Source organism: Alexandromys fortis, unplaced genomic scaffold (genome assembly GCF_014885135.2).
Source record: "Alexandromys fortis isolate MF-2015 unplaced genomic scaffold, M_Fortis_MF-2015_v1.1 scaffold_8_1_9099942, whole genome shotgun sequence".
NCBI lineage: Eukaryota > Metazoa > Chordata > Mammalia > Rodentia > Cricetidae > Alexandromys > Alexandromys fortis.
The window spans coordinates 8,136,850-8,238,941 of NW_026067898.1; the positions used below are offsets into that span (position 1 = coordinate 8,136,850).

At 39.4% G+C, this 102,092-nt stretch overlaps 1 protein-coding gene and 1 pseudogene across 2 annotated transcripts; one reads left to right on the top strand and one right to left on the bottom strand.

The window, feature by feature from the left end:
- Positions 1-18,840: 18,840 nt before the first annotated feature.
- Mtx2 (metaxin 2) lies at positions 18,841-68,179 on the bottom strand. Of its 2 annotated transcripts, XM_050120362.1 has the most exons (10): positions 67,909-68,179; positions 48,874-48,921; positions 47,803-47,849; positions 34,005-34,077; positions 28,062-28,138; positions 26,530-26,622; positions 26,039-26,077; positions 25,528-25,653; positions 24,488-24,564; positions 18,841-19,277 (listed from the first exon to the last, which is right to left on the bottom strand). In XM_050120362.1, exons 1-10 carry the CDS (start codon positions 67,946-67,948, stop codon positions 19,106-19,108), a joined length of 792 nt encoding a protein of 263 aa, XP_049976319.1. In that variant the 5' UTR covers positions 67,949-68,179; the 3' UTR covers positions 18,841-19,105. The 2 variants fall into 2 exon arrangements, with proteins under 2 accessions (XP_049976319.1, XP_049976309.1); XM_050120352.1 differs by lacking the exons at positions 47,803-47,849; positions 48,874-48,921 and having other exon boundaries at positions 67,909-68,146.
- LOC126487206 (60S ribosomal protein L10-like) lies at positions 37,353-47,785 on the top strand (annotated as a pseudogene).
- Positions 68,180-102,092: the final 33,913 nt, after the last annotated feature.

Genomic DNA, 102,092 nt, shown 5'->3' on the forward strand with positions numbered 1-102,092 from the left:
TCCGTCATAAACAGCCAGAGGAAGGACCTGAGTCTTGCATTCTGGTCCCATCTTTAACTTACTCAGGGCTTCGCACTATGAGGCAGCCTCCCTTAAAAGGTCTGATTCCCACCTACTTGTCAAACAATAGATTTCCCCATTCGCAAGGACCATTTTAGATAGCATCTAAAAGACCGCCAGAGAACTCTCAAAAACCTATCTAGAGAGCAGAAATTGTCTTAGTAAATTTCAGTGCGGTGACATTTGAAATACTTAAAGTCAGAATCAATAAAATTACGAGTTTTCAGCATCCTCGGAACCATTGTAAGTTCCAAAGAAGGAAAATGCTTTTCCTGGGATTTGCATAAGTTAGCCAACATCTGGAAAGCATATGTAGCTTGATGACTACGGTGCATAGACACTTCAAAAATCCACTTGAGTTTCAATGGTTCATAATTAGTGGATGTGGGCCAAGTAAGAGCTCACTTAACTATATTAGAAGCACAACTGTCTCTCGAGCCCATACAAAACTCCTAAGGTTAAAAACCAGGATGTGATTTTTTTTTAGTAGTCTGAAAAAAATTTTACATCTTGCTTTTGGTAGCTTCACCACTATAAAAACCTTTAGCAAAAGTCAGAGAAAAGATCAGAAGCCACTCAAATGACAGACGGTGATTTTGTCACCCAGTAACATCTACCATCAGAAATAGCTGGGAGTGAAATACCTGGATTCAAGAGCTGACCAAGAAAGATCCTCTTGTTGGGGAAAAAATCACAGGCTAAACAAATTTACCAGACAAAAGTTACCGGTGATCTGAACCAGACCAGAATCGGCTTACTAAGGACAAGTGACTTCTTTGAATTCTTTGTTCTTATGTGGGAAAGAAGCCATCCCTAAATGTAGAAACTTCTATGCAGACATACAGTGAGTGCCCTTACTTGATGAGTATTTAACATTTTGTATTATAAGACCCTTTTTCAAAATACATTATGACACAACATTCTTGTGCATCTGGCATGTGTGTGGACCCTAGACACACAGCAATTGTTAATTCTCTATTTTCTCTTCAATCCACTGAATAGAGCTGAAATGCTCCTTTCAATTAGACTTGTGCTAGATCTAAAGATCTGGCTTATATACTCATTACAATGGGCAATGCAGGAGAACAATACCGTTCCTGGTGGCCCTGGCTACCCAGACAGAAGGGAGCGAAGTCTTTAGAACAAGTTTCAAATTGAATCTTTGTATGAGTGAATTCAATCCCTTTGATGGAGACAGAATCGGACATCAAAATTCAATAAAAGGAACCTCTGCGCATAAAAACTCGTTAGTTGTGAAATATTTAACAAAAGCCAAGTATTGAATTTGGCTGTGGAATGGGCTCCAATTGTGACCTGTTGGAGGTGACATGGAGTGCCAGGATTTTAACTGAGCCGGAAAAGAGAAGGTGGAGGTGAGATTAACTTCTTTTGGACTGTGGGTGAGAGAAAGGCAAAAAGCCTGGGGGAAGCGGTTTCATTCTCAGAACAATTCGTCTTATTTAATTGTCCTGAGGGTCATAAACTGCACAGGTAAGATCCGGCAAATCTACAGAGCAATGTCTACAACGGCAGAGGGGACATCCAGGTTTGGACTAACCTTAGGCACATTTTCTTACTAAACTTCACAGATAATTGAACATGAGCAGTATTTAAAAGTTATCCTTCGAAGACCCCAACTAGGTCTCCCAAATTTAGCAAATAACACAAGAACATCTTCAGACTGGTAGGGGTGGTATTTCTAGAGTGCAATGTTTAGAGTAAGTACAATGTTAGCTCAAATGTTTTAAAAGCTCAATTTTCTTAACAAAATATTGAGATTAGGGGATACGCTAATTAGCTTGATTTAACTACTCCATTTTACATAACATGATGTCACTTTTGACTTTAAAAAAAAAACTTTATTTTAATGTGCATTGGTATGAAGGTGTCAGATCTCCTGAAACTGGAGTTTACAAACAGTTGTGAGCTACCATGTGGGTGCTGGGAATTGAACCAGGGTTCTCTGGAAGAGCAGCCAGTGCTATTAACCACTGAGTCATGTATATGTGTGTGTGTGTGTGTGTGTGTGTGTGTGTATTATAATTTGTCTGTAATAAAATTTCTATTTTACTCAGGGAGTTAGGAGAAATTGGGAAGACTATGATAAAAAAAACATAGAATGCAATTCTCAAAGACTTAATTTTCAAAAGAGAAAATTGTTTTCAATAAAAAAAGAATTATAGCTGCTCGGTGGTGTCGCAGGCCTTTAATCCCAGCACTTGGTAGGCAGAGGCAGGTGGATCTCTGTGAGTTCAAGGCCAGCCTGGTCTACAAAGTGAAGTCCAGGATAGCCAGAGCTGTTACACAGAGAAATCTTATCTCAACAAAACAAAACAAGATTATAAAACATAAATATACAGAATATCAGTTAAATATGAATTTCATGTGCATGGTTATATAATTTTGAGTTAGTACATTTGTGTAATATCTGGGACATGCTTATATTAAAAATATATTATTATTTATCTGAAATTCAGGTTGAACTGGGCTTCTTGCAATCCAGAAATACGATCAGCTCTCCACCTGCTGTCTACACCCGACTCCATAGATAAGAAACTGGATTCCCGTTAATTTATCTATTTGCTGTCCCCTGGAGACAGCAGTAGGTCCCGCCCACAGAGAAAGCCTCAGTGGCTCCGTAGCGGCCCCTACATTTGTGGTTATGCATTTGCCTTTGCTATATTCCCTTGAGTTAACAGAAATGCAAAGCCATTGCATTTTGGTGTAGCCTCTGCAAAGCAGCAAGCTCACCCCTGTGAGAGCTTGTGCGCCTTTCTAACGGGCTGCACCGACAGAAAAGAGATCCACACATCTGTCTAACAAACAGAGAAAAGACGCTGCTGCTAAGGCCCGTAGACTGCCAAGGGCAGATTCGGGGTGGTCACATTTGTTGTGCATGGCTTGATATGTCGGCACAAATGTGTTTTAAAGTTTCACCCCCCACAAAAGGGTACATCTCAGAACGACAGGCAATACCGCGCTCATTTTACTTTTTTGAAGGTAATCATAAAACTACACATATTTTGGCCTAATGCAGACTATTTTCATAGATAAGGACATACAAAGGACACAGGACATCTCTGACAGTGAAGGCCCAACATAACTCAAGATCATATCCACATAATTTATTTCAAAATGCATGGGTCTCTGAGGAAATTGTCTATTTCTACCTATGGCATTTCTTGTGTATTCTGAGGGTTGCTTTTTTAAAATTATTATTCACAGAATCCTATTGTTTCCTATTATACATCAGGCAATGAGCAACTGCTTCTAAGAAAACCTGAAACTTAAATTCTTTAAATTAGACATTGCCCCTCCCTGCCCCCACTCCCTGCTCCCGCCCCCACTCCCCGCCTGGTCATGCTGGTCATGCTGGTCAGTGCCAGGAATGAGCCAAGAGGCCCTGCTTGGCGAAGATTCACAGGCCGGGTAAGAAAACGCATTAACGTTTTAGCTTGCGTTTTCATGCATCATTTTGAAGTAAAAGGTTTATATCGTTTGAATCTCAGAAGACTGAGATTGGCCTCTGACTTGGCTTGAGACTCCAGCTCGAAGGTCTCCACCTGGCTGAGGTTTTCTCTGCAGCCTGGAAGACCACGGATCTTTCAGGATTGATTCGACTTTTCCAGCAAACTCCCCCTCAAAAGGAGCAAGGGTCCCAGCTGCCGCCTTCCCCAGACTGGTTACAAATACTGTTCTTTCAAAGAAATAAACACATTTCTTTCTCTGTAACATTCTAACTCCAAACAGAACGACATGCAAATTAAATATAAGTTACTTCACTCGTGCAGCGTGGAGAAAGCCGAGATCCCAGTTCCAGGGTGCATTGTTGGTATTCTACAGGGAAGGGTGACACCAACGCCTTAACAAGAGAAGAAGCAGATGAGGAGACACTGGAGTTTACAAGAGAAGAAGCAGATGAGGAGACACTGGAGTTTACTAGTTAAGCAGCCCAGCAGCTATGAGGGAGCCACTAGGATGCTCCCTACAAACGCGGAAACCCACTTCCGCAAGACCCACAGCTAGGAAGCAGGAATGCTAAGATTCGAACCCAGACCTGATTGACTCCAAAGGCTCAGGCTCTGCCAATGCTGAGTGATTCTCCCAGCACTTTCCTCTGACTGGTCCAAGAGCAGGTGGCTTTCAGCAGGCCATCACTGCCAGGGGCTAGCCATTCTGTGCACACAGGCCAGATGGGTCTTGTCTTTGAAGGGCGGCAGACAATCCCGCCCTTTTAGGTGATGGGAAACGCAGAAATCAGAACAGGTCATTTTCTTTAGAAACGGCGTGGGACACAGAGTTAGGCTTGTACAGAAGCAATAAGGTATGCTGTTGCTTTGGTTGTTACGTTCCAACTTCTCTTCTCCGGGTTTTTCTCACTTGCTAAGCTAAACATCAAGGTTAATGTCTCAGTCAGGTTCCCGCTTCTCAAATGACCTTTATCCCAATTACCCCTCAGTGCAACACCTGCTTCAAAAAAATTAACCTTCAAAATGCTCCTCAAATGGGACTTTTCGCTATAGATCCCTATCTGCCAAGTAGCAAGTGCCTCCCACTCATTCCCACTCCTGTCTACAGGTTGGCTATGAAGTTAATTTGAAATAACAAATGAACCGGTAACAGCCAGGAAAACACAGAGCTAACGAACAAAATCGCAAATATCAAATAGCAGGGTTTTGGTACCCTAATAAGCGGAACAATAAAATTATTAAGAAAGCCTGAATTAGACTCAACTGCATGGAAGGAATTTTGTATTTAATAAATATTTAAATCAGCGAGAGAAAATTGACTTTTTTAATAAGAAGCATTAGGTTACCTGGAGAGTTATATGCCAGAAAGATAAAACCAGATGCATTCGTCATAGCGCTTACTAGAACATGTGCCGAGTAACAGATTTCAATGAACTCTTCTCTACATGAAACTACACAAGAACTAGATGAAAACGGATGGCTTCCTCCACACTTTGGGTGGTTTCAATTATTAAGTGTTTCTATCTGAAAATAAAGACACAAACACAGCAGGAAATTAGCAACGTATTTCGCAGAGTTAATACCCGGATTTTTACACACATACACAAGCATGTGCTTATGAATTATGTGGACACATGGTGTGTGTCCATGCACACATATATAGAGGAAGAGAAACGGGGAGAGGAACGGGGGGGGGGATCCCAGAAGATCATAGACAAATGGGCTAACAGAAAAAAGGCTGGCTGTCCTGAGCAATCTTTAAAGTGTCCAAACTCAAAGTAAAGGGAGAAAAAGGCTTCTTGCTTCTGACAGTGAGACCCATCTTCCCACTTTAAATACTTAGAAAATTTAACAAAGGTAGAACACAACTTTTTTCTTTCAGTTTGACAACAATGAGAGTCATCAATGAGCTATGAGATTCAAATCACCCAAGTCCACTCGTTCAGCATTTCCATCATGTCCTGTGAGTATAGTGTTTCATTGTGGCTTCCCTTTGCATGTGTATACTGGCGGTGACATTGGGCATCTCTCAGGGCTTATTGCATGTCTTTTGTAAAGACACAGAGGGATTATAGAAATTCTGTATGTGTTGATTTGGGTGACAGTCACACAGTTGTTGTACTTCTATGAGCCTGAATATTGTACACTTCAAATTTTTCATCTATTAAATGTAATTTACATAGCAATGGAATTTATTTCTAAAATTAAATTGAGGTATTATTTCTTATCTATGAGATAAAAATCAAATCACTAGAATTTAGTTTCCAAAACATCACATGGGGTCATTTCATTGAGTGTGAGAATCACAGAGATTGTGGGAACAGAAAAGGGTTTCTGAAGGTGCAACAACCAAATAATCAATTCAGCTTCCAGAGTACAGGAGGTCACGGGGTTTGGGCAGTGCTGGACTGCACCAGGAGACGTCACTGTAGACTGTGTGGACACACAGCATGAGCACTTGGTACCACACACAGCACCAGACCAGAAAACACCGACAGACACCGCCAGAAACCTTCCTTATACAGTCACTAGGTTTAACTAAGGGAAGATCCTGTAATAGTTTCCTAACGCTATTCCTCATGTGTACTGACCGAGTCAATCCGTCTTAGGACTGTATTGTGATAGGAAGCTTAGATTTTAAAATGCTGTTTGGGTTGCTGATGTGTTTCATTTGACAGAATACAGACAATTTTCCCACACCACAACAGAATAGTATGGACCTTATTTGGATTTTATTTGAACAAATATAAATCAATCTTTCCTTCCTTCCTTCCTTCCTTCCTTCCTTCCTTCCTTCCTTCTTACCTTCCTTCCTTTCTTGACCCATGGTCTCTCTATATAACTCTGGTTATCTTGAAACTCAATATGTAGAAAAATCTTGCCTTGAACTAAAAGAGATCTGCCTCCTCTGCCTCTCGAAAGGTGGGATTAAAAGCATGTGCCACCACACTCAGCCTGAACAAATACAATTTCAAAACTACAGTTATGAAACAACCAAGAAACCTGAACTTTGATTGCATATTAAAAGAGAGTAAGGCAATTAATTTTGCCATCATGATGGTATTTCTTAAGGCTTTAAGAGATTTGTTAAGTACATTCTTTATTTGAATATGATGTTTGTTATCTCATATCTTATTCAAATCAAAGGAGCACAGGGGAATAGTTGTCTTGAAGAAGTAAGATTGTCCTCAGAGCCATTATTGCTAAAGCCAAGTGGTAATGAGGGCAGGGAACTAACTCATTATACCACCCTCTGTGTGGCTGGGTATGTTGACTTTTTTTCATAATAGTTTTTAAAGTATTTACTATGTGTAAACAATTGACAGAAAAAGAGAAATCTAGACCTGAACATGTGAGACCTACAAGTAGATGTTAAGAGGTCAGAGTTTGTGAGAGCCACAGCCTTAAGATTACAAGTGACAGTGGAACAGAGTGGTGCACACCTTTAATCCCAGCACATGGGAGGCAGAAGCAAGGAGGTGTCTGTAAGTTCGAGGCCAGCCTGGCCTACTAAGTCCCAGGACAGTCAGGGCTACATAGAGGGACCCTGTCTCAAACAAAAGAAAAGAATCACAGATAAAATTAAAAAGAAAACCCCACAACGGATAGCATGAAAATAATATTTGGCGATTCTTGCTGGTGAGGAAAAAAATAAGAACATTTGAGAGGCCCAGGAGTCCCCTGGAACGGAAGAAGAAACACTCAGACCTTGAGGAAGCAAGTGCTCAACTAGGCCAGGGCAGAACAGGCACCTCCTTCTGGAAGGAAGGGCTGTTGAGTAAGCAGAGGGACGACAGGGTCTGAAGCAGGAAGGGAGCAGGGGAATGAGGATGAGGTGGTGACTTCACGGCCACTGCAGACAACACAGGACAATGCTGAGCAGAAGAACAAGTCGCTGAAAAGTACTGACTGAGCAGCTGGTACCCAACATGGTCTCAGAGACCTAGCAGACAAATGAAAATGAAAAAGACCTGACTACGGCATAACTACGTCTCATAACAGAAATGAGCATGACGGTTCCGGGCCAGAAAGGAACAGTGGAGTAGGTGGCACGATCACTGAGTTGGGGGACATAACGCAAGGACGTGTTTAGAAGGGGCTTGTGGGACTGGAGGCGCTTGCCGGGCATCCGCTGGACAAGCGCGCTAGGAGGTACGCTCAGAAGCGCAGCCCTGCAGCCAGCAACCTGGCAGCCCCGCACAAAACAATGACTCTGTTAAGTTTGCTGGAAGAAATAAAAATTCTATCCTTTCAGTATAATGTTTGATTGTATTGGCATCTTCATCAAGCTTAAATTTTTGGTTTAAATTTTTCCTGAGTGCTAAGTATCCCAATTTAATGCTACTGTAAAGATTTTCTGAAATCATCTGAACTCAATGTCAAATCCCCTGATGTATCATTTAAATGCACCGTTTAAGGTAGGTTAAAATAATTTGTCTGTGAATGCACGTCTCGGTGCACTTCTCAGGATGGCGATAATTATGATAGCATACTGACTGGCTACCTGCCACACGAATAAATATTATTTCAAAGATGGAAATGCAATAAATCTTTTTTAAGGGCCACGTAATGAGAGACAGCAGATGCAGCTTTGTTGACATAGCAGAGTGGAAGTAACTTTGCCAAATAAAACAAATCATATTTCTCTTGAAAATTTTGTACTTGAGCTCCGAATGCCATGTTTTAGAATTTATAGTTTTCTTATAAACTCTGGGAAATTGAGAAACTCTCTCCAAAGGTCATTTATCAACCGGTCCAAATGTGTGTGATACAGCAATGGCTCAGATGCACTTCAAACATTTGCTCCGTATGGTTACACTGCAAAATGCAGTTCTCAACACCAATTGGCATCAACCGCTCAATAAGTAAAACATGCCATATGGCATTAAGTGCATACAATAGAAACAGGGACAACACAGTCTGCTGTTTAATCACTATTCACAGTTACAGTCGTAGGCTGAGAACATACGCAGTGACGCCATAGACGAGACTAATTGGGGGTTATGACACAATCATTGGATATTTGCAAACCAACTTTGTGAATTCGAAAATAGAGTTAAGAAATATCCTTGCGATGGACCATTTTCAATTCTGTGCATTCTGGAGCACTTGGTAAATAGGAAGTTAACATTCCCATAAATAACCTCACTGACCTGAGAAATGAACTAAAGTCGAGTGATGGTATCGATGGGGGAGCGGGGGCTAATTTGGGCACCCCCTCACAGCGACAGGAAATGGAAGAGTCTGCCTCAAGACGCCCATTGCATGGAATGTGTGCTTTCGTTTTTATCTAAGCAATGTGCATGATACACTACATGCCTAAACACAATCCGTTATGATTGGTGTTGCCGTGGATCTGCGAAGAACAAATCTATAAAATCACGGCGTGTGAAAGCTTTAACACAGTGATATAAAATGGCAGTGGCATGGTTCATATCTTCAACTGACAGACTGATGGTGATTATTGCAAGGACAATGCCCTGCATATGTCAAGCGATTTGCAAATAATTTATGTCACCTTCCGTTCCATTATTGTTTTTGCGGAGGACATAAACTGTGTCACCAATATTAAACTGTCTGCAAAAAGAGCCGAGCTCAGCTTTCTCCTTTCTGGGAACACAGAGCCATCTGCACGCAGACAAACATGCATATGGCCATCATTTGTCCAACACCTTACACAGTGTGAAGGTTTTTTACTTGAAATGCCAACCTAGGTGGCAGATGATGTATGTGTTTCCTCAGTCCTGTGATTACCGGGCCCGCGCCGCGGTGCAGCGCGCTCACCTCATCAGTTCCACAAGCCGCACTCCTAGGTGTGTGAGGCATTTGCAGCAATATGGCTTCTGACACGCGGGGACGTGGAAGCGTTCCGCTGTGGATATCTGACTCCAGATTTCGCTCCAATCAGGGTCAGAGTCTGACCCGCAGATATTAGTGCGGGTAGAGATTTAGGACTCAAAAACAGCAATTTGAAAACTGGAATGAATATATTTTGATAAAGGGGAAAGCTTGTTGGCCCTGCTTGACTGCTGTGCCAAATGCTTTCGAAATGACCCGCATTTTGTTCCTCGGGAAGGGAAGGTACGGGGCGGGGCGTATTTGTTATCACCAGCTGTAAGCAGAGCAGGCTGCGGCTGCACCTAGCAGATGCCATTCATTTTAAGAGTTTGCTATCACTAGAGACCTGTTTCTTCCCTTTGAAGCGCCGCGTCGAGGGAGCACCTCTGCAGGCCACTGTAGTTCCGGGAATACGTCAACAGAATTTTCGTCTTTATGTGCGTCACATCTGTGCACTACCATGAACACACACATGAGCGCGTGAGCACACACACACTAAATAGTTTTGAGTTGTAAATACATTTAAACTATTGAGATTGCAAGTTTTCTTTTTCCTTTTAAGGAATAGATCTATTTTCCTTTTAAATCCAGACATTCAAAGCAAACAAAGCCCAGCCTTTCTCCTCCCACATTATTGGTCTCCAACTCTATCAGGGTAAGAAAGGGAGTGATAGAGGTAGCTAACTAAGAATTAAAGACTGTCCCAAAGGAATCTGTATGGACACCGAATAATCCCACACAATCATTTTTATGGGTGGAGGGTAAATTAATCTGAAACAGGTTGGATTTATTTTCCTATAAAATTTACATGGACAAATGTATCTATCTCCCTAGAAGAAGATGTGTGGCATTTTATTCTCCTCCACCACTGAACATTAAAAGCTTCCAAATATGAATTTCGAAGATTGGTCCAAGTCTCTAGTCTTAATTCAAAAATAAGTTCTAAAATGAACCTGCCCCCCCCCCCAGCTCTTGACGCAGTGAATATGGCGGCAAATGCAGACACTTTCTGAGTGTTCAGCATGCTTAGAATAAATTACGGCACAGTGCTCAGCCCTGAACAGGACATTTTTACCACCCGCTCTACAGGACTGCTCAGGGAACACTGGGAAAGAGGGAGGACGGAATGTAAGAGCCAATAGACAGGGAGAAGAATCTCTGAGCACAGTACAGCCACGGCAAAGCATGATCACACAGCGGCGTAATCTGTCTACACTGGACCTGCGCCAGACTAGCCTGTCAAACAGGTAATCGTGATGGGGAGAGGCTCGTGCGGTCCTACCCCTCCCTAATAAACTACTGGCAACTGATGGATTCTAGGGGAGGGGCAATCATTGCTTTCAGTTGTAGAACAGCCCATCAGGCTCCAATGGATGGTTTCAGACACCCAGAACATCCTGGTTAAAAGCAGAGGGTCAGAAAACAAACTAAGAAGACAGGGGTGTAAAAGAAAAGCGGGGGATCTGTAGGGAAGACGCGAGATAGCAAGGACGGGAGAGAGGTTAGAGAAGGGGGATGAGAATGGGCTATGGACTTCCATGGAACACGGAAGGAGATAGAGGGAGACTAAGGAGGGTCTGGAGGGAAGAAATGGAAGGGGGAAAGTGATGCAATTATATTCTTAATAGATTTTATAAAAATAGAAAAAAGGATAAGCAACTCACTACATATGTATGAAATTGTCAACAAATTTAATTAAAAAAAACACTTAAGTATTCTAAAAACAAACATCACATATAAGACCAGTTGTTTTGGGATCCAAAGCCATCAAAACTGTGTTGGTGGTGCTTCAACATGTCCAGAAATTAAACACAATTGAAAATAACAGGTGATGGGGGCAGGCTGTAGCTGGATGGTAGGATGTCTGTCGCACATAGAGAACAGAGTTCAATTAACAGTATTTTTTTTAAGGCAGTTAAAATTTCCATCATTTGTCACTTGTGATGACCTGCTACTCTTTCAACTAACAGCAAGATGAGGAAAACAGAGCATACATATGCTAACATTAAGTTTAGAAGAAAAACGAGAGTGATGGATTTAGGGAATTTACGTTTAAGGAGTCTGGAAGATGTGGCCAGCAACACCCTGGGATCTTATTCTGACAAGTTCAATTTCCTTGTTGTAAAATGAGCATGGTCAAGGCTCTGTTTCTAGACCATTTGTTCTCTTACCGCCTTAATATACCAACTACATGGCCACTGAATATCTCTTATGTTGCCAAAGAATCCTGGGCAGTTTCTTAACTATGGAAATCAATGCTGTTTAAAACTGTCTAGTGGAGACTTTCCCATTGCATATCCATCTCAACACACCCAAAGCTGGTCTCCCAACTCCTAATCTCTCCAGAATGCCGTTCAGTTTTCTAACACTGAGGCTCTGAGCCCACTTTACTTCATCACATCCAATGACCTATTGTCTCTGTTAGCTTTTCCATTCAGAATTTTCTCAAAACTGGTCTTCTGTGTCCTTTTTCTTTACATCTTCCTAACTCAGGTTCTTTGCTACACAAGCTTAAGCTAATGACCGCCGTGTTTGTTTGTTTAAATCCCTTGGTTATGGGTGGTTTTAGGACAGTCAGTGCTGTTACACAGAGAAACCCTGTTTCGAAAAACAAAAAAAGTATTTTCATTCATTCATTCATCCATTCATTGGTGCTGGGAATCAAGCTCAGGGTCCAAGGCACGCCTAGATGAACTCTACCACTGAGCTATATTCCTGGCCCTGGCCCCATTTTTGTCTTATCTATATGTAGAGATTGGGACTTGTCTGGTTTTGCCTGTCCTTCAAAATTCAACAAATAAAATAATGGGCACTACTATTCCATTTCCAATCTTGCAGCTGCAGCGCTGTGGCCATATTCTTTCATTTCCCGCTCAATCCCACTCTGATTCCCGTCCTTTCCCTAAAAGTCCCCCTTCTATTTTTCACACCCTCCTCCCAACACCCCACAGGTATTTATTTGTCTTCTGAGTCTGGCTTATTTTAACTGGATGATCTCCAGTTCAATCCATTTTCCACAAGCAACATAATTTTTTCCTTGTTTACAGCTGATTTACAGTAATCCTCCATTATATGTTTGCCACGCCTCCCTGGCTGGTTCTGTAACTTGGTCCTTGCTAAGAGTGCGGTAGCAAACACAGATGTGCGGTATCTCTATTATAGCCTGACTTGGATTCCTTCGGTGATACACCTCAGAAAGGCAGAAATGGATCGCACGGCAGTTCAATCTCCAGCTTTTGGAAGTGCTGGCTTAGTTGTCAGTGGTGACTTTCATATTTGTGGTTTCCAACCTGGCAGTGTAACAGGAGACCGAGTACAGATACCCTTGACTACCCTTCTATTAAAGATGCTTTCAATTTATTTTTAAAAGTTAGTTACTTTAAGTGCTATATGTAATCCTCCTTATTAATCATTGTCAAAGTAGCTTAAAATAAAGTCACCCTTTTTCCTCAACTATTTCAGGAGTGAATTTCTCATTTGATACATTGTATTCAGATTAGGTGTACATGGAGATGTTCTTTACTATTAAAGAAAGTAGAAATGTGTTATTAACCTACAGTAATTATCAGATACATTATAAACCTTTGACAAAAATCCCAAAAAGGAAATTGTTTATTCCTACACACACACACATAACCTAAGACTATAAACATCACAAGATAATTTCTAATGCAACAATAACGTTTAGCAACTCAATCTGTCATGCAAGATTATTTTCTTCTCATTTGAAAATGCTATTTTTCAATACTTTTAATACTTGTTGAAATGCATTTTCTGAAAAGCAAACAATACAATCCTGTGTGTGTGTGTATATATATATATACACACACACACACACATACACACACTGGAGACGTATATATATGCCCTTAGCACATTTTCAAAGCCTGCTGTCTAGAATGTGTTAATAGCCCTTCCCGTCTCCCTTCCTAACCATCTGAAGTATGATCACTACATGCACACCTTTGTCTCATTCTTTCCGAGAGCCATTTCTAGGCCTATTTCTACCAATTGATTTTTCTACTACTTTCCTTGTACTTCTTGCCTTTTCTCACTGAATTCCAGACAGTGACTTTTACATTATTGGGTGCTAGAGATTTTTTTGTTTCTTAACTAATTCAACGCTTTGTTTTAAAATGTTACTTAGGATCTATTCCTTTCTCTCAAAGTTTTTCTCTTTAGTAGAGGCCTGATTTGGCCCTAACCTCCGTGACCTGCACAGCTTTGGGACTGACCTGGAATGCCAGGGAATGAATGAATGGACACACACAGAGAAGTTGGGAGTGGCTGGGCCGTGGGCTCTGAGAGAGCCAATAACAACCGGGAAACTCGGAGCATTAGCTGAACCAATTATCTAGTCTCAGCAGAAGGTGTGTAAGGGAACAGTCTCGGGTTGCAGCTGTCTGGGAAGGTGAAGTTGTGGTTGATAGTTTCTGCACACACTGGTTTTAGCTCTTAACCTCTAGTAACATCTGTGTTTGCCATTCTTCTTAACCTGACCTGGGGAAGACTTTGCCACCCTCCTGGGTCTGAGGCACTGGGGTCCTTGATATGTAATACACATTCACTCAGGATTCACTCAGGACTTCACCCTCCACATGGGCACTAAGGCACGCAATATTCTTCTGAGCCATCTATCTGATGCCGTGTGTGTAGGTGGCCTTTCTACTCTCTAGCAAGGACTAAACCGTGAGCAGCCTTCTATCAGAGCAGTTATTTCGCGGTTCTTTCTCGGGCCCAAGGGGCTTTCTCTGTAAGCACAGCAGAGCCAACACTGGAAGACTAGACCTAGATCTCCAGAGTTCCCTATGCAGGTGTCTTCCCTCAGCACTCCACTGACTTCTCTACCAAGGAGACTGCTGGCTTCCACTTGGGTTCTCATCTTCTTTGGGTAGCCTGGAGATACTCTTCTCTTCAGACAAGGCTCACTGTCCTTTATCTTGTCCCACATCTGAATCCACCATTCCATGTATTTCATCTGGTTTCAGCTATTTAAGACAGGATGAGCCTGGTTATTATTCTACCATGAATAATATCCTTATTATTCCTATCATGAATGGGGGGCAAAGTTCTTAATGTCACAATAAAATATAATAAAACTTGAGGAATCAGAGTGAAACAAACTTCCTTATTTTGAAATTGTCAGAGAAAAAGACCCACAAATGAAAACGGACCCTTTTTGAAGTAAGCCCTTCATCAACAGAACCCGGCAGAAATGCTGAAGATGCTGGTATTTTTACTTGACTGGACCTGGTGGCAGATGCCTGTAATACCAGTCATGTAGGATGTGAGGCAGGAAGGTAGTAAGTTTAAAAACAGCCTGGACTACACAGAGAGTTCAAGGCCATCCTGGGCAACTTATGAGCCCATGTCAAGACAAAACAAGCAAGCTGAAGACATAGCTGAGTGGGAGAGACCTTGCCTACAATGCAGAAAGTCCCAAGTTCAAGCCCCGGGAATGGGGCAAGGGATGATTTATACGCATCTGAGGTCACTAAACATTCTAAAGGTGATTTACCTTTCCTATTTCAAAAATCATTTTAATATCTTAAAAGTTACAAAAATCATCATTTCAGGCCAGTTGTGGTGGTATACAACTCTCATCCCAGCAGAGGTGAGTGGATTCTATGAGGTCAAGGTTAGCCTTGTTTACACAGAGGTCTTGGCCAACTAAAGATACACAGTGGAAAAAACAAAACTTGTTTCAATCACCATTTTAATATTTTCTAATATAATTTTAAAACGAGCTATTTTTCCAGGTCTCTGTGCTTTGGTAACAAGGAAAAGCAAAACAATGGTGTGGCTGCACAATTCTGGAGAGAGGATCAGAAGGGAAAAGAAAGCAAACAGACAAAAACTGGCCTGAGCAAGCTGGCCCGCTCTCTCTTCCGGGCCCACTTTGTGCGGGTGAGACCAGACAGTGAGCAGCACTTTTCCTGTTAACAATTCATTAATCAGAGAAATGATCCTTGCTAGTGTTTAGATGTTTTACTTAATTTGGTACCTCTGGCCTGCTGCCCCACTCGTGCCAAAATTATTATTTCTCACCCAGCAGGTGATAAATAACAGCTTCACTCGTGATTAATACCGTGAATCCTTCAACCTGACTAATGCAAGGGGAAGAAAGCAACATGAGGCCTGCAGAACAAGTGGGGGATGATTGTGAGGACTGTGGGAGCGAGCGCTGCTTCACTCGTGGGGGGACGACCACAGGAAATGAGGCGTCCGCCAACAGTCCAGCTGATCCTTCGAGGCTTCATTAAGCCCGTGGCAGCGAGACGTGCCTCTGCAGGCCCAGCGCTGGTGTTTTCACTCCTAACACTAAGTCCTAAGTACCTTCAAAGAAAAGAAACCCCCAACTCACTTCTGCCTGCATTTAAATATATATTAAATGGATGACTGACCAAACAACAAATGAGAAAATGGAATTCTTACCCAAGTATTAGACACTGTAACATGGGTCATTTGAGAGCTACATACAGTCTCTGGTGAGTTCTGAAATACTGCAATCATGCACAAACCCACAGCAAAGTTAACATTTGCTGCTGGAGAAAAGGAAAGCTGTTTGCAATGGCCACTAACTAAAGCCACACGATGCCGTCAACTTTACTTCTGTTGGTTAGCACTGGACACCAAGCAAGTACCAGTGGTCTTTAGCTAGGCAAGGGTAAGGAGGCTGCACTGCAGAGGAAGCTCCCTTGCCTCCTCAATAACCCCCTTTACATAGTACATAGACTATATGTGCATATACACACTAACAAACCTGGATGACCTTGAACTCACAGAGATCTGTCTGCTTCTGCCTCCTGGATGTTGGAATTAAAAGCATGCACACCATGGCCTCTGGTACTTCAGAGTTCAAGTCCCAAGTCAAGTCAATGGGCTCCTGAAGGGAGTTAGCGGAATGTGGCGGACTAGCAGTTCTATTGTACCCTTTATTTTAATGCTATTACACAGACGGTGTATGCACAGAGGGTGCATGCGAGCACGGCACAGCTCACAGCTCGCACCACCGACACCTGTCTCACTCTCCCATCACTGGTCACCTTTCTGAGCAGCCTGTGGCTGCTGGCTAAACGGAGAGACAGGCAGCGGTGACAACCAAGCATGAAATAACTTGAATAGAGAAATATGACCGTAAGCAGAGTCTCAAGAATCAGAGACTAAGTATCGACGCCTGCAACTAAAAAATGTTTTACCTCTCTTAGCTAAAGCAGTGTGGGGTATAGCATCCAATCACTTTAAAACTGCACGGTGGAACAAAAGACAAGGAAACAGAATAGGGGACTGAAACCCAGCCTGATATCAGACTTAACCAGAAACTAAAACAAGAATCACCTCTCTTATCAGCCAGGTATGGAGTAAAAGCCCAACGAAGTGAATAACGTCAGTATAGAGCTGACTTTCCAGACTCTTTCCTTACCTAGGAGGAAATACAGGGCCTAGACTATAACCAAATGTAAACCGGTACTCAAAAATCCAAAAATCTCAATGCAGGAGACCAGCTGAGTTCAAGTTCAAGGCCAGGCTGGACTACTTCCCAAAGCTAGTGACTTTTAAATGAAAGTCTCTGCTTCTTATGATGAAGAGAAGAGGAAGGGGAGAGGGAAGGGAGACAGGGGAATTATCAAATTTATTTAAACAAACTTTATTGGGCTGTAATTTACATACAATAAAATACAGTTTGATAAACATACATACCTTATAAACATTAGAATCAAAGTAATTTCCCATTACCCTTCAAAAAATGCCCCTCTACATATAGTCCATCAAGAATAAAAAATCTGACTCCAGAGCTGGGCGGTGGTGGTGCACACCTTTATCCCAGCACTCGGGAGGCAGGGGCAGGTGGATCTCAGTGAGCTAGTTCCAGGGCAGACTCCAAAGCTACAGAGAAACCCTGTCTTGAAAAACCAAATACGTGAATAAATAAATAATCTTACTCCAGGCAACTACTCAACTGTTACTATGGACTTAATTTGATCTAAATTTCACATACACACGCCACTCTCTTCGAGTACTCACTTTATACAACCCTGGCTGTTGAACGAATTAAAATAAGCACTTTAGGGGCTGAACTAAGCAGTTAAGAGTACTTGCTGTTCCCAGATTCAGATTCTAGCACACGCAGTGAGCTCACAACTGTCTGTAGCTTCAGTTCCTGGGGATTTGGCCCGTAAAGGCACCAGGTATACACTTGGTACACACAGAGAAGTATTCACATATACAGAATTTTTAAAACCTTTAAACAGAAAAGTGGCAGCAAACACCTACAATCCAGTACTCTCTTCTCTCTCTCTCTCTCTCTCTCTCTCTCTCTCTCTCTCTCTCTCTCTCTCTCTCTCTCTCTCTCTCTCTCTCTCTCTCTCTCTCTCAGCACTCTATGGAATAGAAAAATGAAACTAAATTCCCCTTTGAAAGCCTGAAGCCTGGCAGTTGTGACACACACCTTTAATCCAAGCATTCAGGAGGCAAAAACAGGCAGATCTGAGTTCAGGGCCAGTCTGGTCTACAGAGCGATTTCCAGGACAGCTAGGATTACATAGAAACCCTATGCAGAAAGGGAGAAAGGTGTTAGCTTGGAGATGAAATACAAACGAAGCAAGAAAGACTATGTGGTCATGGAGCGGGGAAGGGCTCCCCCCAATGGCCCGCTCATCTCGAGAAGCCCATGGCAGTCAATGACTGAGGAGAAAGGGAGAGAGACTTCTCTCTGAGGAGGGGGAAGCCATTGGTAGGCTGACCCACAACCCACACTGAATGACCTCACAAACATGAATAATTTGACTTAAGTTGCAAAAAAACCTTTCTATTATTTTAAAGACAGGAAGTTATGGGGAGATGGGATATATGTGGGGGAAGGGGAAGTACTGGAGGGAGTGGGGGATGCAGATGACTAAACTATTTGTACACATATATGAATATTTTAGAAGACTGTGACTCCATTTCCTCTTTTGTAAACTGGTGATGATTATCATTAAGTGTTCTGTGAAACGAACTGAGTTGGAAATGTCTGGTAAAGAATAAAAAGGTAGTATCAAATAACTATCACTCTCGACGTTAACAGATTTACATCTCCTTCTTTACAGCACCACTACTATGAGGGATGATGATAGATAATCCTTAGTTTTGTATATGAATTCCCATCCCTACTCCTATAAAAACTACCCCCTCACCAAAATAAAAGAATAAAAAAAAATCAATAAGTTCTCATCCTCATAAAATAGTTCTTTCAATTCATCCTGCCCTAATGAAACGTTACTTCACTTTAATTCAGGAATGAAGACTGTTCAATGCGTGCCTCACTGGACGACCAACAGTCACCCCGCTTTCTGGGCACACTGGGAGAGAATACTTTCCCAGGGCCACTTTCACCATGTGCTCCGTAGTCTCACTGCACACATCAGGTGCTTTCCTTAGAGAACTGTTTATTCCACGTGAGTAAGTTCAGTGAGTAGCCAAAGACAGTAAATGAAACAACCACAGTGCTTGAGGTTTATTTTTATATGCTCATAAAGAAATAAAATGTCAAGATATAGAATACAGTGTAACAAATCAAACAACTCAAAATGAAGGTAGACACAGACAGCACAAAAGAACATGTATATGACATTGTGCAAATTTCTGAGGTTTCAAAAAAGTGGTTTTGGTTTTGAAATTCTGAAACTTTTATTATACTGTTCAAGTAATTCATATTTCAAAAGTTAGATTTTTTTATAACTAATTGACATACAACTCTACGACAACCTGCCTTTACCCCGGTCTTCAAAATAGTGCTGTTCAATCCTTCTACAGAACGCAAGGAGGTTGCTATAGTTTTTCACCTTCTCAGAAAGTTCATCACTGGTCAGCTGTGTGGTGAGAATGGTGTACAAATGGCCAAACACCAAAGCATCAAGTTCAGTAGGTCTAAAAAAATAATGATGAGAAAAGCTAAGGCACCTCATTTTTACATTAGAAAGCATTCTTTTTTAAAGAACATTTTATTCATCAATTTGAAAAGAAAAAGTCACAGAAATAAATCCTACCACAACTTGATGGAAATTTTTTTCATTTACAGAACATGAAAAAGAGAACATTAATTGCATTCATTTTTAATTTATTTTTATTTCATGAACTTTGGTTCTTGCATGAATGTCTGTATGAGGGTGTCCAATCTCCTGGAAGTGGAGTTATAGGTGGTTGTGAGCTGCCATGTAGGTGCTGGGAATTGAACACAGGTCCTCTGGAAGAGCAGCCAGTGCTCTTCACCTCTGAGCCATCGCCCTAGTCCTAAATTCATTATTTTAATCATGAAATAAATATAGTATGCTTCCAGTGTGGCAGAAACTATGCTAGAGATTAAAAAAAAGATATTCTAAGACATGGAAAACAAGTGTGAACGTGTGCACTTGCACATGTGTGCAAACACACACACACACACACACACAGAGCAGGTTCTCCACATGCCCATTACAAAAGTCAATAAAAAGGCGATATGTGTCTTACACCGCAGTAAAGCTGCACTCACTGAACTGTTTCCCTCCCCAGGGTCTGCAGTCTCCGGGTTGGCTGAGTACATGAAGGCAGGAAGGTAAGTACACTGTAGGATGTGAGATGTACAACCTGGCACCTGCCTCTAACTGCAGTACTCAGGCCTAGTCAGTAACATTGTAAATTGAAGGTAATCTTGGGTTATACACCAATTTCTGTCTAAAAATAAAATGAAATGGAAGTGTGTATTCTGTGCTCACATTTAAGTAGGTAGTCAAAGGGTAGCATTTCTTTTTAAATAAGAAGAGACCTTGGATTTAATAGCACCATAATTTTTTCATCATAAGTGAAGAAATCAATAACAAGCAGATCCTTACAAAGAGCCAAGAACACGAGGAGATAAATGCAGAGTTAAGGTCTTCACTAGAGTAATATAAACACTAACTGTCCTATATCCCTAATATGTCTTAAAAAGAGATATCTATCTTACAAGTGGGGACTGGTTTTCTTAATACACATTTATGTCAATCATCCCTCACTTCTTATATGGCTGGGCATTCTTTATCAATAAACGAAGGCTCTGAATAAGGTCAACAGTGAATCTGTGCTCAAGTTAAGGTGGGTCAGAAGTACTCAAATGCTAAAAGTATATACTCATATATGGAGTTATATATGGATATAAATTTATATATAAAAATAAGCATACAAAAACTGTTACATAAGACAGTTACTTAAAGTTGCTTTTGAAAACCATTGGGAAGTAGGATACAACAGCTGAACCAAACAAAGCACATACATTATCAAAACACATTTTTTATAATCCATAAAATTTAAGACAATGTGTACTTGTATGGTCCTGGCTGGCCCAGAATTTTCTATATAAACCAGTTCATCCTCAAACTCACAAATCCACCTGCCTCTACCTCCCAAATACTAAGATTAAAGGCATTCTCTGCAATCCTTACAAATTTCAGTGACTCATGTTAACTGATTCTGACTTTTACAAATTATCAATTCCCACAATTCCTTCCTTTTAAAAAGTACTTGTGAGGCTGGAAAGAAGGCTCAGCAGGGTAAGGCACTTGCTGCCCAGCTTGATGGCCTGAGTTCTATCCCAGGAACTCACATGGTAGAAGGAGAACACCAGCTTCTTCAAGTTGTCCTCTGCCCTCCACCAACACATGCATAAATAATTGAAGTTTTGTAAAATAAAGTACACTTGTGGTTATGCGACAATATATGTAATTCTTAAAACTCAAAACCATGCTCATAAAAGTACCAATTTTACAAAATGTAAATTATGCCAAAAGAAAAAAGATAAGCAACCAATTCAGAAAAACCTACAGCTCTTATGAAAGACAAGGACAAACCAACAACAACTGAATTACACCAGCCATCGAGAAGGCTCAGCAGGTAAAGGCACTGGCTTCCTGATAATACAATCTCAGTCCCTGGGCCCACATTGTAGGAAAGAACCAACTCCCAGAAGCTCCACCCATGTGTCATAGTACACATGATCCCTGTACACACATGAAATAGTGAGCTTTAAACTGCTACTAAAGTATGAAACTCAAGGCCCTTTCTGTCTTTTTTCTCAATTACTGTTCTTGTTACAAAACTTTTTTCCTCTTTTCCATTTGGTTTCTTTTAAAAGTTTTTTCTCAATATCTCCAGTAGGTAAGTAACAACCAAAGTTGGTTTTAATTTTAGGAAGTAAAAGTAGGATACAAAGGAAAAGAGAATCTGTCACTGTTTAGTATACGTGAGAGCCAAGGGTACAATTCAAGGCGTCTAATTAGAATCTAACCTATGTATCTTAAGCCAGTACCTTACTAGTTAAGAAACCATGTCTCATGAAAAAATGACTTCTGCCACAGAAAAATTAAAAAAAGTTTTGCCACAGCAAAATAAAAGTACAAGTTACCTTTTCCTAAATGTAGATTCTTTCCATTTAATACTGATTAAATGAAGGGCAGATAGACATGTGGCATACACCTGTAATCCTAGCACTTGGGAGGCTAAGCAAGTGAGCGGAGGTTTGAGGTCAGCCTGAGCTACATAGCAAATTCCAGGACTACACAGTAATAGCTTTATCTCCAAAAATTAAATAAAAAGGATAGGCAAAATTATATTCTTCAATCTAATTATTAATAAAAAAATTTATCTGCCTAAGCATCACATTAGGTAAAATTTTTGAATGCTTATATCTTAAATGCCAATTAAATATCAAAAGCAGGTCTTCTGTTTTACAACTGTCTAAATTTCATTTTCTTTTGTAAGTTTAAATACAACTTAACAAAAGTAGTATCTTTTTCTCTAAATCACATGCCAAAAGGTCTATAGTTATCAATGCACTGACAAGGACTTTAACTAAAAATTATTCTCCTGCCCGCCCATGTATGTATAATATGTATGTGTAACAAAAATCACTCATTGGTAAACAAGAATAATGTACTTCAAACAATGAAACATAGCCCCTCTCAATTTTAGCACTAGTAAGAATTCAATACCAAAAAGAAAAAGAACTACATAATACTAACATCTGGGTATATGTCTTTGCGTTAGGGACTAAAGAACAGAAAGACAACATAGCTGTAAAAGCTGTAACTTCCAGGATCTGATGAATCCTGTAGGCTTTTTGCTTCAGAGATTAACAAGTCCCAATTTTTCATTTTAAAATAATTTTATAGAACCTGAGATGTATATGTTATATATGTAGTTTTAGATTACTTCTGTTACAAAATGACTTAGTTGAAGTATTTCTAAATTGTCATATTCATTTTCAATATAAAGTATGCTGGTGTGGCTACAGAAGACGATGTCTATGAAGAGTAGCAATCACAGCAAATAAAGCCCGGGGAGGACTTGTGTTTGACCCCAGCACCCATGTCACAGCTCATAATCACCACCCACATGTACAAACCCAATCATATACACAGAATTTAAAATAGAATAGAACAATTTTTTTAAAAATTATTGGAGCTGGAGAGATGGCTCAGTGGTTTAGAGCACTGACTGCTCTTTCAAAGGACCTGGGTTTGGTTCCCAGCACCCACATCACAGCTCGTAGTTGCCCTTACACTCCAGCTCCATGGGTCCAATGGCCTCTTCTGGCTCTGCAGGAACCAGCCCTATCAACAGGCTTTGGATTTGATAATAGACCTTACAGACTCTTCTTCAAAAGAATAAAGCAATCTAGGAAGTTCCTGACATCAACCTCAGGCTTCCACAGGCACACACCTATCCATGCATGTACAGTCATATACACATTTACATATGGGAGCACACACATGCATGCATACCATACACATGAAAAAGTATTACCAACCTAAAATACAGTGTTTCTAATAATAAGCCAAGAAAAAAAATAGCCTTAAGAAAGTCATTGAAAGCCGGGCGGTGGTGGCGCAAGCCTTTAATCCCAGCACTCTGAAGGCAGAGGCAGGCGGATCTCTGTGAGTTCGAGGCCAGCCTGGTCTACAAGAGCTAGTTCCAGGACAGGAACCAAAAAAGCTACGGAGAAACCCTGTCTCGAAAAATCAAAAAGAAAAAAAAAGGCATTGAGATGAAAATACTAATTTAAACTCATCTACACTGTATCACATAATTGAACAATCACTTTCAATATATGAAAATTATTATTTTTGCCAGGCAGTGATGACACATGCCTTTAATCACAGCACTCAGGAGATTGAGGCAGCTGGATCTGAGTTAAAAGCCAGTCTGGTCTACAGAATAAGTTCCAGGACAGTCAGGGATACACAGGAAACACTGTCTTAAACCTCCTCCCTAGTTATAATTTTTAATAAAGAAAAATCTTTGCCCTTTTAATGAACCTTATTAATTAAAAATGTAATTAGCATTAAAATGTTAAACTCTTGTTAATAAAATATGCATTACTCAATTTACATATATACATATATTTTATCTATACTCCTTAATATCTGTATTTATGATATTTTCATTTTAAAAGGATAAACACCTCTTGCCCTTCTGACAGTATTCTGCTTGTTATTAATGACTCTCCTGGTCTTCAAGCATCTTACACTACAGATTGGAGCTATATTAGCAGCATATTTATGTTGTTGTACTTGAAAGTTTGAGATTTTAATATTTTGTACTTCTTCCAGCACTTTAAACTATATCAAAATCTTTGTCAAATCATACAAAAACTGACTGATTTACATGACTGATCTTAAGAAAACTCAATGACAAGGACTAGACTTTAGAAATCTTAGTTCTATGTTAAGCAGCACTGTGCCTCACAGTCAAGAGGGGAATAAATGTTTAATGAGTACAAAAATGAATTTTAAAAAACAAGTCTTTTCTATATATTTATATATTATATACACATATACTATACATTATATGCATATTACCATATACATTACATATATAGTATATGTTACTGTATATCTATATCTCTCTCTATATATAGTAATGTATCTTGCTACTTGAAAATAAAATCTGTGGACAGAAAGCTGCAACATCAATGCCATGACCACATGGGGCTGGACCCTTTCCTGTACGTAACAAGAAGAACAGAGTTATATGTCCTTCTTGAAAAGAAGAAGAGCTCTGTGATGAAAGACATCTGAAACCTCTATGTCAAGCAAAGCCATTCCCACAAGAAGAATACGTCTTACTGCTTATTGAAGAAGTAAGGTTGTGTTCCCAGTCTTTGGGAAAGGGCTTGACAGCACAGGTCCACATCTTCTAAGACCTATGCAGGCAGTGAACCAAAGAGAAAAGTAGCCAAGTTAGCAAAACCATAAAAGTATGTGAGACTCTATATCCCAGTTCATAACAAAAACAGACTCAGTTTAAATTTTTAAGACCATAGACCTTATACATGACATAAGTAATGTTTTTGATATTAATGGGAATTAGTGAAACGCCATTAAATACAACTTAAGTTACTGATAAAGATCACTGTTTAACAAAAAGTTTTTCTCTCAAAATTTAATTCTCTAAACAATGTTTTCCTGAGACCATATATTCAATGATTTTGCTTATATTTTAAGGGGTGAAGGGAGTCTACTCCATAAAAATGACATACTAGAAAGTGCTAGAGACTGACCTCACTCACTCTATCCAGTTACTTGCTAACTCCCTGTAGCACACATCAGTATGATGTCTAGCTAGGAATCAGGGAGAGAAAAAAAAAAATCACCAGTTAGCTTAAATGACTGATGTTCAACCTCAAGACCTTGAAAATTACACTTTTAAATTTTTTGTTACTTTAGTAAACTTAAGACAACCCCCTTCAAGTGAAGCCAGTTAAGTACTGTACTTAATAAAGCTTTATTAAGATCTGATGCTGCAGATCTATTTATTGACAAAAGATTGCAATAATATGCTGTTTTAGAAGGAGAAAAAAATCAAGTTATAGAACAGCAGGCAAAATATGATCCCATTTGAGGACAGTATTACTTAGACATCTAGAAAATATTCTGCAAACGAAGAGGAGCAAGTCTGAGGTGGCAGAATCTCAGAAATTACTTGTCATTTAGGCCTCATAGGCATAGGCAACTTTCATAAGAGAAGTATAACTATGTAACGAGAGAGAAAGGATATCAAGTATTTTGCTGTTTATGTTACAATATTACACTGAGATTATTCTTTAAACTAAGGCCATTTTAATGCATAGGAATAGATCCTTTTGTTAATTTCGATCTGTACTGACCTGGTCCAGAGTCTTGTTACCCCATCCGATAGCTTTCATCTTACGTTTGACTTCCCACTGCTTCTGATAGGCCAAAATGTGGTTCAGGGGCCAAGGGTAAGGGGAGCCATACCTAGCATGAGTGATCTAAAGCAAAAAAACTTTGTGAAACACAGAATCCTTCCTACAAAACAATGCATTTTTGCAAACAGAATTCTAAAATGTATCCCCGGAGTGCATACATAAAGCAATCTTGAAAAAAATATATATAGCTTACAACATAAAAAATTAAAATTTTAAACCATTCCCTTTAAAAATATATAAACTTTTATGTACTTCACAACCAGTTCTATCAAACAATGACACATGGCTTCCCTAAAATGTATGTGCAAGCAAAATTAAAGTAAGTGAAAAACTGTATCACTAATGGTATAAACCACAATGTTTCATTTATGAGCAGGGACTTGCGATTCTGAGCAGAAGTGTTTTCTCATTAAATTTTAATTAAGATAAATGCTGCAGAACCACTCACCTCCCCGGCTGTAGCTTCATCACACCACTGGAGATACAGCTAGGAACAAAACAAGAGTCACTGAAACTACCAAAAAGAAAAGGGTCAAACTTATTTCTTGCCACAGTAATTCCTAATAAGACAACTTTGTAAATCAAATATATGAGCTTTTTCCTTCTTGGCTAATTCACTGGACAGAATTATCAAATTTACCAGCAGTCTTTACAGAAAACATTTCTTATGTACAGAACATATGTTTGTACATATGTACAGCAGTATTGTATGGGTATTATTAAAGTAAACTGCAAAAGGCTAACGTGAAACAGTGAGTAGACAAGACTCACTGCTTCTAAGAGCAACAGCAGAGCTGAAGATATCTGGAAACTTGTTTATAGATAATGACCCCCAGCCTGACCAGCTTCTCAAGGGCTTTACAGTAGACCGTAAGGAAAGTTTATACGAGAAGGCAAATTATACAAGACTCCTTTATTTCAAGCATTATAATCTTATACCTCTGCAGTCAACAGCATATTGTTGACTAATTCCATGTAAGCTTTCATTTCTACTTTTTGGACTTCATCCAACCCATCACTAAGAGAATGACCCTAAAGGGAATTTAAAAAAATTTTAAAAGAGCATCATATTAAAATACAAAAATCTTTCAGTTATCTTTCTATCACAAGTAATATAGTGTATAAATGTCCAATGGATTAATTTCCAAAATGCTTTCTAAAACAAAATTATTATGTATAAAAATATACCTAATATTCAGTCACTACTAAGTAGTTTTAATTTGAAATACAAAAGATGTATTTTCAATAGACAAAATTACAGAATGAATTATTTCATAAAAGAGGAAAACAAAATGGTTAGTAGTAAACCTTGTATTTTTCAGGCATAAACCTTAAAAACAAAATAAATGTTAAACATGTACTACTTATAAAATGGGCAAAGATAAAGGAAAATAGCTAACGATATGGGGACAAAGACAAAGTCAAAAGTAACACTGGAGAGACATAAAACAGAATAGCTCCTAGCTCAATGTGATGATCTGTTCTAATTATTAAAAGATATATGTCAAAGCATCCTAATAACACTTTCAGGAATTTATCTTTTTGTTTGCTTTGTCTGGGACAGAGTCTTAATATGTAGCCCTGGCTGGTCTGGAACTCACTCTGTAGACCAAGCTGGCCTCAAACTCACAGAGACCCTCCTGCCTCTGCCTTCAGAGTGCTGGGATTAAAGGTGTGCATCACCACGCCTGCCTTAGAAATTTATCTTAATGAAACAAGTATACAGAGTTTTCTGCAAAAGAAAATTCATTTTAATACTTATAAATAGCAATATAAAAGATCAATGTCCAAATGCTCATTTAAAAACTATATAATGCATAAAACACAACAGAAAACCATGCAACCATTTTTAAGATATGTATCTGTGTATAGTCATTAATATGGAATCATTTTAAAGGATAAAACAACACATAATAGTATGATCTGGTTTTCTGTCTATATAAAGGTCTGCAAGAATGCTGCCCTAAGAATGAAAGTGCTGCTTTTTTGTTATTGTTCCTACAAATTTCTCTGTAGCTTTGGTTCCTGTCCTGGAACTAGCTCTTAGACCAGGCTAGCCTTGAACTCACAGAGATCCTGCCTCTGCTTCCTGAGTGCTGGGATTAAAGGTGTGCGACACCACTGCCTGGCTAATAACAGTGTTTCTTAACGGTTAAAATCCAAATTAAACAAATGAACAGAACTATTGACTGCCAAGTAAGAAACTTAATACTTTCAACTTCAAAAACATATCCTATATCTATCTTCCTTCTCAAAGTTCTTAAGAACTTAAAAGGTTCATTTAAGACAGAAATTCTCATTTCCCTATATTAGAAAAAAAATCAACCTACATCTTTGCTATTGATTCATATTATGAAACAGCACCCAACTTATAGTTCAAAAATATTTTCTAATAATTTACATCAGCATTTCATTAAGCTAGGTTCAAATCAATGAAAATGGTCACATGCATTTTCTATTTTTTCCATTACCTTGGCTTTAACGAACTGGACTATAGGACCAAGTTCTGACACTACTTGATTTCCCACATGAATAAAAGGTACTTTTCCTGTTGAGGAGGAGAAAAGATGTAAGAAAACAGTTTCAGTAAATTAAAGTTTGTGCTAGTAAAAAAAAAAAAAAAGTTAACAAGAAACTCAGGTTTGTTTTAGTCATAAAGAAATGTTATAAAATTGTAATTTTCCAAATGACAGCCACAAGCATCTGCTAAAGTCTACAAATTTTAAGCAACGATTGCCAATAAATTTTAAAATAAAGGAGCCAAAAAAAAAAAAAAAAAGAGCCAAGTATAAGCAGCACATGCTGAAATCCCAGAACTCAGGAAGCCGAGGCAGGATTTGAAGATCAAACACAGCCCCCAAAGTAAAACTCACAGAAATCAAATTACTACAAAGGAGGGAGGGAAAGAACAAGCAGATTCATTTTCAGAGTTCTTGCCTAGATATATCAACTAGTCATCACGTTCTCATTTCAGAACACTAAATAAGATTAATAATAAATCCCATGGCCCAAGCCAGGACACTAGTTCAAGATCACTGAAAACTTCCAAAGAAATATAACTGGGATTTCTCTTCGGGGTACAGCACAAAACCTAAATCTATACTGAAAAGTGTTTTTTGTGGTGGTGGTGGGTTTTTTGTTTTTGTTTGTTTTCTGAAACAGGGTCTCAGTGTGTGTAATCTTGGCTGACCTGAAACTCACTTTGAAGACTATGCTGGTTTCAAACGCCCAGAGATTCACCTGTCTCTGCCTCCTGAGTGCTGGGAAAGGCAGTCTTCAAATGTTTTCTTTTATGCTTTCTAATTTTAAATCCAATACTCACTGAAGTCAGTATTCTTAGTGAGCAGTGATGATGAATAAATGGTGTGGACTCAAAGAATGTACCACCTTGGAGGGTGTTCTACTTTGAGTTATGTTCCCAACACACAAGAGGAAAAGAACAAAACAGTAAGCTCTTCAAATGGTAACGCTAAGAGACATATCTCAACTTATAGCTCCAGTGCTTGAACAGCATGAGGCTGTGGGTTCACACCTCAGTAGGGAAAGTAAGGGAAAGAGAGAGAGAAGAAGAAACTGATGTCTTTAAATAAATGCCACATTAGAGAGTAATATTCCATTTAATAAACATTAATGCTTAATAAAACTATGAGAGATAAAGGAAACCAGTCTCTGAATAGCAAGCTTGCCCACTCCAAGTGTGAAAGGATGATTTAGTTCAAGCAGAGTTCACACTAACAGCAGGCCTCTGCCTACTACTTTTCCCTTTATTCACTTCTAATTCAGTCAGCCTGAGGGTAATGGATGAGGTGCCTGGCACCAATAAAAGCTTCATCTGCATCTGTGGGATAACACTACAAAGAAAAGAGAGCCTTTGGGAACACAACACTCAAGAGATGTATTTTTATTTCCCTACTAGCAATGGTGCATTCCTTTTACTGCTTTATAAATCTCAAAAAACAAACAAGCTAAACTGGATAAACATTAGGTTATATTGTTATTTGGTTTTAACTTGGAAAAAAAACTTTATTACAGTAAATACAGGTCATCTGAGATTTTGAAAAAAAAAACTGTTTCATGCCTAGACATGAAATATAGATATGAAATATGACATTTAAGATTTTATTTGATTGGGCTGGAGAGATGGCTCAGTGGTTAAGAGCATTGCTTGCTCTTCCAAATGTCCTGAGTTCAATTCCCGGCAACCACATGGTGGCTCACAACCATCTGTAATGAGGTCTGGTGCCCTCTTCTGACCTGCAGACATACACACAGACAGAATATTGTATACATAATAAATAAATATTAAAAAAAGATTTTATTTGATGTGTGTGAGGTAACTCCAGTTCCGTGTGCACGTGTGCACTCTCACACAAGAGCTCTGTTCCTTAGCGCTAAATGAAGGAAACACAAAGATCCCGGGGGCTGGCTACTTAGTCTAGCCAAATGGTGAACTACTGGTTCAGAGAGATCTTATTTCAAAAGGAAATAAACCAACAAAAAGGTGGAAAGCCACAAAGAAAGACATATTAACTTCTGGCCTCTGCGTGTGATACACCACACCTACTCCCCCCACACACACAAATTAAGCATTGTAGGTAATAAGCATAGAAATAATGTGGCTAGTCAGCTGAATATGCAAATACATTCAATAAAGAGATAGAGTAAGATGAAGCAGCAGTGAGGAGTGATCCCTTCCTTCTCACCAGGTTAACTAGTCACTGTGCAGTCTTTACTGCAGCTATCAGGCAAACAATTCTCTGCGTCAAATAGAACTGTGTGTTCTGATTCTCATTTTAAACAGAAGTTACTCCAGATCATATTTTTTATCTATGTGTGTGTGTGTGTGTGTGTGTGTGTGCGCGCGCACGCGCACTCGTGCACACATGTGTACAGGTGCATTCACCCATGCAGGTATGGGTATGCGGCAGCAAGAAGTTGATATGACATTAGTGTCCTTTGTCATTCTTCCATCAGTCTGTCTCCATCTTACTTTGATTTTGGAAACAGAGTCTCTTACTGGTCTTAGAACTCAAGGATTAGGTAGACTGCACGTCTGTTTCCTAGCCCTGGGACTGCAGGCATGTAGCGCACTACGCCTGTCCGTGCTCTATGCACCACCATACAGTTTGTGAGCTGGGCAAGGGGCTGGAGATTGAAACACACAAAGACTCACAGACAGAGACACGGGTCATCCTTGAAGCCAGAATGCCCCAAGAATGCCCCCTTTATTGTTTTCAGGGGGCAGCTTATATAGGGATAGCCACGCCCCAGCCAAACGCACCAGAAACCATTCCCCTGCCATCAGGAACTCCTGAGGGTCTCATGCTCAGAGCAGCTGTAGGCACTCAGATCAGGGGAAAACAAGTTGTTTACAAGAAATTCAGGATCTGGGGGTTCACAGCTCCCAACACAGGCAGATACTGGCATGCTCAGATTTTTGTGTGGGTGCTAAAGATCTGAACACTGGGCCTCATGCGTGGACTGTAAATAGAGAACCATCTCCCTAGCCCTAATTTTCTTTCAGAGACTGTCAGCTAGAAACTTAGATGTCATCTTGTCTGAGCAGCTCATGTAAAAAAGTTAAAAGAAGAGAAGTAGTACTGCCCAAGGAAACAGTTAGTAACAAAGGAACAGGACTAATGACTTCCTAACTATTAGCCAAAATGTTTTCTAACTGTCCTATGTTCTGTTTCAGAAACCCATTACAAGCTGAGTACGGCGGCACATTCTTTTAATCCCAGCACTCAGAAGGCAGAGACAGGTTCTATGAGTTCATGGCCAGCCTGGTCTACATAGAGAGTGCCAGAACAGCCAAAGAAATATAGCGAGTATGGTGGTTTGAATGAAAATGGGCTTTAATGAAGGAAGTGTGTCCCTGGGGATGAGCTTTGAGGTTTCAGCTGGGCAAGCCAAGCCTAGCGGCTCACTGCCTCTTCCTGCTACCTATATATCCAAATGTAGAACTCTGCCAGGTACGCCACCATGTCCTGCCATGATGATAATGGATAAATCTCTGAAATTGCAAGCCAGCCCCAATAAAAGTTTTCCTTTATAAGAGTTGCCATGGTCATGCTGTCTCTTCATAGCAATAGAAACCCTAAAACAGTGAGCCCTTGTCTCAAAAAAAATTATAATTTTAAGTAGGCAGATTTTTAAGGAAATTTTGCACTTATCACTCCCAATCATGATAAAGGAAATACTAATTTAAGACAAGATTAAGTATAAATATCTTAGTAAGAAGGCCAGAGAGCATGGCAATAAATGTATAAAATGAAGCTAATCCATAATTATATAAGCACAACAAACTACATCACTTCTTGCCACTTATCCTAACTTCAGTGTTAAATTACTAATCATTTTATAAGTAGGTGTGTTAGTTTGGATGCAATTGGCCCCCAAAAGCTCATAGCGAATGGCACTATTAGGAAGTGTGGTTTTGCCGGTGTTGGAGTGGCCTTCAAAGGGAGAAAGTGTATCGCTGTGGTGTGGGCTCTGAGGTCTCAGATATGCTCAAGCCATGTGCAGTGTCTCAGATAACTTCCTGCTGCCTGCTGATCAAGAAACACCTCCTTCTCAGCACCTCCAGCACCATGCCTGCATGCCATCATGTCCCACCATGATGATAATGGACTAAACCTCTGAAACTTAAGTCACCCAATTAAATGTTTCCCTTTATAAGAGTTGCTATGATCACGGAGTCTCTTCACAGCCAGAGAAACCCTAAGACAGTAGGTATAAACCAAATTCCTTATATGACAAAGAAAAAGACAGTGAAGATACAATGTATTTCAACAGAATTCCATAGTTTACATTAGCATCTGAGCCAGCTAGTTTTTATGTCAACTTGTCGCAAGCTAGAATGATATGAGATAAGAGAATCTCAACTGAGAAACTGAATGCATAACAGTGGTTTCTCAACCTTCCTCAACTGCAACCCTTTAATATAGTAGTTCTTCGTGTTGTGGTGACCACCAACCATAAAATTACTTTTGTTTCTACTTCACAACTGCAATTTTGCTATTTTATGAATTGTAATATAAATTACCTGTGTTTTCTGTGAAAGGGTTGTTTGATTTCCCACGAAAGGGGTCATGACACTCAGGGTTAAGATTGCTCCGAAAGATTGGGCTATAGACAAGCCTGCAGGGCATTTTCTTAATTAGTGACTGATGTGGAAGGGCCAAGTACATTTATGGATGATGCAACCCCTGAGGGCTGGTGGTCCTATAAGAAAGCAGGCTGAGCAAGCTATGAGGAGAAAACTAGTAAGCAGTGTTTCTCCATGGTCTGCATCAGCTCCTGCCTCCAGGTTCCTGTCCAGTTTGAGTTACTACCTTGGTTTCCCTTAGTGGACTGAGATTCAGAACTATGTAAGCAAAATAAACTTTTTCCTCCCCAAGTTGCTTCTGGTCATGGTGTTTCATCACAGCAATAGCAACCTCTAAAAATCCAAAATATATTTGATTTCTAAGTCTAGAAAATTTTTCTTAGAAATGTTTTCTAAGTTTATTCAGAAATCCAATAAATGTACATTTGTATGGAATTTTCAGTGTTATGGGATGGGTATCTACAGATAGTCTAACAATTATTATCACCCTTAAAAACTTAAGGGTGAAAATAAAATGCTAAACACAGCTAATTGCTAAATAATCACCATATCAAAATGAAGAGATTAACAAATTTTTATATGCATAAAAAGCTATATAGCATACCTACACTAATCAATTATACATAATCATTTATTCATGAAAGAATGATTCTGTGTAGTTATTGCTTTAGCAAAACCAAAATGAAAATAATCTGTGACACTATATTTAACATTTAATTAGCTTTGAGACATTTGAATGAATTATTTGAATCTCATTGATTTAAGACTAGTTAGATCTATTGGCATCTAACATACAAATCATCCTCATCACTAAATCCACTAGCATGTAACACAGATCACTGTCATCATTCAGAAGAGCCAAAGTGAAGCTTTACTAAAAGTACTTTAAAATACTAAAAAAAGAAAGTTGATGATTTAATTATTTCACGTGCTTTTTTCTTCTACCTATTCTATAGGAAATATAACTCAGGGATGCTGAAAAATTCATTAACATTAAAATTTGCTTTCAGGTAAGGAAAGCCCTATATAGATAAGACTGGGGAAACGTGATACCACATATGTACTGAACATCCAGTTAAAAATCTCAGACCAGAGGTGACATAAATAGACATAGGCCTTCATGATTAAGCTTATAACTGCTACTTTAAAAAGATAAGTCTTCAAAGGGGGAAAAATAAACTAAGGATTTGATAACGGGGGCTAGAAATACGGCCAGTAGTAAGGAACTGACCTAGCAGGTTCAAGGCCTTAGGTTCAATCCTCAGTACAAAAGAATAAACAGCATTAACAGAAAACACACACTTACCAGATGGAGACATGTATTCTGCATTTGCCCTACACACCACTTTGACAGGCAGATTACACATTTGCAGAAAGGCCTGTAAATGAAGAGAAACATAATAAGCCTGGTAAGAATACACACATATTTGAAAAGAACTCTTCCTTCTTCATTTCTTTCCTAAATAGTCCATACAATAATACTCCACTGGAAAATGATGAGCAGTTTAAAGCTTCCAAGCAAAATTATCATTTTACTTAAAAAAAAATCTGTCATTAGTAAATATATAAACTTAAGACAATTATATATATATTCTTAAGAAAAAAATTTATTCACATTTATATTACTTTATGTAAGTAAGCAATATTACATATTGCTTTAACTTTCTTTAATGGATGACTAATGTCAAAATTTTATTAAGATACTGATAGTTTAATATTTTTATTCACTGAAAGACTGCCACCTTTCTTCTCATACTGGAAAATTCAAAATGTTATTTCTGCTACTCAATGTTTTTCTCAGTAATCCTCAAAATCCTGACATGTGGTTTTTATGTTAACTAATTCATCATTTAAGATTTAAATTGGGCTAGTTAGTGGTGGTGCACATCTTTAATCCCAGCACTCAGGAGGCAGAGGCAGGCAGATCTCTGAGTTCTAGGCCAGCCTGGCCTACAGAGCTAGTTCCAGGACAGCCAAGGCTACACAACAAAAACCTGTTTCAAAAAATCTTTTAAAAAAAAAAATTCAAATTGGGAGCCAGAGCCCAGTAAATAAAGGTGTTTGTCTCCAATCCTGACAACCTGAGTTTGAGTACCCTCCAAAACCCACATGGTGAAAAGAACCGGCTCCCAAAAGTTGTTCTCTGTCTTCTATACACATATGGTGACACACATGCTCATGCTTGTGAGCACGCTCGCTCTCTCTCTCTCTCTCTCTCACACACACACACACACACACACACAGCACAACTCATAAATAAACATAAGATTAAATAAAATTTTAAAGAGACAAATGATTTTCCCCTGGTTTACAGAAGGATTAAATGTCTACCAATAAAAGAGTAGGTAGACGATATAGTATATCCAAAACCAGAATGTTCTACAGCTGTTTTCTCTTAAAAGCTTATGCTTTGGAAGAATTTTTTATGATTAAAAAATATATAAACTGGGTGTGGTGGCACACGCCTTTAGTTCCAGTACTTGGCGGGCAGGTGGATCTCTGAGTTTGAGGCCAGCATGGTCTATATGGTGAGTTCCAAAACAGTCAGGTTACATAGAGACCCTGTCTCAAGTGGGGGGGGGGGGAGAAGAAGAACAAGAAGAAAGAAACAGAAAAAATATTCATATATACAAAATTCTACCTAACCTACTATTTCCTAGGGCACTCCAGATTTGCGCCCCTGTCCTCTTTCATGACTTTGTGACTCCTCCTCTTACAGTTTTCCAATGTTCTTTCTACACGATAATTCATTACATTGGGAAACCTTAAGTTACTGTAGTTCTAATTCCCATACACACTTTAGAATCGGGAAAAACTTTTCTTATTTTCACAAGTTGACAAATTATAATAAAAATAGTCAAATGTAAGTTGCCATAAATCACTTCGTTAGCAAGGCTATTTCTATCATATATTGAAATTAAGGCTAGAACAGCCAGCTTATACACAACACAAATTTCTCAAGAGCTGTTTCCTAGGCTTCCTTTTCCATTTTGGATTGAAAATCAATACTAAACATGAACAACTTTCTAAACAAATCTCTGATTTACCCATTTGTAAAACTAAGTTAAGACTGTTCCAGGACACTCTGGGTTACATCACAAGAGCCTATCTTGTTACAAGACCCTGTCTCAATAAAATAAAAATAAAACTCTGTATTTTAATTTAAAAGTATGTCAATTAAGCGCGAGTAAAGTTTTGTAATTTATGTATATCTGATCTCCCCAAGCAAAAGAAATGCTTTAGAAAGCCAAAGAAAATAATTTTGCTTTTTTTGTATTTCTGCTGGTCTCCTTACAATCTCCTTCATTTTCCCTACAACTGACTTATAATATTGTAGTATTTGATGCCAAGCGCTCGATGTTGTTTATTTTGCAATGTTATCTGGGTACTCCAATCAAAGTGGGCAAGTTACTGTGGCAGATACCGTTATCTGCCCTACCCTCACCCATCCATATTCCCCCTCTCCTGGAAGCGGGAGAAGTCTCAGCAGCAGATACTAAGTGCAAGTTCCGGGACTCCACACAGTAGACGGAAACAGGCATAATCAGAAGAAACAGAAAAGGTGGAGAGGAGCACCTATCAGCAACCCTTCACACTGTAATCCAAAGAAGGGAGAGATCAATGATGGTGACTGCAAACTGATTTCAGGAACAGGAAAAAGACTAGGGTCAAGAGACAGCTCAAACTTGAGGGCCTGATGTGGGATGCGGGGGATCCACATAAAAAGCCATGCAGAGGGTAACTCCACCTCAGGGCAGGAGGAAGAGGGAAAGCAGAGCCCTTGAACTTCCTGGCCACTGGTCCAGCCACTCACTGAGTTTCAGGTTCAGTGAGAAACCCTCTCTCAAAAAAATAAGGTGGAGATGGCCACAGTGGCCCATGATTTTAATTTCAGAACTCAAGATGCAGAAGTATCTCTGAATTTAAGATCAGCCTAGTCTACGCAAGACATTTCAGGCTTGCTAGGAATACTACAGTGAGCCCCTGAATCAAAATAAAATAAAATAAAATAAAAACATGGAAAGTGACACCTGACATCAACCTCTGATCTTCACACACATGCACACATACATGAACATGTAAACACACAAAAAAAACACAAGAAAATGAGAACGTACTCATATTAACTGTGAAATATGAAGAGAAATTTATTGAGAACAAAAGTCTAGGAGAGACTAAGGCCTTCAACAAAGCAAGAGTTTGAAATAATTTAGTTCTTTTCAAAGACCTGAATAATATTCAACTGTTAATTAGCAACCACCAATACCATACAAAATGGTACATATATTATGAAATTGTACTACATACATAGTAGAATTATATATATAGTAGAATCAACATTCCATAGAACTTTAGTTCACTTTTTTTAAAAGGCAGAATATATTGTTGTACAATCAGAACCATACTTCAAATTTTTGCTTCTTTTTAATAAAAAAACTGCATTAATTTTGACCAATTTAATGACACTCAAGATACAAACCTCAACTGAGGGCATGATTCTTCTTAGACAAAGATTAATTTTCTAACATAAACACATTTATTCTTCATCACTAGCTCAGAAGTAATTTCTGAATTCATCTGGAGTTTACAAAGAAGCTTGATATTACAGAGAACTTCCACTCAAATATTAAAAATGTAAAAACAAAGCATTACCATGATTATCTTCAACATGTAAAAACTTCAAAGGGAAAGGAAACTCTGACTTAGTAATTCTTTTGTATTCTCTCTGTAAAATGGAAGGGAACTGATGTTCCAAAACAGTACTTTCGCCTTCTACATTTCTATAATATGTTTAATGGGGTGAGGGGCAGTGCACACGTGTGAGGGTACCCATGGAAGTCAGAGGTTATAGATCCAGATCCCAATAGCGCTTGAGTCACAGGTAGCTGTGAACCATCCAACACTAAGAACTTAACTAAAAGAATAGCATGAGTTCTTAACCACACAAACATCTCCAGCCCCTCATTTTTATTTTTAATCTAAAACTCCAAATAATAGTTATGAAACATCAACCAAAAACACATTGTTTTTTATTTGAAGTAGAAATATTTATCTTTATCCTTAGCTGAGAAAAATTTGGTATTGGTTATAACAATGAATAAACAAACTTAACCTCTTATTCTTCAGTTGGACACTTAATTCCAAAGCAACTCAAAGCACAACATGAAACAACTTCCTTAACATATCCTATGCCAATGTTTTATAATCAGGCTGTCCAATATGGTAATCACTAGTGACAAGTTGCTAATTAGGTTAAATTTAATAATATTGTACAAAATTTTAAAATCAGTTTCTCAGGCAATCTAGTCTTTTTTTCATATTCAAGAGGCACCTGTGCCTTAGGTCTATTTACTACATTTATTATACAGCACAAACATCACACTTCTGTGGGATAGAGTAATGGGTGCTGGAGATCTACTAGATAGCATGAGTTTATAACAACATGGGTAGCCAGTACATAAGAGAATGAGGCACGAAAAGCTGACATTATCTGGAAGTAATTAACATTATAAAGACAACCTACAAAACTGGGAGAGATGCCTCAGCAGCATCCCAGATAATATGTACATCACATTTCAAGTCTTTATTGCCAAAAATACTAGCAATATTCCAGAAGGGAATATGAGAAAAAAATGGTTAAATTTAAAACCACTGGGCTGTAGTGGTGCACACCTTTAGTCCCAGCACTCAGGGAGGCAGAGGTAGGCAGATCTCTGTGAGTTCAAGGTCAGTCTGATCTACAGAATTAGCCTTTTTCTATGTTTCACTGCTTTATACTTCTTTTGCTTAATTTTCCCCTAAGGTTTGTTTTCACCTATATGTAATTTTAATAGGCAAATGCTGTGTCTTTTTCTATTCTAATTTTGATTGCTTTTATAAAGAATCTAATTTTTCAAAGCTCTCAGATGTTGATGTATCTAAAGTTGAGCTAAATATTCCAGTAATAGTTTTTATGAGAGTGTGTACTAAGGATGGTTCTATTCTCTCATGTAATCTGTCTTCATAAGTGCTCTTAAATGTCATTTCCATGCTTTGGTAACAGATTTGCTCTATATAAAGGATATTTCTTATTATATTTTATTATTTGCTTATTGAGTTATGATTTCTGATTACAAATAGCTAACTTTTCTGTTTGTTTTCTAAACCAATGCCTGCTTATTAATAGATATAAGTATTGATTTCTTAAAACACTAATTAATAGGTGGGTTTACTTAAAGCACTGAACTTTGGATTCATAAAACTAAAAGATGCTAATCCTTATTGTAGATTGCCAGTACTTTTCAAGAACTTACTGTATGTAAAGGATAGGTAGTAAAGACAGTCATGGTCTGAAGGTACTGACGGAACTTACACTCTGAAGGGAGAGGTCTTTTATCTGCATGATTTTGATAAATTATGAAGTAAAAATTTGTCAGTACTGTATGCTTATTTACTTGTTTTTGTTTTGTTAGAAAAGAATATATAGTACTGTGTGTTGAAAAATCAATCATTCCCTTTCTCCTTCAGCTCGTTACCAGTATTAGTATTTTAGACAAACTGTGTCCAAGGACTCACTTCTGCTGAGGTGTCCCTGGGGTCAAGATCCACAATGACTTCTTGGGACAGAAGAAGGCAAAAGTTGATGAATTCCCATTTTGTGGCCGCATAGTGTCAGATGAATATGAGCACCACTCTTCCACAGCCCCAGAGGCTGCCTGTATTTGTGCCAACAAATACTTGGTAAAGAGTTGTGGTGAGGGAGGATGGCTTTCATATGCGAGGGAGGCCCGCCCTTTACTTGTCATCCAAATGAACAAGATGTTGTCCTGTCCCGGTCTGACTGGCTCCGGCCAGGTATGCATAGTGCCTTGGGAAGTCCCAGGTCAGTGACCAGGGTTCACCTTGGCCCCGTCATCATGTCCATTTGCACCAGGCTACAGAATAAGGACACAGGTGACTGAGGCTCTGCCAAGTTTACGTTCCCTGGCTGCCAGAAGATCCACATCTTAGAGATGTGGGGCTTCACCAAGCTTAATGCAGTGAGTTTGAAGACATGGTTGCTGAGAAGCAGCCAAGTGACAGGAAAATGTTAAAGTAATCCAAAATTTTAAATAATTTTCTTTAATTAAACTTTTAAGATTGAGGACAGCTTAATATGACTTTTTCCATCACACAGAGCACATTAACAGTGGTGCTCAATGACAGCGATCACAGCCTGCACTGCCCACCTCAGGACCAAACTTCTCTTCAGGTCATAATTACATCTGAAACACTTCACGTGAAAACTCTATAAAGCTTATTCTCAATCATGCAATGCCGCTTTCGGGCACAAAGTGAAAATAATTGATTTTAATTTCTATCCTGTTTCACCAGAACACAAAGGAAAATCAGTGCCGACAACTGAAGAATTATTTTCCACTTTACTGAAGAGGGATGTTTTAAAATTAAAAACCATGAAGAAATCTACCCACAAAATAATTCGTTTTACATCAAACAGCTGCAGACCCCATAATTGAAATAATGTATCTAAGGTTAAAAATGAGAAGTGTTAGGTATCATTCTTAAAGAGACATATTAAATTCCTAATACAGTTACAGTAATAGCGCTATTTGTAGTTTAACATAAATTAAGACCGTAATTATATTTGTGACTATTTTAAACAAAATAACAAATTCCTTTGTACCTGTGAATGTAATTTATAGCAAAGCCAAGTTCATTTTCCAAACCAATCTATTTCACACTGCAGAGGTACTCTGGTATAACAGTATAATGTAATTCTTGTGGAATGTTGAAAGAGTAGATTCACTAAAAGCACAGAAGAGGTTTGAAGATAAATGAAGATGCTATTCATTCAAGGGTAATTTCATCTTAGAACTGTATGAAAGATGTTTCACTCACACTGGATAGTGTATGGTCTCAATTTTAAGTGTGTTTTCAGCTCAAACACAATACTGCTAGATCGATTATGCTGATACTGTACATCTAATAATGAAGAATGCTAGCATTTTTCTACTAAAAAAATAGATTGTCTTCTTCTTACCACTATGTCTTCATTGTTCTATTTAACTGCAACAAATGTTAACATACAGTTTGCTATTTACCTTTTAACGAAACAAGCAAAAAAGTGATATTTTAAACTTAAAATTTCTCAGAGACTTATAGCAACATGGACTTTTAATAGGTTAAATAAATATTTGCATTAGAAAATATTAGCTGGTATAAACTACTTCACAAATTACTAAAAATGACAACTTACCCACCTACTTTATTTTGAATATGCAATACTTCATGGCTGCAAATCCTACAAGAGTAGTTCAGATGTTTTACACATCATATCATTCATATGCTAAAGAACTAATATGATATCGAAATTGTTTCACTCTGTTAAGTTCTGTTTACTATATAAATTCAGTTTTATTTTAGAAACATTTTATACTTATTCATACTTTATATTTATACTTCACAATTCATGCCAGGTATTTTAAGTGTAACTTACCATAATCATCTAATTAATGTAATATAAAACAACAAATCTGAAAAAATTAAATTCAAGGAAACACCTACAGCCTTCATCTTGTTCATCTTGGAATACTGAAAGGGACAGCTGTAGCTATGTTCTCTTCCTTAGTTGTTACTGCCTTCTCCTAACTCTGAAAGTAAATACAAAACCTCATTTTACAGAGTATGATCAAAGTGAGGACAGACTTTGACATCTTTAAATTCATATTTTATGAAACTCTAAAGCAGCTTTAATTTCTAAATATTTTCCATAAATAGTATTTTATTCGTTCTCTATTAAAATACATCAAATGCCAGCATCCTAGCAGTATTCCATCATGTTTAAGTTGGCACTTCATACCAAATATAACAACTTGTTTAAAACAAAAATGTATGCAACCCAATCAAATACTCAAGATTATTTCACCTAAAATTCTGCAGGCAAGCTGTCTGCCCTTGCCATTTATCTAAATGACTTGACAAGGAGCTATTTTCATACATTTTCCAATTCAACAACTGACTTGCAATCCAAAGAAAAAAGGTACTTACTCCTCACTGCTCAACCCCCAAGATTACATCAGGATATGACCGTTAATCACTAATAAATACTTCCACCTACAAAGCTTCTTTTGTTAAAAGGCAAAAGCAAGGGTCAGTTTAAGTAAATATCAGTCCATCTGATATGTTAGTGTTCACAGCATTAATGATACCTATAAAAACTTTGAATTTTTTGACAATATAATCAACAGAAAAAATAGTTTTTGTTATTATTTTTATTTTCTCATTTTTAGAGTTATTTACTCACAAAACCCAAGGAAAATAAAAAGATTAAATGAAACACAGACATTCTCTTTAATCTGAGCTTAAATGTCATTCTTAATGTTTAAGTGCTACTTTTTCATGCAGAATCCTAATAAAGATTATTTGTCTGTGACACTAAAAAATTCCAATTTTATAGACTCTATATTCAGACACACAAAAAAAGAAAAGCTAGGTTGTTTACATTGGCTTCATATATATTAAATGAAATTATATCTAAACCTCACCAAAAAGTATTATCTTATTTTATTTATATATGTGTGTATACACTTATATATATGAAGATATTCTCAAAACAAGTATATAAATCCTTAAAGTCAAAACAGGCATTAATTCTCTGCCCAACGTCTTCTATTTCCATAGCTTCAATTTTTTCAAAAGAACTTTTCACTACATAAGAAGCTTAATAATAACATAAGAATGCCTTTGCTACATTTCCAAATCCCAAAAACTGAGACGTTTATCTTTTATAACTTAATGTAAATTGTAATATGCTAAGAAATGTCAGAAATAATGTATAATTAAAAACTCACTTACTGTGGGGCAGTGGTAGTGCATGCCTTTAATCTTAGCACTTGGGCTGCGGCAGCAGGCGGATCTCAGTGAGTTTGAGGCTAGCCTGGTCTACAGAGTGAGTTCCAGGACAGTCAGGACTGTTACATAGAGAAACTCTTGTCTCAAAAAACAAAGCACAAATTCACTTACTAGCAGGGCAGTGGTAGCACATGCCTTTAATTCCAGCACTCAGGAGGCAAAGGCAGGTGGATATCTTGAGTTCGAGGGCCAGTTTGGTCTACAGAGTGAGTTCCAGGACAGCCAGCGCTACTGGGGGATGAGGGGGCCATGTATTATTAGGCCAACAGCTGAACCTCTCTGCCTCACCACTCTTCTCTGTGGGGAAGTAGAAATTGTTTTTGTTTTTGTTTTTTTCGAGACAGGGTTTCTCTGTGGCTTTGGGGCCTGTCCTGGAACTTGCTCTGTAGACCAGGCTGGTCTGGAACTCACAGAGATCTGCCTGCCTCTACCTCCCGAGTGCTGGGATTAAAGGCGTGCGCCACCATCGCCCAACGGGAAGTAGAAATTGTAATGATACCAACTCCACGGGATTGCTAAGGAGAGGGTCCCTTTTGACATGTAACTCACACAGCACTGGCCTCATAGAAGGATTAAACTAATAAAAGCAATGTGCTCAGCACAATGTCGCCCACACACAGAACTTAACCAATATGGATGGAGGCTTTCTGTTTTCCTCCATAATTGGTGGGCTCTGTGTCTTTAGAAAGACCAGCTCTGAACTTTAAAGACGTCTACTTTTTGTGTTGTTTTCCGGCTTTGTTGTTGGTCGCTTTAAGACTAGGTCTCATATATAGCCTAGGTTAGTCTGAAACTCATCTAGCCACAGCTGGGCTTGAATTATGATGATCCTTCTGCCTCAGTTTCCAAAATGCTAGGATTATGGCCATGTGCCACATCTTGATTTGTTTGTTTCTTTTTTTTATGTGTGTGGGTGTTTTGCATGTATATCTTTGCACCATGTGATGCATGGAACTACAGCTACAGCTGTGAGCCACCATGTGGATGCTGGCAACTGAGAGCAGCCAGTGCTCTGAACCTCTAAGACATCTCTCTAGTACCACATTTTTAAAAAGGGTAATAGCAGCACCCTGCATTGGGCTATGTAAGAACTGATCAGAATACTTTACATAAAAGCTTTCGTAGAGTTGGTTATACACAATCATATTTAATATTAAATTTTAAAACAAATCTGAATATTCTTAAATAATATTAGGTTTATGCATTGAATATCAACATATTTGGCATAGCATGAAAACATGCTCCAGTGCACAGCTTCATGCCCATAAATATACAGGCAGAAGAAACTGGACTGGGTGGATAGCAAAAAGAAGACAAAAAGACAAGAGGTTGGGAAAGTGTGAAGATGGGAAATGGATCTAGAAGAAGGTTGGGGAAGGAGTAAACATGAAAATCCATGTATGAAATTATCAAAGAATTCATAAAATCCTGTATTTAAAGTGGTTATAAAAACTATTGATGTTAATGTTCCCTTTAAAACCTTATATATAATATTTATTCCCAGTGGTGTTCTTTAGGCATTATCAAGCTTGTACGCTTCTAATTATCTTGTTGAAACTGATTAAATGTATTTCTGCCAAGAATCAGAAAAAAAGGAAATAACATCCCCTGCATATTTATAACACTCCAAGTATCTTTCTAAATGTTTTAAATATGTTAATCCATCCGATTCCCATTTGCCAAAGGGACAGTAACTACGTTATATCTATTTCACAAAGGAAGAAACTTGAAACAGAGTTCTTAAAGCATACCGTCCTTGGAATAGGGATAAACTGCCCATTTCTCTTTGTGGAATTTGTTATAAAACAATATATATTACATATAAATATCTATATCTACTGTTTCTAACTGAAACAGCACAGACGTTGAGACAGGGTCTACGTAGCCCTGACAGTCCTGGAACTCACCATGTAGCCCAGACTGCCTCAGACAAGATATGCCCGCCTCTGCCCACTGAGTGCTAAGAATAAAGGGATAAAGTGCACACCCAGAACTTCTTACTTTTAAAAAGCAGGGTTTTTCTTTTGTGAAAAGCTTAAGAATTCCTATGTATTCATAGTCACTTGTTCATGGTGTATTTCTAAACTAGCACTGTACAAGAGCCAGCACTCACATGTGCCTGAGCATATGACTAGCACCAACAGACATAGTCTAGGTGTACACATCAGATTTTGAATATAATTTGAAGAAAGTAAAACATTACTAAAATTAATTACTTTTTAAATGAGGCTACTAGGAATTTTGAATTACTTAGTAGCTAGCAGTATATTATTTACTAGATAGTTGGTCTAAGTTTAGAGAGTAAGAGACAATAGTAACGGAATTATCAGGTTTGTTTTACGAATCACTATACGCCTAAATCCCTCAAAGAAGCACTGTAAAATGAGAACTGTGTCTACATGTGTGTGTACAGTGTTACATAAACACTGAGCCCATGAGAATATATCAGGCTAACTTTTCACCACAGTCAGCAATCAAGAGCACATTACGACCAAGCAGCACTCAGGTGAGCCTAAACTTGTAGCCAGATGATACAGAGACAGCAAATCACAGGGGAACGATCACCGGGAGGAAAATTATTTTCTTTTAAACTGAAGTCATAAAGGTGCCTACCATTAAAAATAGTCAAGAAGTTAGCTTTCAGAATATAATAAACACCTGCCTATGTGATTAAGTAAATTTGAATTTCCTGATGGCATAATTGGTGGACTATTAAAATGTTTAATGTTTTATATCTGGTATCTTCTAGAAAATAAACAGTTTATAGATACTTGTCACGTTGTTTTGATCAATTTTATACATCAGACATAAAGCCCTTAGCGCGTTCTTCTAAACAGATGCTGTTGCTCTATACAGAAGAAAATTACTCCATAAAGTTTATATCAGATATGTGAGAAAGTCGCATTTATAGTCATGGCTACTATCAGCTGTCAAGTCAAAGAATATTGAAGAAAACCAAGAATTTTTAATATATGCTGGTTAATTTATCATCTAAGTGACATATGTAGGATAAACATTTGAAATGGTTAAGCAAAATTCAATTATTTTAAAAGGTCTTTTTTGGTGTTATTTTCAGCTGCAACTGTGATTTGAAAAACTATGGTGAGAAAACAAATTAAAAGGAAACAATAACAACAATAATATTTACCAAGCTGGGTCTTTTTATCTCCCCTTCCAAGGAAAACTTAAACATCAATTTTTAAAATGGTAATATTCTGCTATTTTGCTTTGTATAGAAACTGATTAAACCACCTAGACTTTGGCTGTTCAAGTCTGGCACCCTTTATATCTGGAACTGGGGAGCTCATGGTAGAACTGACCTATCCACTGTGGAACAGCAAGTGTGCGGCAGATCTGGAGTCCACCAAATAGGGACATCCAATGGATTCATCCAACAGCTCTGACAACCCACGTGCTTAACACTGTCATGTCTTCAAGGAGCCAAACTCTCCCTAGCTGAGAATCATTAGTCTATTCCTACCCAAAATTCTGTCCTATTTGTTCAAAATTAATTACTGCAGTAGTCTCTACGATATTATTTCATCCTAAGGGCTCTTTGTAAGGGATCCCTAGATGACTTCAGTAAGGAGTAAACATACTGAAATACACACAGAATAGCCTGGGCACATTTCTTTTTCTGCATGCACTGGGAGATTTTTCTGAGGAAAGAATGTTAATTAGCTTTGTTAAATCCTTAAAGTGCTACTGCCCAAACAGCAATTAAAAGGGGTCAAGAAATAGTGCTTCAACTAAAATATTCACTATGCTGAGGCTATCTTTTCAAAGATATAAAGACTGAAAATATTATTTTATATACAGCAAATAATTTATTTGTGCAGTCATTTATCAGGCAAGATTGCTTCACCACACTAAGAAACTATTTACACAATATACATCTATTGGGTGCATTCTCTATTCCAGGCAGCTATGTTTTGTGTGTGTTTGTGTGTGTGTGTCTGTGTGTATATGCAAAATGTTAAATTCCATGTATCTCACAAAAGCTGTACAAAGGCTGTATGTATTACACATAACTGAAAATTTATTCATCAAAAGTTAAGATAAAAATAAATAAAAATTAGTTAAATAGAATTTAAAGACAAAATAAAGGCAAAAATTATAATTTATATTCTTGGTAAAAGATAGATATAAGACAAATGTAAAAGAAACATAATAGATCCACCAACTAATAAATTTCTGTCCAAGCACATTTCTTCCCATCTTTTCTTTCCTTCTCTGCCTTAAAACAAAGATGAACTGAATACCATACCATCTACAGCCTCACTGAATGACAATACCAGACAGTGGTATTAAACCCAGTGGTTATCAAATTAAATAAAAAATATAAATGAGATGACCTAAAATTAAATGCTTAGCATTATGCCTCCACTACGACAAGAGCTTGATACTTTCTCTCCTTCCTTTCTCTGTCCTCCAGGAGCCCACAGTCTCACCTCCAATAAACGTCACACATTACAGACCCCTTTACATGCTGTACAGTCAGTCAATCTCCTTTGTGCTGCAAACTACAGAAGCTAAGCACCTCAGCAGCTAAATATATAAAATATTTATTTAATTTTATAACCTACAGAAACATTTACTTTTTTCAAGTAAACAATTCTCCACGTATTCCATAGCACAGTTTTAAGTTCACACTGCCAAATATCTTTTTTGGATTATACAACGTAACATTAAATTTAAAAAGCAATTGCACTCAATAAGTGGACTGGGAATAATAAACACACATACAATCAATAAATATATGAGGAATAGCTAGAAAGAATCTATCTGCTTCAAAACTGACAGAATTAAGTTAGCATGTGTATAACAAGCAGAATGATGATTAAAATATGTAGCGAATAACTCTTTACAAATAACTTAGAAAATAATTCTGAGTATGTAAGTAAAATTATTACCCCAAATAAAATAGTGTATCTAACCAAAAACAAAACAACTGCTAAGATTGAATGTGTCTTCCTCTTAAAAGTAATTTTGCTTAAAGGAATGGATAATGAAGTGTATTTTACATACTGACAACTGAAAATACTGTATAAAATTATACTTCACAGAAGAGTAAGATTATACTAATAATGATTAAGTCATACAGAAAAACTCTAAACATACAATACCAGACTTTCAGTAGGGGGTGGAGTGCAACTCAAAATGATATACATCCTCTAGCACAAAGAACAAAATTACATTATTTACATATTTACCTGCACAGCAAGAGATGCTGCATTGTCAGAAAGCAAAATTTGCTCCCCTGTGGAAACATAAAGAAAGGTCTGAGTCCAAAGTTTAACTGCTAAATAAGCAAAATATATTAAATATTATAAAAGTTATTTCTATTTTAAAAAAGGATATCCGACACTAAAGCAATTATGAAGCTTTATATCAATGCTGCCATGTAACAGTTTCAATTAAATTATCATGTGTAAGTTATGATAAAATAGGGACGTTCTAAAATTATCTGATCATTTATCTCATTTTTTCAGCAATTAAAATTGCTTATTTAGAAACACCCATTTTTACAATTTAAAAAAGTATTTTTTTCTTTTCATTAAAATGAACTAAAATAGTATCTGTTCAAATCTCTCTAGTTTAAAGTAAAAGTATTCACAACCACATAAACCAGCTTACAGTTAATATTGCTCTGTGTGTCTAGGTCTGTCACACAAAAGAAAGATGACAAGTTCGCTGCAATAAAAATTCCATGCTTAGAAGACGGGGGCTGCTGCCTATTAGTCTTCATTACTTTGCAGTCTTCTGACAACTGTAGCAGGCTGCTGAGCCCCAAATGGGGTCCATAATGTGATCTGATGATATATGAAGAGCTGCTAAAGGGAGCCTGAACCATCCTAGCCTATACATTTTAACAGTTCCTTTTTACTGAGAGCCCACTTTACCACAGGACTTGGAAAAAATCTGCTGTCTCAGCTATTGGTGCAGTAAATCTGCCAAGTGCTCCTGCAACCACATCATTTTACACTGCCTATAGCAGCCAATATAACGAGTCAATAATAAACTAAGGACCTTATAGGCTATGAATAGTTGGTTTACCTGGCAGATATAAGTCTAGGCAAAACCTCATAGACAAATTATACAAGGGAATCCTTCTTTGTATTTTACATTCTCATTGCAAAAAATTGGATTAGTACATTTGGGGGATGCAGCGAGTTTCATTTGTTTATTTGGCTGGTCAGCTGGTTCAGTTTAGCTTGGGGGTTTATTGTTGGTTATAAGTATATTTTAACACAAAGCCATTTTAATTGTGAATAAGAACCTACCTCTCAGTTGCTGATATAAGGTGGCATTTTCAGGCCAAGGTTCTGTGGCTGCAGAAACAAGGCAACGATAATCAGGCACATGGGCAAAAGCATATCAATACTCAGCAAATCCATCAGTGTGTACACTGGAAAGCATTTCAAAGCTAAGGTGACACTTAACTACAGCAATGAATCATACTACCTTAGACCATAGGATAGCCTACTTAAGAAGGCTAGACTGTTTTAATGTTTATTGTGTGGTGATAAGGTTTTTCATAGAAAAAGAGGGAATATCTTGGCCAATTAACATAAAATTAGCTTCCTTAAAAATAGCTATATGCAAAATAATGTTTATACACACAAAATACTGGTATTTTATTTATTCAGCACAAAAAATAATGCTGAGAACATTTTACTGTAAGCTTTTCAAAAAGTAAACTTTCCCTCACTAGATGAAAGAAAACACACATCTGTTAACAACCTGTCCACCTTTCCTTTTTTTAAAAGTAGTACTGCACAAAACACAGGAATCCCAGTGAATATCAGAAGGCTCCACTGCCTTGACTCCAGGACCACCACCCTACAAAATGATAAGCATTAATGCATCAGGCGCACTAAGAATTACAAGGTGAAACAAAGTCAGTAAAACTAATTTTAAGCCTGATAATGAAGCTTGACCTTGACCCTGACTCCCAGTCTACACAAGACTGCAGTTGTAAGGAGAAGCTAGCTATAAATCCACCAGCGCTAAGGAAAAGCAGAGTCTAAAAGGACTCTGATCAACTGTGCTTAAGAAGCAAAATGATTTTTGCCCTGTGGTGGTGGCTGTGCCTGCCTTTAATCCCAGCACTCAGGAGGCACAGGCAGGAGACTGTGGATTCCAGGCTAGCCTGATCTACAAAAGCAAGTTCCTGGACAACCAAAACTACACAGAGAAACCCTGTCTTGGGAAAGGAAAACACACATGCACACATACACACAACAAAACAAACAAACAGAAGAAGCAAAAACAGAAGAGTGGACCTGGGGGAGAGGAGAGGTGGAAATGGAAGGAGTGGAGGGAGGAGAAACTTCGCACCAGACGTACTGAAAACAAAAACTTTTAAAAAAATTTTTAAAAATAAAAAGTAAAAAAGAAGCAATAGTTGCATTAACAGAATATACAGGATTATCAAGATCTCATTTACTAACTTCACCTCTGTAAAGGACATAAAGCATAAACTAATCCTATAAAGCAACTATAATTGCTATTAGCAAGAAAGTGGGTTATAGTGGTTAATAAATGATAAGTCTTCTAACTGTTTATGTTAATATAGTCTCTGACACAGCAACAAATCATTTTAATATGTAATTATAGTTGATTTTTAAAAGAAACTTATATATGTAATTCATTTTAAGATGAATCATTTAAGAGGCAATAGGTAAAAAACACTTAAATTTCTTACACTTTAGAATGATTATAAAAAACATAGTATTATCAAAAAGGGCAAATGTTACATTTAACCTAATTAATATACATAAAATTAAGTAGACACTGATAATACTAGGAAATAATTAAGCATATAACGGACCAGGAATAGTTTTCTATACTGTTAGCTACAATATTGTGTATATATGTAAAGGCTACTGGCCTTCAGCACACATACCAAAAAATGTAGTGATGCTAAATATTTATATTTTACTGTAAACATTTTAACAAAGTAAAACTTCAGTAAGAACCCAATTAGCCTACATAGTACAATTCTTAAAAACCAAAGCAACAAAAGTAAGCTGCCATTAGCAAATTACTCAAAAGTAACTTTTTAGGATAGATTATATAGTCAACATACCTATACTATTAACTTCTCTAAGCAACACAATGAGACTCATTTATTATAAGGTCCATAATCATCAAATATTTAATTTTATGCACCACATAAAATGTGGCTAAAGCAATAGTACCAAAATAACATTTATAAAATTTCCAAAAGATAAATAAATATTACTCAGTTCCTGAGAGAATACATGTGTTCTATACCTTTCTGTGAGCCATAATGTACATATCTTGCATACAGTTGCTACTCATTGTAAGTAAAAGAGAAAATGAACATTTAATTAAAATCTATCATACTTCATTCTTTAAAAATGGATAAGCAACTTAATATTATTGTAGTGGGTTGTTATGAAATATTTTGGTAATTTCAATTTGTTTAGCTATTTTGTCTCTATACTAGACATAGACTGCAAATTTTCAAAACAATTTATCATTAAATATATGCTATCTGCAGTGTGTTTATTGATAAATTAGAAGTTACTCTATTGGTTTATGATATGAGCTATAATGTGAACATTAACTCAAGCTTCAGTAATTCCAGTAGCTCAGGGCAGAGTGCTCACCTAGCAAACATAAAGCACTGGGTTCAAATTCAACACACACACACACACACACACACACAGAGTTAATTTATCACCACCTCCACTATGATGGATTCTCCAGACCTAATTCAATAGAGTATATAAAAGCAATAGAATTTTTGCAACATTCTACCTGAGTGAAAGTAAGCTACCTATAAATCTGGTATGAAAAACCTACAGCTGGAAACTAAGGTAGAAGGGGGTAATGTTTCGCTTACATTACATTACATGGTACAATATATAAATTATATTTCAGCTCATAAGTTATTGAAAATAAAGTCTCAGGAAGAAACTACCAAACATTTGATACTTTCTTCACAAATAGAACACACCAATTTTAAAAAGGCAAGTAGACTGATGAAACTCTATAGCAATTTTATTTTAGCACCTGAGAACTCAGTGCCATGGATAAGAAACTGTATGCAGAAAATGAGCTGCTACCTAATCCACCCCTGAGCATCTCAGAGCATATAAACAACACTAATTTTTTTGGCATAGTCTACGTGGCCTAGTTTAAACAATTATAATGTGGAAAAAGAAATCACTAGTGCTATTCTATAAGTGTGCCAAAAGAGAAAACCCCATGTTGGGGGGGGGGGCATGTTGCTAGATCTCTAACCCACGGAGGTGCCAGTCTATCCAAGTCAGCAGTCGCAAGCTGTGAGTCTCAAACATCTCAGACATTTACATTACAATTCCTAACAGCAGCAAAATTACAGTTATGAAGTAGCAATGAAATAACTTTAGAGTTGGGGGTCACAATATGAGGAACTGTATTAAAGGTCACATAAGGAAGGATGAGAAACACTGATCTAAGTAGACCCAAGAATCAGAACAATTATCTCCCACACATGGCAAAATATAAAGATTATTTCTTGTTGTGAATAACAATAATTGTGGACACCTGACTAAAGGGGCCATCCAAAAGGACAACATTTTCTCTTTCCGAATGTTGAGCAAACCAATACCCACTCCACCATTTGCTATGTACCAAATAAAGGGAAGTGAATGCTTTTAAAGCGCAGTGATGACAATAAACATAATACCTGCAGCATTTTAAAATTATTTTTAAAACAATAAAAGAGCCGGGTGTTGGTGGCACACGCCTTTAATCCCAGCACTCAGGAGGAAGTGGCAGGTGGATCTCTGTAAGTTCGAGGCTAGCCTGGTCTACAAAATGAATTCCAGGACAGCCAGAGCTGTTACACGAAGAGACCCTGTCTTGAAAACCCGATAAATAAATAAATAGCCTATTCAGTTTTAAATAACTATTCTTCAGCTGACTGCAATGTTTTAGATAATAAAAGTACTTCAGTAGGAAATATTTCATATCACTTACCCCTATGTACTTTTTTTTAAAAATATTTATTGTTTTATTATGACAATATTCTGTCTGTGTCTATGCCTGCAGGCCAGAAGAGGGCACCAGTTCTCATTACAGATGGTTGTGAGCCACCATGTGGTTGCTGGGAATTGAACTCAGGACCTTTGGAAGAGCAGACAATGCTCTTAACCTCTGAGCCGTCTCTCCAGCCCCCGCCCCGCTATGTACTTTCAACTTAAACTAAGTCACTCCCAGTATGTATGAAAGGCCATTTTAAACATCCTTAGAGAAGTAGCGGCCTCAGAATAACTAGAAAAGTTAAAACTAAAAGTTTTCTTAAAAGGGGGTTGGTAAAAACCGGAAATTGTGAGAAAGGGTTGTTCAAAACTGTCAAGTTATTTATGCCTAAACCAAACCGAGAGTTTCATGTAGTACTTGGAATGAAGACCCAAACCCTCAACATGATGTCCCAGATCCTTCTTGGCCTTTGGAAAGTTAGCTTCCCAGTCTGCACTTCATCCAGTTTCTCCCGCCCCAGCCTCTCCTGTGTTGTTTCCTCCACCTAGAATGCTCTCTTGTGTCATCACATCTCAGGTAGTCTGGTGTGTGAACTTATGACCCCTGCAGCTGAACAGAGATGGCACTCAGCACTCTGCTGCCCCAGTCCCGGAGTCTTTACAGTCTGTAGCAAGAGCCTCACATTTTCATTTTGTATCCTACAAATGCTGAAGATGAACTTTATCCTCAGCAAGTCTTTATTGATCTCCCTAAACTGCTCAAACGCTCCCTTATACAGTTTATACCACTTATCACAGTCGATATTTTCACAATCTGAGTGTTTAGTTATGTCTCCAAGCAGAAAACAAACTGTGACTCTAGAATTCAGGTCATCTTTAGAACCTAACACATAAGAAATATTTCACTGGATAATGTTGTGTTTTATTATTATCACTTCTTTTATTATTACTGTGGATCATTTTATGCTAATAAGAGCTGCAGGAAAAATACAGGAACTATATCATGTAGAAAAACATTTTTAAAAATTCACCCAGACAACTACAAGACCATACAACCCAAGTCCAATAATATTATTTGCCTGAAAACAGCTGGATCTCCAATTTCAACTTACTTTTTTAACTCTTCCTACTTTCATCCTTAGTATAAACTTTTTATGTGTCTGATATCTATTAAAAGAATAAACAAACATGATTACTAAATCTATTTGGGCCTGCATGTTGTATTAAAATGGGACTCCCCTCTGAATGCTGTGACTATGTTTTATTACCATTGGTTAATAAAGAAGCTGTTTTGGCCCATGGCATGGCAGAATATAGCTAGGTAGGAAATCCAAACAGATACTGGGAAAAAAGAAGGCAAAGTTGCAGAGATGCCAGCACCTGCAGGAGGAATAAGATACCAGAGCATTACGGGGCACATGGCGATATACAGATTATTAGAAATGTGCTAATTATATGGAGAGCTAACCAGCAAGAGCCTGAGCCATGGGCCAAACAATTATAATTAATATTAAGACTTCAAATGATTATTACATAATGGGGGGGGGGGAGACAGGCGGACAGGAGAGAAACCAGGCCAGTGGGATCAGAAGGCCAAGAGAAAAGAAAGACTTCCAGCTACACTGTATACTGCACTAAAGGGGATGTGAGATTTTCAAATGATGAACTCTGGTCTAAAGTCAGGATGCAGAAAGAATTAATAGTGAGACAGCATGCTACATTCTGGTCTTGACTATGAGGCTCAGGAAGTATAACATTTGTATCTGACTGTGATGATCTGAACATGAATTGCCCCCACACAAGCTCATGTGTTAAAAGGCTTGGTGAAGCTATTCTAAGAAACCCTACAAAGTTTAGGAGGTAAGGCCTGGTTAAAGGAAGTATATCATGGAGGATATGCCTTTGAAGGCCCATCCTTCCTGACCCAGTCCATTGTTACCCGGCTACCTGGACACCAGCAAATGAGTAGCTCACTTTGCCCTGCATTCTCTGAGATAAGTGTCTTGCCTCAGGCCCAAAGAAATGGGGCCAGCACACCAGGAATGGAAATCTCTGAAACCATAAATAAATCCTTGCTGCTTGTTTTTTTTCACAGGAATTCATCACAGCAACAAAGACACTGGATGAAAACTACATAGTTAATATAAAATATCAAATAGAAATTTTTAAGTTTTAGGGTTTGTATCTGGGTAAGAAATGCACAGTTAATTTACAGGAATTTTCTTCTGTACATTAAAGGATTCTCTTGCATAGCACAAGATATACACTCTAACCCCACATGGCAGATGTTGTTCTAACTATCCCCTGCTGTGGAATGATCCTTCTGTACACTGTGAGTCTGTGCTACTCTCATTGTTAATAAAAAACTGACAGGCTGGTAGCCAGGCAGGAAGTAAAGACAGGACAGCCAGATACAGAGGACTCAGGAAGGAGGAAGGGCAGAATCAGAAGAGACCACCAAGGAAGCAGCCAGCTGCCAAGGAAGTAGGATATGTAGAAAATGAGGTAACAAGCCATGCACCACGTGGTGAAGTATAGATAAGAAATATGAGTTAATTTAAGTGTAAGAGTTAGCTAATAACAAGCCTGAGTTATCAGCCAGGCATTTATAAGTAATATTAAGCCTCTGAGTAGTTATCTGGGAACAGGCAGGCAGGAGAGAAAGGTCTGACTACAAACTACTTATTTCAAATTTCACCAAAGAATTCAAATATTCCTAACCAAGAAAAAGTCCTCTTTCATGGTAAAAATCAGCTTTTTAGACTAAGAAAGGCTGAAGGAAGAACATACATGAATTAGTAGAGGAGTCCCTGTCTACCTGCCCACTTAACACTAACATCCTTGTCCAACTAGATAGAATATGCCAAATTTTTCCTGAACACTTAAAGCTTGCTTTTATGAATTTGCTCAAATTGTTTCCCTTCAATGTTTCTCTTTACTGACAAAACCCAAACAACTTCAAAGCCAAGTTTGTCACATTATTTCTTTTATATGTACTGTCCATGGAAGTTCATATTTACCTTATGTCACACATTATTTTCTACCGTATCTTACTGTGAAGTCAATAATGTACCTCTCATTTCCTACAAATAAATTCTTAGATACAAAAGTTTTTCTGTAGTTCTGAAGTTATTTGCTAAAATCTTGGATTCTCAACTGCTTCAAACAAATCACTGTAGTGCATGCCAAAAATAGTAAATTTGAGTTTATCAAGTTTTAATTTTTTGTCTAATTATCATTTAAAGCTAATACTTGTTGTAAGAATTCCAAAGTAAAACTACCTACTTTGGCAGCTAGAGATATGGGTCAGTTGGTAAAGTGTTTGCCACTCGAACATGAGAGCCTGAGTTTGACACCCAGCAACCACTGGAAAAGCTTGGTGCTCCAGCATATGCTTGGAATCACAATGCTGAAAAGGCAGAGAGGAGCTCCCTGGGCTTGCTGGCTGGCCAGTGAGCTGAATAAGTTCCATGCTCAGTGAGAGATCCCGTCTCAAAAATAAGGTAGAGAGTAACTGATGTCAACCACTGGCCTCACATATGTGCATGTATATGTGTGCTAAACACATTCATACAAAAAAACCTACTGCCTGATTTTGGAGAAATTAATTCATTCTAAGAAAGGAAATTACTATATGGTTCGGTGGGTAAAAGCTGACATAAATTCAATCCCCAGGACACACATGGTGTAAGGGGAAAACCAACTACCATGAGGAATTTCTGATTTCTCTGCTCATGTTACGGCATACCCCCCCCACACACACACACTGTCCCTTTCTAAATAAAACTGGGATACATTTTTTTTCTAAGATTAAAAAACTATTTCATCTTTTTCATGCTAAAACAGAGACACTCTTGGTGGTCTACTCTAACTTACATTCTAAAAATCAGAACTACTGGGATGGGGGCTGGAAAGATGGCTCAGTGCTTAGAGCTCTTGTTGCTCTTGCAGAGAACCAGCACCCACACAGTGGTTCACATCATAGCTTGCAACTTCTGTTCCAAGAGGCTGATGCCCTCTTCTGACCTCTGTAGGCTCCAGGCACATACATGGTGCACAGACATACTTACTGGCAAAAACCTCATTTACATAATAAAAGAAATCTTAAATTCAAAACAATAGATTGCTATGGTAACAGTATTTGGGTAAATTTCCTTCAATTTTATTATTTTTATAAAGAATTATGTTTCTATTTTGTAAATATAAAAAAAGAACTAGAAATGAATCAAAGCCCTCTTAGTGCACATCCCAATTAATTCTATTGAAAAGCTTGTCAGTCCTTTACCAACTTTCTATTTTGCCCTAGTCAGTACCCTGATTACTTCCTACTTTACCCAAATCTTCCTTTACCAACAGCGAAAGACACCTCTAGGTTTCAGTCTTTGGGGATAAAGATGAGTATTTTTATGCAACTGAGTATTTCTTAAACTTAAAATGGACCTTTCCCTATTCTTGCATGTATTTATGTTGAAGAAGACAAAACAAAATTTAAAAAGGACAGGCTCGAGGCAGGAGGCACACCCTATACTTATAGCACATGTGAGGTTGAGGCAGGGATAAGTACCAGGTTAGCATATGCGGCATATAGTCACTGTATCAATAAAAACAAAATGGATTTTAAATTTTAAAAATTAAAGACAACTCTTAAAATTTTAAGTTAAAATATAATGCGTAAATTGCTAGCAATATATATGATAAACTAACAAGACCAAACAAATATTTGCTCAACATTATTTTAATTGTACTTAAGCTATACTTAAGTTTTATCAATAAATATAATCAAAAATCAATGTTTTTACTAGTAGTAAACTATAATACTACTGAAATGACTGGTAGCAAATAAATCCACATATGTGTATCACAGGTATTTTAGAGAATTTACATATTACTTGATTGTTCTCAATGTCAAGTTAAGTGATAAGTTGTTCTGGTGGCAGATGGTTCCTCCATCCAAGGTTATTTCATACTATCAAAGTGATAACCTAATAAAAAAGTCTAGATTCTAAGGACCACTTCTTGAGCTAATCTAAGAGGACAAGAGACAAGCTATGAAAAGAGATGCCCTCTGCTGTTGGTGTCTCTTTTCTTAAATTCTGCATTTCTGATGCACAACATGACTCCTCTGGCATATGAACACAAGTGAAGATATAATTTGTAGAACAATAGGCACTAATATTTCACACTGCTTCAATTCTGTCATTTTTCCAATCCATCAAACTGATTAATGCTATAATAACTCCTCACAAACCTATGATTTGTGCACTAATGAAGTCAAACTCAGTTTCTCCTTAGGCAATTATATTCTAAAAGCTCAGATATGCCATTTCTTCAGCCCGGCAACACGATACAGTGTTACAGAAAAGGAGAAGGCATACGTGCAGTCTATCTCCAGATTCAGATGACTTTCTGACAAAGGTGTAAATTCAAATACTAGCAACGTAACAAAATGCTCGAAGCACTTAGACAATCTTAATCAAAAGTTACTATACAACATACAGAGAAAACAAGAAACAAACTTGCTAATTTGATATAGACACCAGACTGATGGCCCCAGTGATATCAACAAATACACTAAAAGTTTAAAACTCATCATCTGTCAGGCAAATGTAATTAGATGGGTTTTTTAAGATAATTAGACTTAAAATATAAGATTATCAAAATGGGAATTTAAGGAATGCTGTTTTAGATTATCAAATTCGATATTAATTCAACCTGCAAGCTTACAGAAAAGAAGGCAACGACAGATCCCAGCTAATAATTACAAGATTACTAAATAACATCCCCAAGGTGCAGGAGAAGAGATGACATTTAAAGACTTTACAATAAATGCATAAGCAGTGACTTCCCCCCACAGGAGTATGAAGCCGTTCTTCCAGGGCTGGAGACAGGGTTCCGTAGTTAAGTGTACACACTGCTCTTGTGGAGGACCCCAACTCGGACCCCAGCACCTACAATGGACAGCTCAGTCACCTGTACTCTAGCTCTAGGGAACCCAACGCCCGTGTCTGGCCTCCAAAGACACCAGCACTCACATGCATATATCACCATAGACACACACAATTAATAAAAATCAATCTTTTTAAAAAAAATTCTCCCAGCACCTTAACAGTTTGAGGGATCAGTTCATGCCAGAAAGTGGCTCGTGTTTTTAATTCAAAGGGAGAAGTGCAGGAGTCATTTTCAGAACCTAAAGCACAGGCAGCTGGCATTATGGAGCAGAGTGGTAAGGCAAGTTAGATTTAAAGCAAGAAGTGCATATACAAAGATTAAAGACTAACAGGTTTAAATAAGGACTGATACGAACTTGGAATGTGCCTCAGTTATAGAGTGCTTGCCTAGCATGCACAAAGAACCAGGCTCAACTCCAGTACCTACAAAGTACGGGGGCCGTGGCACATGCCTATAGTCTCAGTACTCAGAAAGTGAGAGCAGCAGAATCAGAGTTCAGAGTCCAAAACTAGCCGAGACTACATGAAATCCTGTCTCAAAAAAAGATTTTGTAACTCAAAGTGTCTTACAGAGTTATGGCCTTGGTTACAAGTTGCCTTAAGTCTGTAGAAAGAGGAAACCTGTTGACTGGTATCAGAGTCCTTGTTGTTTGTGGTATGTGAATACACAAACTGTACATAGCATTCATTTCAGAAACTACATTTAGCACGTCTACAATCAATTTTTTGTTCATTTAATACATACAATATATACATTGAAAGTCCTAGAGACACAAATGGCACTTAAGACTACATTCTTTCATCTCTTTCATTCATTTAGCTCAGATAAGGTGATACTGAGGACCTATGTAGATTAATTTAATTCAACAAAATTTTTGATCATCTTACTCTACTCAAGTCAGTATTTATGAATATGACTAAAATCTATGTATTAAAACATAAAAGATTTCCCCCAAAATAATATTTCAATTAGCCTTTTAAATGAACAAATAAGCTATTAAATGCCTAAAACATAAATTACTTTAATAAGAAAAAATGAATATAAAATTGCCATTGTACTCCAGAAGATTGAAGGAAAGGAAACCAGAGGGGAGAGACAGCAACCATTCACAGCAAAGTAAGTGAAAACAGGTGGTGTAAAGAAAAAGTTAGGCCTTGAAGTCAGGTAGAGTTTCCCAATTTTACAATGTATTGTCTAAGTAGCCTTGGCCAAGTTACTTAACCTATTCTGACCTCATTATCTTACTGTGGAAGGGGAAATACTAAGATTGTTGAGAGAATAAAATTAGATGAGTTATTAAGAATCCTAGTTCCCATTACACGGGAGGCACAGACAGAAATCTCTGGAGCGGGCTGGCTAGCCATACTAGCCATTATTCCTGAGCTTTGGGTTGACTGAGAGAAGCCCTGACTCAGTTATTAAGGTTGAACAGCAACCAGTGAAGACAACAGAAGAAGTCTAGAGCACACACTCACACACAGCTGATCTGCACAGCAGCTGCTACATTATTCAAAAAGAAAAACAAATAGACTCCAACTGCTTAACTAATTCAATTCATCTAACATAACTCAAATCTTACCAAATCTTTTTCTACAGGCAGACCAATAAAGTCAATATCTAGGGTACGAAAATAAAACAGTAAACTGAGATATAAATATTAGTCTTTAATCTGCAGTCCATGATTTCTAAAGCACAAATGCACGGCAAGGTGGAGAAATATTTTAGGAAATATAATTTTTAGGTATCAACTTGTTCGGATCAAGGACTATTCAAGGTGCTTTTTACAGGTGTGTTTGTGAGGGCTTTTACAGACAAGACCTGGAAAGAAGTACTACAATTTGGCATTAAGGCCAAGCCCATTGTGGGTGATGCCATCCCTGAGCAAATGGTCCTGGGCTGTATCAGAAAGCAGGGTGAGGAAGTCATGAGTAAAAGCCAATCCAAGGCTTTTCCGGAGGCCTTGATGGAAGGACAAATGGAACTTTAGCTCTGTGTCCTTGCCCAGAAACAGACTTGGCAAGGGCTGGTCTGGGAATAGAGATATGGTCTAGAACAATGTTTCAACTTTCCTAATGTTGCAACCTTTTAATACAATTCCTCAAGTTGTGGCAGCCCCCAACCATAAAATTATTTTCATTGCTACTTCATAACTGTATTTTTGCTATTATTATGAATTGTAACATAAATATCTGATATGCAAGATATTTGATATGCAACCCCTGCGAAAGGGTCATTCAACCGCCAAAGGGGTCACAACCAATGGGTTGAGAACGGCTGGCCTAGAAAGAATAATGGTTTCAGTTCCTGGGAATCTGGTTTTCCCCAATGAAGGCCTAAGGCAGCTGTGTCTCAGGCTGTGCTCTCTTGGTCAACATTGTTTGATTTAGCTGTCTGCTGACTTCAGCTCACTTCTCCCCTACAAACAGCATTTAAGATATGCTTTTTAATAAACTTCCATAAGCTGTTAGCTTATGCAAGACCTCATGATCCCAGTTTTCTGTCTTCTTTTTCTTCTCATCCCCGGCCCTCCCCCTCAACACCTGACCATTAGGGACCCTTATTCCTATGGGTTTGAGTCACAAGCCAGGAAGCATCATTCCTCATGACCTCTGCATCAGTTCCTGCCTCCTGGTTCCTACCTTGACTTTTCCCTTGACTTCCCCTGATGACAAACTATAAAGTGTAAGATGAAACAAACATTCCCCCTACCAATAAAAATAAGTGAATGAATGAATGAATGAAGCAGAAGAGAAGATTCATGTTCCCTTCCTCCCTCTTCCTTCTCTTGTTGGCTTCCTTTCCTCCCTGAGCAGGGTCCTCATCTCCTTCCCTGGGACAACAGAACTACAATCTCTGGACTCTTGAGACTTAACATCAGTCATTCCCTGGGTTCTCTCAGGCCTTCAGTCTTAGACTGAGACATCAGCTTCTCTGGCTCTGAGAACTTTAGATTGGGACTGAGGCCAGTTACCAGCATTCCAAAGTCTCCAAGTTATAGACAGCCTGTGTGGAACATCTCATCCTCCATAATCAAATAAGCAATTCCACAAATAAATTTTGTCTCACATAGTCATGTCTATACTTATGCCCTTTTGACTTTCCTCCTCTGTAGAAGCCTAATAAAGAGGAGGAGATATAAAGAACAATTCATAATTCCAATTGAAGAAGAAAAAAATCAATTACCAGTTAAATAGTTAGCATATTATAACTAGTTCTCATTACTAGCCAAATCAGAGTCTTAAACGAATAAACGACAATGGTTAAAACAATGAGAACATAACAACCCTTTAAATTAATAAGACAGGCAAGTCAAAAACATTTCTTGTAGTTCAAGATGTCCATACACTTTTGTTAGCATGGTTTTTTGCTTGTTTGTTTGTTTTTGTGGTGCTGAGGACTGAAACCAGGGCCTCAAGCACGCTAGGAAAGCACACTAGGCAATTCTACTGGGCTATGTTCCCATCCCCAAAACATTTTCATTTCCCGTAAAGATTGATAAGCAAACTAACAAATGGCCAGTAATGATGGCCTCTTAAAGCCTAACAGATGATAAAATTCATTTACATAAATTTCTAGTCAATGCTTAGGTTGACCACATAATGAAATTAATATATATGTGAAAAGAAATTCTCTTACAGTAAAGAATGCTGTATTCAATATATATCAGAAATCTTTTTAAATCCAAGGGCAGACTAAGTTATAAAAAAATTTCTGTAGTTTAGAAAAGTTCTTAGTGATTAAAAATAAGCAATTAGCACAAAAACACACAATGCAATGTATTTTATGGCTTCTATTTTGCTAACAGTTACAGTTAATGGAAATTGTCATGATAAAATGATTGTTTTTGTGAAAAGAGCCTTCATTACTACCCCATCAAATTTCATTTTTATTACTGATGTAAAAAAGTTCAAAACCATGATTCATTTATAGACTATACAAAAATAAGAGTTCAAGAATAGAGGGTCATTTACAAAGCAATAAAAAATTAAAGTATGCATTTTTCTTACTGGCAAGGCGAATACTTCTCTTCCACATGTAAATGAGTTTAGCTAAATTTACTGAATATTATAATTTCTGTCTTTAAAAAAAATGAAAAGTCTGAATTTTCAACATCTTATCTATCTGATTATCTTCAGCCTATCTAATAACTACTTCTCAAGAAATTTTTTAAATGTTTGAAAAATGTTAAGGGATCTGATGATGTTTTCTTTCAATTTCCACTCAAATGTGGAAAGCTTAAGCTAACATTAATAACTCAAAAGCCTTCACAGAGATAATAGTGACATATTTTACAGGGTACCCATCACCAAAATCTTTTAAGCTAATCATTAAAAATCATGAAGCTGTGAGTAAAGCTGAACGGCAGAATATTTGACTAACATACTAAAGGCAACGGGTTCCATCCCATACACATCTCAGAGAGAGGACATGCTATTTAAGAGTATCAAATTGTAATGGAACTTACAAGTAAATTAAAATTGACATTATTGCTCAACTGTGGACTACTTCAGTAAAGATGTTTTTCAAAAAACCATAGCAACATATTAAAGTTTTCAAAGGAAGCAAAGCACCTTGCCTTTTATAATCTGGTTTGCAATATATTCATTAATACAGTAAGATCAAATAATAGGCCATCCTCCTGTAAATCAACTATACATTGCCTCTCATCTGAAGTATAACCCTATGTTTGTTTGATTTCACCACCTGCCCCTTCAACATCAACTTCACATCTACTAACATGAGAAGTTCCACAATATAATACTATCCATGACCGATAATGAAAAAGAAAAAAAGATTATCTGAAATGCAACGGCCAGTTCAATAACTTCTCAAGAATTCCTTGGTGCCTTCTCAATACTACTAGGAAATCTTCAGAACACCACATTAAAAACAATTAAGAAAATATATTATTTCCAAGAGCAAAATAATTGAATGTATTGTCCTTAATACATTTTTTAAATGAATGCATTTCTTCAATTCTGTTGTAGTTTTCATCATTAAATACTCTGAGAGCTCAATATAGCCTTGTGAACAGCAGCAGCACTGCCCCTTCACACCAAAAAATAAAAATAAACAAAACCCACCCCACTTTTTTGGTGGTGCTGAAGATCAAACAGAGGACCCTGAATATGAAAACGTTCTTCCCCGGAACTATAGTCTACCTCTACCAATATCAAGGTTCTTTTAGCCTCTATTTTTCCATTTATTTCAGCCCCCTAGAACTTGTCTTGGTGCTTTATAAACTGACATTACCCGGTACTAATGTGGGGAAAACCAGAAGGAAGCATACTTTATTATCAGTATAAAAACATTTTTAAAACATGCCTTTTGGGGGGGGGGGCGGCGGGCGCACGTCTGTGTGATGCAAAGGATCAAAACCAGGGTCTCCCACGTGGTAAGTAAGAGTCTTACCATTGAGCTACATTCTCAACCAAAACATACTTGTCTTAACCCCACTTATTTTCAAGATACTTATGTCTAGGGACATATTCATGCTCAACTAACTAAAAATAAGGTCATAAACCAGAAGCTTATGTATTAGTAAAGCTACCATTTAAAAAAAAAAAACAATAAAAATTTAAAATACAGAGACAATCTATTTAAGTTTTTTAGACAATTCAATATCCATGACCATTTTTATCCTTTCAAAACTCCAAATCTAGCCTATAATCTAGAAAAACCAAACGGTTCATTTAAAGTCATAAATTGTTATTCTTCCCATATTACTTGGGTAAAAAAAAGTAATTCAAATTCTTCTTCCATTTTAAGAAATTTATCTCCCCCAAAAAACCATAAACATAAGCACCACTGCAAAGAGAAAAATCATATACACCTTCAATGGCTTTGACACAACAACTTGACCAAACTGACTTGCCAAATTCCCTTTCTGCTCGCAGTTAATATGGACTGCCAGACTATTACACAGAAAGTAGTAGGAATGCAAAACAAGACCACAGCCACTGTGAAGCATACAAAAACACCTTCACTTGGTTATTCTAATACTAATATAGATGTTGCTGTAAAGGAGTTTAACTGATACAATTAAAATTCATAGTCATATGACTTTTAAAAAGGAGATATGCTGGGGTAGCCTGGCTTAAAAACGTAGAAGTCTTTTGAAAGAGGGACTAAGTCTTGCCTGATATCAACCATTCCAAACATTAGTCCCAAATGCTTTCTTTCCTTCCTAGATCCCCTGTTCATGTCTGCTTTTCAAGTTTTCAATTTGTCTGGTCAGTCACATAATAGGAGCATGAGCTGGTGTGGATATTCCTATGTAGGCACAGAGCTCCTACTGCTGCCAATCTTTCGTTAAACTGATAAAATAGAGTAAATAATACTGATATAAATATTACTGATAAAATAGAGTAAAACTCCAGCATGCAGGAGGCAGAGGCAGGTGGAGCTCTAAGAGTCTGAGGCCAATCAGGCAAGGCTACATAATGAGACCCTGTCTCATAAAAACAGAACAAAACAAAACAAAACAAAAAAAACCTAAAACCCCATTAGAATATGATTTCACTAAGGCCAGGCGGTGGTGCACACACTTTTAATCCCAAAACTTGGGAGGCAGAGGCAGGCAGAGCTCTGTGAGTTTGAGGCCAGTATGATCTACAGAGTTGCAGGTCAGCTAGATCTACACAGAGAAACCCTGTATCAAAAAAACAAAAATCAAAAAACAAACAAACAAAAATGATCACAAGTAAATTATGGTTTCTTTACTACAATGATATACTACATAGCTATTCAAATATGAAAGCATATAATTTCATCATAGACACGAGAAGAGACCCATTATATCATGACAAAAGAAATGTGCCCTCTACATTATCTATGTCTGTATTTTTAATTTAAGGGAAATAAATTATAAGGAAATAAATGATAGATTTGGTTTTGAATATGAGATGGGATTTTTTTTAATCTTAATCTTGGCAGTAGGTTGTCAGGTGATTTTTCACTTTATTCCTACCGTTCTCTGGATTACTTTCACTCTATAATGACCATGGATCATTACTATTATTATATTTTAAAAAATATCATTGGACAAGGAAAAAATGTCAGGGCACTTACATATTCAAATGGTGTTCAGTCTTGAGAAGAGTCCAACCGGAAAGCTGTGCCCTCTGGTCAACATGGTCCCTTTCTACCTCTTCCCCACCCTACCCACCACCCACTGCCCCAGCCTCTGGTAATCACCTGTCTACTCGGTTTCTAGAAGATTAACACACAAGTGAGATCATACAGTATCTGTGACTCTATTCCTAGCTGGCGTCACTTGATAAGATCCTCTAGTTCTATCCACATCATCATGAAGGAAAGAATGACCTTCTTGCTACCGCTGTGCAGTATTCTTTTTGTATATATGCCCATCCTTTTGATCATTCATCCGCTGACAAATACCTAGTCTGCTTCCATGTCTTGGCTATTAAGAATAATATTAATAATGGAGTAAAGATATCATCTGACAACTCACTTATTTTAGGTACAAAATGAAATTGTTGGGTTGGTATATCAAAAATCTGACATACATCTGGAACACTTGTATTTTTTGCTATCAGAAATAATGCTATGCTAAAGATGACTATATAGTTCTTTTAAGAACTGGTCCTCAAATTTCTATCAGATAAATCTACATACAGATGATTTCTGGGTTAAAGTAAAACATTTTAGTAAATATTGCTGTGTTTGGCTCTTAAAGGGAGCCTAATTTACAGACCCACTAAGTGAGAAAGTAATGTGCCTATGCCCCTGCCAATCCTGAGATTATCATGTCCACTTTTCCCTAGCTACAAAGACAGTGAGCCAGTTATTCATGGAGCACATCTTCCCACCTGTCCGCTGTCTACGTCTATCTCTCCTTTTATGAAAGACCCATGTTGATTCTTTGCCTTTCTTTGAGGAGGTTTTTTTTTTTATTAATATGTACAACTTTATTTATGGTGGGGGTTTTCCCTGTTGTTGATGTTTGTTTTGTTTGAAACACGTTCCTTTAAAGCCCAGGCTAGCTAGCCTCAAGCCTGCAATCCTTGGGTCTCAGCCTCCCAAGTGTTTCTGATTACAGGCAAAAGCCACCACACCCAGCTATTCATGGTGTCTTTTATCATCAAAGGCTTTCAATACTTTCATACAACCAACTCTGCCAATATTTTCTATTATGGCGTGTATAGTCTGTGTTTTGCCAAGGAACCTCTTCTGCTATTCAATATTATTAAACTAATATCCTGCATTAGTCCTTGTAATTTTCTTCTAATTGCTTTATTATAAATTGGTTTGTGCTACATTTAAATCTTTAATTCATCTAAAATTTATTCATGCAGCTTTTGACTTAGGAGCTGTTCCAATGTATTTACTCAACTATCTAAATTGAAATGCTTCCTCGTACTACAACAGATTACTACAAACAGCTAAGACAACAGACAGAGATAACCGTTACTTGAAATCGCAGTATTCATCACCTACTCAAGTCAATGAGTATTTACCGAGAACCAAGTGACCGACAGGTACTAGGATACGAGAGGGGGAGGAGGCACACAAAACAAGAATTCCCCTGCTTTCATGAAGCTTACAATCTATCTAGCTTCTTCCCTCTCCTATAAAATGATATTTTAAAGGAAAAAAGAAACCTATGTTCAGGCAAATTCAATACAGTTGGCAAAGTTATGACACATTATACTTTTCATTTCCAAAACACTACTTTATGTCAAATGTTCCTAGTTTATCCTAGTGAGTATCTCCTTATGGTACTCATGTTGAAAACATTGCTGGAGTTAACGTTCATCCCGTTAACCTAAACCCTTCACTTTCTCCAAAATAAAAACCTCAGGAAGAAAAAAAAACTTTTGTGAATCTATTTACCAGTCAAGTTCGACCACCAAGTCAAAGGTGTGTACTTTCTTTAAACTTCATGCAAATTAAGACTAGTTCAAAAGATCCTACAGATTATGCAAATAGGCTGGGAGAAGCAAGAATTTCAACAACAGGTAAAGAAGGGGCGCTCATTAGTGACGGAGAACCCAGCACCCCAAGAGAGAGCCCCTTGGGGAGGGAAGGCCCTGTGGCCACGCCCCCACCGCAACCCCAACCCCCGGCCTCCTGCACCCACCCAAACCGCCGTGAAGCGGAACAAAGCGCCGCGGGGGCAGCGTGGACAGCACTTTGCCCCTGCAGGGTGACCTTGGCCACGCGTCCTCAGTTTCCTCGTCCGGAAAGTGAGGCCAGGCCTGCATGGCCGCCTCCACCCGGGCTGTGGGCTCGGGACTCTCGTGTTCCCCCCTCCCCCCAGTTACAGGGAAACTACGGCCCTCTCCGCACGCGGCTCCCCGCCGCTGCCCCGCGTCGCCTCCCCCGCCCGTCAGCGCCCACGCGGGCTACCTGCGATCTGGGAGACGAACGCTTCCGCCACCAGAGACATGGCGGCTGCGAGGCCCTGGACGCGCGCCTGCGCTCCGCGGCCCTCGGCTCCCTCCCGCGCGACCTCGGCGGCTCCCACGCAGTTCACGAGCCTCGCTGAGTCAACGCTCGGACACGCCGACACCACCTCACGGGACGTGGCCCAGCCCGCAAGGTTACCGCCAGGCCGGCCCAAGACTTCCGGCGTCGCTGACAGCGCGCGCCAGCACTTCCGGCTGCTCCGCCCCGCGCGCTCCGGACCCGCGTGAGCCCTGGAAGATCGATCAGCCTAGCTACGTGAATACACGTACACGTGTCGGCGCTTTGGAATTTTGTTGCATCCTTTCAGCAACCTACCAAGATGGGAACAAGCTGGAAGAGGTTAAAGTGCCTGGTCTGGTACTGCCGAGGCCCAGAAACTCAGAATTCCCTCATTTCCACCACCTGCGGGATTTGAGGTCCCTGGACAGATAGCAGTGTCGAGTATTTGTTCAAATGCTCTAGCCAGAAGGAGGTTTGATCAGCTCGTGAGCAGAAACTTTGTCTTTCAACTCCGTGTACTCAAACTGAAGCTTGGAGAATAAAACACTTCAATTTCTTGTTTCTGAGTGTAAAGGGGGCCAGGAAGGAAGGGCACTAGCTCCCAGGAGTCTTTTCTCTTAGCCTAATCGTGTTGTTTTTAATTATAGGTTATAATTGGGAAGTCATAAATATTACCGAATTAGAAACATGAAGTTACACTTGTAATAGACTTCAGAAGTCTCTGGATGAGCCAAAGTGTGTGTGTGTGTGTGTGTGTGTGTGTGTGTGTGTGTGTGGTTACAGAGAGCTGAGACAATTTTGGGATTCAGTGCTCTCCTTCTACTATGTACACTCGGGGAATCCAGCTCAAGTCATCAGGCTTGGCGGGCTAGCCCAGGCAAACACAAGCATCAGCTTGGGTAGGCCAGTGGTCAATGACTAAGTTCCTCTTGAGTTACTCTCCACCTCACTTTTTTCTTCTAGGATCTCTCACTGAGAATCAGGAGATCAAGGATTAGGCTGGCCAATAATAGTATTCGGAAAAGTCAGGCCTGAGCAGTTGACACACTAGTAAAGCTCTCACCTAGCTTGAGACCCTACTTCCTATTCTTAGTTCCACCACACACCCACAAAACACACACACACACATAGCTTATGAAATTTGTACATAGATAAACTGCTGTTCTAAGAATTACTGTCCATGATATTTTTGGAAAGGTATGTCTCCTTTATGTTTGTAGATCTCTGACCCTCCATTACAATTTATTGTTCATATTTCTGCTTCCTTAACTGATAGTTAAGTAGTATATTGCTTTCTTAAAAGTGCCATACAGATTACCACAGAATGGGTCGTTTAAACAACAGATGTATATATTCTCTAAGTCTGGAAGCTTGAAGTCTGAGGTGAAAGTGTTGGCAATACTGAAAGAGTCTGCTCATTCATTTCCTGACCGCCCAGACCCGAATAATCACTCAGAAACTATATTAATTATAACACTGTTTGGCCAATAGCTTAGGCATATTCCTAGCTAGCTCTTGCATCTTAACCCATTTCTATTAGTCTGTGTCTTACTATGAGGCTGTGGCCTACTGGTAAGGTTCTGGTGTCTTTCTCCTTCGGCGGCTATGTGGCATCTCCCTGACTCTGCCTTCTTTCTCCCTGAATTCAGTTTAGTTTTCCTGCCTAGCTCTGTTCTGCCCTGCCATAGGCCAAGTCAGCTTCTTTATTAAGCAATGGTAATAAACCATATTCACAGCATACAGAGGGTAATCCTCCATCACTCTGATTTCTCTCAAGGACATAGACATCCTTCCTCATGCTTCATAACTACTAGGATTGCCGGTGTTCCCTGGCATTCCATGACTTTAGTCATGTCACTTCAACCTCTGCTTCTATCGTGACATTCTCCGTGTGTCGCTTTGTCCAAAATTTCCTCTTCTGATGTGGCACCAGTCATTGGATTAAGGCCCACTCTATTGAAAAATGACCTCTTGTTAATTATATCTGCAACGAGCTGACTTCCAGATACAGTCTCATCTGTAGATGCCAGAGGCGAGGATGTAGAAGTCTTCTCAGAGAATGTAAAATGTTCGAAAGTTTTAAAGACTAAACCATAGCAGTATTTGTAGCCCCCACAACAAGTAAGAAGTTTATTAAACCAAATTTAAACTTACCCATTAATTTAAATAAACACAAAGTATTCTAAAGGCAACTTTTCTCTGACTGAAATTAGAGGTTAATGAGAAGCGCATAGCAATACAAGGAAGGTAGTGGATCGTTCTTGCTTGTGCTGAGGGAAGAAGCACACTGATAGTGGAGTGTGTGGTGTCCAGGTCTCTCCTCATCCTGTTGTTGACATTGACCCAGAGAAATGAGCTGTTCCGGTATCTTCCTGCCAACCAAGTTTTCCATTCTTTTCTTCTGCATAGGGAATATTTTGTAGGGCCTTGAAAAAATGAAAAGTCTATTATCAGTTCAAGTTGTGTTGGCCTCTTCTGTTTGTTGTCTTTCCAAAGCTACAGACACTATGCTTTGACTATTTTGGATGGACTTAGTGTTCTGTTTCATAAGTTGAGCCAAAGTCCTTAGATGACGGTCCTGACCATGGGACTATGAAACCAATAAACAAATAGAAGGGGTAGAGGTGAACCTCAAAATGGAAAAGAATGCTAGAGCCAGAGCCAGGGAATATATGTGGGAACAACAGAGCATGAGCGAGGCAAAGAGGATGTTTGTGCATAATTGTAGCCAAGCAGCCATAGCTTACCAGACACAACAAACCAGGATGCATCGAGAGTACTGGGTTACGGTGCACCTACCCTTGCTAGTATAACAAGTGTCTTAGCCAGTCATAGGTGCTAGGAGAAAATACCTTAGACTGATTCATTTATATTTTTGGTTGTTTGGGGCTTTTTGGGGGAGGAGTGGGATTTTTTTCTTTTGTTTTTTTTTTTTTGTTGTTGTTGTTTTGTTTTGTTTTATTTTGAGACAGGGTCTCTCTACAAAGCCCTAGCTATCCTGGAGCTATGTATATCTGGCTGGCCTCCAACTCACAGCTACGCCTGCCTCTGCTGGGATTAAAGGTGTGTGCCACCACATCCAGCCAGACTGGGTCATTTATAAACAGCAGATGTATTGCTAATCTTGGGAAGCTCTGAAATCCAGAATCAAGGCTTCAGTAGATCCAGGGTCTTGCAAGAGAAGCCGCTCCTCGTAGGTGGTACCTTCTCGTGCCTTCAGATGGTCCAAGGGGAAGGGGGACAAACAAGATCTCTCGGGCCTTTTCAATAAGTGTTTTAATTCCACAGAAGAACCCTCCTAAAGGCCTCTCTCTCCCTCTTAAATACTGTTATATTGCTGACTGTTTCAGCATTTGAATTTGAAGGGGTACCCGCATTCAGATCACAGCTGCTAGCCTTTTGAGAAAAAAAAAATTAAAACTGAGATCTACTGGGGCACTGTCTATATACACAACTCCTTTTCATTGTAGTCAAGGAAGCTGAATCCTCCACAGCATATGGATTTACTTTTTTTCTCTCTGACTGACAGTTCTTTTTCTTCCCACACAGGCAAATTTAGGCTGGAAAGAATGTATAATGCGGGAGGTCTTTATTACTAAAAATTAAATCCAATAAGATGCAGATGTCTCGACGGTGCCCACAAACAAGCTTTCTTTGTAATAAAGAGCCAACTGGAGAAAATATATTTATGCATCTATATTAGAACAACTGGCAGATTTAAAACTGAAGATCTGTTTAAGATCACCACAATTAAGGGAAATACAAGAAAACAAGCCACTGGAATTTTTAAGAATGAGGTTATAAAACAAAAGTACTGTAGAACCCATATGTTACTAAAAGGATAGTCACACAATAATTTAAAATAAATTATTAATGCTTGACCTTGACAGTCTTATTGTTTGCCCTAATAAAACCACTTACTTGCCAAATTGTTCTATCATAGGATATTTGCAGGTCTCTAACCTAGGCTTTGTGTTACTGTATTACACAGTAAGAAAATGTTCAATTATTGTTTTGAATATATGTTAACATTAAAATATTTGGGCATTTTATTTATACTTCACTTTCTCTGACAAAATACTAATACTTTAATGCAAATATTTTTTAAAAATGTCTGCAAGAGGAAACTCTTATCTATGATTCTTTAAAAGATACTGTTGCTTTGATAATAAAATGGTAAATTACAGACTTCTTAAGTTGGTCCCCTCCTCCACAATCAACAACTTTGACTATGGCTAATTTATTCAACACAAACCGTGTATTACTCAGTTAAGAGGCAATAAACTGTAGCTAACTCCAAGCAATTTTTCCTCTTTAGTTTTTTTCTTTCCTTTTTTCTTTTTTGCTTTTTTTTTTCCTTTTTCTTTTTTTAGTTGGGGTGAGGGAGGTCTTGCTGTGTATCCCAGACTGTCCTCAAACTCGTCTCTCCAGGTCCTAGGATTAAAGATGGGCCATCGTGCCTGGCTTTGCAAAGATGCTTCAAGGGTCCGGAAATGTCGTGGGCAGTTAATCCTAACATCGCTTCGTTCCTTTTCTTCCCTTTTGAACACCCAAGGAAGCATCACTGACCAGGAGAATCAAGCTTATGCCTTTCGTTCCCGCTTTCTGACTGTAACGCCTTCTTTATTAGGCTGGCACTCCACTACATGAACCACAAGTGTATTTGACTAATTTTTGAGAAATAGCTACATAATTGATTGTCGTGGGCAAAGGTTTTTCAAATATTAATGGTTTTTCAAAATAAATTAAAATGCTATTTCCGACTTGATCTTCTAATTATCTTCTTGCTCACTTTCATGAGTCATTATTAGGAACTGAGTCTCATTGTTTCACTGACCACCCTGTCTGGCAGTTACGTCTTATCCACAGTCACAGGACCTATGTTAACTAGGACTCCTGTGGTTGTAAGTTACAAAAACACAATTAAACCTAAACTTAACCATGTTTAAGTTTAGTGTCCCATTTTGATAGAAAAGATAAAGCAATGATACACAGAATTATAAAGGCCTGTAGGAGCCAGAAGTTTAGGCTTGGCAACCTGTCTTTCTGTGTCTTCGTCTCTCTCTGTCTCTGTCTCTCTTCCCACCCCTGGTCTCTATAGCTTTGTTCCATTTTCTTCTTATCTTAAAATGCACTTTCTCCAGACAACTTGAGAAGTAGCTGCTACAAGCACCAATTTGACATAACCCCAACTTCTAAGTTACCCGAGAAGAACTGTAATTATCTTCAATTGAATGCTCTCACCCCCCACTTTTAGTACTTGGTCCAAGTGAGTGGATTGGATAGCGGAGCAGGCTTGGAGATGGAGCAGCGGGGCCTGTCACAATAAGGGAAACAGAGAAAACATGCAGGCCAGCCAAAACAATAGAACCACTGTGCTCATTCAGAAGGAGGGAGTGCTCTACTGTGGCTATCTCTTGTTTTGGAACTTAGACGGGTCATTCAAGCTCTTTAATATTTTTCATTTCCATAAAGGGAGTTGTAAAAATGTGATAATGCCTTAATTGCAGCCCCTAACACAGGGGAAGAGAAATTCAGATGATTGTTTTAACTAAAAAGAACAGAGCTAAGAATGTCTGCAATAGAATAACAGGCCTCCTCCTTGGATGTGTGTGTGACTAGACCCCCACACAGCAGAGAAAAGAAAGCCAGTTTATTTATCTATAAAGAGGAATTAGTTGCCAACCCAGAGCCATGGTCAGCACGTAATCCCAGCACTCAGGAGACTGGGGCAGTAGAATACTGAGTTCGAGACCGGTTTAGAATGTGTAGTAAGACTATCTTTAAAAGCACAAAGCAAAACAAAAAGATAGTTGTACTTAACATAAATGTGAGAATAACCGTGGTCTTGATGTCAGAATAAGAGAATATCTGTAAGAATAAATTCTATCTTAAAAATTACTTTGATCTTGATAGCAAAATAAAGACCACATAATTAGCCTGTATATACTTATTTTGATAAACATATATGTGTATGTATCAGGCTTTCTCAGACTCCCAGCCCCCAAATCATGACGCAGGGACTTGTGTTAGTGATGAATGCTCAGCCTTGTCTAACTCTTGTCCCACCAGCTCCAATAACTAAATTCAACCTGTTTCTCTTCATTTACACTTTGCCTTGTCTTTTCTTTCTTTCTTTCATTCTGTATGTCCTGCTTCTACAGCCTGGCTGGCTGTTAACTGCCTGACTGGCTCCCTCTTTTTCTCCCTCATTCTCTCTCTCTCTTTCCAAGCCTAGATTCTTCATCCCACTTATTCTCTCTGCCTGCCAGCCTATCCCTCCTCTGCCTAGCTGTTGGCCTTTCAGCTTCTTATTAGACCAATCAGGTGCCTTAGGCAGACAAGGTGAAACAGCAACACATCTTCACACAATTAAACAAATGTAGCATAAACAAGTGTAACACACTTTTACAACGTTAAAGTAACATTCTGCAACATAAACAAAAGTAACATATCTTTACATAGTTAAACTAATATTCTATTCTACAACATATATATAATAAATACTGCTTTGTGTCTACTATCATGTTTTAAAAAAACATAACAAGTCTTTAAGAAAAACTTTTGCCTATTGAAAATGGCAAACTGATGGGCGCGGTGCTACAGCAACAATAAAAACACCAGTGAGTATACCAGTCCTGTCAGGTTATGTTGCAGTAAGAAAATACATATTCTAAGTGTGACTCGTTAAAATATACCACAGTGAGTAAAGTACTTGAGTATCACCCTTTTTCTCATAATTTTTACCTTAATTCTTGACCATTTATGTATTTACTACTGATAGCTAAGGTTATCTAATTAGTTTTCTGAGTGTATTTTGATGGTTGGTTATTTTTTTTTATTTGTATGAGTGTTTTGCCTACATGTATGTCTGCATCACCTGCGTGCCTGGTGCCCTCAGAGGCCAGAAAAAGGCATCTGATTCCTTACATCTGGTGTTACAGACAGTTGAGCCACCAGGAAGGTGCCAGAACTGAAGCCTATGTCCTCTAGGAGAGCCAGGGCTCTGAAGTGTTGAGCTATCTCTCCTACTCCTATATTTAACTCTTGAATTGTGTGTTTGTCTGTGTGTTTGTGTGTGTGTGCACATGTGTGCAGATGCTCTCAGAGTCTAGAAGAGGGTGTCAGGTCCCCTGAAACTGGAATAATAGGTGGTTGAGAGCTGTCTGAGTTGTGTAAGGGGAACTGAAGTTGGGTCCCTACAAGGGCAGCCTATGCTCTTAACTGCTGAGCCGTCTCTCCAGGCTCTGTGCAGGAACATGTGCTGGTTTGTCTGTTTATCATCCTACTATCGTCTTCCAGGTTAGCACTTCTTCCCTTATCTGCTTCAGCGTTATATATTGCTCACATAATATACTTAGGTTCATTTCTCACTCTTCATAGTCTACCTCTGGTTTCCCTCCCATCCTGGCTGGAGTTAACGTCATTTGTCAGGGAGGAGGAGAGGTGTCTCATTACCATGGTTCCAAGAACCAGTTACAGGAAAGATCTATTCATAATGGCATGGATGTGTGAAAATACCATGATGAAATCCTTCATTTTGTATGCTAACTTTTAAGGTTCACTTAAAATAAAATAAAAAAAAAAAAACAAAGCAAACAAAACCCAAAAAGACTGATACAGAAGTATGATTGCTTCTCAGTCTTGCTATGCTTTCTCCCCACCCCCAGCCCTCTCTACTCCCACCAGTAAACCTGTCTCCTTCTCCGCTTTATCTTTGCATGTCTTTAGTACAAATGAGTAGATCAATGTTTGCTTCCTTTAAACCCCTTTCTTTTTTACCTGTGGTATTTCATCTTCTTTAATGTCTTTCTTCTCTCGTGGTTTTTGCCTTTCAGTGTTGTCCTGACTATTCTTGCATGTTTATTCTTCCGCATGAACTTTGCATCAACTTCTATAGCTCTGTTTTAAAAGGTGCCTTGGCATTTTTATTGGAGCCGCGTTAACTCTATAAACTGACTTAAAGAGAACTGGCATCTTTATATGTCGACTCATCTGAGGCAAGAACAGAGGACGGCTTTCCATTTGCTGGCCTCTGCCTGGCAGGGCGCTTTAAGATGCTCACATCTAGGGTTTGTTACTATGTTTACTTCCAAGGGTTTAATCCTCTTTATTGCTGCTAAAATGGGTTTTTCTCTAACTTTATGGGCTAAAAGTGGTTATTGTTCATATATAGGAAGGGTATTCGTGTTTGGCGTTTTATTTTACATTTAAAATGTTGGTGACCAAATAGTAGTGACTCTTGGTGATAAAAGCAGACGTTATGTCTGCCGCCACAGTCTTGTACCTTGTGCAACACCATATAGGCTAGACACAACTGAGTTTTAAACAACTCTTTTCCTTAGTGTTCCGATCAATAAAAATGTGGTAAAAAGACAGGTTTCTATTTGAGTGAAGTTTTTATTAACATTTTTAAAACTGCATTTTTCTACCCAAACCCCAAATCCTTGCAACGAATCCTTAAGGGAATTCTGAAAGGGGTGGGTTTTGTGGCAAGAGAAGCATTGATTTGTCAAATTTGAAGAGGCCACAGAATGCAGAAGAGAAAACTATTTAGAGCCATTTTAGGACGCAAGTCTAGAGCTTAGAGAGGGAGTCATCATTTTCAGCCGCTGTGACGGAAGCAGCTTAGGGGAAGACGGTGGGCTTCAGCTCATGGTTCCAGTCACGGCCCATCCCAGCACGGAAGTCCAGGAGTCAGAACTAGCCACAAGGCCGGCCACATCCATAGTCCAATGGAGAGAGAAAACGAATGCATACAGGCCTGTGCATCAGCTTGCCATTTCCTTTTTCACGTTGTCTAGGACCCAAACCAAAAGAACGGCACCACCTACTTTTATCCTGGGTCTCCCTGCATCAGTCAGCATAGCCAAGATCATCCCCACAGGCCAGCAACCTGAGCTCCACTCCATTGAGACTCTCCGCAGGTGACTGTGGGCTGTGCAAAGTTGACTATAAAACTAACCAGCACTCAGCAGGGCTCTCCCAAGTCTGTATATGAAGGATAGTAGAAACAAAATATGATCCCCGAGGATGACAGAAAGAAAAACAAACAGAACTGAAACATGAATGACAGAGACCACTCAGGCCAGGAACACCGAGTGGACACAGGAGAGAATCAGAAGACCAGAAGGAAGGGATGTCAGAAAATCAAAACAGGCCTTTATGGCAAAAGACTTCAGTAACAGCAAAGCGAATGAGTATAGGCAATGCCAGGACTTGTTGACCTGGTATTTCCCTATGTGTAGCTCTGAGCGTTCTAGTTCTTTGGAGATGATAATGTAGCATTCAAACAACGTGGGATAGGGCAATGGTTCAGTGGTACAGACTTTTGCCTACCACACATGCCCGATGATCTGGGTTTGGATCCCCAGAGCCCACATCAAAGCTGGACTCAGTAGTGCAAGCATGAGAAATCGCTGCTCACTATGGAAATGGGAGGTAGAGACAGGAGTGTCTTCAAAACTAAAGGGCCAGCTGACCCGGCTCACCCAGAAAGGAACAGAACCCATCTCAAAACAAGATGGAAAAGTGAGAACCAACACTCCGGGGCTGTCCTCTGGCCACACACACACACAATTGCATCTTGCATGGACACACTTGAACCTGTACTCTCTCACACATTACACACAGATAAATATTACAAAAATTTTTTAAAAAACAAGTTTGGGAAACACTGAATTATTTTCTTTCCATCCTCTGGTGCTGGGCGTCGAACTCAGGACTTTGAATACATTAAATCCACACTCTACCACTGAGCTCCAACCTCCACCCTGAATAGGTTTCTTTACTACGGGACTTTCCGTAGCAGCTACTACTACTGGGCTTCTTTGCATTATGAATTTCTTTTTTTTTTTTAAATTGGTGTTTTTGAAACAGGGTTTCTCTGCAGATTTGGAGCCTGTCCTGGAACTCACTCTGTAGACCAGGCTGGCCTTGAACTCACAGAGATGCTCCTGCCTCTGCCTCCCGTGTGCTGAGATTAAAGGGGTGCACCACCACCGCCCAGGTGCATTATGAATTTCTATACGTAAGAGCAGTATGCACTCCTACTTTCTTCTTCTATGTGTAGGAGGAGTCTTTTCCTGATTTATGTTTTGCACTAAATGGTGCATTCCTATGCCTGTGGAGGCCAGAAGGTGCCTGATCCCTCGGAACTGTAATTATCGTCCGCTGTGATCTGCCACGCAGGTGCTGGGAATTGAACCTGAGCTCTGCTCTCTAACTCCTATTGTCTTGTATTCAAGGGAGGGGGAGAAACAGGAACAGGGTCTCTCTGTGTACGCTGACTGGCCTGGAACTCACTATGTACACCACACTGGCCTCAGACTCAGAGATTCACCCTCATCCTGAGTGCTGGGATCAAAGGCATGGGGCACCACACCTGGTCAAACTTCTTTAACCAAGTGATCTAAAAATTCCTTAACAAACCTTTTCTTTCAAAAAAATTTCTTGAGATGAGAGTGTCTTGGAACACAATTTGGAAATTTTAGAAAACACCGAAAACTAATTCTCCTTAGCCTCTTCTCTGACTTCAAAGGCAAACGCAGCAATAAGAATGTCCTTTCTGTTTTACAGGAAGATATCTCCAGCCTTATTCATACCATAGCCTGAGCTAAGCACCAGACATGGGAGACAGCAAAGAGGTAGCTGGGAGGCAGAGAGGAGCCCTGCTGGGTCAGGGAAAAAAACAGTCAGCCATTGTGTCAAAAGTCCAGAGGCTTCTGAGATCTCGATGCAACCTGCAGTATCTGGTCCCAAGAGATCTGATCCTGGAGGCCAGAAAGACCCTGAGGTTTCCAGAAGCATCCTGTCCTCCTGAAGAATGAGTCGCTTGCCACAGGCTCTTCCCAGAGTGGAGAAACCATGTCTAGACAGAGCCTGCAAATGGGTAATAACCTGACAGGCACACAAGGTGGGGAAGAGCCAACCACTTCTCAAACAGAAAACATCCTAAACTCTGAGTATAGAGCTCTCTTTTTTTTTAAAAAAAAAAAAATGCTTTTCTAAGATGAAAAATCGCTTTCCTTTATCAACAAAGGAAAGGGTACTTTTCTTCATAACTGCCTTAAAGGAAAGTATAGGGACGGCAGAGGCGAGATAGCAAGGAACTGGATGGATCTATCATAAATGTGTTCCCTGAGACAGAGCATTCTCTGAAATTGGTGGTTCTCAACCTTCCTAATCCTGCGACCCTTTAATACAGTTCCCCATGTTGTGGTGACCCCCAACCACAAAATTATTTTTGTTGTTACTTTATAATTTTGACTTTGCTACTGTTAGGAATCATGATGTAAATTAATATTTCTGATTTCCCATGGTCTCAGACGATCCCTGTGAAAGGGTTATGGGATCCCAAATGGGGTCGCAATCCACAGGCTGAGAACCATTGGCTTAAACAAAGTTTTGGTGGTATAGCAAGAAATAATTTGCATAATACTTTGTAGCAAATTAAAGGGGTGATAATTGTTTTATCATCCAAAACTTATTTAAGGTTCTTTATTTTTTTAAGGCTGGAAGGCTTTACAGTCTAGAGATAAGTGGGTATACAACTATAGGTAGCTGCATCAATGCCTGCTCAATGGAAATCCTTCCAATTTTAGGATGTAAGTTTGTTCAAAATCTGGGAAATCCTAACCAAGCCCAGAACATATTGGAAGTTCCATTCTCATGGGTATAAGGAAGCAGAATTGGTCTAGTTATTCTTAATCATAATTAAGAATTGGTCTTGGTAATCATAATTAAAAATGTAAATTGTAGCTGGGCGTTGGTGGCACACACCTTTATTCCCAGCACTCAGGAGGTAGAGGCAGGTGGATCCCTTGAATTTGAAGCCAGCCTAGTCTGCAGAGCGAGTTCCAGAACAGCCACAGCTATACAGAGAAACTCTTGTCTCAAAAACAAAACAAGAATCATCCAATCTTTCTAATCTTTCTTCTTTTGCTGCTTGTTTTCCTTCCTTCCTTCCTCCCTCCCTCCCTCCCTCCCTCCCTCCCTCCCTCCCTCCCTCTTTCTTTCTTTCTTTCTTTCTTGCTTTCTTTCTTTCTTTCTTTTTTTCAAGACAGGGTTTCTCTGTGGTTTTGGAGCCTGTCCTGGAACTAGCTCTTGTAGACCAGGCTGGCCTCGAACTCCCAGAAATCCGCCTGCCTCTGCCTTCTGAGTGCTGGGATTAAAGGCCTGCGCCACCACCGCCCGGCTCTGCTTGTTTTCTTTTTACATCCTAATCTGCATATATATCCTACAGACAAGACTTCTTGGATGGATCTTGACAATCAACCTACTCATTGTCAGGTCCAGTTTCTAACTCTCTGCCTTCCTCTAGGTTCACCAAAGACCTCGCCTCAAAAGAATAAAGTAGAAAGCAACAAAACAGGACACCCCATATTCTCCTCTGGTGACCATTTCCACCCTTGGGCAAATTTCTGCTTGATTTCACAAACATTTATTGAGAATTACTCAATACTGGGTACTGTGGCAGACTTAGCAGAAGTACAGTGGAGAAGTAGACATATCTCTTGGCCTCACGGTAACCCTTTCTCCCAAGCTGCCTCCTGTTTACAATCTTCCCCCAACTCATTGTTCCCCTCTCTGGGCTCAGGCTCCAACATCTGACCTGGTGACTGGGGTGTTTACCACTCACCAAAGTAGGATTTGCAAGAGAAAGAATGATTTTGTTTCAGATTTTATATGTTTGTTTTTTGTTGCGGTTTTGATGGGTGTGCATGCATATTCATGTGCATAGACTCTCTCTCTCTCTCTCTCTCTCTCTCTGTGTGTGTGTGTGTGTGTGTGTGTGTGTGTGTGTGTGTGTGAAGAAGTAGCAATGAAAGTTGTTTCTGAGACTTTTATACTTGCTTGTAAAGGCTGGAGAAAGAAAGATAGTATATTGGCACTTGAAGTTCAACATGTTTGGGGACACCGAGTAAAGATGTGTTTGTAGGGGACAAGAAAAGAAGAAGCACTGTCCTAGAGCTTGTGGGGATAAAGGGCCTAGAAATTCAGGGTCTTCATTGCACCCAAACAATCTTTCTCATTGTGGATATGGGTAAAATCACTTTTTAAAGTGTGTCTCACTGAACCTTCCTTTAAAGCATTGAATCAGCTATATGATCCTATGTGATTTTTACTTAAGGCCATTTTTAAAACATTTTCACTTATTTTTCATCAGGGGTACACACATGCTATGCACACATGTGGAAGTCAGAGGATAATCCATGGGAGTTGTCCCTCTCCTTCTACCATGTGGATCCCAGGGATGGAACTCAGGTCATCAGACTTGACAGCAAGCACCTTTACCTGCTAACTCATCTTGTTGCCTCCTTCCCTTGCAGCCATTTGCAAGAGCAGCTACTTTGTTTCCTAAAAGAATCTTTCCAGTGCGACTCTATGCCCAGAGAGCTGTGCACTACACAGACTAAATAAGTAGCTGCCTATTGTTCTACTGTGTCAGTGTTACATTCTGAGACACATCAGTAATTTCCCTAGGGTTAATATAAGTAATTGTAAACACTTGGATAGTCTGATGCACCAAAGGCTAGCTAAATATAGCAATAATAGTTACCACATTTGCTAAAATAACAGCTACGCTGCCGTACACAACTTGGGATTAAAGGCTCATTAAATAATAATACAGTCTTTCCAACCAAACTGCCCTGCTCATTATTCTAAGACAGGCATTGACTAGGGCAGCTCCTGCATTTCTGGTGACGTCACTTATTCCCTCTGTCCAGCTTTTAGCCCCTGTTGGGCCTTGTTCACTCCTCGTGAGTGCTATCTGTGAAGGGCTTCTCAAACACCCTAGGCCTCTCCAGTGTGCATCGTTGGCTTTATTAGTTTCGGTCTATTGAACCCATCTTCTCAGATTGGAGAGGAATCTAAGCTTTCTGGAACTGCTCTCTCTTGCCTAACACAGCACGGCAAAGTAGCAGGTACCTAGCGACTCATTGTTGATGGCTAAGGGATAAGCACTAAATAACTCTCATGGGCATAGATTACTGGACCGTTGAATCCCTGGGAAATTCAGCACTCTCAGCCTAACACCTGAAAGACGCTGTATCATTTGTCCTCAAATTAGGGTTACACAGTGGCTCCCAACCCCAGAAAACTGCTGAAATATATAATGTGATATATGTGTGGATATATGTGTGCATGTGTATTTATTTATGAGTATTACTTGGCCATAGAGAGAGAAAATGGATAAAATTGGAAGCCACCATACTAAGTAAGATAAGTCAGTCAGACAGATATTCATGTTTGCTATCATATGCAAAACCTAGGGGATTTTTTAAAGGATATAAAATATAAAGGGGACTATTAGGTAGGATGAAAATGAAGGGTAGAGAGAAAAGAGACGATGATGGCACTGAGTATAATCTAAGTATGTGGTACACACACAGGGAAAAGTCACAAGGCAGCTCGCATTCGATACAATCCATATATATATATATACCGCTAATGCAACAATGAAACCATTTGCACTGCTCTGTCCTTATAGCCAGCTTTCACAGGACAAAGTTGTTACAAATTGCTAAATCCTCCAAAATACTTTTTCAGTGGAAATATGGCTTACTTAATATTGTAAACTTATCTTGCTTCATTTTGTTCCAAACACTCAATATAGAATTCAACCAATTATCTTAAAACATAAGGGTGGGTTTTTTTTGGCGGTTTTGGATTTTTCAAGACAGGGTTTTGATGTGGGATTCCCCTCTGTATGCTGTGAATATCACTGGTTAATCAAGAAGCTGCTTTGGGCCTGTTGCAGAGCAGAATAGGGCAAGGCAGGAGGTCCAGGCAGATACAGAAGAGTAGGCAGAGTCACGGAGATGCCATGTAGCCCCCGGAGGAGAAAGATGCCTGCGGGAGCCCGTTGGGACCTTGCCAGTAGGCCACAACCCCATGGTGATACACAGATTAATAGAGATAGGTTAATTTAAGATATAAGAGCTAGCTAGCAATACACCTAAGTGATTGGCCAGCCAGTGTTTTGATTAATACAGTTTCTATGTGATCATTTCGGGTCTGGGTGGCTGGAAATGAAAGAGCAGCCTCTGCCTACAGGGCCTCGTTGTATAATTCTGGCTGTCCTGGAACTCACTATGTAGACCCAATTGACCTGGAGCTCACAAAAGTCTTGCCTCTGCCTCCCAGTGCTGGGGTTGATGCATGCACCACTGTGCCCAGTTTCAGATGTTTTTAGAATGGACTGTGTTATAAGATTCTCTCAGAAAGGAGAGTTTACTGGGGAATTAGGCACATCTCACTTCTATTGTATTCATTTAGGTGTCTGGGAATGAGGATTGCAACCGAACAGATGAAGGGCTGCTCATTTTAGATGTGCGTGTGTTTTCTAAATTCGCACAGGTAGAAGCTCAATTTTCCAAGTTCTATCTAACGGTGAAATTAGCTTTCTTGCTTTCTCCCTTCCCCCACATTCTAAGCTAAGAATGAAAAAGAAATATGAATTTTACTTTCCAGACAATTTATTCAGCCTTGCGCTTGTTATATCTTCAGGGAGTAGATTTACATTTTGAAAAAAAACCACTGTGATGTACAAATGTGCATACCCTGCTCAGCCAACATATCATAGATACTGTATAATAACATCTGGGAATATTAAACTCTGCCTTTACTGGCAACCCGATTGGCATCTTTAACTCACAATGCAGATGTTTTATGCTGATGTGTTTTGAAAATATTTGAAGTATTCTCAAGACAATATTCTGAGGTTTCTGCAGTGGTCCACTTTAGGCTTTTGAAGTTCTCTATACAATAGGATGCATACATAGATTTTCCAAAACATGTTTCAGTGGGAAAAGAAGAAAAGTTCAAGCTGGCAGCAAGCACAGCTTCCCCGAGTCGTCTGCACCTAATTCCTTTTTGGCACCATTGTTTTGGCAGTCAGTGAGCTTTTGGAGACCAATCTGATAAAACAGTTCCCACTCCCAGTCTACTTTGTAAAATCTAAATCACTTTAATGGCTAGAATTTATGAAACACTCATATATCTGAAGTATAGATATAAAAGTTTAATTTTGTCTCTCAGTACAGGATATTTCAGCTCTGTGTTTTCCAGAGGGTGCCCATGACAGCCGTTACGGCCTATGTGTACAGAAACGGCCGAGGAGGCCAGTGTGGAGGCCACCCTTAATACCCAGACCAGGCATGATGCATCAGGTCACATCAACTCCCCAATAAGAAAGCAGTACACATATGAACTCCTCATCCCACTTCTCTTTAAATATTTTATTACATGTGTGAATTTTTGCCTGCATGTATGTCTGTGTACTACACACATACCTGCTGATACAGAGGCCAGAAGAGGGTATTGCATACCCTGGAACTAGAGTGTAAATGGTTGTGAGCCACCATGTGGGTGCTGGGTCCTCTGGGAGAGTAACAAGTGCTCTTAACCACAGAGCATCTCTTCAGTCCTGTTTTCCCCTCTTTTCATTTGGTCCAGGACCCCCAGTCCATGGCATGTTCTGTCCACATTCAGAGCAGGGCTTCCTGATACAGTAACATCTTCAAAATGTCATCACAGACACCTGGAGGTGTCTTTCCTATATGATTGCAACTCTGCTCAAGTTGGTGGTGAAACTTAACCATCACAAAGAGTTATTATGTAACATCCTTTGGGAGTCTTCTTACTCTTGGGAAAGGAGTAATGGAGTCCCTCTGGTGCAAAGTTAGGCTACATAGTTAGTATTCTGCTTTGCCACTGGTTAGAAGAAAATCACCTTCTTGACTTTAGCATTTTTTTAATCTATAAATTAAATTTTTAGACATTTTTATTAGCATACATTCATTGTACAAAATAATGGGTTTCATTATGAGATTTCCATACATGTATAATGTACTGTAATCATATTCACCTCTATAAATTAAGTTCAGTGCTTCTCAGAGTAGCCCACAAGATTTTATTAGTATTAGGCAAATTAATATTTTTAAATACTTTGCAGAATATGAGATGTTAAATAAAATATACACTATTACGTTTGGTCAAGCCAAGGGGGAATATCACATATATATATATATATATATAGTTTGTACAATTTAAAAGGCAAGAACCACTGTAAATTATAGCAATCCCAGAGAAACTCTTCCAGCTGCAGGTGCCTGGCATCCCTCTGTTTTCCTATTTCTTAACTTAGTCAGTGGCGACCTTGATCTCTTCAAGGCGCCTTTGTTAAGCAAACACCACAAAACTTATACATGCTAAGTCCCCCAGGTTTCTCCTGAAGGCCCCCAAGACAAGCGAAAACAGGACCGGCTGTCAATCCAGTTGGGATGTCAAAAGAAAGAAGAGAAGAAAAATTATGCAGGAAGTAGAGGAGCCAATGAGACAAATTAGGGGAAATAAAGAATTCTGGTATGGGTTGAACTGACAAGCTCGAGAACAAAATGATAAAGACCTTTAATCACGTCAGAAAGTCTATAAAACTGTGTAAGAACAAGGACCAGAAAATGTTAGTAATAAAGTCTATCCTATTTCACAAGAGACAAAATGAACTGCCACAGCTTCAGAAAGGTCAGATCTATCACGCATTGTATCCGTATTGAATCTCATACTGGAAACTAATTGGAAGTTTAATGAAGAATTTACTAAGAACGAACAATCTCATAATGACTCAGATGCTTTCAATATGGAAGACGCTTGGCTCCCGTGACTGCCGATGATCACGGCTGGATATGCCTGTTGAAGAAGGAGAAGAAGGAGCAGATGAGCTGTCCCCGTGGAGGCTGTCTGATGTGGCCCAACAGCTGGGTGGGTCCTAGCTGGATCCTGAGACATCAAACAGCTAATCCCAGGCCAAGACCAGCAGAACCGCACAGACGTCATACGGCTCAGCCCCGACACAAAGAGCATGCCAATTGATGAAATGCAAACACAGGGAAGAGAAAGCCACAGAGAGAAGTCTGCAGTATGTTATGCTGACATCCTCTAAGTGATCCACCCGTGTTAACATAAGCCCAAAAAAGGTGTGTGTGTAGGAGGGAGTAATGAGCACAAGATGTCTTCCAGAGTCACATGCACAGAGTACACTCCACCACTTGGAAAATGGCCTTTCCTGGAAACAGAAGCTGTTTAGCTTAAGTATTCATGTCTACCTACTAAATTATAGGAAACATGAGGGGGGCACAAAGCATATTAAACAATTACAAGGCATAGCAAAATCACTAAAATGCAGGCTTTTCATGGGATAATGCTCTTGTATACTGTAAAGATTTGTCCCTCATAATGGTTTAATAAAATGCAGCCAGGCAGGAAGTATAGGTAGGGAAACTAGACTAAGAGGATTCTGGGAAGAGGAAAGGCAGAGATGCAGTCACCAGCCAGACGCAGCGGGAGCAAGATGAGAATGGCTTACTGAGAAAAGATACCAAGGCACTTGGCTAAACATAGATAAGAATTGTGGGTTAATTTAAATTGTAAGAGCCAGTTAGTAATAAGCCTGAGCAATAGGCCAAACAGTTTATAATTAATATAAGCCTCTGTGTTTATTTGGGACTGAACAACTGCGGGACTGGGTGGAACAGAAACTTCCCTCTACACAGGCTGAAAAAAAACCCTAAAGGGCAGGGGAATATAACCTAGCAGGAGAGCTACATATGTGAAGACCTGGGTTCAATTCCCACCACAGAAGGAAAAGCTTTAAAAACAATAGGAAATAAAGAAATATCCATGGAGAGATGGCTCGGAAGTTTAGGAGCATTTGGCTGCTTTTCTAGAGGACCTGGGTTGGATTCTCAGAACCCACATGGCAGCTTACAGTGTCTGTACCGCCAGTAGCAAGGGATCAGACACACTCTTCTGGCCTCCTCAGCATCAGGCATGTGTGTTGTGCACAGACATGCATGCAGGCAAAACACCCATAAACATAAATAATAAAGTGGGGAGAACGTTTGAGGAAGGAAGGGAGGGATGGAGAGAAGAAACACTACATTTGAATGTCTGTTCTTAAACTGATAAGCTAGAGAGGAATTAATCTGTCCACTGAAGAGCAGATGATGGTCTCTAGAAAACCCATCTGTCTTGAAAGAAATGCATTTCTGAGCAGTTAATGAAGGCTGAGTCATGACTTTATATTGACAACACTAAGAAACCAGTAGCTGTTTGAAGAAAGACGTGACAAGGTGTTCTAGCTACTTATTTTTTAGTTCTTCTAGAAATATTCAGTAAATACTTCTAAGTGAAAAAACACACTTTTATTTCCTCCACAATAATTCACTTGGTGGGAAGTAGGTGGGAGTATAAACAGGGCAAAATTGGACGTGAATTGATAATTATTTGAAGTCAGTTGATAAGAACCCAAGGCTTTGCGATATTATCCTCACTATCTACTTTTACATATGTTTTAAGTTTTCCACTTTTTTTTTTCCAATAAAAGGGTTTTAACCTGGTCCAGTGATACCAGCTGCTCTGGAGGTTGAGGGAGGAAGATCACAAGTTCAAGGCCAGCCGGGGCATCTTAATGAGACCCTGTCTCAACATAAAAACTAAAATGAGGAGGTAGAAGAGATAGCTCAGTGGTGAACACTTGCCTGGCATGCACGAAACCCCAGGATCAATCTCCAGTGTTGATGGAAGAGGAAGGAAGGAAGCAGGAAGGAAAGGAAGAAGAGAAGGAGGGAGGGAGGGAGGGAGGGAAGGATGGATGGAAGCAGGAAGGAAAGGAGGGAGGGAGAAAGGGAGGAGAGTGAGAGAAGGAGAGGAAAATAAGGAAAGACACTGAAGGATAAGGAAGTGCTGATTACTATACACAGTATATACTGAATTATCACATTATATCCCTGAGATATATACAACTGTTAGAGGTTAATAAGAAACCTTAGTGAAGAAAACTTTAGTTGTTAAAAAGCAAACAAACAAAAAACCTCACACAGCTGGGCTTATAAAGCGGAGAGCAGAATGAGTAGCCGGAGTCTTGATGGCGGAACCAGGAGAAGGGCGTCATAAAAGCACAACCCTCAGTTAGATGAGAGAAATGAGGCTTCTCCAGATCCACTCCACGAGAGGATGACTATAGTTAGTAATAGCATGTTATCATTTCAAAATTGCTGGTACATTTCACGTGTTCTCACCACCAGAAGACTTGTATTTGGAGTGATAATTCAGCTTGCGTTCAGGCTCAAGGTCAGCTACCTCTGTCCTGCAGACCAGACCCACCTGCCTAAGATGATACCGCTCAGGATGTGGGCGGGCCCCCGCTCAGGATGTGGGCACGACCTCCCACATCAATTAGGGAATGAGGGTCCCTCCTCCTGGGTAACTCTAATCTGACAGCTAAGGATTCTAACAGTACAGCACACCTCTTTAACGACTTCAGTTGGTAATTAGTCAAACTTTTAAATTATTCAAATAAAATAATGTTCATGACCAAAAAGAGAAGAAAGGAAAGAAGGAAGGAAGGAAGAAAGGAAGGAAGGAGGGAAGGAAGGAGGAAGGGAAGGAGGAAGGGAGGGAGGGAGGGAGGAAGGAAGAAAGGAAGGGAAAAGTTCAAATAGTTTAAAATTTGGAATGAAGCCAAAAAAGCAAAAGTTCTCCCTCTGAATACCTGATCTCTCTCTTTATATATTCTCTTTTTTTCTTTCTTTCTTTTGTTTGTTTGTTGTTTGTTTTGTTCTGAGACAGGGACCCATGTAGCCTAGGCAGGGCTCAAGCTTGCTCTGTAGCTGAAGCTGGTCTTGAACTTCTCCTCCGACCTCACCTCCCAAGTCCTGGGATAACAGACACAGAGCCACGACACCTGGCTTCATTTGTCACGTTCTTGAGTGTATACTCAGCAAGGTTTGGTCACATGGGTAGACATGTGGGACATTGAGTAAGGACAGGATGATCTGGCTTTTGTTTAATTTTATTAGAAACCATCATTGATGAATATGAGTTAAATCTTCATTTGATAGCAACATGTGTTTACCGGAAAGCACACAGCGTAATCGCAGCCCTTTTACCAGGATTTCTCATGCCACCCTAACATACTTGTAGGGTTTTTTTTTATCAATCGTTTGAAAATATAATTGAATTTTTCACCCAATATAAAAAAAGATATTAAAATAAAAACAAGCTAATAGCTTATTCATCATTGTTTATTTAAACCTTTCACATTGAAATTGCTTAGATAGATTTTCCTTTGGGGCCATTACAGTGCTGTCTCACGACCACAAAGGAAAACAGAGCTTCAGAGCATGAAGATAGAAATAAAATCAAGATTGGTGTCTTTCCTTATTCTCGTATCATCTGCTCGAGATAGGAGTAGAAACAGTTATGCTGTAGGCCTATGCAGCAAATTTTTCAAAATATATTAAAGTTGTGACATGTTTTTAACACCACCTCTCTGGTACTTTTAACCTTCATTTTTTTCAGAAGTTTTAAGGTTTGGGGCAATGGCTGGTATGCTTCAGTCTCTAAAAACTGAACCTGCTCATTTTCGGCCGACAATTTCAACCTTGGCTAGGAGTCCCTTCTGTTTGTGTCTCTTCTAGCATTTCAGACACATCTAAAGCTTGAGCCAGCTACAATGTGTTTTTCTTTTGCTCTGCCGTTTTTTTTTTTTTTTCTGTATTGCTCAAGGTGGCCTTGAACAATTTACTATGTAGCCCAGGCAGGTCTATGTCTTAGTTCCTATTCTACTGCTCTATTGCTAGGAGAAGCCATGACCAAGGCAACTTTGAAAAGAAAGCATTTAATTAGGGGCTTGTTTACAGTTTCAGAGGAATCACTTTATGGTCATCAAGGCGGGGAGCATGGCAGCAGGCAGGTAGACATCAGGCTGAGAGTTCTATATCCTGAGGTCTAGAGAGAAGGCAGAGGAGACATGAAGCCTGGCATGGGCTTTGTAACCTCAGAGCCCACCCCCAGTGACACACTTCCTTCAATAAAGCTACACCTCCTAATCCTTCTCTAATAGTTTCACTAACTGGGGACCAAGCATTCAAATGTGAACTTATGGGGCCCGGTCTCACTCAAACTCCACTAGTTTCAAATTTCAACACTCCTGCTTCAACCTCCCAAATGATAGGATTACAGGTGTACGCAACCAAACCTGACTTTACCATCCCCCTTCCTCAGCTCACCATGTTATTTTCAGTGCTGCTTTTATTAGCATGCTTTTTTTTTTAATTTTTGTGTTTGGATGTATGTGTGTGTCCGTGTGTGTCACATGCATGCAAGTGCCCAGGGGCCAGAAGTTGTTACAGTCCAATGATGTTGGAGTTTAGGTGATTGTGAACTTCCCAAGTTAGGTGCTGGGAACCAAGCTTGGATCCTCTGGGAGCAGCAAGCCCTCCTAACCACTGAGCTACTGCTCCCAGCCAACTGTGCTTAAGAGTTTCAAATTGTGAAGAGGAAGAAAGGCTACTTTCTACTTGGTTCTATACACCAGGCCGGCTCTGTGAGCACCTGTTCTGCCCAGACACATAGGACCCAATGTCCACAATAGACCCACACTTGGTTTGCTGCAACAACAACAAAAAAAGGAAGAAAAGAAGGAAGGAAGGAAGGAAGGAAGGAAGGAAGGGAGGGAGGGAGGGAGGGAGGGAGGGAAGGGAAGGGAAGGGAAGGGAAGGGAAGGGAAGGGAAGGGAAGGGAAGGGAAGGGAAGGGAAGGAAAGGAAAGGAAAGGAAAGGAAAGGAAAGGAAAGGAAAGGAAAGGAAAGGAAAGGAAAGGAAAGGAAAGGAAAGGAAAGGAGTGGATTGAGAGATGGGAAGAAAAGAAGGGAGGAAGGCAGGAAGGCAGGAAGGCAGGAAGGGAGGAAGGAAGGAAGGAAGGAAGGAAATGAAACCACCATAAGTCAAGTGAAAGACTGGAAGAAAAATTTTCAAAACTTTATATTTTAGTACTCTTAAGTTACTTTCCCGGTATATTTAAACAGGAACCTCACGGAGCCTGACGTATTGCTCTAGTCTGTCCAGGGAATCCTGCAGGAAGCCCCAGCCACCCATCCTGAAGTCATTAGTCCGTCCTGGCAGCTGAGGTCTGGCTGCCCGAAAAACATCTTTATTTTGGCAAATGGGCAGAACTAGCAACAGAAGTAGCAAAAGGAACAGCGATTCGTCCTCGGAGCTGGTGTGGTAAAATGCTTAGACCCACAGCCGGCTTCCTTTGCTTCTCTCTGGTTCCCAGCTGTAGATTTCTCACACTGCCTAGCAGTTGTCAAATACCGTAAATATTTTCCCTTCTCGGTTCTTAGGAAAGCACCAGACTCGACGGTGCTGCCTGGCTGCGGACTTCCTTTTTCTCTCAGAGCCAGAGGAGTTGACCGACTAACCAGAAGCTGCTGTGAATTGTTGTTAGTTGTCTTGGCATTGTGTCTGCACCAGCTTCAGAGTTTCTGAATAAATATAGGGGCACCAGTTCTATCTATGTGAACAACTGTGCCAGGCACTGGAGACAGTGTGCAATAGAAAGAGTCCTTACTTTCTAGAGGGTGAAGTCGGATGGTCATCTGGAGAGAATTTTCATTTGGTCAAAATGTGATGACCGGCTTGTTCGCAGGGAGAGGTCTTTGGCGGTTCTTTCCACATATACTAGAAAAGCTGTGTTTTCATGGGACATAAATCACTCCCTAATGGCAAACTGAGCCCGTTAACTTGAAGCTCCACTGGACGAACACGTTATTGCTGCAGGAAACGGCAGGAAGGGATCGAAAGGGACTCATTTGGGAGGAGAAATGCTCCTTTGGTAAAAAGAAGAAACTTATTCTTTGGAGTTGAATTTCAGTTGAATTTCCTGGATTGTAAAACCAAGTGCAGAAGTGCTATTTAGCAGAATCGGACCAAGATGAAGGGGCCCCAAGTTCCAAATCTGTGATTTGGGGCAATTCCACTGACAATTAAAACCACTGCTCACGTTATGTCGGGCTGCTGCCGGGCTCTAGAGTCCACTCATCCCTCGCTCCGAGGTCCTTCACTCTCAACTTTCATTCCTCTTCATTCCCAGCACCAACAGGAAGAGCACTTGTGATGAGCTCCGAGACCAGGCTCCTGAGAGTAATGCATTTGCTCTGATTATAAAAAAAAAAGTCCTAAAAATGATTTAACGTGTATTTAAAGCCATTTGATGTTGGAAGGCAAATTCTGAGGGACTCGTTTTCCCAAGAAGCTTGCAGGGGTTTACTGTTAGCCGTCTCCAGTTGCCGCAGGCTCCTCTGTGATTTTCTTCTGCCTCAAAGTGGTGCTCCTGATCCTTTTATTTTATTTTTTTTAAAAAAAGAAAACAATCTTTTTCATTTTAAATACCAATCCAAGTTTCCACTCCCTCTCCTCCTCCCATTCCCTCCACCTTCCTCCCCACCCCCATCCATTCCTCAGAGAAGGTAAGGCACATTGCTTTGGGGGAAGCTCCAATGCCCTCCCTACTATATCTAGGCTGAGCAAGGTATCCATCCAAAGAGAATCAAACCCTAAGAAAAACTTATATTGATCCACCTGGAATGGGGAAATAGACAAGATCTCCTGACAAAATTGGGAGCATGGGGGTGGGGGTAGAAGGGAGGGAGGATAGAAGGGGAAGAGGAGGGGAAAAGAGGCATGGGGGGGGAAATTGAGGGAACAGGATAGTTGAGATCGAGGAAGGACAGAGATGAGAGCAAGGAAAGAGATATTTTGATTGAGGGAGCCATTGTGGGGCTGGCAAGAAACCTGACTCTTAACTGAGAGACAGCTAAACACTAGCTGACATTTCTTAGCTTACAGGATGGCCTGTGTTTTATGTCTATACTTTATGGAATACAATCCTTGTTGGCTGGGTGGCAGTCAAGACAGCTAGACCTTCAGTGGCTACTTTGGACCAGGAGATAAAACACTAAAGACTGAATAATAGAAAGACAGCAGACCCTCAGCTCCCTGACGGCTTCAGTTACTACCTGCCTCTAGATTTCTACAAGAAAGAAAAATGATGCTCCATTCTGGCTCTTGTAGCCAGATCTAATTTCAACTAATAACAGATTACTATCAATTCCTGGTTCATTGCCTAAGTGAATCTAGCCTTAAAGCTTATATCTTTTTTTATTCTATAGTCTAAAAATTCTTGGACTGGAACAATGACTTAGTAGTTAAGAGCACTCGCCACTTTTCTGGAGGACCCGAGTCTGATTCCCAGCACCCACATCAGGGTGCTTGTAACCACCTATAACTCCAGCTCCAGGGGATCTGTTGCCATCTCCTGGCCTCTGAGGACACCAGAACTTGTGTGCTCATACTCCCACATAGGCATACACATAATTAAAAACAAACTAATGTCTCTCTCATTTTTACTCCTTTGAGATTTTTTAAATTATGTGTATGTGTGGGTGCTTGCATGCATGTCTGTGTACCATGTGTGTGAGTCTAGTACCCACAGAGTACAGAGGAGGGCATGAGATTCCCTGGAACTGGAATTGCGATGGTTGGGAGCCACATGTAAGTACTGAAAAACACCTGTGTCACCCGGCGAGCTCATTCGCAGCGAGCAGAGACACAGCAGTCTCAAATCCCTCCTTGACTTTTCACCCAGAGCCCTGACAGTAACTTGGATCCACTGCAGAAACTGATTTCAGCTATGTAGTCATTAAAAGATGCAGGCTTGATTATTTCAATCAAAATGAATGGAAAGATAAAAAGATTTCTCTTTTACTAAGACGCAGAGCACAAAATCTATTCAGAGCTTTCTGTGAGCTCAGTACTCAGAAACAAGACATTCCAACCAATGCCAAAAAAAAACAAAATAACAAGAAGAAGAAGAAGAAGAAGAAGAAGAAGAAGAAGAAGAAGAAGAAGAAGAAGAAGAAGAAGAAGAAGAAGAAGAAGAAGAAGAAGAAATGTCCATTAATGGCCACCTAAGGGGATTAATTTTGTTTTTGGAGTTTTTTTGTTTTGTCTTTGCTTTTGACAGTGTCACGGTATAGCTTGGGATGGCCTCCAAGGCCTCCAATTTACTATGTAGTCTAGATTGACCTGGAACTGGGGATTCTCCTGCCTCAACGCCCTCGGGTGCTCAGACTATAGGCATACTCTGTCACTTCTAGCCAGATCTGGACTTTGTAAGCCTTGTCCTTCATAGGATAAATGAGATGAAAACCAGGCAATCTTTCCTAGAAAGACAAACAGCGAGGCCTCACATAGGCATGGGAACTTGTGTTTCCAGGCACTTGGGCCACGTTAACGAAAGACAGGTGCGAGGAGCTAGTGAGCACCCGGAGAAGGGCTCCCGCTTCTTCCAAAGCCTTCAGACTTCCCCCACCCCCACATGAGCCCGTGGAATGGAAGGAAGAGGGGTGACAGGTGAGCACGGACGTTAAGAGGCGTGATGCACTCTGCTGAGCTTCCATTAACACTTAGGGGAATTGTGGGCAACTCTCAGAGGGAGGGTATATCTCCACTGCTCCCGTTTTAATTTTTTTCAATTAACAGTTATGTTTAGCCGATTCCCCACAGAGTTTGCTGGTGAGATTGCTGGCTTCCTAATGCAAGCTTCTCTTCAGCTAGCCAAGCTAATGCTGATGACCTGGGTTCTGAATCTGATGTGCTGTTAGGCATATCCAATGTCTACCTAAATGCATTTGGGAAGTAAATCTTGTCTGGAAAGGTTTGCTCAGTCAACCTAGGGATTAGAAATTACATTGACCCAAGAAACAAGATTTGCTATATTTAGTCTGGGAACAATGCCAAAAATGCATAGCTAGACCAAGGGAATGGGGGGAGGGGGCTGGAATGTATTTACTCCAACATCTTATAAAGCATTGAGGCTAGCAGTGGTCTATGTAGCACCCAAAACAATTCCAAGATTTCATGACTTTTTGTGTGGATCACAGTGACTTTCCGTTGTGGCGGGGAGAATGATAAAAAGAAACATAATCGACTCAGGCTAACCACAAAGTCTGGAACCTCCTAACTCAGCCCCCCAAAGTCCTAGAATTACAGGCCTAAACCATCGTGTTGCTATTTTTGTTGTCATTTTGCAATGAGGAAACCAATTGACGAAGAGACTAATTAAGACAATTACACAAAGGGATAACTGAGCCGCTACCAGGCCCAAGACTCCAACCAAGCTTATCAGTCTGTGCACAGAGCCCTTCACTGTTAACCCTCACCTGTCCCGGGAGAACAGGGCTCTGTCTTTCATTTCAGTTGGAAAAGTAATGGAGTGGGCTCGTTATAATAACAGAATGGTTTCCAAGCCTCTCAAGAAAAGCTAAGGAGCTTCTGATTCTTCCATATCATCTTTAGACCATCACTTCCCTGAGTCGGGCTTCCACGCCGTCTTCAGACCATCGTTTCCCTCATTTCCCTCTCTCCTTCGCTGTCTGTCCTTCCTAAGAAAAGCACGGATTGAATTAAACATTAAAACTCCAAGAGGAAAAAAGTCTCCATAAGAGCCGAGTGTCATTTATCTTTGTGTCTCTAGTGCTCGGTACAATACCTGGCCTAGAATAGGTGCGTGTCTCTGACTATCCAGAAGGAAAGGGGGATGAATACGCCGATAAATAATTGACTCTACTAAGGTTACTTTATTTGTAATGCTTATTGGAAATTCTCCTCCACTTTTTTAATGTAAGGTACATTTTAAAAAAATTTTTTTCAGCCAGATTATTTAAGTATCCTGAATATTTCTTATTTCTGATGAGCTACAGAAACATTGGCATGGAACCATTTTTTTCTGTCAGTAGAAATACATCTATCTAGTACTATAATTTAGCACATTTCCAAAATAGAGTTGAAACAGTTTCTATTCTAAGGACTGAGGCTGCTGAGCACCCAACGCACGTCTTTTAAAAGGGTCTCTTTAAACGTCATTAGTTCAGTGCCAGAGTTTGCACCCAAAGCCCCGTGTGTGCTGAGCATGCTCTCTACAGCAGAGGCACAGCCCAGCCACGTTCTGTTCAAATACAATAAAGAGATCTCGGAGAAGGGTGGGGTTCGTAGCTCTCTCTTAAGCTGCCCTTTGCAAACTGTGCAACTGTAATAAAAATAATTTCAAGAAAATGGGTATAAGATGGTGTTACCTAAGAAGAATTTAAAATTGGAAGTAAAACAGAGCTGGATGTGGTGGCACATGTCAGTCATCACACAGGAGAGCTGGAGGCAGGAGACAGAGGAGGATTGAGCCAAAGGACCCCCAGCTACATAGGACCTTGTCTCAAAATAAATACGAATAAACCTAGAAGCTCATCGTTAAAACTGTATACAAGTATATTTAGGCTCAAGGAGTCTCCAAATGTGCATACACTGTCTTCCACACTGGATTGTCTTTCTAGCGAAAAGCAAACTTTAGATTTTGTGTTAGATAGAATTCCATAAAAAACCTTGTTTTTAATTAAAAAAATGCTAAAAGAAAGGCAATAAAATATAAGTTCTGCTTCAGCAAAAGGACCATTCTAGAACATTATTTCTATCCAGGGTGGATCATCTCATATGATATACAACTGAACTTTGTTTTGTTTAGTTTTTCTTGAGGCAGAGATTTTTTCCCCCATAATACCACCTCTGGCAAATGTATTGAAATAATGAAAATGTCAATATATGAGGTCATATTTGAGGTGCATTTGGATTGATTATGTGTTCTAGTAGCCTGAAATCTAAATGAAGAGGTTTTTTAATAAGAAGGTAATAGGACTACGGAGATCTTCATATAACATAAAACGCATGAGGGGGCATGTCGTAATGTGAATATGACTAATTGATCACCTTATTAGAAAAGCATTTATCTTGAGATGAAAAATGGCCACACTGTTGTTTGACATTTGGATGGTCGATGGCTTGACCAGGAGAAACCGTCGTAGGACACTCCAGAGGCAAAAGCAGTTCAAGGGATCAGCCGCCTGCCAAAGGTCACTGATGGAATAACAGGGCTTTTACTCTTCATCGTCTGAAGAGAATCCTCTGATGCTACTTTCATCCCAATGAGGGAAAAATAAAACACTGGCCAAAAGTCATCTTTTTATTACAAACAAAACCAGTCAGTGTTCTAACCAATACAACAGAAGACAGAATTTCTCCATCATGAAGTCCCTCAGTAAGATACTTACGTATATCACTTACACTCTGCTTATCTGACGCCCAGCCTCGTGGGATATTGAATTTTTATTGAAGAAACACAGCTAGAAAGTCATCTGAGTAACTAGTCCTATGCCTTAAAATTACTCAAATGGGTAGGATTCTAGATATATGTTTAGAATTTGTGCTCCAATGTGGGTCTCTGTCTCTATCTCCATCCATCACCAGATGAAGGTTCTATGGTGATATGCAAGCTATTCATCTGTATGGCGATAGGATCGGGCCATTTCAGGCTCCCTCTCCTCAGCTGCCCAAGGAACTAGCTGGGTTCATCTCTCTGGACACCTGGGAACCCCTCTAGGGTCAAGTCTCTTGCCAACCCTAAAATGGCTCCCTTAATTAAGATATATACTTCTCTGCTCCCATTTCCACCCTTCCTCCATCTCAACCATCCCATTCCCCCAAGCTCTCCCCATCCTCCCCTTCTCACTTTTCTCTCCCCATCTCCCCTTATCCCCATCCCACCCCACCCCCAAGTTCCCAATTTTTGCCCAGCAATCTTGTCTACTTCCAATATCCAGAAGGATAACTATATGTTTTTCTTTGGGTTCACCTTCTTATTTAGCTTCTCTAGGATCACGAATTATAGGCTCAATGTCCTTTATTTATGGCTAGAAACCAATTATGAGTTCATCTTTTTGGGTCTGTGTTACCTCACTCAGTGTTTTCTATTTCCATCCATTTGCCGGCAAAATTCAAGAAGTCATTGTTTTTTTTACCGCTGAGTAGTACTCTAATATGTATATATTCCACACTTTCTTCATCCATTCTTCCATTGAAGGGCATCTAGTGGGGCTGATCTATTGGGAGCTTACCGAGGCCAGCTGGATCTGAGGCAGAATCATGTATCTTTTTTCTTTAGCTCAGGAATAGTTGGTTGGACCTGAACTTCAGGGCCGTCACTCACCTTGGCCCTCCCCCATACAGATGCCCCTTTCTTGCTCATCCAGGTCACTCTAGTAGAAAAAGGATTCCCAAGAGCTATTCCTCCAGTTATTCCTATCCCCGTGCACTAGTCTGGAAATTATCCACTGGTGTTGGGCAAGAAATAGGATTGACCTCTATCTTATTTGCTTAACTCACTGCTGTTTGACAAAATCAACACAAGGAAGCAAGGACACAGCTAGAAGATGGCATTTATGAGGAAGAGAACCCTTACCCAACACCGCATCTTCTGGCATCTTGTCTGGAATCCTGAGTCTCCCAAACCTTGAGAGACAAGTTTCCATTACTTATAAACCAACCTGAGCTTGAATGGATCAAGATATCTATAGTTCCATTTCCACTATGAGATATGGGATAGGAGTCTAAAGAGATGGTTCAGTGGGTAAGAACTTTGACTCTACAAACATGAGGACCCGAGTCTGACTCCCAGCACTCAAACAAAAGGCGGAGCAGGACCCAACTCGGTGGGGGAGGGGGGGCAGGACAATCACTGGGATTCACTGGCTACCAGTCTAGCCCTAGGTTCAATGAGAAGCCTTGTCTCAAGGGAACAGAAGAGAGCAACAGATCGGGACATCTTGATGTCTTCCTTTGGCCTCCATGTAAACACCTGCACACACACAGATATGTAACACATCACACACACACACACACACACCACACAAAACACATACACAGAGGGAGAGAGAGAGAGGTGACAATACAACTTACACACCAAGACAAGAAGATATGAAATTTAGAACTATTTCAAATAGATATCAACTGCTCAGTTCAATTCATTTTATCTGGACATCAATTATGTATCACTAATAAACGGCTTTTTGTTTCAACTTCAGAAGGTACTTGTGGTGTGGTGGTTTGAATGTGAATACCCTTCTCTCCCATCTCCCCCATAGGTTCAGCCATTTAAATAGTTGGTCCTCAGTGGAGCTCTCTGGGTTGGGTAGGAGGTGTGGCCTTGCTGAAGGAAGTGTCTCGCTGGGGTGGGGTTTGGATTTTCAAAAGCCCTGTGTCACTTCCAATGAGTTCCCTGTTTTTAGGTTGTGGTTCAAGAGGTGGAGCCTCAATTTTCTGGTCCTACTGCCATGCCTGCCTGCTGCCACACTTACCCACCACGATGGCAGTGAACTCTTATTCCTGCGGAACCACAAACCCAAAGAAACCCAAAGAAATCTTTTCTTCTGTAAATTGCTTTGCATTTTATCTCAGCAACAGAAAAGTGGCTGACTCGGCACTTGTGATTCAGGCCAGAGATGGTTCCATGGTTAGGAGCACTGGCCTCTTCCTGGGGACCTGTGTTCCATTCCCAGATGATGACTCACAACTATCTGTAATTCCAGTTCCAGGAGATAGATCCAAAGTCCTCTTCTCAACTTCTCAGTAATCAGGCATGCACATGGTATACATACATACATGGCAAACACCTATATACATAAAATAAATAGATAAATTTTAAAAGATGTCTGTGAGATCCTGAGACCATCAAGTCTCCTCTGAAGATAAGAATGAACAGCTTTCAAAACACTGTGTAATAGTGAGAGCTTTGCAGATCTCAAGACTACGAAGTTAAAGATGGGTTCCAGTGTCCACCACACGGTCATAATTCTGGAGTCGTCTTTTAACTATAGAAAAATTCCATAAGAAGAATCTAATAATCCCCTGGGTCAGCTGAACCACTGAACACATAGCCTGTGTTCTAAATATAATCCTCTGCATTCTTCCTTAGAGGAATCTGGTGACATGTGTGGACCATATGGTCCAGTCTGCTATCTCTCCAATCAGCAAGGAATTTACTGAGATTCTTCCTAGGATCCCCAAGGAAACAGAAATGCATGGCAAGAGAATTCAGCTTGAATTAGGGAACCCTCTTAGATTGAGTTAGATAGTGTTCTATCTGTAATGACATCAGGACCTGTTATTTTCTCATTCAAGAATCACATATGAGACTATTTGTTTGAAGTAAGGGCGAAAAAGAATGTGCACACTGTCTTAGAGATAAACAGGAAATGTGTCCAGGTAACTCAGGACTCGAGGCCCTCTCTCAGTATCACCTACCTGTTAAACGCTCACAGCCTACAGAGAAGGAAAGATCTGGAAACTGCCTGGCAATAGGTATCAAAATCAACCTAGGAGTGTGTTGGCTGCAGCCATCTCCCAAGAGTTCTGAGACACGGGTTCTTGGCTATAGTCTCCATGGCCTTTAAAATTTAACAAAAAAATGCTCTGGCCCAGGATTTATTGCTTGATATACATTACATATACATACATATATGTATGTATGTGTGTACATACACATATATATGTGTATATATATATATTGTAACTCCAATAAATACGTTTGTTGTAATAAAGTAAGATTTTGCAGCTCATTACCCTGTAATGGATGTAGCCTTTGGGTGTTTTTGAAAAGTAAAATATAAAGAAAAATGAGTAAGTATTTTGATTAACTTATCTAGGAAGATCTTACAGTCTTTTAAACAGACAAGTGAACATTTTTAAGAGAAATAATAACACATAACATAAATATGTGGCATATTTGTAATGATAACCTGTTCTTCAAAACAACCACCACTGAGTTAATATTGCCTGAGCTATTCCAAGGATGTAGACAGCGAGACAAGAGCAGACAGTGTGTTTTGTACAGAGCAAGTTGCTTAGAGCAGCAGCCTCCACTTCCCAGCCCAGGCAAATAACGGTGATTACTAGAAAATCCTTTAAGAGTTTCTAAGTTGTGCCCAGTTTACTTACACTAAGAATCATGTTATCAGTTGTTCTTTAAAGCAGGTTTGTTTATGGACTCTGAGTCTCCCTGATTCAAGCTGTCTTTCAGGCCCTCTGTCCAGGGAGAAGTTGATGAAACTCATTTTCAAGTAATTGTACTTCCCATTGGGGGCGCTTTAAGGTCTCATTCCAAACCCTCCAATTGTTGAGAAGTATGTAACAGGTGAGCCAAGATTCCCTACTTACACATGTGTGTGTGTGCACATGCGCGCACACACACACACAGAAAGGGGGGGAGGGAGGGAGGGAGGGAGGGAGGGAGGGAGAGAGAGAGAGAGAGAGAGAGAGAGAGAGAGAGAGAGAGAGAGAGACCTAAGCTGTAACACAGAAACAGAAAGAAAAGTTTAACTTCAATTATCCAGGACTGACTCTGTGATTTAGATAATAGAAATGATCCACTTTTAACTATGTACATATATAAGTTACATATATAACTTATGCATATATGTAATGTGGTGTCTTTTTTTTAAAAGAATTTTTGCGTGATTTGTGAGAGAGGTCAGGTATAGCACGTGGTTTCTCTCTTGGAAACTTACTGCTTACTGAACTAGACCAGATACGGAAGGACAAATATTGTTACCATTGCACTTCTATGAGGCCTAGGACAGTCTGAGTCTCACAGAGTAAATGTAGATTGGCGGCATGAGGCCTGGGGAAGCAGAAGGGGCGTCTCTGTTCAGTGGGTCCAGAGGAGTGTCAGCTTGACGGCTATGTAACAATGTGAGCACACCTAAGGCTGCTTGCTACATTTTCTGCTTACAATGGATAAAGAAGTAATGTATCGCTTTAATCCATGGTCCTTCCTGTGTTGAAAACAGTTTATCGTTTAAGTCATTTCAATTCCCATCATGTTTACCTAGTCTTAGCCTCCTCTTTTACCTCAGTCTTTAACTCATCCCATTTTCCTCCAAAGTATCTGCTTTGTTTTCTGTTGCCTCAAGTCTTCATCGTCTCCATCAAAGCCATTGAAATTAACTCCTGAGTGGCTGGAGTGACCCCTGCCTCCCCCTCTGCAGTCTGTTTAATGCATGTGCTCTCTGTGGTGTTTCACTCTTGCCCTTAGGAGATGCTCAACACGTACTGAAACAGCCTAGTCTTCCATGCAGAAGGAACCGTGTGTTGAAGAGCAGACTATTCATACATGCACACTAGTTCACTTCCTTTGGCTGGCTAAAACTTCCCACTAACTTAATTCACTACCGATGGGGCGGGAGGAGGAGGCCCTGTGGGAAGTAGTGACCAGAGCACAAAGTGAAGCACCTTCTAGCAGGACCAGAGTAGAGCACATGGGCAATGCTTCAAGAAACAAAAATCTCACTGGGTGTGGGGGCACACACTTAAAATCCCCACACAGTTAAAAAAAAA

Coding starts and splice junctions, on each gene's coding strand:
- Mtx2 (XM_050120362.1), bottom strand. CDS start 67,948: ATGTCTCTGGTGGCGGAAGCGTTCGTCTCCCAGATCGCAG. Junction 34,078..47,802: donor CAGCATCTCTTGCTGTGCAG/GTAAATATGTAA, acceptor CTTCATTTACAG/GCCTTTCTGCAAATGTGTAA. Junction 25,654..26,038: donor ATGAAGCTACAGCCGGGGAG/GTGAGTGGTTCT, acceptor TTTTTGCTTTAG/ATCACTCATGCTAGGTATGG.